Source organism: Nicotiana tomentosiformis, chromosome 12 (assembly GCF_000390325.3).
Source record: "Nicotiana tomentosiformis chromosome 12, ASM39032v3, whole genome shotgun sequence".
Taxonomy (NCBI): domain Eukaryota; kingdom Viridiplantae; phylum Streptophyta; class Magnoliopsida; order Solanales; family Solanaceae; genus Nicotiana; species Nicotiana tomentosiformis.
Window position 1 is genome coordinate 69,482,448 of NC_090823.1, and position 121,896 is coordinate 69,604,343.

The 121,896-nt window shown below is 38.7% G+C and overlaps 3 protein-coding genes, 1 long non-coding RNA gene and 1 other non-coding gene across 6 annotated transcripts; 2 read left to right on the forward strand and 3 right to left on the reverse strand.

The window, feature by feature from the left end:
* The first annotated feature begins 12,136 nt into the window (after positions 1–12,136).
* LOC117278746 (small nucleolar RNA R71) lies at positions 12,137–12,243 on the forward strand. Its single transcript, XR_004509092.1, has one exon. It is a non-coding gene; the product is annotated as a small nucleolar RNA R71 (small nucleolar RNA).
* A 43,322-nt stretch (positions 12,244–55,565) lies between these two features.
* Positions 55,566–79,744, forward strand: LOC138902816 (uncharacterized). Its single transcript, XM_070190717.1, has 3 exons — positions 55,566–55,857; positions 55,966–56,233; positions 79,732–79,744. Exons 1-3 carry the CDS (start codon positions 55,566–55,568, stop codon positions 79,742–79,744), a joined length of 573 nt encoding a protein of 190 aa, XP_070046818.1.
* A 4,725-nt stretch (positions 79,745–84,469) lies between these two features.
* Positions 84,470–84,886, reverse strand: LOC138902817 (uncharacterized). Its single transcript, XM_070190718.1, has one exon. It carries the CDS (start codon positions 84,884–84,886, stop codon positions 84,470–84,472), a length of 417 nt encoding a protein of 138 aa, XP_070046819.1.
* An 18,427-nt stretch (positions 84,887–103,313) lies between these two features.
* Positions 103,314–105,977, reverse strand: LOC138902818 (uncharacterized). The gene is made up of 7 exons (XM_070190719.1): positions 105,483–105,977; positions 105,184–105,301; positions 104,670–104,836; positions 104,130–104,564; positions 104,003–104,047; positions 103,644–103,895; positions 103,314–103,559 (listed from the first exon to the last, which is right to left on the reverse strand). Exons 1-7 carry the CDS (start codon positions 105,975–105,977, stop codon positions 103,314–103,316), a joined length of 1,758 nt encoding a protein of 585 aa, XP_070046820.1.
* Positions 105,978–111,763: 5,786 nt separating this feature from the next.
* LOC104116231 (uncharacterized) lies at positions 111,764–114,118 on the reverse strand. Of its 2 annotated transcripts, XR_004512102.2 has the most exons (3): positions 113,844–114,118; positions 113,412–113,525; positions 111,764–112,273 (listed from the first exon to the last, which is right to left on the reverse strand). It is a non-coding gene; the product is annotated as an uncharacterized lncRNA (long non-coding RNA). The 2 variants fall into 2 exon arrangements; XR_011412748.1 differs by lacking the exon at positions 113,844–114,118 and having other exon boundaries at positions 113,412–113,832.
* Positions 114,119–121,896: the final 7,778 nt, after the last annotated feature.

The window sequence follows — 121,896 nt, forward strand, 5'->3', positions numbered from 1 at the left end:
CTTGGGTACCCTACTGAGGTACACTCATCAGAAGCCTGGGACAATCTCTCATCATATGCCTTATATCACCACACTCATAGAAAGATCTTTGTGGGTACTTCTGGACTAAGTTTGTCCCAGGCGACTGGAATAACCACTGTAAGAACTATGTGCATGAGGTGCACTAAAGGATGACTGTCTGGTGCAAGTGCTTTGAAATCCATGGCTAGCTGGAGCACCACATGAGACCTAAAGTGCTAACTGAACTGGTTGGCTAAAATGACCTCTACTATTTCGACCCATGGTCTAGAGTAGGAAACACTAAATTCTTCTAAACCACGAGGCTTCTTATCCTCCCTATCCTCCCTCACATGCTTGCGAATACACTCTATCCTCCTAGAAAATCCATAGCCTGATGAAAGGTAGTCTCAGTCTCCATCTCCCGTACCATCCCTAACCTATGGTTGTAGGTGAGTCCCTCAACAAATCTACGAACCCGCTTGGTCTTAGTAGAAACCAGAAGAGTCGCATAGCGTGATCAATCTATAGATCTCATAGCATACCGGGTAATAGTCACACCCTCTTAGTGCAACTGCTCAAACTCACTACGAAACTCCTCCCTATGAGTCTGTGGGATAAAATCCTCCAAGAAAGAACTGAAAATTGGGGCTGGGTGAGTGGTGCTGCGCCAGATGGCCTACTCGATCATAAGTCTGCCACCATATGTATGCAAGCCTAACAACTGAAAAGTAGTAAAGTCAACCTCGTTCGACTCCACCAAACACAAAGTGTGCAGAATACAATGGCACTGATCCAAGAAGCCCTGTGCATCTGCAGTAGGTCCTTCACAAAAATAGGGAGGAAGAAGTCTTTGAAATCTCTCAATCATTTTCTGCTCCTCAACAAAGACTGGCCCTATCTTGGGCTGAACTGTAATGACTGGTTGTATCGGTGTAACACTCGAAGTCTAATAAACATGAGCCAGCTACTCTAATGTACGTGCGGCGGGATTCAGGGCTCCCCCCCGGCCTGTGAAGTAGTTGGTGCAACCGGAGTCAATCCTGCCTGAGTCAAGCTCTCAAATATACTCATAATGTGAGCCAAAGTCTCCTAAAGTCCAGGTGTAGCAATAGGTCCCTCAGGTGCCTGAGCTGGTCCAACCTACTCAATATGATTGAGCACCTGCTCCTCAGCTGGAGCTACTGGTGACTCCACAACTACTGCTCTAGCAGGACCTCTAGCGACGGCGCGTGCCCACCTCAGCCTCTACCCGGCCCTGGCCTCTCATGGCTTTGACAGGGGATACTAGTGCATGCTAAACTAATCTTGTAGAACGTGTCCTCACCATCTGTGAGATAATAGAAGAGTAAAATTTCAAACTTTGGGATAAATAAATTCGCACGATAAAGAGTGAAAGAAAGAAAGGTTTCCCTAACACTATTGTAGCCTCTCTAAGATAAGTACAAACGTCACCTTACCAATCCACAAGACTCTACTAAACTTGCTCATGACTCGTAGAACCTATGAACCTAGTGCTCTAATACCAACTTGTCATGACCCGTAATCCAACTAAAGGCCGTGATGACATCTAACTTCCAAGACTAGGTAAGCCAATCACACTAGCATCATTCAATCAACAAGACAAGATGTAATATGTCTGAATTATCATATATAATGGAATAAGTGATCAACATAATCCAAAATAGTAATACATAAGACCAACTCCCAAAATAAGGTATTACAGAGTCATGAGCTCTAACGAGAATACATAAAGATGTCCCAAAAGTTCAATATTGTCTGAATGTGAAAGAAACCATATCAAAGTAAAGGAAGAGGACTCAACAGTCTACAATGTCCATGCAACACTACCTTGAATCCTCTCAATCAACAAATGAACTTACTCCCTAGGTCCGCTAGTGCCAACATCCGGATTTGAACAAAAATATGCAGAAGTGTAGTATGAGTACGGGACAATTGTACTTAGTAAGTATCAAGACTAACCTTGGTGAAGTAGTGACGAGGTTCAAGTCATTTGATACTCACTAATCAAGGAACCTGTGCAGTATATAATAACTTGCAACAAGAATATGACCGGATGGAAAATCATCAACTCAACAAAACAAGAGTTATCAACTCAACATACGTAAATCATCCTTGACAATAAAATCATCAGTCAATAACAGAGGCATAGAGTAACATGTTAAAATTCACATAAAAAGGCACAACAAGGAATAAAAGATTCACTTGCATGACTAAGCTTCCACGCGTACACTCAACTACCATCATCCGCCTCCACATCAGAATCAATAACATCAGTCAAGGTATCACAATCCGCGTGTACGCCAACAAGAGAGAAATATGTGAGAGTGATATGGATCCATATCCACACACTGTACTGCAAAAACCTCATGCAGTAACAATAAGTGCACGACAAATACCTCGTGCCATAACAATAACCACACCGCAAAGACCTTGTGCCATAACAATAACAATAGCATCACAATTGTACGGCAAGGATCCCGTGCCATTAGAATAACAAAAATATCATCATAATCGCATGGCAAAGACCTCGCACCACAATATCATCATATCACAATATCTGCACTGAAGAGACCTCGTGCCAACACCAAAACAATTCACTCAACATGTACATATATGGAAAAATCATAATAATCCAAGATAACAATTTATCATCAAAGATACATATGCTCACAAGTCATCAATATGGTGAACAAAAGGACATAATAATGATAAAGCGCGGATGTGCGCTCAAGGTGTAAAACATGACTATGGCGAAATCAATAAAGTAATGATTCCACAAATGACCACCTTGGCTAATTAGGAGATAATAATTCTAAAACATGATCTCTAGCATGAAAGGATAAGCTCATGTAGTCATACAAAGGAATTCACATGTATCATATAGAGCACACAATCAAATTAAGGCATACTACAAGCCTCAAGCCTAATCTAGTCATTTTTCATACGTAGCACCTATATATACGCTTGTCACCTCGCATATACGTTGTGTTACATACATTACAATAGACAAATAAGGTCCAATCAAACGATTATTCCCTCACACTAGATTAGGGAACATACTTACCTCAACATGCCCAAACTAACCCTCTAAAATCGGGTTTCCCTTAAAAATCACCTCCAGCCGGCTCAAATCTATCCAAAAATAACTTAATAACGTCAAATAATGTTATAGGAATCAATTTCAAACAGTAAAGTTTCAGTCTTTATTCAATACCCAAGAAAGTCAACAAAGATCAACCCTGGGACCACACGGTCAAAACCCAAGTCAAGGGGTAGGTTCCAGCTATCCATAACTCCACGAGTCCAAATATGTAATTTAATTCGAGAACCAAGTCCAACTCATAGCTCAAAATCCCAATTTTCATTTTTCTTAGTTTTAGGAAAAATCATTAAATTTCCCTCAAAATTCCATGTTTAGGGTGTTAATAATCCACGTAGATTCTTGAAATAACACCAAATATATGTGGAATCACTTATCCCGTTCCTATGGACTTAGTGGTAGGATTACCGTGGACTTTGGAGAAGTTTGATGTTGTTTGGATCATTGTGGACATATTGACCAAATCTGTGCATTTTATTCTGGTGATGACTTCTTACACCTTAGAGCGGCTGGCTCAAATCTACATCAGAGAGATAATTCGCTTGCACGGTGTGCTCATTTCTATCATTTCAGAGTGTGGCACATAGTTCACTTCATACTTGGAGGGCTGTTCAGCATGAGTTAGGCACAGAGGTGGAGCTCAACACTGCATTTCACCGCAGACAGATGCCTAGTCCGAGCGAACTATTTAGATCTTAGAGGATATGCTAATGTAACGATCCCACCAGTCGTTTTGAGCATATGCATTTTATTCATCTATTTGAAGTCTTGAGTAGCTTCGTATGATGTATTATGACTTGTGTGAATCGTTGGTTTTGGTTTGCAAGTTAATCGTAATTGATTTGGGAGAAATATTCTGAACTAGGAAGCTTTAAGTTAGAAAAGTTGACCAAGTTTGACTTTTGAGTATTTGACCTCTGATCGGAGTTTTGATGGTTCTGTTAGATCTGGATGGTAATTTTTGGACTTGGACGTATGCCCAGATTTGTATTTGGATGTTCCTAGAAGGTTTCGGCATTATTTGGCAAAAATTGGCAATTTGAAGGTTTGAAATATTTATAAGTTTGACTGGGAGTTGACTTTGATGATATCGGGTTCGGATTGTTGTTTTGGGAATTGGAATAGCTTCGTTATGTTATTTGGGACTTGTGTGCAAAATTTGAGTTCATTCCGAGTTGATTTGATATGGTTCAGCACGGGTTTTGGAAGTTAAAAGTTCAAAAGTTCATTCAGCCTGATTTGAGGTGCGATTCATGGTTTTGATGTTGTTACGGGTGATTTGAGGCTCGGGTTGTTCGGACAGGGTCCCGAGGGGCTCGGGTGAGTTTCGGACTTGGTTCAGATCATTTCAAATGATTTTGCATTGCTGGTTTTCTGCTGTTACCTGTTGCTTCTGGTGTTTATTGCGATCTTGAATGTCCAGCAGCGATCTCAAAGGGTGTTTTGGTCTGCTGTGAATTTGTTCTTCTCATTTGCGTGAGAATGAATGCATTCGCGTAGAGTTAGGGCTGGTCTTCATCGCGTTTTCATCTGCTTCTACGTGTTCGCATAGTGATTGGGCTGAGCTGGGCAGGATGCTGGTTTCCTCTTCGCATTCGCGACGTTCTTCCCGTGATCGCGTAATTCTGTTAGCCTTGTATATCGCGTTCGTGATGATTTTGCTGCGATCACATAGAGTATTTCAGAGGCAATGTATTTTTCTTATTCGCGATCGCGATGGTGTTTCTGCGATCGCAATTCATTAATTCATCCAGAGATTATAAGTACTCTATTTACGGGGGGTTTGTCCATTTTAACATATTTGGAGCTATAGAGCTCGGATTGAGACGATTTTTGAGACAATTTTCACCACATGGATTGGGTAAGTGTTCTCTACTCGATTTTTATTATATTTTATGAACCTATCTCCATTTTTGGCATTTGGATTATGAATTTTAAAGAGAAAATTTGGGGGGTTTGTCTCAAATTTCATAAACTGAATTTTTCAGTTTTGAACATCAATTCATAGTCGAATTTGAGTGAAACTAGTATGGTTGGATCCGTAACCTAATGGGTTGTCGGATTTTGTGAGTTTTGTCGGGTTCCGAGGTGCTAACCTGGGTTTGACTGTTTGGTTGACTTTGGGCTTTTGATTAAATATTCAACCTTTATCGATTGGGTTTGTTTTCCTTCAGCATTATTTGATGTTCTTGAGTTGCTTTTGACTAGTTTTGAGCTGTTCGGAGGTCGGCACACGCGAGATGGAATTTCTAGAGTATTGTTTGGCTTGCTCGGTATTGGATTCGGCTTGTACAAGGTAAGTAACACTTAACTTGGGGTTGAGGGTATGAACCCATGAATAAACGTGTGATGTCTTTGGTGTTGAGGTGATGCACATGCTAGGTGGAATTATGACTCGGTTGATTTCGTGGTACTGTGTAGATACCCAATCTTGTTTCTATCCATGAAATTTCTACGTGCTAGTGAAATTAAACTGTGATCCATCTTAGAAACCATGTTTAGGCTATATGCTATCCTGCTGGGACCCACTGAGGTCATTATTATTGTTTAGTTATTTGCTTAAATTGCAATTATGTACTCAGTCACATTCATCATTTGCATATCATATCTCAGTCTCTATTATCATTCATTGTTACATCATGTATCATTGTTTGGGCAGATTGGCATGATATTTGTGAGCCCGAGAGACTGGAGAGATTGATCACTGAGTGAGGCCGAAGGCCTGATTGTGAGTGATATATATGGGATCGGGCTGCACGTCGCAACATGCTTTATTGATTCATGATGGGATCAGGCTGCACGCCGTAGCATGCCATGATTGGCTTATATTAGTGCTTGGGCAGAATCTGCCCCTCCGGAGTCTGACATACCAACAATGAGTAGCGTGAGTGCTGAGTGATTGAGAGTGCCGAGTGATTGGGAGGTGCTGAGTGATTGAGAGTGTTGAGTGATTGGGAGGTGCTGAGTGATTGAGCGTGCTGAGTGAGTTTGAATACTCTGAAAGCATGAGCACATGAGTCTATCATTGTGGTACATTACATCTAACATTCATACTTGGCATGTAGGAATAAAGATGCATTTCCTCATGCTATATGGTATTGTGAAATTTATGACTTCTCATACACATTAACATGTAGGCATAGAGATGTACTTTCCTCATGCTATCTGATAATGGAGTAAAAATTTGACGAGCTCGAAACACACCTAAATGATGCTCAATAATCAAATATAGTATAGTATTATATCGTATCCACAATGATTGGATTTAAACAATATTCTCATAGTTTCTAGCTTGGTTGCTATCCACGATAATCAACAATTTAGATTTATATGATTTCTAACTAAAATTAACCAAGAATCTAAAGATATTGACTAATGACAATCGCAACAAAGGTGAGAAAGGAAGTTATCAATGTGAGAAAATAGGGGTTGATAGGATAGGTGCAAGATAATTGTTTGGGATCTAACTCTAGATAATTCACTTCTAATGTTCAAGTGAGTCTCTCGAATTCACTCAATTAGTAGTTCAAACGCTAGGCAAAACTCTTCTCTCGATTAAGTCTTAACCTTACAAGATGAACTAATTTAAGCACGTGAAGATATGCAAGAATGCGCAGTGGATTGGTCTTTAGGAAAACCTCTTTTGATTATTCTCCTAACTAGGTTTAATCAATGATTCAACTAGCCTCTTTCGATTACTAAGAAGAATTAATGAACTCAACCAACAATATAATGCAAAGATATCACAAGTTATGCCACTCTCGATTACATGAACTAGTGAATATAGATGCAACAATTAAATCATCCAAAAATGCTTCAATATATAAAACTAGAGTTATAATCTACAAACAATCATCAATACACCAAATCCATCAAACCCTAAAGAGAACTACTCCATGGACATGCAGCAATTCATCACAAATAAAATTAGAGTATAGAAAAACATAAATTCGATCCTTGTGCTTGTGTACTTCCAACTTATCCTTAGCCTCCTTAGGTCGAATATGTGTCAAAATTCTAGAAAATAGCATTTTCCCATGTATTTATACCAAGTAGGGTCGGGCCCAGATGAAATCACCTTCTCCTAGCGGAAATTGGATTTTCACTCTGTAAAAATTGCACAGGCGCACCGCATGGGGCGACGCGCCATGCAGGGAATTAGTGGGGAAATCTAGAGAGCTAATTCTCACAGGCAACAAAGAATTTCACAACTATGGTGCCCCACGCGCCACGTCAATGAGGATTTCTCAGAGTATAGATTTTTCTTGCGTTTTGACATCCAGACTTGGTCCTCGACCCCCGAACACGATCCCGACTTAATCCATTGGGATTTTACTCAGACTTAAAATCTCTAAACTACTCGAATTCATTCCATATCATCTACGTAGCTCGAAATCACTCCTACAAGGCATAAAACATAAAATAAGTGTGGAACACTATCAATTAAAGCTCAAAACGAATAAAGTGCAGTAAATTATAGTGCAATAAGTGATTAAAGCAAATGATTATAGCCTAGCATCAAGCATCTTATCTGTCGTTGAAAGTTATTGGGAAAACAAAATCACAATTTTTCTGACATACTCCCATTTTGGTGACTTCGGTGAAAGATATGGGTTATACTATTATACTTGAAAAGCATGCCTACTTTCCATAACTATGAACGAACTGAGCATCATATCTTTGAGTATTACTTGTACTATTTCATTATATTGTTACGAGTTGCTCATGATTATTGGTGTTGGAGTCTCACCGTTGTCCAATCTCGTCACTTCTTTCAACCTAAGGTTAGGTTTGTTATTTATTGAGTACATGGAGTGGATTGTACTCGAACTACACTTCAATACATAACGCAAAGATATCACAAGTTATACCACTCTCGATTACATGAACTAATGAATATAGATGCAACAATTAAATCATCCAAAAATGCTTCAATACATAAAACTAGAGTTATAATCTACAAACAATCATCAATGTACCAAATCCATCAAACCCTAAAGAGAACTACTCCATGGACATGGAGCAATTCATCACAAATAAAATTAGAGTATAGGAAGAAATGATGAAATCCTTGTGCTCGTGTTCTTCCAACTCCTTCTTAGCCTCCTTAGGTCGAATATGTGTCAAAAATCGAGAAAATAACATGTTTCCATGTCTTTATACCAAGTAGGGTCGGGCCCAGACGGAATCACCTTCTCCTAGCCGAAATTGGATTTTCACTCTCTAAAAATTAGACAGACGCATTGCATGGGGTGACACACCATGTGGGGCATTAGTGGGGAAATCCAGAGAGCTAGTTCTGATAGGCAGGAGAGAATTGCACAACCGCGGAGCCCCACGCGCCGCAGTAGTGAGGATTTCTTAGAGTACGGATTTTTCTTGCGTTTTGACGTCTAAACTTGGTCCTCAATTATCGAACACGATCCCGGCATAATCCCTCGGGCTTTTACTCAGACTTCAAATCTCCAAATCACTCAAATTCATTTCATAACATCTACATAGCTCAGAATCAATTTTACAAGGCATAAAACACAAAATAGGTACATAACACTATCAATTAAAGCTCAAAACTAATAAAGTGCAGTAAATTAGAGTGCAATAAGTGACTAAAACACAAGATTATAGCCTACCATCAACACCTCCTACTTAAACCATTGCTCGTCCTCGAGCAATCAAACTACACTTGATATAGACACGACCTTTTTTAAACAACACTAATAACTCATCACACCAAGAATAATTAAAACAAATTAGGCACAATATCGTAACATCCTCGCCTCAAGAATTGACTCAAAAGCAGCATGCAAATTTTTATAACCCGCTCAATTATTCTAACACAGAGGTCAAGCATTACCTTTCCTTCCTGAATCAAGTGCCCTCACTCATCAATAGAGAGTAGTTCCACACACAATACAATTTAAGAACAATTTGGTACTCAAGATAGAAAGAATTCACTCACTCTCAGAAACAACATTCATATGCCACAAAAAATGTATCATAGGCTTGCCCGTAGTGTACTACTCTACTCATTGAGCTCATTCAGTCAAGGATCAAATAGGACTTTAATTGGTTGTAATGTAGGCCGCGGGATGGGTAGGATACATTTAGATATAAGAGTGACTACACCTCCCTAAGCACTTTAATAAATACATTTCATTGTTCAAAATCCCACACTTATGTCAAACGATAACTCCACCTTTACGTCAATATACATTAACTCCCTACTTCTTTAAGCACAATTACATCAAGCTACCACTATCAAGGAACATTTTTGCACAATAATACAACATTTTTTTCTTTTCTGTTTCAATTCAAGTGGCTCTTATTTTTTTTAATATAGTTCACCTTTCTCCTTATTTCATTAGTTCCACTCAAAAGCCAAGCCAACCACCCCACGTTTCAACTATTACAAAGTTCATAACAAATTCAAGTGCTGATGAGAGGTAAAAGGTTTAAATATATGGCCAATTCAAATAAATGGGTAAGGCTTGTAATGTGGTTGCCAAAGAAATAGGATTACAGGCTCAAAGGGGTTAACTACGATAAATAACCATTCGATGGGTAACAACATATATCATTGGCTCAACAAAGAAACGCCTATATCACTTCCAAGACTGAATAACTACTACTTATCTTTGCAAACACATGGGGCAAGTTCTAGACATAAAATGCCATGCACATAATAACACAAAACCTCACACACACATGACATATAACTCACTCAAGATTGGATTATCAAGACACTCTAGTCAAAGCAGTTAAGCAAAATTAAGATCATACACTTTAAGGTATTTATGCAAGAGTCAAAAAGTGAGCCTAAGCGTCACAACTAAAGCATTTACTAGTCTCAAGGTATAATAAAGTCAAGAGATATTGCTTTCAATTCAAATTATAGCACAAGGCTACTCCACAAAACAAAAACTAACTACACCCAATTCAAACAAAATCCTTGGAAAAGAAACACGAGATAAAGAAAAATCAAGGGGGAATTATTACACTACCTAACAAAAGAAAATCTTTTTGTATTTTTCTTTCGACTTTAATCCCTCAAGAAACCTGTCGAATGATATCCATCGTCAGGAAAAATCAAAACTTTTCAATTTTTATGGTTTATTCAATTATTTTCTATCTCTAACTACTAAAACTAACAAAACTAACACATATACATACAACATACAATTACCCCCACCCCACACTTTAAGTTGTGATATGTCCCCGTGACACATAATTAAAAAGCATAAGGTAAAGAAAACATCCCTGAACATCTAGTCGGGGTCTGAGCCGAAGTCGGACTCCATTCCTCACGCCCGAACTAATGCACACATCCATGCAAATAGCTTCTTCTCAGCCTTCTTGGGGTACATCCCACACTTATCTTTCTCGCTCACTGCAACCTTCTCTTTTGAGCCCTTCACTTTCCATTCAACACTAGCAACTGATTTTTCTTTTAGGACCCCCTTTCCTACATTCATCTCAAAAGTCACAGTCTCCTCACTCACTCTAAGCATGAGTTTTCTCTCGTGTATATCCAATATAGCTCTTCCCGTTGCTAAGAATGGTCTTCCTAGGATGAGGGGGCCTCCTTGTTTTCTTCCATATTCACCACTATAAAATCCATAGGAAATACGAACTTGTCCACCCGAGCTAACACATGTTCCACTATCCCCTCGGGTATTAAAGTCGTTTGGTCCGCCAACTGCAAAGATATTGGCGCTAACCTTTTCTCTCCAATCTCCTTCTCCAGTTTCCTGTAAATAGATAGAGGCATTAAGATAATTGAGGCAACAGAATCACATAAAGATTTATCAAAATTGACAGTTCCTAATGAGCAAGGTATAGTAAAACTCCTTGGATCATACTTTTGTGGGAGTTTGTTTTGCAATATCGCGCTGCAATGCTCTGTGAGTTTGACCACTGAGGTCTCCTCTATCTTCCTCTTCTTTATAAGGATCTCCTTCAAGAATTTGGCATAAGAAAGTATTTGTGAGAGCACTTCTGTGAATGGTAAGTTTACATAAACCTGTTTCAGCATATCTAAAAATCTCCCAAACCTCTTGTCCAGCTTTTCTCTATATAGCTTTTGAGGGAAAGGTAGCGCAGGCATATGCTCGCTCTCCTCATGTTCCTCCCTTCTCGATTTTTCTTTCTTCTTCTTTTTCTCTGCTTTCATCGTGCCTTTCTTCTTTTTACCAACATCATTCTTTAGCTGCTCCCCACTTCCTTTTTCAGGTTTCACATCATTTTGGATCAGGGTGGGATCTTTCAACACTTGCCCACTTCATAGAGTTACAACATTTACTGTTTCTTTGGGATTTCTCTCAGTATCAGTGGGGAGAATTCCTGGAGCCCTCTCAGATAATATTATTGCAATTTGTCCCACTTGTCTCTCCAAGTTTTGAAAAACAGTGCCCAGTCCTTTGATAGCTGCTCCATGGGCATACAACCTCTCATCAGTCTTGATAATGAATGCCTTCATTAGATCCCCTAAACCAGACTGAATGGGCTGTTGAGGCTGAAATTGCTTCCTCTACTGATTCATAAAGCCACGAGCTCCTTGTACCTAATGTATGGGGTTGTTTATTCGCAATACCCCCAGGTAAACTCTATGAAAAACTAGGGTGCCTCTGACCCATTGCATTATAAATTCACACAACATTCACTTCCTCAGTTGATGCTTGACATTCATGAGTAGGGTGTCCTCTTCCACATATATCACAAGCTGCGTGAAGCTCATTTTGTATCGAGGCTAAGGTCAACTTTTGTATTTCTTTAGCCATAGCATCAAGTTATACCTACACAGATGTATTAGCATCAACTTGGTGAAGACCAGTTGATCTTGTTCTTTCAGCACTCTTAGAGGGCCACTGATTTGCATCTTCAGATATCTCATCAAGAATTGTAACTATCTCTTCTGGAATCTTCTTCATCAAAGGGCATCCAAATTCATTGCTCAATGTTCTACGCGAGGCTGGTGTCAATCCTTCCCAAAAATCCTGGAGTTGCATCCAGAGTTCAATACCGCTATGTTGACACTTTCTAACTATCTCCTTAAACCTCTCACATGCTTCAAAAATAGTTTCAGACTCTTTCTGGAAGAAGTTATGGATCTCTCTTCTAATATTTCCCATCTTAGCCAAGGAGAAATATTTATCAAGGAATTTTCTGGTCATCTCCTCCCAAGTTCTAATCGATCCACTGGGCAAACTCCGAAGCCACTCTTTAGCATCATCTTTAAGTGAAAAGGGGAATGCCCTTAAGTACATTACATCTTGTGACACCCCCATTGTATTGAAAGGTGTTCATAATCTCTTCGAAGTCCATTAGATGTGTGTTTGGATTTTTATTTGGCTTCCCTTTGAAAACACAACAATTCTGAAAGGTTTGAAGCAACCCTTGCTTCAACTCGAAATTATTTGCTGCAATTTAAGGTGGTCTAACACTTGATAATCCTTGATTGAAGACCGGTCTAGCATAATCTCCAAGTGGTCTCCCAGGCAAGGGTTGATGTTAATTAAGTTTGAGACCCCTCTCTTCTTCATAGATATTCTGTGCATCTCTAATAGCTACTTCCTCAACATCTCGTGCAACTTTTTCTCATTGTTAGACTGCCTCTCTTGCAGCCAAATCTACATTATCATCACTGTTTCCATCCATAGTTTATTTGGTTGAGGACTGCCCAACCTTTTCTAAGGTCTCGGTGAGATTTCTTTCCATCCTTAGCTGTCACAGTTGTTTTTTTATCTCTGGTTCATATGGTAGCACTTCCTTCGCAGAAGTTCTCGGTTGTTTTGTGTAATTGCGCCATGTTACCCCTTTTATTGCTTCACATATGTGAGTTTATTCTTTTATGACTTGCGAGATTGATTAGTTTCGTTCTGGGAAGCATTTGGGTTGATTTGGACCCTTAATTCTAGACTTAGAGGTTTAAATTTAATTATGTTGACCAAACTTTGACTTTTGTGTAAACGACCATTGAAAGTGTGTTTTTATGACTCCTATAGCTTCATATCATGATTTCGGACTTGGGTGTATGCCCGAAATTGATTATGTAAGTCCGTAGGTTGATTTGTGTTGATTTGCCCCAATTTGGCAATTTCTAGTTAAAAAGTTTGACTGTAGGTTGACTTTTACCTATTGAGCTCGGAATTTGATTTTGGGACTTGGAATAGGTCTGTTATGCCATTTAGAACGTGTCTGCAAAATTTGCCGTCATTCGGATTTGATTTGATAGGATTCGGACGCTTAGTTGAAATTTTAGAAGTTCTTGAAAACCTCTTTGAAAATCATGCGTTTTAGAGTTCAATTCGTAGTTTTAGATGTTATTTTTGTGCTTTGATCATGCGAGCGAGTTTGCATGACATTTTTAGAGTTGTGTGGATGTTTGGTTTTGATCCCTGAGGGCTCGGATTAGTTTCGGACGCTTAGCGGAGTGTTGTTGAAAAATTAAAGTTGCTGGTTTTCTACTGGCCTCTAATCTCGCATTTGCGAGATTTTTGTTCGCATTTGCGAAGTCAGGAAAAGCCTTTTGGGTTCGCATTTTCCAACCCAATATTCGCATTTGCAAATTTTTCTGGGATGGGCTAGGATCGCAATTGCGATGATTTGCGTCACAATTGCGAGGAGAACGTGATCGCAAATGCGATCCAACCTTCAGCATTTGCGAAGTGTCCCTCAAGCATTCAATGCCGCAATTGCGAGGATTTGTTCGCAATTGCCAGGGTTCGCAATTGTAAACCCATGTCGCAATTGCGACATCTGCACCTAATAAAATAGTTGGGAGATGGGATTTTTGAGTTCATTCCTTCATTTTTGAACCCTAGACTCGGTAGGAGGCGATTTGGGGAGGGGATTTTCACCTACAAACCTTGGTTAAGTGATTCTAATCTATTTCTAATCATATTTCACCAACATATCTTAGATTTTAACATCAAAATCATGTGAATCAAAGTATAAATTTATGAAACTTTGTCAAGTTTTCGAAAAAAAGGAAAATTGAGTTTTGATAGTCGATTTGGACTCGAATTTTGAAACTAATCACATATATCAACTCGTGGGGTCATGCATAGACGGAATCTACCATTGGACCCGGGTTTTGATCGGGCAGGTTCCCAGTTTGACTTTTGTTGACTTTTTAGGAAAAGTGTAAAAATCATAACTTTATCTGTTGCGATTGAATTCCCTAGCATTGTTTGATGATATTGAGTCGATTTTTGTTAGACTTGAGCCGAGTGGAGGCGGCGTTTAAGGGAAAAGCTATTTCTGAGTGTTGAATTGGCCTAGTTGAGGTAAGTGTCTTGTCTAACTTCATGTGGGGAACTAACCCTTAGGATTGGTATTGTTGGATTCAGTTGTGCTAAGTGAAATCCGTGTATGCAAGGTGACGAGTGGGTACACAGGTTGTACGTAATATTTCCATGCTTTAATTGAAATGCTATATTATGTTCTAAATTCTCCTAGTTAAATCATCCTTAATTGTGTTAGACTATCCTTAAATGCCTTAGTCGACTTGTTTAGTAATTGTTCTACATCCTACTTGCTAAATTGATCACATGCCTTAGTTGTCTCTTGGTTATTAATTATAATTGTTGAATGAATTGTTCATGTTGCCCTATTATTTGTTGACTTCCATTATTTTATACTCATTGTTGAAGATTATTTCCTTTATTGTGAGTTAGTATTATCTAATATCATGGTTAGATGTTGTTTTCTCATTGTTGAATTATTTAATGTTGAGGTTGTGGAAGTTGTTAATATGTTGAGGCGATGTTGGTTATTGTTGAAACATCTATCCTATTGAGAATTTTCCATCCATTATTGTTGTTGATATTCTCGTAGACGTTGTGTTGGAGCCATGGGCTATTGTTGTGGAAACATTGATATTGTTTTGTTGGCAAGTTGTGATATGTGGACACTTGTAGTGCGAGTTGTTATTGTGATGTGATATTGATGTGCATGCGGCGGTATAAGGCTTGGGTTGATGTGCATGCGGTGGTATAAGGTTGGACTTATGTGCGTGTTACTTGTAGGGGAACTACGTGAAGCAATGCGACGTCATAAGGTGGGCTAAAGTGCGTGTAGCTATATCAGAAAAACTATTTTCAAAACCTATTTTCAAAAGTAAGGCTCACGCGACGGCATAAGGAAGGATTGTGATTGAAATTGAGAAATATGAATGCGAGGCGGTACCTCGGTTGTTATTCTTGATTATATGAGGTGGTATCTCGGTCTGAATTCATTATACATGAGGCAGTACCTCGTTGTGTTTCTTGCTGTTATTTTATGTTGCAAAGTGTCGTGGAAGGAATAATTCTTGTTGCTCCATTCGTTATCATTCTAGTAGTTGTAGTCCGTACATGATCTTTGTATCACTTTAGGTGCTTCTTTTATGCTATTTCTGTTGTTGATTTTCCGGTATTAGATCATGCTATCATCTTGTTCTATATTAGTTGCTTTATTACTTCCCATTTTATATTCGTATTTCATTTTATACTATCTATTTCATATCCTAGTAGGTGTCTCGACCTGGCCTCGTCACTACTCTACTGAGGTTAGGCTTGATACTTATCGGGTACCATTGTGGTGTACTCATATTATGCTTCTGCACATCTTTTTGTGCAGATCCAGGTACATCATACCAGCCTAGGTATCCGTGAGTTGAGCTTGGATGGGAGAATTCAAGGTATACTAGCCCGTATTCGTAGGCCTCGAAGTCACCCTCTATCTTAGTTTCTATTGCATACTCTTATCATAGATACTGATGTATTAGGGATGTTTTAGTATACCCGTGTAGAGATTATGACTCGGTCTCGCCAGATTTTGGGTATTATTTTTAGTTGTATTATGGACTCCTCTTTATGATAGATTGGTTTAATTGGAAGTTTTATTATTATTTCCATTAATTCTTTATGTATGTCAGGCTTACCTAATCTTAGAGACTAGGTGCCATCAGGACATCCTACAGAGGGAGATTGGGGTCGTGACAAGTTGGTATCAGAGCTCTAGGTTCGTAGGTGTTTGGAGTCAGAAGCAGGTTTAGTAGAGTCTTGCGGATCGGTACAGAGACGCCTGTACTTATATTCGAGAGGCTATGGAACTGTTAGGAAACTTCAATTCTTTGATGCCTTTTCGTGCGAATTTGTTGACTTCGAAAATCCTGAATCTTTATCTTTCTATTCTGTCACGGATGGTTAGGACACGTTCCACTGGATCTTATGATTAGACACCTGCGCCCCCTACTAGAGTTGTAAGAGACCGAGACAGGGGTAGAGGCCAGGGGGGACGTTTGGAAACTAATCTAATACCAATATTGATATAGGGTATCCCCGGACTCGCTCTCTGACTGTGGAAACCAAGGCAGGTGCATGTCTGGACAACTCTCTGAATCTGACTGCATACTATGACACGGTCATAGTAACCTGTTGGAGCTGCTCAAACTCCACGCGCCATGCATCTCGAAGGCTCTGGGGAACAAGCTCTCTCAAGCAAACTAAGCCCATGTGAGTGAAGTTATATCGGCTAGTCTACCCTCCTCATAAGCCTGCCACCACTGATATGTTGGTCCCAACAGCTGAAATGTAGTAAGAGCAACCCTGCTCGTCTCCACAATACCCATAGTGTGGAAAATACAATGGCACTTCTCTAGAAAACCCTGTGCATCCTCTGTAGCTATGCTGCTGAAAGTAGAAGAGTGGTACTTCTTGTACCTCCCAAGTCTAAGTTGCTCCTCCTTAGATAATGCTGCCCTAACCTCAGGCTGAACTGGAACAATCGGCTGAACTGGTATAACCTCTGGGATCTAGTCAACATAGACTCGCTGCTTTGGGGTACGGGCTGCGGGAGTCTGAGCTCCTCCCCCATCCTGAGATGTGTCAGGTGCAAGTGGAATGAACCCCACCTGAGCTAGCATACCAAACATTCTCAAGAACTGTGCAAGGGTCTCCTAGGGGTGACAACAGGCACCACAAGTACCTGGCCCCCAACTAGAGATACTGGTGGCTCCTTTGTCGCAGCTCAGGAAGGTGCTCCAGCTGCACCATGTGCCCTTCCTCGACCTCTCCCCATTCCCAGCCTCTTGCAGCTCTAGTAGGGGGCGCGGGTGTCTGATCATCGGATCCACTGCCACGTGTCGTAAACATCCGTGATAGAGTAGAAAGACAAAGATTCAGAATTTTCAAAGTCAACAAATTCGCACGATAAGGGGTCAAAGAATTGAAGTTTCCTAACAGTTCCATAGCCTCTCGAAGATAAGTACAGACGTCTCTGTACCGATCCGCAAGACTCTACTAAACCTGCTTATGACTCATAACACCTATGAACCTAGAGCTCTGATACCAACTTGTCACAACCCCAATCGCCCTCCATAGGATGTCGCGATGGCACATAGTCTCTAAGATTGGGTAAGCTTAACATACATAAAGAATTAACGGAAATAATAATAAAACTTCCAATTAAACCAACAACATTCATAAAGAGGACTCCATAATATAACTGAAAATAACACCCAATCTGGTGAGACCGAGTCATAATCTCTACACGAGTATACTGAAACATCCTTAATACATCAGTATCTATGATAGGAATATGCAATAGAAAATAAGACAGATGGTGACTCTAAGGCCTACGAATGCCGGTAGGTATACCTTGAATTTTCCGATCCAAGCTCCTCTCACGAATACCTAGGCAAGTATGAAGTACCTGGATCTGCCCAAAAATATGTGCAAAAGTGTAGTATGAGTACACCACAATGGTGCCCAGTAAGTATTGTTGCACTCCATATTTTCGTACGTGAGAGTACGCCATAAATAAATTGATGAAAGCTCGGAAATGAGATGTCACATCCCGCATTTTTGTACGTAAAACGTTTCATCGTATGTTAATCGACGTAAGCTCGGGAATGCGATTATTTTGAGGTTATAAGTATTATGCTTTTGTCGAAGTTTGACGTTTTGACAACTAGAGATGACCGATACATAGGGTCCACAATAATAGAATCTCCCACAGGTGTAGACACATAAACAGGAGAACTCAAGGAATCACGGGATAATCCCAAATATTGAGCAAAGTAAGATGATACATAGGAATAAGTGGAGCCTGGATCAAATAAGACTGATGTATCTCTATGACAAACCGGGACAATACCTGTGATAACTGAGTCAAATGCAACCGCCTCTCTCCTAGCAGGAAGAGCATAATATCTGGCGTGGCCTCCCCCTCTAGGGTGACCTCTACCCGCCTGTCCCCCACCTCTAGCTGGATGAGCAGGTTGAGCAGTAACTGGGGCAACAATCATGGCCTAACAAGTCTGCGGACTTGACAGAATCCGTGGAGCCTGAGTAGTCTAGGAAGGTGCACCCCTACTGAGTTTGGGCATTCTCTGACGATGTGGCAGGTATCACCACACTCAAAATAAGCTCTCGGTAGGCATGGCAGCTAGGACTGGCTCAGGCCTGGTCGGCTGGACTGACCACTGAAGGCACCCCATGGAGGAGGTGCACAAGAAAGTGGTTGAGCAAAGTGTGCGACCTGGGACCTCAATACAACCGCAACACCACTAGAAGCTGGAAGTGCTGAATGAACTGGGTGGCTCACAGAGCCCCTACCATGACGGGCTGAAACTTCAGCGTGACCACCACTAAACCCCCCTGTTCCAAGAGGCCTCTTGGCCTCCCTATACTCTTATCACGATCTCGCATACCCTCCAATCTCCTTACAATCTCAACCACCTACTGATACAGAGTGTCTAACTCCAACTCCCTAGCCATGATGTATCTAATACTCTGGTTGAGCCCCTCAATGAAGCGACGTACTCGCTCCCTGACTGTGGCAACCAAGGCTAGTGCATGCCTGGACAAATCACTGAATCGGACTTCATACTCCCACACTGACATGCTACCCTGGCGCAGCCATTCAAACTCCGCGCGCCAAGTATCCCGAAGGCTCTGAGGAACAAACTCGGCTTGGCTACCCACCTCATACACCCGCAACCACTGATATGCCGCTCCCTTCAGCTGGAACATAGTAAAGGCAAACCCACTCATCTCCACCATTCCCATAGTATGAAGAATACGGTCACACTCGTCAAGAAAACCATATGCGTCCTCTGAAGCCAATCCACCAAAAGTAAGAGGGTGGTACTTCTTGAACCTCTCAGATGCTGCTGACCTAACCACGAACTGAACTGGAGCAACAGGCTATATCGGTATAACCTCTAGGACCTTCTCAACTTGGACCCGCTGCTCTGGGCTACGGGTCGCGGGAGCCTGTGCTCCTCCCCTAGCCTGAGACGTGGCTGGTGCCAGTGAGATCAATATCGCCTGAGCTAAGGTGCTAAACATGCACATGAACTGTGCGAGGATCTCCTGAACTGCTGGGGTGGCAATGGGCGCCTCGAGTGTCTAACCCCCAACTGGAGCTACTGGCGGCTCCTCTGTCGCAGCTCGGGCAAGTTCTCTAGCTGCACCACGTACCCGTCCTCGGCCTCTGCCCCATCCTTGGCCTCTTGTGGCTCTAGCAGGGGGCGCGGATGTCTAATTGTCGGATCCTATGGTGCATGTCATCATCATCTGTGAGAAAATAGAAAGTCAAAGATTTAGTTTTCGAAATCAACCACTTCGCCCTATATTGAGTCAAAAAAGTGAGGTTTTCCCAACAGTTCCGTAGCCTCTTGAAGATAAGTACAGACGTCTCTGTACCGATCTGCAAGACTCTACTAAACCTGCTTATGACTCGTAACACCTATGAACCTAGAGCTCTGATGCCAACTTGTCAGGACCACAATATCCCTCCATAGGATGTCATGATGGCATCTAGTCTCTACGACTAAGTAGCCTAAAAATATTGAAAACTGAATAGATATGAATTAACAAATTGCACAAAATAACTAAACAATAGATGAAAACCTTCCGAAAATTGAGTCTCGCATACTACGTACCCCAAACCGAGTATCGCAAAGCGGTGGAACCGAGTAATAAGCTCTACAGAGTATAACAAAAGTAACTACTAGATCACTGTCTGAAAATAAATACAACAGTAAATGATGATAAAGGAAAGTGACTCCGAGGCCTGCGGACGCCGAGCAGGCATACCTTGAGGTCTCCGACAAAATAACTAGCAGGAATCTCTATTTATCAGCACGAGCAGACGTACCTAGATCTACACAAAAATATATGCAGAAGCATAGTATGAGTATACCACAATGGTACCGAGCAAGTATCAAGCCTAACCTCAGTAAATTAGTGACGAAACCAGGCCGAGACACCTACTAGGATATGAAATAGACAATATAAAATGAAATACAATTATAAAATGGGAAGTAAGAAAGCAACTAATACGGAACAAGATGATACCATGATCTAATACCAGAAAATCAACAGTATAAATAGCATGAAAGAAGCAACTAGACTGATACAAAGATCATGTACGGACTACAAATACTAGAATGATAACGAATGGAGAAACAAGAATTATTCCTTCCACGACACTTTGCAACATGAAATAACAACAAGAAACACGACGAGGTACCACCTCGTGTATAATAAAATCAGACCGAGGTACCACCTTGTATAATCAAGAATAACAACCGAGGTACCGCCTCGTATTCAAATTTATCAATTTCAATCACAATCCTTCCTTATGCCGCCGCGTGAGCCTTACATTTGAAAATAGGTTTTGAAAATAGTTTTCCGATAGCTACACGCACTTTAGCCCACCTTATGACGCCGCTTGGCTTCACGTAGTTCCCCAAAAGCAACATGCATATAAGTGCCACCTTATACCGCAGCATGCTCATCAACCCAAGCCACATACCGCCGCATGCGCATCAATATCATATCACAATAACAACTCACACCACAAGTGCCCGCATATCACAACTTACCAACAACAACAATATCAATGTTTCAACAACAATAGCCCATAGCTCCAACACCACGTATACGAGAATATCAATAACAATAATGGATGGAAAATGCTCAATAGGATAGATGTTTCAACAATAACCAACATCGCCTTAACCTATTAACAACTTCAACATCAAATAACTCAACAATGAGAAAACAATGTGTAACCATGATATTAGATAAGACTAACTCACAAAAAACAAAATAATCTTCAATAGTGAGTATCAAATAACGGAAGTCAACAAATAAAGGAACATGAATAATTAATTCAATAACGATACTGTTATTGTCTAACAGTGCCTTTATGGCCTTCAATCTGCCATTAGGCGGTGCAATTTCCCAAGATTTGTCCCAAAAGAACCCCATTATCACTACGCACAACCTCCAATTGGTTTCATCGCAAAATTCCAAATGACATGCCACATATTTATAAATGGGTGAAGGGTTCACTGTAGTGCCGAATCATTTGGAGCTATTAAACGATGCCCAGAACAATGTTGCGCCAATTCAAAATTCACACGGCACTGGAGTTTATTCTTTACTGCATACACTACCTCCCAACCAAGCCTTAAAGGTCTCGACTATGGGAATTAAGAGTTCCATCCATTCTCAAATCGGTCGCAACCAAAAAGCTGATGGAGAAAACGAAGCACGTATCCAATCGGATCTAAACCAATGGGAAATAGATTCTACACATTTGGAGAATATACCTGAGCAAGAAAATCAACACTTCATCGATCCAATTTCAACAACAATCGAAACAACTTTACCTTCAACTCCTTCCACTAAGGCTGCTCGACAAAATGTCTCAACCAAGTCTACCACTCCAATTGTGATCCAATTGGATGGAAAAGATTAAATGTAGGGTGTTGAAAGTCGTCGGCATGTCCAATTTCAATCACAACATAGGAATTCTGATGATCGATCAAATGATGTCCCTTTTGCTGTGCTGCTGAATGTCCAGACTATTCCCGCTTCTTCAAGTGGAAAAAGATCAAGTGAGCAGATTCCTTTAGTTGAGGAGAAGTTCACTGAACCAACTCATACTGATTGACCTAAGCCAATTCTTTCATCCTCAAATTTGTCATCATCAGGTAATACATCTGCAACCCCTCTGTCAAACGAGTATCTGACCACAAATAATGTGAGAACTTCACATGAGCAGACACAAATATTTACTACAACAGCTAATGTGTTAACTAGAAATGTGGATGTTCATACAAAGCGTAACTCACTCCCATACCTCCACCATCGAGCTTTCCTAAATTTTCTACTAATTTTGATAAAACTCATCCCACTCAGGCTCAAAAACCAACTACAAGCCAACACCAAAACACCAACACTCTTAACTCAACTCCTAAAGAAATTACTCCCCAAGCAAAAGATTACAGTCAAAAGCCAACTTTACCACCTGCATACACTAATCCACTGACTGCAACCACTCTTGTCCAGCCAAAACATCCAAACACCTCCAAACCACCTACATCTGTACACCAAAATGCCCAGCTTCAGAACATTAAAATAGCTGCCCCGCCAAATCCAAAAGATAACAACACCCGACAAAATAAACTACCTTCCTATCCCATACCACCACCTCCTACTATCACACAGTCCCTAGCTACCAAGTTAAGAGCAAGGCAGACTGCAGAGATAGCCCCAATAGAGTTCAGAGCTCCCATAATAACTACCTAGTTGGGCCAACCAGCTGTCATCTTCACTAGAAAAGATTACATGATCACTCTGGCAAACAGATGCCAATATACCATTATAGGCAAGTTTCTAAATACAATGCCTAGAATGGAACAGATTAGGAGAAGTTTCATTGTTCAAACTGAACTTAGAGGAGGAGTTAAAATAGCTCATTTCAATGCTAGAACAGTTTACATTGATCTAGATAATGAGTATGATCACACCATAGTCTGGACAAAAAAATCATGTATATTCAGGGACAAAGGATGGAACTACAAGCATGGACACCCAACTTTAATCCAAATGAGGATACTCCTATTGTCCCTGTTTGGATTGTGATCCCTGAGCTATCATGGCATTTCTACTATAGGGAGATCTTATCAGTTTTATTATCTCCTATTGGGAAGGTTCTGCATCTTGATCTGGCATCAATACAAAAAACAAGGGGAAGTGTAGCAAAGGTTAAGATGAAGGTAGACCTAACCCAAGACAGGCCACATCATGTGTGGCTTGGATTTAATGAGGACCAAGATGTTAATGGGGATGGACAGTGGCTGGAAGTTATGTATGAAGACCTCCCAACATACTGTCTACACTGCAGGCACATTGGACATGAAGAGTACTACTACTCTACTAAAAAAGAGATGACAAAGAAACAAGGAAGATTGTAGCAGAAATATCAAACACAAAAGAAATCCAAACAACCAAAAAGAATGAAGGATCAAATGGCACACAACACCAACAGGGGCAGATTATACAGGGGAAGAATAAAATCCATAATTCAAAACCAACATTGGGGGAAAAAGACCAAAGTTCAGAACAATAAGGCAGAATAAACCTCAATTCAACAGCAAAACAACCAACAAAGGACAATAATCCCAAGGATCAATGACAACCTCAAAAGATGAAGAATTTCAGAGGTATCAGCCATAGAAGCAAGCAACATAAACTCAAACAGTCAACTGTTCAAATATCTGAAGAACAAGTCACTAAGCATAACCACATTCCAAGCATCAATCCCACATCACACAATGTTGGTCCAACTACTTCAGAGAGTGTGAAGGATCAACTACCCAATAACACAATTTCTGTTACAGAAAGTGATGCAGGTAAAATGTATGACCAGGAACCTTCTATACTTGATCAGTTAGTGGAGCGAGAAGATTTGACTTTTTCTCAAGTCCTGCATGCCAAAGCTGATGCACAAGACATAATTATGATGGACCACATAACACATGCTTCTCCCACTAGAAAATTTCCAATTACTGAAATTGAAACATATGTGGTTGCTGATTATACCATTAAAGAAAATGATATTAATACAACTCAACAGCGAAAATATCTACCAACTGAATCCGGCAACAATCAGGAGAACCAGCATACTGAGGTTCTGGAAAATCATAGCTCTAATCCTATATATAAAGGGAGTTCTATGAACAACACTCCTACTTGTAATGGTTTGAAAGGAGCAACTACAAAGGAGAACACAGTAGACTGGATGCAAAGGAGCTTTGGAATACAAAAGAAAGTTCATGATGTAACTCTAAATCACTCATGCCAGGAAGTACCCTTAAAGTCTTTTGTTGAATAACCTAATTCCAATAGATTTGATCTGATGGAGGTTTTACCTACAGAGCATAGTCCTGGTGCTTTAGAAGAGGTGTCACAACAAACAGTTAGGTCAACGTTACAACTTGTTTGTCAGGAGAAGTCCAACATGGAGGATGACAAGATGGAGCTTGCAACAGTACAGAGGGATTCAACAATAATTGAGCCAGTTCCCATTGCATGTGCTTCAGGTTATAGATCTCCAATGCAAATCAAAATCAATGTACCACTGATCTCTCACAGTCTGATTTTACATGACATCATCACCCACAAGGAGCTGCTTGTGGAAATTCATGTTGCTCTGGTTGATAAACAGCAACTCGAACATGAAGGTGAAGATGGAACAACTGCTGGAAACTTCAAAGTTGTGGCAAGGGAAGGAGATTTATCACCTAGGATCTTATCCCGAAATGGAAAGAAAGGCAAGAAGCAAACACATTTTAAGGAAACACTACCACCAACCAGAATCTTGCCCAAGAGGGCGGCCTTAACCACTAAATGATGGTTAAGACACTAATATGGAACATCAGGTCTATTAAGACTCGACAGGCCTTCCAAAGAGTCATCACCATGCAAAAGAAACATGTGTTTTTCATTGTGGCACTTTTAGAGCCTTTTCCAAAGAAAGGGTTAATTCAGACATACAAGAGAAGACTTAGTATAGAATCTGCAATATCAAATGTCAATGGGAAGACATAGTTGTTTCTAGATGCTTGGGTAGAGTGGGAGTTGTTGATTGATACTGAGCAGCAACTAACAATCAAAGTATACCATCAAGAATTGGGTAAGCACATTATCATGACTTTCATGTATGCAAAGTGTTCATCACTTGATAGACTAGAATTGTGGGATAATCTGTACTACCTCGCTACTGATATGGAGTTACCTTGGGTGGTTAGAGGGGAATTCAATATGATTCTTGATAAAGAGGAGAAGATAGGAGGACTTCCAGTTTATCCACCAGAGATTGAGGATTTTGCATATGTGTTAATTCATGTGGTTTATTTGATACTGGGTACAAAGGAAGTCCTTTCACATGGTGGAATGGTAGATCCAATGCATAGTGCATATTTAAGAGACTGGATAGAATTTTTATTAATCAACATTTTCAGGCTATCTTCCCAAACATTGAGATGGAGCATATGATAAGGACTGGATCAGACCATGCACCTTTACTGATGCATTGTAGGGAAGACACTATGCGGTTTGCCAAATCATTTAAGTTTCTCAACTTCTGGACTACACATGACTCTTTTAAAGAGGTTGTAAGGTAGAATTGGGTGGCGGATTTTGTTGGAGATCCATTTCTAATGTTCAAACAAAAATTGAAGAGAGTAAAAACTACACTGCCATATTAGAGTAAACTTACATTTGGTGACATCTTCAAGAAGCTAGCTATTAGGGAAGATATTGTCAGGATTAGGGAGATGCTCTTCGAATAGGATCCAACAATAGAGAACATAATTATGCTACAACAGGCACAAGCAGAATTGAAGAGATATATTAGCATTGAAGAGCATTATTGAAAACAAAAGGCAGGAATGAAATGGTTTTCTGAAGGTGATAGAAACACAAAATTATTTCACAACCATCTTAATGACAAGAGACAGAAGTTACAGCTTAAAAGAAATCAGAATCTTGATGGCGATTGGCTTGACACACAAGAACGTATTGCTAATGCTGCAGTTGAATACTTCCAAAATCAGTTCACACAAGAAGGTGATTTTACAAATTCTGATTTACTTAACAATGTACCTTCAATGGTCAACAATGCTCAAAATCTAGAGCTTTGTAAATTTCTAACCACCGAAGAAGTCAAGAGAGCAATATTTGCACTGAATGGGGATAGTGCTAGTGGACATGATGGCTTTACATGCTTGTTCTACCAACACTACTGGGACACTGTGGGAGAAGACATATTCACCATGCTTCAGCACTTCTATGGAGGGGCATCTCTGCCAAAATCAATAACACATACAAACCTGGTGCTGCTGCCTAAGACACAACAAGTGCAAATATTTTCTGATCTAAGACCTATAAGACTTAGTAACTTCATCAACAAGGTTATTTCAAGGGTGTTAAATGATATGTTGGAGAAGATCCTTCCATCATTGATCTCCCACAACCAGTCTGGCTTTTTAAAAGGAAGAAGCATATTTGAAAATATATTGCTCACTCAAGAGATTGTCATTGATAAAAGGTTAAGAGAAACACCAGCTAATGTGGTTATCAAGCTTGATATGGCAAAGGCATATGATAGGGTTTCCTGGAAATACATGTTACATGTTATTAAGAAAATGGGGTTTTCTGAACAATTTATCAACATGATATGGAACTTATTGGCTAATAACTGATTTTCAGTTCTAATAAATGGTCAAGCTTCAGAGTTTTTCAAATCCAGTCGAGGGCTGAAACAAGGTGATCCTTTGTCACCATCACTATTTATTCTTTCTGCAGAGGTTCTATCAAAATCACTGAACAAACTGTTTGAAGACAAGAGGTTCATAGGTTTTGGAATGCCAAAGTGGATAGATCCACTAAACTACTTGGCATATGCTGATGATACAATAATCTTCGCTTCTACAGACTCTTACTCTATAACGAAAGTGATGGAAGTACTCACACTAGATGAACAAACATCAGGTCAGCTCATTAACAAGACCAAGAGCTCTCATTACTTGCATGGTAAGGTGGCAAGGAACTTAGTTGATTCTATGGGTTCTATAACAGGTTTCCAAAAAGGTAGTTTCCCATTCACTTACCTTGGGTGTCTAATATTTTACATAAGGATAAGGAAGGATTACTACAATGATCTCATCAAGAAAGTGAAAGCAAAGCTAAATTCGTGGAAAGGCAAACTACTATCTTTTGGAGACAAAACAACTCTCATAACTAGTGTGCTTCAAAGTTTGCCTACACACATCCTATCAGTAGAGGACCCTCTTAATAATGTCCTACAATATTTATACAAGATATTTTCTAGATTCTTTTGGAGTACAAAGGAAGAAGGCAGATGTAGGCACTGGTCAAAATGGATAAATTTATGTCTACCTAAGAAGGAAGTAGGATTAGGATTCATGTCTCTTTTTTATGTTTCCAAAGCATTGTTTGCCAAGCTATGGTGGAGGTTAAGGACTCTTAAATCATTGTGGTCGAATTTCATATGGAATAAGTACTGTAAAAAGGAGATGCCTACTGTGGTGCAGTTTAAAAGAGGATCACATGTGCGGAGAAATATGTTATAAGCAAGAGAAGAAACTTAACATCAAATCCTATGGGAGATGAATGCAGGTTCCACCAACATATGGCATGAAAACTGGACTGGTATTGGAGCTCTATATCATGTCCTCCCCCAGGAATTCAATGACAATGAAGATCTACGGGAGGTGGCAGAGTTGAGGCATGTCAATGAATAGGATGAGCAACTTCTTCATCAACTTTTCCCAGAAGATATAGCTCAGCATATAATAGAGGAAGTAAACTTTGATCAGAGTAGTGAGAGCTGGGATACACCTAATTGTATGCAAGCTACCTCATGAAAGTTTTATGTTGGTAGTGCTTAGGAGTTACTTAGGCATAGGGCTCCTAATAATCCAGAATTCAAAAACCTATGGACTAAAGGCCTACCTTTCAAAATATCCTTCTTCATATGGATATTGTGGAAAGGGAAGATTCTTATAGATGATCTATGGAGAAGAAATGGATATATGGTTGTCTCAAAGTGCTGGTGTTGCTTACAACTACAAGAGGATTCATTCTAGCATCTATTTCTCAAGAGTGCTACTGCAGAAAGAGTGTGGAATCACTTCATCCAGGCAGCAAGTTTAATAAGGAACATGGTTAAGGTACATCAAGTGATAAGGGAATGGTGGAATGAACCATGTTGCTCAAAACTAAAGCCATTGTTTCAGGCTGCACCAGCAGTTATTACTTGGGAACTTTAAAAGAGAAGAAACACAATGAAGCATGGAGGAACTGTCTCTACAAACAGGGTGATACATGATGTTAACAAGACTTTGCATTTTCTGGAAAGAGTAAGATTCCCATGGATGTCAAACATCCCACTCTTATGGCCAGATATGATAAAATATTTTGAATGCTACAACCCTTAATTAGTGACCAGAAGAGTTAACTGACAGCTCCCCTATGAGAGGTAGATCAAATGTAACACTGACGGAGCATCTAGAGGAAATACTGGACCTAGCTCATATGGATTTTGTGTACGCGATAGTTCTGGTGATTTGATGTATGCAAAAGCTATACAAATAGGAGATACAGCCAACATTGTGGCAGAAGCAAAAGGAATTATACATGGGCTCATACACTGTGTTGAGAAGTTGCTGCAGCCCCTTATAATTTAAACTAAATCTTTGTTTATGATGAAGATCATTGATGGGGAATGGGAATGTCCATGGAATATAAGGGCAGAAGTAAAGAGGATAAAGAAGATCAAGAATTGCTATAATGTCATATTTTAGCATCTGCTTAGGGAGGGCAATGTGCTTGCTGATTATTTAGCTAACTTGGTTTTTTCTTTTGCATGTACTCTCACCTTTCACTCATTCCAAAGTATTCCTACTACGGGAAAAACACTTCTGAACATCGAAAAGCACAAATTACTAACATTCAGATTAGGACTGCAAAAAGAAAACCACCTGACTGTTGATGGTGATAACATGGACAAATGGCATACCTGTTGGTTTCTTAATGTTGTATGGGCTCTCCACTGTCGTAGAGCATCTACATCTGCTGACATCACTGCTAGTAGTTGAAGTATTACTCACATACACGAATAGTAGTGCAGCTCAATCTACATGCAGCTGGGTGGTCAATGCAGTGCAAATAAAAAATATTTCACATGTATACTATAAGAGGATCAAAGATGGCAAGTTGCACTTACTCAGACTGATAGTTCTGGACTGTTTTGGAGAGTTTTCCTACTGCATGGAGATGTCCCAATACTCAGTGGTATTAGCATTAAATAATGCTCAATCTGGGACTGGTGAATCGCCAGATGGGAAGATTCTCTCCAATGTGACCAGAAACGATATGCCTAGATTTGCTTGGATGTTTTTCTATTCACAACTACATCACAAATCATCTTGGCTACTCCTACTATTATTCTTCGGTGCATACATAAAGAATCATAACTGGACTACTATTTGTCATCCAATGCTTTGAGTGGTGTCGTTTGAAAATTCACATCAGCCTCGACCTTTTGGACAACAGAACTTGGTGCCTGGTGAGAGCATTTGAGGTGCTACATTGACATTTTGCACTTGTATAGTGGATACACGCATCATTCTTTGTTAGGAATAGACAAATCCATCAAATGTAACTTGCACTTATGAATTCTATGCTTTAGGCTAGTTTCATTTACATTTTTTTCAAATACTACGTACACCCATGTACCCACTCATCACCTTGCGTACACGGATTTCACTTAGAACAATTGAAGCAAACAATACCAATCCTAAGGGGTAGTTCCCCCACACGAAGTTAGGCAAGACACTTACCTCAACTAGGCCAATTCAACACTCACAAATAGTTTTTCCCTTAAAGTCCGCCTCCACACGGCTCAAATATAACCAAATTCAACTCAATATTATAAAACAATGCTAGGGAATACAATTGCAATAGATAAAGTTAAGATTTTTACACTTTTCCAAAAAGTCAACAAAAGTCAACCCGGAGCTCGCCCGGTCAAAACTCGAGTCCAATGGTAGATTCCGTCTACCCATGACCCACGAGTTCATACATAGTTCTGATTGATGAGTCTCGAGCCGGTGTTAAGGAGAAGCTAGAGGTTTAGAGACAGGCTCTTGAGTCTAAGGGTTTCAAGCTGAGCAGGACGAAGACAGAATACCTGGAGTGTAAATTCAGCGCTAAGCTAGGGGAAGTGGGCGTGGATGTGAGGCTTGAATCACAGGTCATCCCGAGTTGAGGCAGCTTCAAGTACCTTGGTTCGGTTATCCAGGGGGGGGGGGAGATTGACGAGGATTTTACACACCGTATTGGGGTAGGATGGATGAAGTGGAGGTTAGCATCTTGAGTCCTGTGTGACAAGAGAGTGCCACCAATACTCAAAGGTAAGTTCTATAAAGCGGTGGTTAGACCGGCCATGTTGTATGGGGTTGAGTGTTGGCCCGTTAAGAACTCACATATCCAGAAGATGAAAGTAGCAGAAATGAGGATGTTGAGGTGGATGTGCGGGCACACTAGGATAGATAAGATTAGGAATGATATTATTTGGGAGAAAGTGCATGTGGCTCCCATTGATGACAAGATGCGGGAAGCGAGGCTTAGATGGTTCGGACATGTTCAAAGGAGAAGCCAGATGCTCCGGTATGGAGGTGTGAGCGGCTGGTTGTGGAGGGCACGAGAAGAGGTAGAGGGCGGCCTAAGAAGTATTGGGGAGAGGTAATCAGACAGGATATGGCGAGGCTCCAGATTTTCGAGGACATGACACTTGATAGGAAGATATAGAGGTTGAGTATTAGAGTTATAGGTTAGGATGTGGTTGAGTCTTGACTTACTTCATACCATTGTGGGACTAGTCATGTAGGGTTTTTGTCTAAGATAGCTAGTGACAATGTTGTGTTTTACTAATTCACTTTTCAGTGCATGTCCTATTTACTAGCTATCATTTTTACTTTGCATTTTTCTTCTGCATTTCATGGTGTTCCTATTTTTTCTATGATTGTTGTGGTGATACTAATATTGTCTCTTTTTGTCCTTTTGTCTTTTTGTTTTCTTGAGCCGAGGGTCTTTCAGAAACAACCTCTCTACTCCTTTGGGGTAAGGGTAAGGTCTGCGTATACACTACCCTTCCCAGACCCCATTAGTGGGATTTTATTGGGTTGTTCTTGTTGTTCTTGCTGTTTCAAAATTCGAGTCCAAATCGACTCTCAACACTCAATTTTTATATTTTTTGAAAACGTGACAAAGTTTCATAAATTTCTTCTTTGATTCACATGATTTTGATATTAAAATCTAAGATATGTTGATGAAGTATGATTAGAAATAGATTAGAATCACTTACCCGAGGTTTGTAGGTGAAAATCTCCTCCCCAAATAGCCTCCTACCGAATCTAGGTTTCAAAAATGAGAAAATGAACTCAAAAATCCCGTCTCCTAATGATTTGATCAAGTGCAGATGTCGCAATTGTGACATGGGTTTGCGATTGCGAACCACCACAATTGCAACACTGAAAAGCTTGAGGGACTCTTCGCAAATGCGAAGGTTAGAGTGCATTTGCGATCACTGTTGTCCTCGCAATTGCGACGCAAATCATCGCAATTGCGATCCTAGCCCATCCCAGAAAAATTCACAAATGCGAACCCAGCCTGACTTCGCAAATGTGAGATCAGAGGCATGCAGAAAACCTGCAACTTTGATTTTTCAACAACACTCCGCTAAACGTCTGAAACTCACCCGAGCCCTCAGGGTTCCAAACAAAACATCCACACAAGTCTAAAAACGTCGAACAAACTCGTTCACACGATCAAAACATAAAAAAACATCTAAAATTACGAATTGAACTCTAAAACACATGATTTTCAAATAGGTTTTCAAGAACTTCTAAAGTTTCAACTAAGCGTCCAAATCCTATCAAATCAACTCTGAATGATGCCAAATTTTTATGGTTAAACATTTCAACTTAAAATTTTCAAATTTAGGCAAATCAACGCAAATCAACCTATGGACTTACAGAATCAATTTCGGGCATTCGCCTAAGTCCGAAATCACAATACGAAGCTATCGGAGTCATAAGAACACATTGTTAGACCCTTAGGTTTCTTATATACATTTAATTGAAGTTTACCTATCATGCTAGATTCCCCATTGTTAAATTTACCCTTACATACCTTATTTGAAGTTGTTAGTTCATGTTCTATAACATCTAGAACGACGGATCGGACATCAAAACACATGATTTCTGAAAGAAAACTCAAAAACCTCTAGAATTACCACCAAATGTCTGAATCCTAACAAACTAACTCCGAATGACACTAAATTTTGTAGACAGGTTCCAAATAGCAAAACGGGCCTATTCCAAGTTCCAAAACCAATTTCTGAACCTGATAGCCAAAAAGTCAACCTACGGTCAAACTTAGGAAAATTCTAAGCCTTTAACTTTCCCACTTCCGGCATAACATGTCAAATCAACATAGGGACCTCCGAATTCATTTTTGGGCATAAGCCCAAGTCCAAAATCATGATACAAGCCTATCAGAGCCATCCAAACACTGACCCGAGATCAAATATGGAAAAGTCAAACTTGGTCAACTCTTCCAACTTTATACTTCTAAAATGAGAATCACTCTTCCAAATCAATCTCGGACCACTCGAAAATCAAAATCAACGATACACGCAAGTCATATTACACCATATGAAGCTATTCGTGACCTCCAACCACTGAACGAAGTGCAACCGCTCGAAACGACCGGTCGGGTCATTACATTCTCCCCCACTTAAACATACGTTCATCCTCGAACGTACCAAGAGTCCTTCCAAAGTCGTCAAATCACCGTGTAACCATCTCGTGCACGTACGCGTGGGTGATCCCATGATACCCCAATCCATATAAGCCTGACAACACAACCTAGCTGAAGATCATTACTGCAACCTTAGCCCATAAACCTTAGAGTTAAATTCTCCAATATCCGGAACACATTACAAGACCTGATTCTCACATCTATATGTTGTATGAGTTTGAACAAGATAAATCAAGTCTAGTCATAACGCAAAATGTAATCACATGGTATACCACATAACTAAGATACTCATCGTAGTTGCTTCCGACCACAATAGTTGCTCAATGACAAGCTCGGTGCCGACAACAAACCTCATAACAAATTAAACCTTATGCTAATCCTTCGTACATTATCAATGATAGAGGAAACACGTATAAACTCATAACTACTCATCAGATGAAAAAGTCGTGGAGCATCTCTTGCCCGACAAGAACCATAGCCAGAAATCTAAGCTGGCTAGTGACATTATCCTTCCCACATACCTTAATCGAGTCCGACAACACTCATTCTAGGTCAAATAACCTCACCCCATCCAGTACAAGCTGCTCTACCAAATGACACATCGATCCTATTTAGAGCCACATACCATGAAATTCGTGCACCAAACAAGCAACAACTCTGATGTACCCAATTGATGAAAAGAGAATCAAATGAGATAATTGCTCTGCAGCTCAACATATACCACTACAAAGCACAATGCTATGAACCCATCTCACAAAGGAGGAACTAAAACACAAGAAATGAGCACAGAGGATCATATCCCAACATAACCCCGCCGCGATGTGTGACCCGATCCAAACACCGGTCCACATGGAATACCTTGAGGCATTAATCTCACAATCAATTATTATATGCAAAATATCCAACAAAAATGCGAGGTGCATGACCATAACCATGGAGGAGCGGATATCACTATATATATACCACAAACAAGAAGACCATAACGAAGGCGCAATCAACCATACAACATCCCAGGAGCTATCTTACTTGATATCTGCCACAAAGCCCAACAGTACTGCATCATGTGTAAATAGTCAACAATCTCACAACCCATTGTGGCATAAAAGAGTAATACATAGAACACATCAAAACATGGATAAGGTCAACTCTAACCGATGACACCACCCGCTACAATAGCTGTGCTGAGTAAATAAGTCCGACCCGATGTAGAATGCACATCCTCATTAGGCCTACTAGTGGACTCCAAATCTGTCACGCCCAACCTCGGGGAGCGCGACCGGCGCTCAACTGAGTGAACTCGGTCGAGCAAGCCTGTTAAATTCTTTCTACCCAACTCACCCATGATCAAGAGAAGACATGATTTCATTAATTTAGACAGTAGAAAGATCATATATACAATACTAAATCGTCTCATTGGTTACATTATTTTTAAGTTTCAAGATACACACATTCTTATGATTCGAGTGGAACAAGAGATCAAAACACAACATAATATGTTTGACTTTTCTAGAACCCATGTACAACCCACATAGTGTGTACGGAGCCTCTAAAAGATAAAAAAGAGTGTTATGATAGTGTCGGCAACATGGCCCCGACTATACCTCAAAACATGATAATAATATGAACAAAAGATACAATACATGACCCCAGGATGAAGTGGGGCTCACCAAGTGTGTTGGGAAGAGGATGTACCACTATCGCTGATTAACACTGCCTGCTATGGAACCACCTACATCCATTTAAAGATGCAGCGCCCCCGACAAAAGGGATGTTAGTACTGTCGAATAGTACTAGTATGCGAAACTAAACACCATCTCAATAGAATGAATAATAATACAAGGCGGAAACAGTCATGAGTTCAATAAGAGCTCCAAATAATACTAAAACATTAAGTAAGGATCATATAAGTTCTCAAGTCAATTTCAATGTTATTAGCTTGGGTGATTTTAGAGCCGATATACTATAATTCACAATACCTCCGTATTCTTACACGGAGTCCGATCTCGACCCAATCGGCTAGGTCATCTCATTTGAGAGATCAGCCATAACCACAATTTCATTATAATTTCCAGCACAGTTACCACCATGTGTGCGGCATGGCATCCGATCACGGCCTGATCGGCTAGGCCGTCTCACCCGAGACATTACCTTTTCAGTCAATCATCTCACATCATACTTTTTCCACATCCTTTCAATTCATTGGCACTAGTGGCCACAATTATGAAGTCATTCTTGGCACTTGGCCGTATTTCATAATTCTAGTTCCCCTTTCCACATTCAAACATTATTATCATTATAAACAACAATAAGGTTTCCCATTCAAGACATTAAATTCACATATGATCAATTTGGGAAATATAGGCACATATAGGCTTTTCATACAATTTGGCATAACAACCTTTATTCGATCTTGACATGAAGTCTTAACATTCTAACACATATTCCACATTTTGAACATATCCTCAAATGATAAGATGACATGATGAAGCATTTAGACTAATTATTGAACGTACATCCTTCAACACAAAGACAGTAGGAATAGCCAATTCTATAATAATCAATTTGGGACTTACACCTATTACATGAACACCGTGAGATTCGATTCTAAGAAGAAAGGGGTTTAGCCAACATACCTCAATTGAGCTTCCTTTAATCTTTAAAACGTTTCGAAATTCTTAGCACTTCGATCTATTTTAGAAATATATAAAGTTGGACAAAAATTAGGAAGATGATTATGGTTCTAGCTCATTTGAGCATTTTATCGAATATTAGGTGCACATTAATGTTTTCAAGAACCTTTTGTGAATGATTCCAACATTTCCCAACCCATTCTCTACCATTTTCAGCTCACAACCTCCCCACATTCTTTGATAACACATGCATGCAAGATAACAACTCCCATGCCCAAAACTTATCTTACTAATTACCTAATTGTAGACAAAATTCAAAATTGAAGGTTAGGGTGTAGAATCTTACTTTAGGATGAAGACTTTCCTTGATAATCTTCAAGGATTGAGCAAGAATTGTTGGATATCAAGTTGAAGGTTACTTACTCACTCTAAGAACTTTTTCTTACTCTAAAAATATCAGAAATATGCTCAAAAATGGACTATGGCATATGTTTTAACGAAATAGTGTCGGGTTTAAAAACTCAAAAATGAAGCTCCAGAACAGGGTATGCAGTCACATATGCGACCGCGGAATGGATATGCGGTCCGCATATTGACCGCACAATTTGATGCCAAAAACTGGAAAAAATCTGCCTGGGTCTGCGGTAGTTATGCGGCCCGCAGACCTGTTCTGCGGTCGCACAATGTGCCGCAAAACCTCCCTCCGTAAAAATTCTACGGCTGATTATGCAACAAAAGTGCGGCCCGCGAAATGGTTATGCGGTCGCATAATTGGCCGCGAAATTGACATAAAAATGGCCCAAGTAGCTGCTTAACTCTGCAGCGATTCTGCGGCCCGCAGAGTGATTATACGGCCGCATAATAGGCCGCAGAAATGCCCAATCCTGCAAAATATTTTCCTTCAACTCCCCAGCACACTATTCAATCCAAAAAGTCCGAACCGCATTCTACTATTATTAACCTATACGTCTACCCCAGCATCACGGAATCCAGGTTTTTAGGAAAGATTTCATGGGGCCTAACAAAATCAATTCTGATACTTCCCTAAATAGTAGATAAACTTCGAAAACCCGTGATGACCTATCTATGGCACCTACAATCAGCCGTCAACCTCTTAATATACCCTTACCGTTCACAACCCTGGAACAATCTTCCCCCGAAAACCCTCTAAGTCTTCAAATCCTTAGAATACCAGAATCTCAATATCCGATCTCAACTACACTAATCAAACGACGGACATATTCCTTATACACGATCATGCCACGATAAATACTTCCATACTTCCTTCGTGCCACATAGCTAAAACTAAATATCAGCGGTCGATCAACCATGCGATTACCGTAATACCAGTCAGGCATTTGCAAGTAGAAGCACAATGCGCCTTCTGGTGTGCGCACACTTCTCAGGTGGTATCAAATAATGTTAACATTCATCTAAATTTGAAATCATCGATGCTGTCTAGAACTCGTGACCCCATCTAGGAGAAAAATTATAACACGCAACATGTTCCTTATGCTGGTAAAAGACATATGGCTCAAGCCATGGTCGACAAATGAAGAACTCTTCGGGACCCGTCTACACATAACCAAGCCATCAGAACTGAATTTTCCCATCTCAACCAAGTCACGCAAGCCTTCAAACCCAAGAGTACTGCCACCAAATGCCAGTAAAGCATTAACACACCAAAAGAACCAATTACCTTTGTTGTAGGATGACTAAACATAACCGAGCTAACCCATTTCTTCGAATCCTCCTCCACTTGTCTTTAGATTAACACCTCCCCTTATCGGTACACAATGACCCTAAACCAAAGCTCACCGCAGGAGATCCTAGCATGAACCACGTCGTCCGAAAGTCCATAAACCTATGTATTTCCTTTGAAGCACCCAATAATACCGCAACCGAGATATCCACTCTAAAGAGACCTTCTGTGAATCTGAAGTTATTTCTCTAACCTCTCTGATACTGAAATGTAGAATTAATAATTATACAAAAATACCTCAAGTCTCAGCACTATCCCATGAAAATCTCTGACCTTAGCCATATACAATTCCGGGGAATTCTTCAATACCACATATATACCTCAAACAAAAACTGATATAACACATGACCATGTAATCTAATCGTCGATAGAAGACTCTCCCACTTGGCGTGAAGCCATAGGATATAACATCTGATGATCCACAATATCAACCTTCATAGCTCGTACAACACCAATCATAAGATACCTCAAATCGTCTACTAAGCGCATGTTCATCCTCGTGATAGTCAAGCCCACTTCCTCAAGTGCCTTGAATGACAATATGTACCTTTTGCTGAATAGAAGTCCCATACAAAACTAAGTCTCTAATACCACTAACTATCCTCAAATCAACATCCTCTCATGGTCCTACCACGATCATGATGACTAGGCAACAAATTAAATCTTCCCAAGCTCGTACTCACCAACCAGATACCAGAACCCGCTGCACCCCACATGTGAGCAACTGAAAGATCTTTCAACACATCCTCGTCCTCATTCTGTAAAACACGTTGAGACAATGACAGAGCATACATGCCCCCCTCGTAGCCTATCCGCAGCATCACAAATTGTCGGTGCATAGCTGATACTGAGTGCGAAATATCGTATACGAGTGGATGCAAGGGAATGTAAGATATGTGCTTCAAGCTAAATCAATGTCGCATGATAAGGACTGAAAGAAGTTGAATTTCCTAATAGTCCTGTAGCCTCTCGAAGATAAGTACATACATCTCCGTACAGACCCGCAAGACTCTACTAAACTTGCTTATGATTCGTAGCACCTATGAACCTAGAGCTATGATACCAACTCGTAACGACCCTTAATTCTCACCTTAGGATGTCATGATGTCACCTAGTTCCTAAGACTAAGTAAGCCTAATACATAAAGAGATCTAACAGAAATAACCAATTCAACTATATAAAAAATTAAATTGATCAATAAAATAACTTAACTAAAGCTGAACCATAATTATACAATCCCAAGAACCGATAGTACGGAGTCATATGCTCTTCTGACATACACTAGAATTTCTAAATACAATACTATTTAGAAGTTAAGATAAACAGTAGTCAAGATCATATCTTAAGGTGACTCCGACGCCTGCAAACGTCAAGCAGGTATATCTTGAAGTCTCCAGTCGTGTATACACAACTCTCATAAACACAATCAGAAGTACCTGGATCTGCACAAATATGTGTAGAAGCATTGCACAAGTACACCACAACGGTACTCAGTAAGTATCAAGCCTAACCTCGATAGAGTAGTGACAAGGCCAGGTCAAGACACCTACTAGACATAGAAACATATGCAAGATATAACATAAAGCTAACAATGGAAAGAACATCAATGTAAGGCTAATAGCAGAAAGATTATTGATTTACGACCAACAATGAAATAATAAAGCACAAATTGTAGCAAGAAGTAAACGGGTAATAAAACAACAACATAATCAGAACACATGTGAGATATGAATGAACTCAAATAAGGAAAACAGATGAACAATTCAAATAATCAAATCATTCCCTACACATGACTTACAACAAGAATTACCCTGATGCACCACACCTCGTAACTACAAATCACGAGCCATAATTCCAATATTACACGTATGGCACCTCGTGCCCACAATAACGATCACCTTTGCACGACAAGGCCCACGTGCTACCATGTACATTGTATCTGTGTCAAATATCAATTAAAATGTTTGGGAGATATATTTAAACACAATAAAGTATAATAACAATCTCGAATAAAGCGAAAATGAGATATTGGGTATTTTTTTAGAATCAAATAAAGTAAAATAAAGTATAATTTATACAAAAATAGAGTTTCAAATGAGCTTAGTTTAGAAATCAATACGGTAAAGGAAAATAACATTTTAAAACAAAGTAAAACATAGGATAAATTAACGAATTAAATATAAATTTTGTTAAAGTAAAGTATGATATCAATTTTTAAGTAAAGTAAAACATCAAATGAGGTGATGAGTTAAATTTGAGAACCCAATTAAGATAAAATGTGATAACCATTTAAAAATGGTAAAGTGCCGAGAGAGATAACGAGTTCTATATTAAGAGTTATGTAAAATAAAGCATGTTAATAAATTCTCCTATTTAAAATTTATATGTTACCAACAACTCAAAAGAATATGATATAATGACTCCACACAAGTAAATTCACCTTGACAATTAATTTACCAAGTAATAACGGAGGCACATATTGAAATATTAAAGCTACACCACAAATCACATAGAATGCATGACTCACACAAGAAGACACAATCGTTCCAACACCAAGATAACAACGAATAACCAAATACAATCCAAATGCAAATGCATGATTTGAAGGAAGAACAATAATCGTTCAAATCAACAAGTCGTTTCAACATAGAATGTACAATAAGAATCACATCGAGGTACCATACCTCATATTCACACTTCACGAATCACAATCACTCTTCCTTATATCACCGCGTGAGTCTTGCATTTATTTTGAAAACCTTTTTCCCAAAATAGCAACATGAATTTTAGCCCCTTTTATCTCACCGCGTGGCTCTAAGTAATTCCCTTACTAGCAACATGCATATAAATCCAACCTTATCTCACCGCATCCATATCAACCCCTATCCTTATACCACCACATGTGTATCAATATCACAATACAATAATCAACTCGCACAACTATATGCCACAACACTTGCCAAAATTCAACAATACCAATGTTACCACAACATATAGCCCACGACTCAACAACAATACGAACAAGAATCTCAATAATAACAAAACGAATGAGAATGCCCAACGAGGAAATATATCTTAATAATCTATAACTTCAACCTCAATGTATTAATAGCTTTCACAACTTCAACTTCAATAACTTAAAATGAAGGTATTCCAATGAAATGATAACTTCCAATTAAAGTGTATAGCATAAGCTTATCGGAGAATAAGATAGTATGAAATAACAACTACGTCTATATGCATAAGAAATAAACAACACGAAAAGACATCACGTATCAACAACTTCAAATAATAATAATTCAACAATAAAAGAGGTAGCAAGACAATAAGAGAGTTAACAACTTCAACTAAAGAATATAAGAGCAAACTTGACAATAAAAGATAGAACATGTGCTTGAAATGTCAAATAGAGAATATGAGAGCAAATTAACAATGGAAGATATAACATGTTATGAAAATTTCAATTTAATGCATGAAAGAAGCCTAAGAGTCTAAACCGTTAAAAATACCACATCTAATCCTGTGTGCACACTCGTCTCCTCGTGTACAAATCTTTCTCATAATTCAAATAACACAATCAACTCAAATCCTAAGGGGTAGATCCCCCACATAAAGTTAGGAAAGATACTTAATTTAATTTAGACAAATCAACACACAAAAATAGCTTTTCATTTAAAATTCGCCTCTGCACGACTCAGATCTAAACAAAAATGTCTTAATAATATCAAACAATGCAAGAGAAATCAATTATGATAGATAAAGCTATGACCGTTACACAATTCCCCAAAAGTCAACCTCGGGCTCGCCCGATCAAAACCCGGGTACAACTGTAAATTCTGACTACCCATAACCCCACGAGTCCATATATATATTTTTTGTTTTCTAATTTGAGTCCAATTCGATTCTCAAATCTCAAATTTATATTTTTGAAAAGATAGACAAAAATCCCAAATTTTTTCCCTTCTAACCTCATGATTTTGATGTTACTCCTAAATAATCATGTAATATAATAGAAAATTTATCAAAATCACTTACCTAATAGTTTGGTATGAAAATCTCTCCACAAAATTGTCTCCCACCGAGTCTAGGACTCAAAAAGTGATAAAAGGAGACGATGTCCTGAAATACAAATCTTATAACCAACTTAAGTAACAAAAGCCTAAGTATCAAGACGAAATAAGTTGGTAAAATACCAACTTATCAAGACCCCAAACTTAAACTATTGCTTGTCCTCAAGCAATTCAACAACTAAGAATATCCTTCAATAAAATTACCAATCAAGCTCAATGGCAAACCAAACATCATTTCAAGTCAAAAGGGTTCACTTAAGAACAATCTAATGGCTTCGGTTGGTACCAACAATTAATCCAAAGCATATGAATCACCAACTACTCACAAATTTTATTTCAATTCAAGTGCTCATACACTATATTAATCAAAGTAGCAACCAAGTCATGGCACTAAAGCTTCAAAATTTGCCTCTCTATCACAATTATCTTCCCTCGCTCATTCCTCCCAATTGAAAATGGAATTAAATTCACAACTCAAATCTCATGTGCCCTCACACTTTAAGAGAGAATCCCCAACTCATAAATTGCAATTCAACACATACATGGGATATCAAATGGAAAGAATTAACTCTCTCTCACACAAAGATATTCAAATGCACACAAGTAGTACCATAGGCTTGCCCTTCATGTATTTCTCCACTAATGTAGACAAACTTGGTTCAAAATCAATTAGGACTTAAAAGGGTTGTAGTTTAGGCTTTTGGTTAAGGTAGGGCACAATTTGGTAAGAGTGACTCAAAACCTCCCTAAGCACTACAATTTTTCAACAATCAAAGTACACTTCCTTCAAGAACTTTTCCACCCTTTCTTCGTTTCTTTTTTTTTTATATCACCTAGTCTTCCATGTATTCACAATACTTGAACCCCCAAAGTCAATGACACAAGCATGCAACATGTCCTCCAGTATCTGAATAGTGTGCTCAGACTGCCCGTCCGTCTGAGGGTGAAAAGTTGTGCTCAACTCAACCTGAGTACCCAACTCTCGCTGCACGACCCTCCAAAACCGCGATGTGAACTGAGTACCCCTATCTAAAATGATGGAAACTGGGACACCATGCAGGCGAACGATCTCCCGAATGTAAACCTCAGCTAACCGCTCTGAAGAGTAAGTAGTACCAACTTGAATGAAGTGTGCGGACTTGGTCAGCCAATCCACAATAACCCAAATAACATCAAACTTCCTCGAAGTTTGTGGGAGCCTAACTACAAAGTCCATGGTGATTCGCTCCCACTTCCACTCTGGGATCTCCAATCTCTGAAGCAAGCCACCTGTCTCTGATGCTCATACTTAACCTGCTGACAATCGAGACACTGAGCCACAAACCCAACTATATCTTTCTTCATCCGCCTCCACCAATAGTGCTACCTCAAATCGTGGTACATCTTCGCGGCACCCGGATGGATGGAATACAAAGAGTTGTGGGCCTCCTCAAGAATCAACTCTCGAAGCCCATCTATATTAGGCACACATATCCGTACCTACATTCTCAGCATGTTGTCATCACCAATAGTCATGTCCCTAGCATCACCTCTCCGAACCCTGTCCTGAAGAACGAGCAAGTGGGGATCATCATACTGACGCTCCCTGATACGGTCATAAAGAGAAGACCTGGAGACCACACAAGCCAATACCTGACTAGGCTCCGAAATATCCAATCTGATAAGATGGCCCGCTAAGGCCTGAACATCCAATGCCAACGGTCTCTCTGCTACTGGAAGATATGCTAAACTCCTCAAACTATCTGCCCGGCGACTCAAAGCATCTGCCACAACATTGGCCTTCCCTGGATGGTACAAAATAGTGATATCGTAGTCCTTAAGAAGCTTCAACCATCTCAGCTAATGCAAATTAAGATCATTCTACTTTAACAGATACTGCAGACTCTGGTGGTCAGTATAGATCTCACAATGAACCCCATACAAATAATGATGCCAAATCTTCAAGGCGTGAACAATGGCTGCTAATTCAAGATCCTAGACTCATGTAGACACATTCATACCTATCATTGACATACGTACATTCATGCATTTGTCATATGCATGGGACTTGTTAACAGATCGTTGGGCACTTGGAGAGTGTCGAGTTTGATATATTTGTTGAGACTTTATCATGCATCGATACTTTGTCTCATGTTAGAGCATTCGTATAAAAGCCATTGAAAATTATTGAGAAAAAGGGATCCTTATCATACATTGTCCCTTTGTGATCATGTAAAAAGTAGTTCAGTTAAGTTTTTTAGCATACACGTTGGCGGACTTGGTACCTAGTATATGCTTTTGATCTGGTTATTTGAAAAGCATGCGTATTACCTTCTTCTGGAATCGTGCACCTTATTACTGATATCAGTTGTTCTACAGTTATTTTAGTTGGATATTTCTCTGTTATTGTATATGCTATTGAGTTGCACAGATTATGTAAAGTGAGTATTTTTTTTACCAAACCTCGTTACTACTTCATTGAGGTTAGTCTTGATACGTACTGAGTATATGTGGTCGGTTGTACTCATACTAAACTTATGTATCTTGCGTGCAGATTTTGGAGTCGAGTTGTTGCGGATGATGAAGGCTAGCATTATTGATGTACCGGTATTCCAGTTGTAATTGTTTTTTCAAATACTACTCTTTTTCTCTTTTAAGAAATTTTATTTAATCACCTTTTAAGCAACTTCCACTTCACAACTTTTCCAACCTTCACCCCCAAACTTAGGCATTTAGCGTATGTTCATACTTCAAAGTACTTAGGGAGATAGGGTACCAAAAGAAAATCAATAAAGAACGATAGTTTGTAACATGGTTGCCAAAGAAAAGGTTTAAAGTCTCAAAAGGGGTTGACTAAGTACAATATGCAAGGGTAGGAAGTTTAGGCACAATAGCGGTCCAAGGAAGGCCCAACATCATTTTTCCAACCAATTTAGTCTAGGATTTCACCTTGAAGCACAATTCGGACAAGTTCTAGGCTACAAATGATGCAAAAGAACTTCACAATAAATCTCACCACACATGGCACAAGAAAACTCAAGTGGAATACAAATCCAAAATCCAATTGAAACCAATGAATCTCAAGGAAGTCACATATAGCCTAAGAAACTATTTAGTGAATCAAAGAGCCAAAAATTGAGTCTAAAAGTCATGACAATAATCTTTACTTCAATCATTTGCTTTTTTAAAAATCAAGAATTCATATGCCAAGGTTTAAATCATGTTGGCACCAAGCAAGACACATGTTGGTTTATGGACACAAGATCACCCCTCAAAAACCAATTTATTCACTACTAGCTACTAACCTAACTAAAAAAAATATTTACCTACCAAAAAAAAAAAAAAAAAATAAACAAGACTAATCCCTTAAGAAAGTTGTCACGCCATCCATCATAGGGAAAAGTCACCCGGTTCAACACAAATAAATTCCTTGGAAAAGAACCGCGGTATAAAGAAAAACCAAGGAGTTTCATTAGTACTACTATGAGAAATAAAAACTAACAAGAAAATGCTAATGCTAACATGCTAGAATTAAACTACAAAATATTACTAATAAACTACAAATGTCAACCAATCTACGCAAGTTCACAAAAATGATCATGCTCCACACACATCCATCATATATGAGCTACCCCCAACCTAAAGTGTTGCATTGTCCCCAATGCAACTAAACAAAATAGAGTAAAATGATGGAAAGTGCTCCCTGAATACTGCGTCACTCTGAGCTGGAGGTGGTGGGAAATGTAAGTTCCTCCTCATCATCACCATCATTCGAGTCATTTGAACTGCAAAATGATCTCAGTTTATCCATCATCTTGTTCAGGAATTTGCTCCTTTTCTTTTCGTGCTCTTTGAACTTTCTCTGCCTCTTCTCAATCTTCCCTTGCCTGAGGCTTATGTTTTCCAACCTGTTGTTCATGGATTCCATCTTACTTGTTATTGTTTTTTGCTCTTTGACGACGTCTTCCGGGGAATTTAGAGTAGCAGTGCCAGTAGATGTGCTAGTCCCAGGTGGGCCAGTAGGAAGGCCAGCTACAAGCTGCCTAGTGTGTTCATCTACTCCATGTATCTGACTGGATAGGTGACGCATAGTGTAAGGGCCTGACTGGAGTGGTCCCATAGGGTCAAATGACCCTGGTGCAGGTGCAAAGGATCCGACGGGATCAGTGGTGGTCTCAGGGAACTGCCCAAATGAAGAGGATGCAACATCAATCCTCCTCTTTTTTTGCTTCTCACTAGGTCCCCTTTTCAGCAAAGGGTGGATCATTGGCTTTCCCGGACCTTTCCCAACATCATTTGGGTGTTTTAACACCCCAACATCATAGCATAGCCGAGTGATCAAGGATGGGAAGAATAGGCTCTTCGACTTCCCATGTGTGGCTCCCTCGAATTCTCTAACAGTGTGCTCCCCCACATTCACGGGTAGTCCATCCATGATAGCAGCAATGATCAGTGCCCTCTCTGGTGTCACATCAGTGTCATTTGTGGAAGATATGACTCTTGCATAGATAATAGAGAGCCACATCTTTGCCTCAGCAGTGAAGTCATGTGAATGAACTCCCTTGTGCGCTATCAACCACTTCGGGGTCACCCTATCATACAATTCGTCCACCAACCATTGGGTTCCCCCTGCTTTTGCTCTACTTCTGTAGACCTCATTATCGGTATTGGGAAGGCCATAAAGGTCATTGATCACCTCAGGGCTGAAATGGACCTGCACACCCCGCACAGAAGTAACTAATGTTCCTTGAAAGTCGGTCCTCAAGGCATTTGCATAAAATTCCAACACTACTGTGTGGTTGGCATCATTTGGTTAATCGGCAAAACAAATCCACCTGCTCTCGACCAATCTTGTGTGGAAACCCGGTATTTTAGCTTCAACCTTGTCCATGTTAATAGAAACCGGTCATGATGAAAGGGTTCCTCTTGTTCCGCTTCGGGGACATGTTCTGGCTCAATTTCATTGTGTTCCAGAACCATTTTGAGCCCAAAGTACCTACAAAATAGACCAACAATGTTAAAAACTCATATAGACACTTAAAATACTGTATTAGGAAGTATTTAGGCCAACGAAATGGGCAAAAAAGGTCTTGCCGATCTGTGCAAAGTTACTGTTTTTGGCCAATTTAAGGACTGCCAGCGATTGCTCTTCGCATTCGCGAGAGAACCGATGCGTTCGCGAAGAGTAAAAAACATTTTTCCCAGATTTGGCGTTCGCCTTCGCGAGCAGACCCTCACGTTCGCGAAGGTCGTCTTCATTGCCCAGTCAAAATTTTCTTTCAGGCATTTTGTCAAACAGTGTATGTGCCCTTTTTTGTTCTTCTCATTTTTTAATCAGCTTTGGCACACATGTAGCCCAAAATTTTACATTGATAATCACACATCTTCACTCAACCAACCTTACCCAGCAAGCACAACAATTTTCACACCCAAGATTTACAATTGAAACTCAAAAATTAAACCCTAGGCACAAAATAACCATGGTTGTTCTTCTATTGTTTTACACGAAGAAAGAGAAGAAAGAGTTAAGAGGCAAGAGAGAACATCACATACCTTGCAAATGGAGAAGGAAAATCGCAATAGACTTGAAGATTATGGATGATTTGTTTTGGGGGGGCTTAAGGAGTAAAGAGAGTGTTTTTTGAGCAAAGAGGGGTCAAGTGCCCGTTTCCAGTGCTTTTTTAGGATTTTAACTTACCTGACCCTACGCGTTCGCGAGGGCATGGTCGCCTACGTGAAGAGTAAATCTGGCCAACAATCGCGAACGTGAAGCTTTAGAAAAGTCCACTGGATGCGAACGCGAGGTTCTGTCGCGAACGCGAAGACCTGTTTCTGCAATTTCCTAGCAGCTACTGGTTTGGACTGCCCGGACCATGCCACCTGCTCAAAACAACTCCAAAAAATATGAAACTTGGCAGATTAGTCAAAAACAATATACTAAGCTATTCTAAAAAAGAAAATTTCAAAAACGACTAAAAAATTTGAAAACGATGGGTTGCCTCCCACCAAGCGCCGCATTTATTATTGTGGCACGACGCGGATCAACTTTACCACTTTTCTCGCCACCTGGACGATATGAACTGGGCACCTAGCTTGGAATCAAGCTTGTGACCACGAGCGGTGGGGGTGGTAAGTTGATGATCAAGCCAAACATTAATTTCTTCATTTTGCACTTCTTGGCTTTCATGTGAGGAATGTCATTTTTCCTTCTTGTTCCCTCAAATTGTAAGATGTGTGGCCTTTGCCTTTCCTCCTCGCAATCCCTCATTGACTCGTGTAGTTCAATTCCCATATCCCCACACAAGTCCAATGTTTAAAAGTGCTTGGAATGTGACTTCAAACCTCCACATTGCAATTCTTTTCGGATTTTGACATCCTCTCTTTCCCCGGGACTAGAGCCAATCTCAATCATATTTTCAATTACACCAGTTGACTCTAATTCCATATTTTTCTTGGCATCACGAATACTCATGGAGTCGGTTGGCGGATGTTCAATTATTGATTCCTCAAAGTAAAGCTCACTTTCTTCCTCGGAATTGGACTCTTCTTGGCTTTCTTCCACACTTTCAAATTGGTGGGCATAATGAGTCTCAACCAATATTTTCATTTGATTTTCCAAATTGCGGATATCCTCATCATTTTGAGTCAAGTTTTGTTTCAAGTCCTCGAATGCAAAGTTGTGCTTCTCCTCATTTTCAATAATGGTCTCGAACATGAGCATCATCCTCTCATTTTGAGCATTTGAGAGTTCTTCTTGATTTTGATCAAGTGCCAAAAATAGATTTTTGACTTCAACCTCTAAGGAAGGTTCTTGGTTATCATTCACTTCCGAGGCTTTTTGGACCTCTAAAGCTTCAAGCATTTCTTCCATTTGTGAGTTCAACCTTTCAAGCGCCAAGTCATTTTGGAGAGTATTCTCCAAAAGCTCCTCCAAGGCATTTTGCTCTTTGTTTGCTCCTTCAAGTAGGCATTCTAACATGAGCTTGAATTCTCCATTTTGACCATGCTCAATTTCTTCCACTTCCTCATCCCTATAATTTTCATCACAAAAAGTAGAATCATCATAGCGGGGGCTTGGGGAAGGGAAGGACAAATAAGCACAATCATCCCAATGACTATTTTGACGAAATACTCCACTCGTGGGTTTGAGATTGTGCGCACAATCCACCCCCAGGAGAATTTAAACAAATTTGCCACGAGTGTGGTCCTCCAAAATAAGGACAAGGGTCATCAAAGTATGAACAACTACCATCCAACCAATTTTTATTATATGATGCCATTTTTTTTTCTTTTCAAAACTAAGAAAATAAACAAGCCACAAACAAGAAAAATAGACCAAGGTAAGAAAGATAATTACACAAATATTCACAAGTTTGGACCAAAGCACTTACGCTTATTTCTCAAACAACCTAAATTACGCCAAATTGTTCCCCGGCGACGGCGCCAATTTTGATGACGTCCAAATCCACTACTAAAAAATAAATGGACACGGTCGCATGCAATATAATTTACCCAACTATGAGTCGGGGTCGAATCCCACAGAGAACAATATGTAGGCGATTAGGAATATAGGAGAATTATTACTTATTATGCAATGCCAAACACTTAGAGTGGTTGTTGAGAAAATATTATAGCTAAATGCGAAAACGTAAACTAACATAGAAAGCAAGTAAAATGATCAATGGCTACAAGCATGGATGCATCGGGAATTACACTCAAGTAACGATCCAATATATTTTAAGATTTTATAAATATGAGCGAGTTTATTATTTATTAGCCTCGGATAAGAATTCTATATTAGCTTCTCTCGAAAACTAATAACACTTCCTAATTGAGTTATCCCTAAAACAATTAAGAGTTTAAGCACACCCGAATATGGCTACAAGTAGTTCATTCCTATCCCTAGGTAGAATCTTTAAAGTGAGGGTTAACGCCTCAAGTTCTTGTTAATTAATCTTTCCCAACCCCGAATTATTTTTTCCAAAATTAATCCGAAGTGAATGGGTGAGTCCTAGGGTTAGTTAATCCCTTTGGAAACATTCAAGAACAAGAATAATTAAAGAAACAATAACTCACTTCATAATAAATAAAAATCGTTCAATACATAAGCACAATAAGGTATTTAATCCACACTTTAAATATGAATATTCCCATAAACAAGATTCAAGTGTTGAAAAAAACACCACACATTTAAATATTCAATACAAAGCAAGGAAATGAAGAAATGAGCATAAATGAGTAAGTAATTCTCAACCAAAAGCATCAAATCTTCAAACCCCAAGTGTGTGTGCAAGAACCCTAGCTCCAAACCTTGTCTTCTATAGTCTAGGAACTGATCAATAAGCCAAACATCTACCAAAGATATGCTAGGTCATGTATTAAATGGTTTGGGGTCAAAATAATGAAATTCCAGAACTGCCCAGGCTTTTCCGCCCATTTCTTCATCGCGTTCGCGACTACAGCTTCGCGTTCGCGAAGGTATGTTTCTATAAGCTTCACGTTCGTGATTAACCCCATGCGTTCGTGATGGTTTGAGTTCTGATGCCTCGCGTTCGCGATGTATGCTTCACGTTCATGAAGGTCTGACTTACTGATGCTTCGCGTTCGCGATGGACCTCCGCGTTCACGAAGGGTAATTCACTGGGCAGACTTCCATTGTCTATTTTAGCTCTTTTTGACTCGTTTTCATGTGATTTCTTCACCATCACCTCTAAATCACTTGACACCTAAAATATGCTAATAAACCTCAATAAATACCTTAGTTTCTCAACAAAATCATACAAAAGCCTAAGTATTAAGATTAAATAAGTTGGTAAAATACCAACTTATCACCAGCCTCAGATGTCGCATTTTTGACCTGAGGTTCACAAATGCAACACTGGAGTCACGAAAGCGAAGCCTGGATCAACCCTGCTTTTATCGCAAATGCGACAAGTAGTCCGCAAATGCGAACCCAACAACAATTGCAAATGCGATATTTTCCTCGAAAATGCGAGGTTCCTTCCTTGCAGTCCTGACTCGTAAATGCGACTAAATATCTGCAAATGCGATGGTCATATTTGCGACCTTTTTATCGAGAATGCGATGACATCAGAACCCGCGCACAATGTGTAACAAAATAAATCCGACAACCAATCCAAAACTCACCCGAGCCCTCGAGGCACCGCACCAAACATCCGTACAAGTCTAAAACATCATAAGAACTCACTCATTCAATAAAAACATCAAAATAACATCTAGAACCATGAATTAGATATCAAAACACAAAAACTTCATTAAACAAAAATATTCTAAACCTAGCTCTGGCGATTGGCAAAAAGAGACGACTGTGCATGTAGATATTGTGAAACGATTAATGGCTGCTTCAGGTACTAGCCAGCCTCCTCTTAAGGCTGTCCAATCATCCCTACCATTCCCACATCCCCTCCAAACATCTACGACCCCAGAAATAATCTAAAACTATGCGCAATTAGTAAAACCTACAGCATTAAATGCTGCCATGCAGTCGTCGACTCACGTAGCCCTAAAACCAATTGAGTATCTTCACGGAGAGCCCATTGTACATTGAAATAAGAAAGAAGTGAAGTAATCCATTGCACAACAAGGATTACAGTTGGCTGTTCTTGGCAAGTTTTCTTATGGCAAACCAGTTATTCATGAATTACGCAAGGCAATACCAATTCAATATGAACTGAAGTGTCCTTGTTCTATTGGTTTGATAGAAGATAGTCATGTTCTTATTGAGATTTCATTAATGGAGGATTACATTCACTTATTGTCGAAGTTGGTCTTTTATTTAAAAGTTCAAGGAGATATATCGCAGATGAGATGAACCAAGTGGAATCTATGGTGGAAACCTCAAGAAGAAACTCCTGTAGCCATAGCATGGATATGCTTTTAAGACTTGCCTCCCAACTTCTTTGGTGAGGATTTCCTATTTTCTTTGGCTAGGGTAGTTGGAACACCTTTACATGTTGATATGGTCACACAAAATGGCACATGACCTAGTTGTGCTAATGTTAAGGTGGAGGTAAATTTATCAAATTTTCCTCAAAGAATAAAACTTATAGAGGAGGAGGATGAGACTGGACCTGAAGAATCAAAGTGGGTTAAAATTAGGTATGACTACATGCCTAACTATTGTAGAACTTGTAAAAAGCAGGGGCATAAGGAGAATGAGTGCTTAGTAGTTAATCCTGAGCGCAAGCAATTTGAAGAAGCTGTAGTTGAGGAGGACAAGGGAAAGGAGCAGGTTAGTACTGCAGCAACTACTACAAAAGTTCTAACTAGTGGTAAAGTCCTGGGGAAACCACTTCCTAATATTTCTAGGCAAGAATGGATGCAAAGGAGGAAGAATAAATATTAACGAGACAAAAGAGGGCACATTATTGAAGAAACAGTTGGTAAAGAGGTGATCAATATGGAGGATAAGGTCAAGGAGCAAGGAGTTTCAACAAAGAATAAATTTGCTGCTTTATAAATTTGCTGCTTTAGAAGTTAAAGAAATTGACCAACCAACGTTGAAAATCACTGATGGAAAAAGAGATGATTAGGGGAAGGAAAAGGAAAAGAAAAAGAAGCAACTGGAAAACAAATCCAACAAAGCAAAGGAAAAGAATCATTTGAAAAATGCTGGAGATTCCAACTCTAATCCTAAGGAAACTGGGATTAGGTTAGTGGCTAAGGATGGTACTTCAAATCCTACTGGAGAAGGGATTCGTAAGGAGGCAGCTGTTTCAAGACCTAATCCTAAGGATACTAGGAATGAGGTGGATATAAGAAGGGAAAGAGTAGTTGACTGGGTTGCTAGAAGGTTTGGAGTTGCCCGTGCAGACATCAATGTTACCACAAATTATTCATGCCCAGAGATACCTTCACAAACAATAGATGATCATTCAAGGGGATTGTGAGCTACTGAAGCTACAGGTGATAGAAAAGCATCATGGGGGAGAAGAAGTAGAGGAGCTGGAGATCAACAACGAAGCTGAAAAGAATGCAAAAACTAATGCCCTAACCGGCAATCAACAGGCAAAGAAACAAGGTGGTTTTGAAGACCTTGCTACATGAAACCCTAATATGAAGGAAACTAGGGTTGTTGTTTTACAAACAACAACGATTCAACACACATCAGTGTCAATTGGAGTAGGTAATGGGTCACCTAAAGAAGCTAGAAGTAATAAGGGTTCATGTGGAGAAGCTATAGTGATGAATAAAAGTAATGGAACAGTAAACCCTATCATAACTGGGCAGGTTTCTTCTACAGTTCCCTCTCAAGTGATTGATGAAATATGGGTAGGATCCATTGACAACACTCATACAAGGGTCTTAGATGATTCAGTAGGGTCAGGGCATCAAATAGTTGCTAGTAAGATGGATGATCTCAATGGAACAGTAAATTCTGCATTTGGTGCAACAGTGAACCCTAATCTAGGGTCTGTTTATGAGATTTAATTCAGGTCTATTCAGGAGGATATTGGTGATAAAGAGCAAAGTAGGCAAGTGATACCTCATGAGCAAATTGATCAGGCCATTGTTCCTAACGTTTCAGGTACAATTGAGGCAGTTCCAGTAGCTTGTGCTTCAGGAGCCGGGCAACCAATGTAGATTCAGATCAATGTTCCATTAATGTCACCTAATCAAATTCTACATCATCACTCATAATATGGTGCCTATGGACATTCAAAATACAGTGTTAGAGAAAGGGTAGCTTGAAGATAAAGGTGAAGATGAGTCTGTTGCTGGCAACTTTAAGGCAATAGCTAGGGAGGCAGATCTTTCTCCTAGAGTTAAAGACGAAAGTGGCAAGAAAGGAAAGAATCAAGGACAACATGAAGAAGTGCAACAACCTAAAAGAATTTTTCCAAAGAGGGCAATATCACAGACCAAATGATGATCAAAGCTTTGATATGGAATATAAGGTGTGTGAAGACTCAACAGGCCTTTTAGAGAGTGGTCAATATACAAAAGGAATTTAGATTTTTTGTGGTTGCTTTGATGGAGCCATTTCATAATTCTAGACAAATTCAAAGATATAGAAGAAGACTCAATATGGAGGCTGCTTTTGCTAACATAAATGTCATGCCCCAAAACCAAGGAACGCGACCGGCGCTCAGTCGAGTGAATCCGGTCGAGCAAGCCTATTAGATTCTTTCTACCCATTTCACCCATAATTAAGAAAAGACATAATTTCATAAATTACACAACATGAAGTTCATACATACGATGTTAAATCGTTTAATTATCCATTGCGCCTTTAAGTCTCAAAATACATAATTCTTATAGTTCGAATGGAACAAGTTATCAAACACAACATAACTGGTTTAACATTTCCAACACCCATATACAACTCACATAGTGTCTACGGAGCCACTAAATATATAAAAGAGCATAAAGATGGTGCCGGCAATAAGGCCTCGGCTATACCTCAAAAAATGACCATAATATAAACAAAAGGTACAATACATGACCCCGGAATGAAATGGGGCTCACCGAGTCCGCTGTGAAGATGATGATGTAACACTAACGGCGATCAACAATGTCTGCTATGTAACCACCTACATCAATTTAAAGATGCAGCACCCCCGACGAAAGGGACGTTAGTACCGTCGAATAGTACTAGTATGTAAAGCTAAAACACCATCTAAATAGAATGGACAATAATACAAGGGGGAAAACAGTCATGAGTTCAATAAGAGCTTCAAAGAAATACTAAAATATCAAGGATCACATAAGTTCTCAAGTCAATTTCCATCTTATTAGGCTGGGTAATCTTTAGTGCCATATGCCACAATCCACATTACCACCGTGTTCTTACACGGAGTCCGATCTCGACCCGATCGGCTAGGTAATCTCATTTGAGACATCAACCATATCCACAATTTCAATTATCATTTCCAGCACAGTTACCATCATGTGTTGTGCATGGTGTCCAATCACGGCCGGATCGGCTAGGCCATCTCACTTGAGACATCAACCATAACCACAATTGCAATTATCTCACATCATAATTCTTTTATATTCTTTCGATTCATTGGCACTAGTGATCACGATTACAAAATCATTCTTGGCACTTGGCCGTATTTCATAATTCCAGTCCCCTTTTTCCACATTCAAATATCATTATTATAATCACTATCAACAACAATAAGGCTTCCCGTTCAAGACATTAAGTTCACATAACACAACAATTTGGGAATCTTAGGCACATAGAGGCTTTTCATACAATTTGGCATAACAACCCTTATTTCGATCTTGACATGAAGTCTTAACATTTCTAACACATATTTCACATTTTGAACATGTCCTTAAATGGCAAGGTGACATGATAAAGCATTTAGAATAAATATTGAACATATATCCTTCGACACAACCACATTAGGAATAGCCAATTCAATAATGATCGAGGTCTTACTTTAATTACATGAACACTGTGGGATCCGATTCTAGGAAGAAGGGGGTTTAGCCATACATACCACAATCTCTAAAATATTTCGAAATTCTTAGCAACTTCGATCTATTTTAGAAATATAACAAGTTGGACCAAGATTATGAAGATGAACATGATTTTAGCTCATTTGAGCATATTATCAAACACTAGGTGTGCATCAAGGTTTCAAGGTCCTTTTATGGAGGATTCCATCATTCAACAACCCAATCTTTACCATTTTTAGCTCAAAAATCTTCCTACACCCTTTGATAACACATGCATGTAAAATAAACAACTCTCGTGCTCAAAATTATCTTGCTAATTACCCAATTCTAGACAAAATCCGAAATTGAGGGTTAGGGTGTAGAATCTTACCTCTTAGGAGGAAAACCTAGGTGCCTCTCTTGATAATCTTCAAGGTTTTAAGTGAGAGTTGAAGAGCAATTTTGATGAATATTCACTTCTCCCTCTAGGAATGTCCAAATGACGAATGGTTTGAAGCGTTAGAAATTAGACTCAAAGGGCTTTACTTTGATAGATATATCACCTCATATGTCGTTATAGTTTGGTAGCAGTATGCGTTTGAAGTAGGATATTGTGTGAATTGAGACATCCTTTCCACTTAATGTATCATACTTGTTCCACACGAATTCTTTCCATTCACAAAACTCCTTAGTATGTTTCAACACACCTTAAACATATAACTTTTATTTCGAAATAATGTGGTTTTATCCCATGGGTCTCCTTCAATACTCTATCACGTTATTCCCAAATACCGTTGGCGTACTTTAAAATATTAAATCATTAGAAAATTTTTAACGGGGCCTTATAATAAATGGGAAGATCTGGGTTTTTTTTATGCAACAGTAGTATGGGGGCTAGTGATGGACTCTCATCAGCAAGTTACTATCAAATTGTATCATCATTACATTGGGCAATACATTATGTGTACTTTTGTATATGCTAAATGTTCTTCTTTGGAGAGATTGGAGTTGTGGGATAATCTTTATTGTCTTGCAAGTGATATGGAGTTTCCTTGGATGGTAGGTGGAGATTTTAATATGTTGCTTCATGAAGATGAGAAGATAGGTGGGCGTCCAGTCCATCCTCCTGAGTATGAAGACTTTGATTTTTTTGTGAATTCAAGTGGGTTGTTTGATCTAGGCTACAAGGGCAGTCCCTTCACTTAGTGGAATGGAAAGCCAAATGTAGAATGTATTTCCAAGAGGTTGGATAGAATCCTTGTGAACTTTCCTTTCCATAATTTGTTTCCTACTATTGAAGTTGAACACCTCATTAGAACTGGCTCAGATCATGCTCCTTTGCTGATGAGTTGTGTTGAATTAATGTCTAATTATATTAAGCCTTTTAAGTTCTTAAACTTTTGGACTAAGCATGAGAATTTTAAAGAGGTTGTGAGGCAGAATTGGTTTGCAGACTTCCTTAGTGATCCTTTACTCACGTTCAAACAGAAATTGAAGAGGGTGAAGGATGCATTTTCTAAATGGAGCAAGGATATCTATGGATATATTTTCAAGCAACTTGAAATCAGGTAAGATATTGTAAGGGTGAAGGAGATGCTATTGGAAGAAGATCCAACTATGGAGAATAGAATTGTTTTACAAAAAGCTCAAGCTTAATTAAAGAGTTACCTAAGTATTGATGAGCAGTATTGGAAGCAGAAGGCTGGTATGACATGGTTCACTGAAGGAGACAAGAACACTAGATTTTTCACAGTCATGTAAATGGCAAGAGGTAGAAGCTACAGCTGAAAAGGATTCAAGAGTGTAATGGAGCATGGGAGCGTGTTACCATAGATTTCATTGTCGGCCTCCCGCGGACTTAGATGAAATTTTACTACCTACTCTTCTCACCAAGTCATCACACTTCATTCCGGTTGTGACTACCTACTCTTCAGAGTAGCTGGCCCAGATTTATATCCGTGAGATTGTTCGTCTCCATGATGTGCCGGTGTCCATTATCTCCGATCGAGGCACGCAGTTTACATCTTATTTCTGGAGAGCCGTACATCATGAGTTAGGCACACGGGTTGAGTTGATTATAGCATTTCAACCCCAAATGGACGGGCAATCCGAGCATACCATTCCGATCTTGGAGGACATGATATGTGCTTGTGTTATGGATTTTGGAGGTTCATGGGATCAGTTTCTATATCTTGCAAAGTTTGCCTACAACAACAGATACCAATCGAGTATTCATATGGCTCCGTATGAGGCCTTATATGGTAGGCGGTGTCATTCTCCAATTGGTTGGTTTGAGTCGGGGGAGGCTAGGTTGTTGGGCACTAATCTGGTTAAGGATGCCATGGAGAAAGTCATGTTGATTCAAGATTGACTGCATACAACATAGTCTAGACATAAGAGTTATACTGATCGGAGAGCTCATGATGTAGCATTTATGGTTGTATAGAGGGTTTTGCTTCGAGTTTCACCTATGAAGGGTGTGATGAGGTTCGGGAAGGGGGAGGTGGCCTATAAACTTGCATTGCCACCCAACTTATCGGCAGTTCACCTGGTGTTCCATGTTTCCATGCTTCGAAAGTTTTACGGTGATCCGTCCCATGTATTACATTTTAGCCCAGTCCAATAGGACAAGGATTTGGTGGCCATTTTGGACATGCAGGTCCGAAAGTTGAGGTCAAAGAACATTGCTTCAGTGAAGGTTCAATGGAGTGGTCAACCAGTCGAGGAGGTGACTTGGGAGACCGAGCATGATATATGTACCCATTATCCTCACCTTTTCAGCACTTCAGGTATGTCTTTATACTCATTCGAGGACAAACATTTGTTTTAAAAGGGGGAAAACATAACCACCCGATCGGTCATTTTGAGTATTGTAGCACCGTTCCCCTATTTATTGCCTCTTCTATGTTCATTTATGGTTATATGACTTGTCGGGGTAGTTGATTTGGTTTTGGGTGAGTTGCAAAGTGAATAGGGACACTTAGTCCCAAGGTTGGAAGCATAAGTGCAAGCATATGTGTAGACGACTCTGGAATGGTATTTTGATGGTTTCGATAGCTTTGTATGGTGATTTTAGACTTGGGCGTATGTCCGAATGTCGATTCAGAGGTCCGTAGGTTAACTTGGTGCTTTTGGCAAAAGTTGGAAAGTTCAAGGTTTGAAGGTTGATAGGTTTGACGGAGGGTTGATTTTATTGATATCGGACTCGGATTGTGATTCTGAGAGTTTGTATATGTCCGTTGTGTCATTTGAGACTTGCATGCAAACTTTGAGCTCATTCGGAGTTGATTTGATATGATTCGGCATTAGTTTTAGAAGTGGAATGATCATTGGTTCAATAGGCATGAATTGGGGTGCAATCCATAGATTTGATATTGTTTGATGTGATTTAAAGCCTCTAGTAGGTTCGTATTGTGTTTTGGGACTTGATGGTATGTTCGGACGGGGTCCTGGGGTCCCCGTGTGTGTATCGGGTTGAGTTCGGACCTATTGGAGACTTGGAGTATATTTTATGCATGCTGTGTTCTAGTGTTACCGCACCTGCGAGGGTATGGCCGCAGGTGCGGCCCATTGGCCACATATGCGAGATGCGGCTAGGTGATCTGAGACCACATGTGCAGATAGGTTTGCGCAGCTGCGCCATCGTAGAAGTGGTTGTTTCTCCGAAGATGCGGAATTGTACTGTTGGCAAGAGACCACAGGTGCGATCGTTTTTCCGCATAAACAATGCGCAGATGTGCGTATTGTTTCGCAGAAAAGGAATTTCCAGAGTCAATGAGGGGCCGCATCTATGATGATTTTTCCGCAGATGCGGCAATTGCTGGGCAGAAATAGGCTAGATCGAGGGTTTTATTTCATTTCCCACTTTTTGAGTTAGAGAGCTCGGTTTTGGGCGATTTTGGAGGGGATCTTCAAGGTTTGGATCGGGGTAAGTGTTTTCGAGTTAGATTTGTTCATTATTCATGATTTCATCTTTGGATTTTTTTAAAAACTTTCATAAATCACAAATTGAGGTTTTGAAGTCGGAATTGGATAATTTTAGTATGGTTGGACTCGTATTGGAATGGGAGTTCGGAATTTATAAGTTTGGTCAGGTTTCGAGGTACGTGCCTGGAATTGACTTTTTGATTTTCTTTAAAGATTGAAATTTTATTATCCAAAATTGCTTCATATGGCTTGTATTTATGTTATTAAGTTATTTGACTAGATTCGAGCCGTCCGGAGTTAGATTTACGCGGGAAGATCTTATTAGTGGATTGATTTAGCTTACTTGAGGTAAGTATCTTGCTTAACGTTGTGTGAAAAAACTACCCCTTAGGATTTAGGTTAATTGTGTTATTTGAATTATATGGAAGACGTATACACGAGGTGGCAAATTTGTACACGAGCTTATATGTAGTATTTTTACCGGTTTAGACTCTCAGGCACTTTCATGCATTTAATTAATATTTTCATATCATGTTATATCTTCCCTTGTTAAAGTACTCTTATATGCTTTACTTGATGTTGTCAACATATGTTCTATCTTTTGTTGTCAAACTTGCTCTTATATGCTTTAATTGATGTTGTTTCCTCTCTTATTGTCATGTTACCTCTTTTATTGTCGAGTTATTCTTATTTGGAGTTGTGATTACATGATGTCTTATCGTGTTAAGTTATTCTCATGCATTTAGATATACTTACCATTTCATACTATCTCTTTCATTGTTAAGATTATGTTGTACATTTAAATTGGAAATTGTCATTTCGTGGAAAAACCATCATTTGGGTTATTGAGTTGAAGTCGTGAAAGATATTAACACATTGAGGTTGAAGTTGTTAGTTATTGATATATCTTCCTTTGTTGAGTATTTCTCATTCATTTTGTTAATTTGAGATTTTTCTACACATTGTGGTTGAGTCATGGGCTATGTGTTCTGTTAACATTATTATTGTGATTTTGGAAAGCTGTGGCATATGGGAACGTATGGTGCGAGATGTTATTGTGTTGTAATATTGATGCGCATGCAGTGATATAAGGATAGGGGTTGATGTGCATGCGGCGACATAAGGTAAGATTTATGTGCGTGTTGCTAGTAAGGGAATTACTTGAAGCCACACGGCGACATAAGGGGGCTAAAGTGCGTGTAGCTATTTCGAAAAACAAAATTCAAAAATCTAAATGTAAGGCTCACGCGGTGATATAAGAAAAAGTTGTGATTGTGAATTGTGAAATGAGGTTATGAGGTGTGGTACCTCGGTTGTGATTATTGTTGTACATTCTATGTTTAAAAGGCTTGTTGGTTGAAAAATTCTTGTTGTTTTCTTCGTTGTCTTAATTGTATTTGATTACTTGTTGTTCTCATGATGTGTTCACTTCTGGTTGCTTTTACCGCCTTAATTTCTGTTGTTAGCTTACATTATGGTACTACTTTATTGTCATTATTTCCTTGCTTCCCATTAGTAAACTATACTATGCTCTATTTAGTTTTCTTATCCTAGTAGGTGTCTTGACCTGGCCCCGACACTACTCTACCGAGGTTAGACTTAATACTTACTGGGTACCGTTGTGGTGTGCTCATCCTACGCTTCTGTACTTTTTTTGCAGATCTAGGTACATCTGCTCATGTCGGACGCTAGTGATCGTACAGTTATTTTCGGAGACTTCAAGGTATACCTGCTCGACGCTCACAGGTCTCAGAGTCACCTTCTGCTATTTCTTTTACCACTGATTATCCTATCATCAAACAATGTTGTATTAGAGAGTTCAGTACATTCTGTAGAGTTTATGACTCAGTTCCACCGATTTTAGGGATTATGTTACTGATGTTCTGTTTTGGAGTTATTATGAGCATTATCGGTTTATTTAATTTTTTTAGTTTGTTATTTATGTTAAGCTATCAATAAATGTTAGGCTTACCTAGTCTTAGATACTAGGTGCCATCGCGACATCCTAAGGTGGTAAAGTGGGGTCGTGACAACATCGTGTCATGACCTTAACTAAGGCACTTGTTGGGGGGGGGGGGGGACAACACAACTTTACTGCTTACTTTGTTTTTTTTTTATTTGTTTACCTTTATTATTGTGTTATTTTTTGTAATATAAATTTTGAATTTATAGGAGAATGGGAAGTAAAGACATTGGAAGGATGCCACATCAAGCCAGGTGGTTGGAACTAAGTGTGGGTTACCCGCATAAAGGACTATGCCCGGGAGAAGTCTGAGTACCCCATGACCTGCTAATGCTTCGGCCTTTGGCCCTCCAGGGAGTTTCTTTTATCCTGATTATTATTTCTGGTGTGCATTGGGTATAATGCACACATTTAAGTATGGGATGAGGAGATTTTCCAAGTGAATTTCTATGATATTTTAGTTTCGTTAGTTTAACTGAAAGAAAACAAAATTCAAAAATATCATAATTATTTTTTGACCTATCCTGACGATGAATCTCAAGGACAACTTTCTTGAGGGATTAAGGTCCAATGAAAAAATCTAGAAATATTTTCTTTTTTAGTTAGTCGTAGGTAGATAATAATATCCCTTATTTTTTTTTTGGTCAACGATTCTTTTTCAAGGGATGTAGCTTGAACCGGGTATGTTTGCCTTTTAGAATAGGATTGAAAGAAGAAGACTGGAGTGCTCCTATGTGCCTTTTGACCTGTTTTATGCTAGCACAATTAGGCCTTAGCATGCGAATTACCTTCCCAACATTGTTTTATGAAATTTGATGCCGTAAATAGATTGAACATCATGTTTGTGATTCTTGACTCATTGTTCATGTAATGCTTATTGCTTAATATTTCTTGACAATGTGTTTATTGGCTTTAACCCGAGAGTTAGAAAGGAACCGTCCCGAATGGGGTCATGTGCATTGTGTGATGTGAGGTCTTCATTATATTATGTGTTATCCTATATTAGTCTAGAACTTGTTCGTTTGTTAATCAAAGAGAAATAAAGTAAGCTTTGTAAGTCTAGGAGATGATGTAGGCGTTTCTTGGATTGTCCATTGAGCTTTTATGTCGCCATAAATAAAATTATCCTTATATATCTCATTTGAGCCTATAAACCTTTTCTTTGGTGCCACATTACAAGTAGAATCCCATTTTGATCTTAATTGAAATTTGTTTAACCTTTATCTTTGAAAGCACTTAAGTCGCTTGAAGAATAAGGTGATAGTTGGGGTAGCATTTGAGTGGAACCACAGAAAGGCCAAAAGGTGCACGTACGTTGTGAAGGATCATTAGACGGGCAAACTAAATTTATGAAGAGTGTTGAAGAAAAAAAAAAGAAAAGAAGAAAAAGAACAACAAAGAAAATACAAAAAGAGAAGATAAATGGAAAATTGAAAGTACTCTTCCTATTATTCTTAATCTGGGCTAGTAAATATATAGATGTTCCTAAAGAAGACGGGCCAAATTGTATATCGTTTCGTAGCTATCATGTCCCAAATCCCACTATAGGTTGTGATAGCGCCCAACGCCGTCGTTAGGCAAGCCAACAACTAGTCAATGCGTCAATATTAAATCCAAAATACATTTTAAAATAATTAAAGAATTAAAGAGTGAAAGTTCGTTCGTTTTCATAAAAAGTATAAAAGTTATTATTTTAAATGTTCGAATGTGGTCGAAATATAAACCCGAAATTATACAGAATACAACACGAGCAAAAATCTAAATTCCAAAAATCCGGTGTCACAAGTGCATAAGAATCTACTATAATATATAGTACTATTACACAACTGTCTGAAATAGAAAATAAACGAAATACAATAAATGGGTAAGACGGGGACTCCACGTGCTTCTGATCGTAACATAAGGAGAACCTCACCACAAGTCTCCTCAGCAACTGCACCGACACGCCCAAATGACCACCAAATATATCTGTCTCAGTACCTGCACAATCAGTGCAGAAGTGTAGCATAAGTACGTAAATTAACGCGTACGAGTAAATATCTAACATAACCCCGAAGAAGTAGTAACGAGGGGTCGACATCGACACTTATTTGTGGTCCAGTAAATCAAGTACAGTTAAAAGTAGACTGGTATGAAGCATGGTAAGTAGACAGTGAAAACAGATATAGGTACACAATACGATCCTCAACTGAACAGTAAACACCAAGTCCTCAAATACCGGATACATCCTCAAATGGAATACGTAATGGTCAACACCCGTTCAACAGTCATATCTCAAGTCAGGAAAACTCATAAGTATGCTGACTCCTTATAAAATATTTCGCACGATTCTGCCGAGGCAAGCGGCCCGATCCCATAAGAGTAAAGGCACGAATTCCTACTGTGGCGTACGGTCCGATCCCATAATAGTTGTGTACATACATTGCCAAGGTCGTACAGCCAGATGCGTGGATGCATCTCAAATATACTGCTGAGACGAACGACCCGATCACATAATGATATTGCTCAAGCGTTCAGCCCGATCCCATAGGAATAGTGAAGATTTGACGGGTCACTGGCCCCACTCACGAATGTATGTGTGAGTTGTGAAATTCAAGAACTTTTGGACAAATACGTTCAACATGGGAGAAATCTGTAAAAGGAAGTGTAATCTCTACTGCTACTCAAGTAGCTCACCATCTATCACAAATCGGAAATCTGATACTTTACACAAGTCTAGTCTCAGGCAAAAAAATAAAGTAAAGCAATTAAACAGGCGAGAATAACTTAGATATTACAATTAAGGCATGGCGTGAGTCTAAATCTACCCGGACCTAATCGGGAGTTCTAGCCTCATTACCTCATACGTGCTTAGCCGCCACAACATGTAGAACATAACAAATACAACACCTACGGGGTAGTTTCCCTCTCACAAGGTTAGACAAGAGACTACCTCGCTCTGAATTCCGATAACCGTCTCCAACGCCTCTCTGACACCTCCAACCGATTCCAAAGGATCTGAAACTAATCAAACAACGTGTATAACAATCAAAATATACTCCAATACTCATAATTTAACAATTTCCAACTCCGGTCAAAAAGTCAACAAAGTCAACCACGGGCCTACGTTCCCGGATTTCAAAATTTCTCGAAGACAACATTACCCATAACACCATGAAGTCAAATATATAATTTATTACTAATTCCATGTCCAATTTCATGGTCAAAATCCAAAAATATAAATTTTAGGTTTTTCTTCAAAAATCTCACAATTTCTATAAAATTCCATATTTAAGTCCATATATGATACTTGTATTTAACTTCCAACAAGTGGGAATAACTTACCTCATGATAGATGATGAAAATCTCCCCACAAAGAGTTCCGAAAATCGTCTAACCAAGTGAAATATGAGAGAAATGGGCTAAGTCCTGAAATAAAAAGCATTCTGCTAGACTATCCTTCTTCGCGAACGCGGCATATCCCTCGCATTCGCAAAGCACCACCAGATCCAGCTTCAAACTTATTCTTCGTGAATGCGAGACAAGACTCGCCAATGCGATGCTCTACTGGGCGACACTTCGCGAACGCAACACCTATATCACAAGCGCGTAGAACAAATTTCCACCAGCTCAAAATCCTTCTTCCCGAATGCGTGCTCCCCACCGCATTCGCAAAGAACAACACTAGAACCAGCGCCAGGAGTTGCAAGACAAGGAAAAATGACCTGATACCACTCCGAAGCCCAACCGAGGCCCCTGGGACCCCTTCCAATCACACCAACAAGTCCCAATACCTTATCCAAACTTATCCAAAGGCTTGAAAAACTACGAATAACATCAAAACCACAAATCGACGATCAAAACCTTTTATTAACTTTCAAACATTAAAACTTCGTCAAACGCGTCTGAATATCACTTAAACATTTCGAGATGACGCCAAATTTTATGTGCAAGCCACAAATCACAATACGAACCTATTCCAAGGCTCGGAATCCCAAGCGGACATCAGTAACACCAAAGTCCACTTCATATCAAACTTAGGAAATTATAAAACCTGCAAAATGATAACTTTCCACAACAAGCACTGAAATGCTCTCGGACCATCCGATACTCAATTTGAACATACGCACAAATCCAAAATCATTATACAAACCTTTTGGAACCTTCAAATCCCGATTTCGGGGTCGTTTACAGACCTTGTTATACTCGTTCGGCTTAAAGCTTCCGAATTGAGGATTATTCTTCCAAATCAACTTCGAACTTCTTGAAAATCGAAATCAAGCACGCGTGCAAGTCATAATAAATAGAGTGAAGCTGTTTACGGCCTCAAACCACCGAACGACGTGCTAAATCTCAAAACGACCGCTGGGTCGTTACATTCTCTAACACTTAAACATATGTTCGACCTCGAGCGTGCCAAGAACTGTTCTAAAGTCGTCGAAATCACTGTATAACACCCTGTGTACCTACTCGTGCCACCGAAACCCAAATGCACACATTAGTTTAACCAAAACTCATGATCCCTCCTGGTACCTTAGCCCACAAGCCTTAGAACAAAATTCCAACATCCAAAATTCTCTATAAGGTCCGATTATAACATACGTACGTCGTATCAACCGCAACACGCTGTACCAAAACATGATCATGCACCCATGCTGAAATCACACAATGTATTGCATTATTCGTATGCCCGTCATAACATCATCCAACCATGATAGCTGCAAACTCACGAACATGATGCCCGTAATATATCTCATAACACATATAAGCCTTGTTCCGACCCTCGTAATACTGCAACAATGAAGAGATGTGTAGAAAATCATAACCGCCTGCCCAATCAATAACTCATGGAGTCTTTCTGCTTGACAAGAACCATTGCCTCATTCTGAACTGATTAGTGGCATTTTCCCTATAATATTTATTCAGGTCTAACAACCTCGTCGCACCCAGTACAAGCTACTCGGCCAGTATGCCACCTAAAATACCGTCTAAACTATCATACAACATCATGAATGCACCAATTAGCCAGAACTCGAACATAACTAATAAGTAAAAGAGAGTCCGAGTACAGAACTATCCATCCCTCGTAACGAATAAAACAACCACGTGAAACGCTATGAACCTAACTTAGAGATGAGAAGCAAAACACAAGAAATAAGTATAAGGAACTCAACTCAACATCTCACTGTTGCGGGATGTAACCCGATCCACACATGGTACCGTTGCGGCGTGCAACCTGATCCAAACATCCTACCCGTGGAGGCGTGTCACCCGATCTACACACAACAATTAATAAGGAAATACTCATTGAGCCAAAATGCTCATACATGCTAAACACACATATATCAACCACCAGCACGCAAGGTGCATAGACCCAACCCTAGGGAGACGAATAGCATCATGTGCAACAAAAGGCCACGCATGACTAAGGTGTAATAGACAACCAGTATCTCGAGAGACATTTTTGCTCATATAACACCACAAACTACATAGGATCACAACACGCGTGTGAATAATCAAGTCGTCTCACACCTACATGGCATAAAAGAGTAGCGCCTGAAATAGACGAAGGCAGGAATAACATCCACCACACCCTAAGACCTATCCATAAGTAATGCTACGCTGAATAAGCATATATGATTTGGTATAAAATATACATTCTCATTAGGCCTACCCACGGACCTCAAAGCCGATTTCGATCATTCCCAAATAGGTCAATAACCTTCCAAAGATCCACAATGACCCTATCCCTGACACATACGATCAATCGTCAAAACAAGAACAAACTTCCACTGTCCCCAACTAAGGGACAAGGCGTCTCTCAGACATAAACTATCCAATTAGCGATAGTACCGGAATTTTCATACCTGATTTCAATATCTACCACATAAATGACTGACACGTTGCACTTATACAATCATCCCTCAGAAGATACTCCCATGACCTTCCGTACCAGGTAGCAAAATCTGTACATCCATGGCTACCACCCATACTATTTCTGTAATGCAAATCAAGAATCCCCAATTCAATACACAATGCCTGTTCCACTGAACACCATTCTTAAGAGACACTAAAATAGCGCCAGCATACTCTAAATAGTTGAAATCCTTCCCCGCTCCTCCGAGCTCATGACATCCCAGTAAAACTAAATCGCAACCTTGATCCTTCAATTTTAATTCCACACCGCTCACTGCACCTATTATGCTATTACGTGAGAGTGCAGAACCCCATCAAAAATACTAAACTACCGGTGGAATAAACACTTCACCGGATAGAACCTTTCGCTTAACTCATTTCGGAAGGAAAGTCGCAATACTCAACCAACTTCCCATAACCGTAGAAGACACGAACCTCAAGTCATGGCCCAAATAGCCATAATTCCTTTGCGACCCATTTACACACAACAAAACCAACAGTATCAAATACCTCAAAATCAATCAAATTACGGAGACTGCCAAGCCCGCAAGTATAGGCATGAAACACCTGTATAGCCTTACCACACCGAACAAACCAATCATTTCCTTAACCATGCCGATCCAAACCACTACTAGACTGATTTATCTTCTTCTGATTTCCCTTTGACTTGCCTACAAGGTAACATCTCTCTCTTTACCAGCACACTATGGATCCTAATTAACACTTATCCCCAGCGACCCCAAATCGCAAGACCGCCTCGCCTCAATTCCCATAAGCCACTTTATACTCTCCTCATGCACTTAATAGTATCTCCATCTGATACACCCATTCTGATTAGATCCTCTGTGAATTCGAAGGCATATCTCCCATTTCTCTAACACTGCACCACAGACCCGATGATAACACAGAAATACTCCAAGTACCCTTCACACTGTTCTCGAAACCCAATCCTAAGCCACATGACGAACCCGAATATCCTTAAGCACCACACCTTAAATTTCGAATCCACTAGAACCATTATTGAGATTTGCCCACTCTAATCTAGTCTCGATTATATAACCAAACAACTAGTACTCTGTTAGCACATGAACACTCCAAAGAAGAAACCGGATGAATCCTTTCCTATTGTACATCACATCTCCTAGAAGTATAGGAGTTGAGTCATTCTGCAATCTTCATGTGTCAATAAAGATACAAGTAGTACCCATCTACCAAATCCCTTGTTCAAATTTCCCCTGTTGTTTTCTTCCCTTAGTCATAACTAATCCACCAACGTACTGATAACAAGAAACTACAAAGGCACGTAACCACGTGACCCAAATCATAGACGCTAGGCTACTCCCATTTAGCTTTGAGCCACAATCACATAAATCCAGAACCCACAATGACTTACCATGATCTCACACAGTTACTCAGCCAAATTCTCACAAGCTCTTGTTGCACTAATTGTGGCATGCCCCGAATTACCAACCCCAAACGCACACTCAACCTCTTGATAGTCGCACCATCTTCTTCACGTGATCCAAGCCCACATCGTAGAACATGCATCCCATTTTATATAAGGCAGAACTCTTTATAGGAACTTCATCAGAAGTCATGCAACCCCTAACCTTCACACAAGAGATAGCCCACCAGTGCATCCTCATATCGACATCCTCCAACGACATTGCCCTAGACAACCACCACAAAGCTAGTAAATCCTTCATAATCCCATACTCGTCCACCAAATTAAGTGTATGTTCATTTCCCATTAACATCAACTGAAGGCCCAATAAAACGTTTGAAACTCAAAGTCTAATAGCATCCCAAAACATTAATCAAGCACCCATATTCCTCAAACTTCCAAGAAAACTCTTTTCGTCACATTCAAACTTCCTGAGTACAGAAGCCACCACTCTAAACGAAATACATAGACTTAGTCATTTGTCCACCACGACCCCAAATCGCTCTAAACTTTCTCAAAGCATATGGATATCCTACCACAGTATCCATATGACACGCTGCCACTCCCACTCCAGTTAAACCATCTTCCTAAGCAACTACTAGACCTCTGATGTTCATACTTGACATGCTAACAATTCAACCACCGCCATACATATCCAACCATGTCGCTTCTCATCATCTGCTTCCGGTCTTGCCACTCCAAATCACGATAAATTTCTGTAGCATTCGAATAAATAGATTTCCATGAACTCTAAGCCTCCTTATGACCGTCTTTCTCTAGTCGTCAATACAAGAAACACTGATTCAACCCTGAAGCCGCCACACACCACCACCTGTGATAACTGATTATTAGGTACCATTCCGCAACCCCGTGCCCTCAAAGGCAAACAAATGAAGACCACCATGCTAACGAGCCTAATGCATTCAAACAAGGACGATGACACCACAACATAAACGAGAATTCCACCAAGTCCAGATATAACTAATCTCATAACTCTAACAACCAATGCCTGGACATCTATAGTCCAATTCCCTCATCTCGCTGGAATTAAACACTGAATCCTCCAATCACGAATCGAACAAGCACTCTCTAGAAGCATTCACTACCGCAACACATAAGTAAGCACCCTACCATTTACACCAGCACTGCATGCTAACAACACATGAAAATCACAATACATTGTGCATAACCTCAAACCTTAGGCAACACTAACACTAGGCTGAAATGACAGAACACTTCTCCATAAGGCGACGATAATAGTTTGCATGTATATGCTGGGAAAACATCCTGTAGCACGTCTGTAGCATCTTCATAACTCATCGGTGCCAAACTGATATCGAATGCTCGACATCGCGAACAAATAAGTAGGAAGGAACTGGAGGTATAAGCCTCAACGAAATAAAATCGCACGACAAGGAATCAAGAAAAGGGAAGTTCTCCTAATAGTCCTGTAGCCTCTCGAAGATAAGTACAGATATCTCCATACCGATCCGCAAGACTCTAATAGACTTGCTCATGACTCGTGAGACCTAAGTGAACCTACTACTCTGATACCATGCTGCCACGACCCAAATCCCACTATAAGTTGTGATGGCGCCCTATGTCATTGTTAGGCAAGCCAAAAACTAGTCAGTGCGTCAATTAAATCAAAAATGCATTTCAAAACAATTAAAGAATTAAAGAGTGAAAGTTTGTTAATTTACACAAAAAGTATAGAAGTTATTATTTTAAATGTCCGAATGTGGTCGAAATACAAACTTGACATTACACAGAATACAACACGACCAAAAATCTAAATCCCCAAACCCCGGTACAACAAGTGCATGAGAATCTATTAGAATATATAGTACTGTTACACAACTTTTTGAAATAGAAAATAGACGGAATACAATAAATAGGTAAGATGGGGACTTCGTGTGTTGCGGATCGTAACATAAGGAGAAGCTCACCATAAGTCTCCTCAGCAACTGCGTCTATACGACCAAATGACCACCAAATATACCTGTCTCAGTACCTGCACAATCAGTGCATAAGTGTAGCATGGGTACGTAAATCAATGCATACCTAGTAAGTATATAGCCTAACCCCGGAGAAGTAGTGACGATGGGTCGACATGGACACTTAGTGGTCCAATAAATCAAGTACAGTAAAAAGTAGATAGGTATGAAGCATGGTAAGTAAATGGTGAAAAGAGATATAGGTACATAATACGATCCTCAACTGAACAGTAAACACAAAGTCCTCAAATACCGGATACTTCCTCAAGTGGAATACGTAATGGTCAACACCAGATCAACGGTCACATCTCAATTCAGGCATGAATTCAGGCACGATTATGCCGAGGTGAGGGGCCCGATCCCATAAGAGTAAAGGCATGAATTCCTATCGTGGCGTACGGCCCAATCCCATAATAGTCGTTTACATATACTGCCGAGGTCGTACGTCCCTATCCATGGATACATCTCAAATATATTGTCGAGGTGAATGACCCGATCCCATAATGATACTGCCGAGTCATTTATCCCGATCCCATAGGAATAGTGAAGATTTGACGGGTCACTGGCCCCACTCATGAGTATATGTGTGAGTTGTGAAATTCAAGAACTTTCGGACAATCACATTAAACATGGTAGAAATTCATAAAAGAAAATGTAATCTCTACTACTACTCAAGTAGCTCACAATCTATCACAAATCGTAAATCAGATACTTTACGCAAGTCAAGTCTCACGCAAAATCATAAAGTAAAGCAATTAAACATGCAAGAATAACTCAAATATTACAATTAAGGCATGGCGTGAGTCTAAATCTACCCGAACATAATCAAGAATTGTAGCACACGCACGGACACTCGTCACCTCAGACGTGCGTAGCCCCCACAACATGTATTACATAACAAATACAACACCAACATGGTAGTTTTCCCCTCGCAAGCTTAGACAAAAGACTTACCTCACTTCGAATTCTGATAACTGGCTCTAACGCCTCTCTAACATCTCGAACCGATACCAAACGAATAGAAATTAATGAAACAACATGCAAACCAATCAAAATATACTCCAATACTCATAATTTAATAATTTATTACAAAACCAATCTCCGGTCGAAAAGTCAACAAGAGGCCCACGTGCCGGGATTCCAAAAATTCTCGAAGACAGCATTACCCATAACACCACGAACTCAAATACATAAATTTATTCCTAATTCCATATCCAATTTCGTGGTCAAAATCCAAAAATACAAATTGTAGGTTTTTCTTCAAAAATCCCACAATTTGTACAAAATTCCATGTTTAAATCCATATAGAATCCTTGTATTTAATTTACAACAAGTGGAAATATCTTACCTCATGATATATGATAAAACTTTCCCCTCAAAGGGCTCCAAATATCGCCCAACCAAGTGAAAATGTGAGAGAAATGGGCTAAGTCCCGAAATAAAAAGCATTCTGCCCAGACAATCCTTCCTCACGAACGTGGCTTGCCCCTCACGTTCGCGAAGCACAACCAGCTCCAACCTCAAACTTCTTCTTCGCAAATGCGAGACAGGGCACGCAAATGCGAGATAGGGCTCGCAAACACGATGCTCTATCGGGCAACCCTTCGCGAATACGACTCTCTTATCGCGAACGTGAAGAACAAATGATCTCTAGCTCAATCTCCTTCACGAACGCGACACCTATAACACGAACGCGTAGAACCACTGCTCAGACCTTCGCAAACGCAATGAACCTATCACGAACGCATAGAAAAAATTTCCACTAGCTCAAAATCATATTTCGCGATCGCTGCTCCCCATTGCATTCGTGAAGGACAACACCAAAACCAGCATTAGGCGTTGCAAGATAAGAAAAAATTATCTGAAACCACCCCAAAACACACCCGAGGCCTCCGGAACTCTGTCCAATCACACCAACAAGTGACAATACCTTATCCAAACTTATCCAAAGGCTCGAAACTCCACGAATAACATCTAAACCATGAATCGACGATCAAAGTTTCTCTTAACTTTCAAACATTCAAACTTTGCTGAATGCATCCGAATCACACTTAAATATTTCAAAATGGCGCAAAATTTTATGTGCAAGTTGCAAATCAAAATACGAACCTATTCCAAGGCTCGAAATCCCAAACGAACATCAATAACACCAAAGTTCACTTCTTATCAAACTTAGGAAATTCTAAAACCTTCAAAATGCTAACTTTTCACATTAAGCACCGAAACGCTCCTGGACCATCCAATACTCAACCCGAACATGCACCCAAGTCCAAAATCATCATATTAACCTATTGAAACCTTCAAATCCTGATTCCGAGGTCCTTTACTCAAAAGTCAGACTTTGGTCATCTCTTTCAACTTAAAGCTTCCGAATTTAGGATTATTTTTCCAAATCAGCTCCGAACTTCATGAAAATCAAAACCAACTATGCGTGCAAGTCATAATACATAAAGTGAAGCTGCTCAAGGCCTCAAAATTTTGAACGACATGCTAGAGCTCAAAATGACCGATCGGGTCTTTACAGTAGCTTTGCTTGAATTTTCATGAAGAGTGTGCATTTGAAAGCTAAATGTCGTGTATTAAAGTGCTTAGGAGGGTTAGTTATTATACCTAAAATATATCCTACATGTCCCTTAGCCTACATTATAATACGGAAAGACGTCATTGATCCTAGACTTTGGGTACTTAAAATTAGTAAAGACATACATTACGGGCAAGTCTATGGTTCGACCTCGAGATGTACATAAATTTCTTTGTGAGAGTGAGCGACTTATTTCTATTCATGATGTCCTTGCACACATTTAAAACTCTTAATTTGAATGTGTGGACTATATTGTTTATTATTCTTTGGTAAGGGCACATGATTTCATGATGGATATATGATGTTATCAAATTTCTCTTGTTGGGTGACTGCACGGGTTAAGAGTTCTTATTGGAAAGGAATCGTTCTTTGAGGTTGGTTGGTTCTGGACAAGTTGTTTGAATGTTCTAAATTGTTCACTTATATTTTGGCATGTGAAAGTTGGGAAGTGCATGAATACCTATGCAATGGCTTAATTGTTGGTATCAACCACGGTCATGGATGTAGTGTGTTTAATTTCTAAATATTCCTCCGATTGTATGATGTCTTATGTGGCGTTGGTGGGTTAGCAAAGTGTTAGGTTGCTCAAGGATGAGCAAGAGCTTAAGTGTGGAGTGGTGATGTTTGGCTAAAAATCTATATTTTTGCATATAATTTGCCTTACATTTTGCCTCGATCTTGTCAACTTTAGCGTTAATATTTGTCACTCGAGCTTAATTTTGGTATTTATGTGTGTAGGAGTTTATCGAATGATTTGAAAAGAGTACGCGCAAATTGAAGCCAAAATAGAAGAATTTGGAGGGAGTATGACTTTGGCGTCCAGTTTGGAGCCTAGCCCTTTTCAAAAAACCAAAGGTAGCAGAGCAAAAAAGTGAAAAAAGTTTGGCGCCCAACTTGGCATCAGGTGCCTCCCGTGGCGCTTAACCGAGAATTTATTCCTATTCGACTAGGACTTGGTTGTTTCGACCCTACACGACCCTAAAATGTATAAAAGATGTTTTAAATCTACTTTTGTTTAGGGGGGAGAGGGGGATGGTGACATTATTGGAGAGGCAAAAGTTCACGGGAACATTTGGAAGCAATGAATCATAAGACTTTTTTGTCCATTCTTCCTTAATCTATAGTTTAATGCTTTCAAATATTATCATGATTGTTAGTATGGTTATGCGTAGCTAAACTGTTATATCTAGGGTTTGATGGAACCTCTTTGGAGAATGACTTTTTGTTATGTTTAATATAATTTAGCCTCTGAATTGCCTTACTTGCTCAACTACATACTTATTTTAGTTGATTGAATGACCACCAATTAACTGTGCCTATTTATTATGTATTGCTTGGGAAAGGGTACATATTTAGGTAGTTTTTGAATAACGTCACTCCTAATGTACATGAGGAATCAATACGACGGGTTCAAAGGTGAGTTTAGGAATAACAAAGCCTTGACGTGGTCATGGTGAGCGGTAAGATAGTGCCAACTAGCGTAGTTCAGAAGAATATGTATAATAAATTGATGTAGTTACTCGAAAGAGAATTGTGACACCTGAAGTGCTCACGATCAGTAGAGAATGCTTAGGCAAAATTATAGAAGACGTGGCAGGAAAGATTCCGACAATTGGAGAACATAACTCTAGGCCTCCTTAATCTTGTCTCCAATTTCATTGCCGTTAGTTGATAATTTTGCAGCTTTTTATTATTTGTTAATTGATTAGTTAAAATAAAAATCTCAATCTTTATAATTTAGAAAATTGTTCAAACTTGTCTTGTTAATAATAGCGAATAGCTGTAGTTAAGCCTTTGTTCTCTATGGGATTTGACTCCGGACTCTTATACCAAATTATATTTGCAGCGGCCACTTATCCTTTGCAGGACTAGAGTTGGGCATGATCACCATGTAATCATTACACCTAAAAATATAAGGAGCTACTAAATAGTTTAATTTTATGTCACGACCCCAATTTCCCACCTTAGGATGTCTTGAGAGCACCTAGTCTCTAATACTAGGTAAGCCTAACATGCATAGAGAAATTGCAAAAAAAATACTAAAACCTCATATTAAACCATTACACTATTATAATAATACTCAACAGTACAATAGTCAACACTTCCCCAAAACCTGGTGGAACAGAGTCATAAGCTCTACAAGAAGATACTAATTGTCTCGTAATACAATACAATTTTAAAACAAGAAATATAGAATATCCAAAAATAGAAGGTGATTCTGAGGCATGCGGACGCCGAGCAGGTATACCTTGAAATCTCCGAAAGCAGCTAGTCAATAAATCTCTAGCGTCCAGCACGGGCAGACGTACCTGGATCCGCACAAAAATGTACAAAAGTGTAGTATGAGTACACCACAAAGCATAGTAGAGTAGTGACGAGGCCAGGTCAAGACACCTACTAGGACATGATAAACATAACAAGAATATAATAACGAGAAGTAATGGAAAGCGAAGGAATGAATGATAACAAAGCAATTTAATAACGTAAATTAATGACAGAATTGTAAGCATAAAGATAACAAGAAGGAAGCAAATAATGAGAACTACAAATAGTCAAATACGAACAAAACTGATAAGACAAGGAAAAATAAAAGCAACAAGAACTGTTCAACCAAAAACTCTTTTTAATATGAAATGCACAACAAGAATCACAACCGAGGTACCGCCTCGTATTCACATTTCACAATTTCAATCACAATCTTTCCTTATACCGCCGCGTGAGACTTACATTTAGATAGTTTTAAAAATATTTTTTCCGAAATAGCTACACCACTTTAGCCCACCTTATATCGCCGCGTGACTTCAAGTAATTCCCTTACTAGCAACACACACATAAATCCCACCTTATGTCGTTGCATGCACATTAACCCCTGTATTTATACCTCCACATGCGCATCAATATCACAACACAATAATAACTCGCACCACAAGTGTCCATATGCCACAACTTGCCAAAAATCAACAATATAAATGTTTCTACTACAAATAGCACATGGCTCAACCACAATGTGCAAAAGAATCTCAATAATAACAAAATGAATGTGAATTGCTCAATATGAAAGATATCTCAACAATTAACAACTTCAACTCAATGTGATAACGGCTTTAACAATTTCAACACCAATAACTCAACAAGAAGATATTTCACGAAATAACAATTTCAAGTAAAAGTAAGTCAACAATTAAAGATGCAACAAGGCAATAAGGAAGGCAATAACTTCAACTAAAGCATATAAGAGAAAAATAACAAGTAAGAGGTACAACATGAAGCATGTAAGGGTAGCATGTAAGAGCAAAATGACAAGAGCTAGGATAAGTGTTAACAATGTCAAATAAAGCATGTAAGGGTAGTTTAACACATGTAATAGTTGATTAACAATGAGGGATATAATATGTTACGACAATTAAATTAAAGGTATGGAAAGAGTCTAAATAACCTAAACAGGTCAATTACCACATATAACCCATGTACCCACTCGTCACCTTACGTACACGAATCCTAAGGAGTAGTCCCCCCTCCCCCTCCCCCCCATAAAGTTAGGCAAGATACTTACCTCAACTAGGCCAACTCAACCATTGAAAATAGCTTTTCCCTTAAGATTCGCCTCCACACGGCTCAAATGTAAGCAAAAATTGATTTAATATCATCAATCAATGCAACGGAAAATAATTACAATAGATAAAATTTTGATATTTACAAAATTCCCAAAAAGTCAACAAAAGTCAACCCCGGGCTCGTCCGGTCAAAACCCGGGTCCAGGGGTAGATCCCGACTACTCATAACCCCATGAATCCATATATGTGATTAGTTTTCAAATCTGAGTCTAAATTGACTCTCAAAACTCAATTCTTCAGTTTTCAAAAACTTGACAAAATTTCCCAATTTTTCCTTTTTGATTCATATAAATTTAATGTTAAATCTAAGATATATTCATGAAATATAGTTGAAAATTATTTAGAATCACTTACCCAATGTTTGTAGATGAAAATCCCCTCTCCAAATCGCCTCCTACCGAGTCTAGGGTTCTAAAATGTGAGAAATGAGACTAAATCCCGAGTTTCCAGCCCTTCAGACTTGCAGTTGTCGCAATTGCGACATGGGTTCGTCCTCGCAAATGCGGCCACTGACAGCCTAAGAGAAAGTCGCAAATGCGACATTAGCTTCACATTTACGAAGCCTGTCCTAATCACAAATGCGACACTTTTGTCGAAAATGCAAGCCTACACAATCCTGACTATATTCGCAATGGCGACCCAGGTATCGCAGTTACGACACCTGAGATCCCCCTACTATGGTCGCAATTGCGACACTGGTGTTCGCAAATGCGACACCAGAGGCATCAGCACACCAGCAGATCAATTTTAGTCCAAACCATTCTGCGACATGTCCGAAACTCATCAGAGCCCTTGGGGCTCCAAACTAAACATCCACACAAGTACAAAAATATCATACGAACTTGCTCGCGCGGTCAAAATACAAAAGTAACATCTAGAATTACGAATCGATACCAAAACGTATGAATTTCAAAGTAAGGTTCAAGAACTTCTAGAATTGCAACCAAACGTCCGAATACTATCAATTTAATTCTAAATGACACCAAAATTTCCATACTTGTTCTAAATAGCATAACAGACCTATTCCAAGTCCCAAACCGAATTCCGAACCCGATAACCAAAAGTCAACCTACGGTTAAACTTCTAAACCTCAAATTGTCAAGTTTTGGCAAAACAACACAAATCAACCTTCGGACTTCGGAATTCGATTCGGACATACACCCAAGTCCAAAATCACAATACGAATCTATCGGAGTCATTAAAATACCGCTTTGGGTTCGTTTTTACAAAAGTCAAATATTGGTCAGCATAATCAACGTAGGCTTCTAAGCCAAGAGCCAAAGGGTCTAAATCAACCTGAAATCTTCTAGGAACGAAACTAGGATAAGTGTAGTTTAAGTGTTAACAATGTAAGAGCAAAATCAGAAGTAAGAACTAGGATAAGTGTTAACAATGTCAAATAAAGCATGTAAGGGTAGTTTAACACATGTAATAGTTGATTAACAATGAGGGATATAACATATTATGACAATTAAATTAAAGGCATGAAAAGAGTCTAAATAACCTAAAGAGGTCAATTACCATATATAACCCATGTACCCACTCGTCACCTTACGTACACGAATCCTAAGGAGTAGTCCCCCCCCTCCCATAAAGTTGGCAAGATACTTACCTCAACTAGGCCAACTCAACCATTGAAAATAGCTTTTCCCTTAAGATTCGCCTCCACACGGCTCAAATGTAAGCAAAAATTGATTTAATATCATCAATCAATGCAACGGAAAATAATTACAATAGATAAAATTTTGATATTTACAAAATTCCCAAAAAGTCAACAAAAGTCAACCCCGGGCTCGTCCGGTCAAAACTCAGGTCCAGGGGTAGATCCCGACTACTCATAACCCCATGAATCCATATATGTGATTAGTTTTTAAATCCGAGTCCAAATTGACTCTCAAAACTCAATTCTTCAGTTTTCAAAAACTTGACAAAATTTTCCAATTTTTCCTTTTTGATTCATATAAATTTAATGTTAAATCTAAGATATATTTATGAAATATAGTTGAAAATTATTTAGAATCACTTACCCAATGTTTGTAGATGAAAATTCCCTCTCCAAATCGCCTCCTACCGAGTCTAGGGTTCTAAAATGTGAGAAATGAGACTAAATCCCGAGTTTCTAGCCCTTCAGACTTGCAGTTGTCGCAATTGCGACATGGGTTCGTAATTGCGAACCCTCATAATTGCGAAGAAATCCTCGCAAATGCGGCCACTGACAGCCTAAGAGAAAGTCGCAAATGCAACATTAGCTTCACATTTACGAAGCCTGTCCTCATCACAAATGCGACACTTTTGTCGAAAATGCAAGCCTACACAATCCTGACTCGATTCGCAATGGCGACCCAGGTATCGCAGTTACGACACCTGAGATCCCCCTACTAAGGTCGCAATTGCGACGTTGGTATTCGCAAATGCGACACCAGAGGCATCAGCACACCAGCAGATCAATTTTAGTCCAAACCATTCTGCGACACGTCCGAAACTCATTAGAGCCCTTGGGGCTCCAAACCAAACATCCACACAAGTACAAAAATATCATACGAACTTGCTCGCGCAGTCAAAATACAAAAGTAACATCTAGAACTGCGAATCGGACACCAAAACATATGAATTTTAAAGTAAGGTTCAAGAACTTCTAGAATTGCAACCAAACGTCCGAATACTATCAATTTAATTCTAAATGACACCAAAATTTGCATACTTGTTCTAAATAGCATAACAGACCTATTCCAAGTCCCAAACCGAATTCCGAACCCGATAACCAAAAGTCAACCTACGGCCAAACTTCTAAACCTCAAATTGTCAATTTTTGGCAAAACAACACAAATCAACCTTCGGACTTCGGAATTCGATTCCGGACATACACCCAAGTCCAAAATCATGATACGAATCTATCGGAGTAATCAAAATACCGCTTTGGGGTCGTTTTCACAAAAGTCAAATATTGATCAACATAATCAATGTAGGCTTCTAAGCCAAGAGCCAAAGGGTCTAAATCAACCTGAAATCTTCTAGGAACGAAACTAATTAACCCCGCAAGTCATAAAACCTAAATTACATATGTGTGAAGCATCAAAAGGGAAAACAGGACGCAAATAAACAAAACGACCGATCGAATCGTTACATTTCATTAACAAAACACCTTACTATACTCCTTTTCCACCGAAAATACATCCAAGCAAACATATATTTTCAAAAGAATTAGGACTATCGTTTTATCAATTGAGAAGTAACTAGAATTTTACACCTTGTTTAATTGTCTTTTGCAGTTATTTTTTACTGTCTTTTAAATTTATGTAAGGTGCATTAGGCATCAATGTATTTGCAATTTAAGAGTTCCCTAATCATTTGCCTTCATTTTTTATACAGGTAGCTGCCAAACGAATTTTCTTTTGCCTTAGTGCTGAGTCCTTTCAGTTACGCATGTCTAAGAAGTGCAAACCCAAAAACTAGTAAATTGTAAAATCCTTCAAGTTTTTTGTTGTTTTCTTGCTAACCTTATCTGTCTAAAAACACTTTCAGGTTTCCTTTAATATACTAGGAGTAAATTATAATTTGGGAGAAAGTCGCTGATGTCTTGGCTTTTTTGCCACTATATATATTGCTGTTAATATAAATCTTAATGAGCTTCATTGTGTTTTTTAGGTATAGTGTTTAGGGTCATTCAAATATTGTCCTTTCACATCTTGATAAATGTAAAGTTGAAGGATATATATATATATATATATATATATATATATATATATATATATATATATATATATATATGCCAATTACAAAAGTACTCTTATAAATTAAATTAATGTACAAAAACATAATTACAAAGTTTCTCAACAAGGTATATTGAAGATTAGAGGAGATATAAAGCGGTGAAACTATTTCAAGATTATTGGATGGTCTGTGATAAAAATTGTGAGTTTCGCGCGTAGCTTGTTAAAGCAAGAAACATTTGTAAATGCAATTCTTGAATATTACCAAAAAAATGCAATTCCTGAATATTAAGTTTTTGGTGAAAATAAATTGCAGCTCTTGAATCTTATTATGATGAGTTGGATCTTAACTAAAAAATGCAATTCTTGAATCATATTACAATGAGTTAGCATGAGTTGAACCACGTACTCCGTAAGAGGAAGAATCACTTGAGTGTTCCTAAGCATGATCAATTTTTATCATTTTGGGTAATTTGCATTTTTACCTAATATTTATATTAAACTTAACACATGCTTTGAATATTATTTATACTGTTTTAAAAAAATTATCCTCGTTAATATAGGATACACGCGCAATGCGTATAAAGCTAGTACTATATTCAAAATACGAAACCCCTTAAAAATATACCGTTTACTTTTTCACCTTTTAAAAATAGATGTTAGATTGGATAAAATCGTAATCAAATTATTTATTTAATATTTAGGAATTTGAAATAAACTAAAATTTTGCTTACTAAATCTTTCTCTATTTGAACTACTAATAGGGAGACTTTAAAATTAATTAAATTTTACCTCATATAAATCCTTTTTTTTTTGGTAACTTACTTATTTTATTAATCACCAAGAATCAATTACAAAACCATAGCAAAGCTAACAGAGCTTGCTATCAAATCTCAGGACAAAGGTCATACTCTACTCCCTAGAAACACAAACTATGCAAAAAAGACTTGTTCTTAGGAGTTACTCGATCACTACAAACATAGGCTACTTTCTTCGCAATCTGCTCCCACACTCGATTTTTTTGTTCAAAGATTCGTATGTTCCTTTCAATTAATATTTGATGAACTGCTTCTGCATACACAACTTTGAACATTTGTGCCCGTTGGGATTTCCCTCTAGAGCATTGAATTGCCCATTGTGTGAACTGTTGCCAATCCAGAGCTCCCAAGTATTGTTTCTGTATCCATTGACATAGCTTGTTCCAGATAGGCTTTGTGTATTCACACTGCATAAACAGATGATCTCTCGTTTCCTCATGCATTAAGCAAAGCACACATTGAGTATCTACAGTAATCCCCCATTTGCTTAGTCTATCACAAGTCAGCAATCTTTCCTGCAGCATTAGCCACATTGTGAATCTTGCTTTTGGTCTTGCTGCATTGTTGAACATTAAGCTCTTCCATTCCACTCAGCTATAGTCACCAAGAAAATATAGGTAGATTTGTCTGATCAAGCTTCTTTTGTGTGATTGTTCAAAGTGTCTGTTTTCCAGTATCTCTTTAGCCTCTATCACTTTCCTCACCATCCAACAAGCTTACTGTGGTATTGGAATGTTAGTAATCTGCTGCCCTTTGATGCAATATTTGTGAATCCATCGAATCCATAATTTATCATGTTTGTGTTGTAAGTCCCAGCAAGTCTTTTCTATTGCTACTTTGTTCCAAATCTTTAAGTTGGTGAAGTTAAGGCCACCCACAGCTTTGGGTAAGCAGACTTTGTCCCACGCAACCAATGCCTTCTTTGTAATTTTATTGACCCCCGACCATATGTAGGACCTGAACAATCCCTCAATAAGCTTGATCACTTTTGTTGGTATTACAAACAATTGTGCCCAGAAAGCTTGTATACCAAACAAAATACTCTGAACTAATTGAGTCCTCCCAGCATAAGACAAAGTCTTAGCAATCCAAGAAGTAATTCTGGCAGTCATTTTTTCAATGAGAGGTTGCCACTGAAGAACACTTAGCTTCTTGGTAGACAGTGGTACACCAAGGTATTTGAAGGGTAATTCCCTGGCAGAGAGGCCCAAATACTGCAGTATTTGTTGTCTATGATCTGAGGTAACTCCTCCAAAGTAGGCTTCACTCTTGTTAAGGTTTGCTTGTAGCCCAGAAGCTTAAGTGAATTGGTAGAACTTCTGTTGAATTGCTTGTATTGGTTTCAGATCCCCTCTAGCAAATAGTAGCAAATCATCATCAAAACTTAGGTGTGTGATCCCTAGTTTGGCACATCGAGGGTGGTATTTGAACTTTTTCTCTATCTTGAGACTATCCAGATTCCTATTCAGATATTCTATTGCTATAGAAAATAAGAAGGATGACATTGGGTCACCTTGCCTCAGTCCCTTGGCAGCATTGAAGGGTTCTGTTGTCTCTCCATTAACAATGATGGAGTAGTTGACTGTTTGTATGCACTCCATTACCCAAGAGATGAATAACTGAGAAAAACCCAATTCTTCCATAACTTGCTTTAGATATGGCCATTTCACATAGTCATAAGCTTTTTGCAAGTCAATCTTTATCATACATCGAGGAGAGATGTTCTTTCTTGAATAGGCCTTCACCAACTCATGTGCTAGAATTATATTATCAGCAATCCTCCTCCCAGGTATAAATTTTGCCTGAGCTTCATTGATAATTGTGTTGATTATTCCTTGCATTCTTGATGCAAGGATCTTGAAAATCAGTTTGTATAGCACAGTGCAACAAGCAATTAGCCGGAATTCCTTAACAGTTTTTGTCTTGCTAGTCTTAGGAACCAAAGTAATAGTAGTGCAATTGATAGCTCTGTATAGTTTTCCAGTAGTAAAAAATTTCAGGATAGCTTCAGTAACCTCATCCTTGATAATTGGCCAAGCCTTCTTGTAGAAACATGCATTATACCCATCAACATCAGGTTCCTTATCTTCTCTAATGGAGCATAACCCTTCATAGATCTCTTCTTTAGTCACATCTTTACATAGTGAAATTCTTTACTGCTGACTAAGCTTTGGTCCTTTTTGCATCACCAATTTATCTATAGCAGAAAGTAAATGTGCAACAGACCCCATCAATGACTTGTATAAAGCCACAATCTCCATTTTGATGTTTTTAGAGTTATTTAGCCTGTTTCCAGTAATAAAAGTAAGCTCTAGGATTTGCTTTCTCTGACTCCTTTCTTTCATAACAGCTGTAAAGTATTTTGTATTAGAATCTCCTAGCATTATCCATCTTGCTCTGCCTTTTTGTTTCAAGGCTCCTTCTTCTATCAAGTCCCACTTCTCAAGGTTTTGTATCAGTCCTTTCTCCTATAACAGTAGTTCATCAGAGCAATTAGTAGTTATGCTCCTTTGAACCCTATCAAGATCGATTATGGATTTCTTATTCTTTTGTCTTATGAATTTGAACTCTTCAACATTTAGTTTTCTAAGCACTGGCCTAAGTGTTTTCAGCTTCAACCAAATATTCTGCATGTTCTTACTGTGGATTCTCTGCGGCCATATTTGTTGAATACGGCTTAGGAAGCTCTCATGCTCTGCCCACACATTGAAGAATTTAAAAGGTGTTTTCCTGTTTCCTTGGTTAACAGTTAGACCTAGACTCATAGGAGCATGGTCAGAAATAAAAGGCACCTCATATATAGTAGCTATATGCCCCCATTGCATCATCCACTCATAATTGCCAAACATCCTGTCAATTCTACTCCATATTCTGTCACTCCCATCTTGCTTATTAGACCATGTATAATATCCACCTTCCCATGCTAATTCACTAAGCCTTAAGTCTTGGACACATTTATTGAAGTCTTGGATTTCAGCCATACTGATTGGATTCTTATGTATCCTATCTTTTAGTTGTAGTACATAGCTAAAATCTCCTCCATTAACCATGGTGTGGATATCTTTTGCCCTATCTCTGTTAAACTTTCCCATAATTGCTTCCTTCTCTCTATAGTGTTAAAGCCATAGACTACTGACAATATACACTCTTGATCCTTCATAATATCTTTAATAAGGAAATGTATAATTTGTGCTTCTGCTTTAAGTAAAGTGACTGAGTAGTAATTTGGATCCCATATCACCCATATTCTTCCATTTACTGCATCATTATAGTTATTAAGTATCTCCCGGCCAGGTGCAATGTGGCAGCTTACTCTCTTTACTTTATGTTTTTTAACTCTAGTTTCAATGATACCTGCAAGTTTGATGTTTTTGATTTTCAGATAATTTTTGAGCTCTTTCCTCTTATACCACTTATTGATACCCCTGACATTCCACAGTAACCATGTCATTGATTGGATTTAGTTCCCCCACCTCTATCATGAGGTAGGGAAGAACTTCCACTAGTACTAGCTGCTACAGTTTTGGAGCCACTCCTGCTTGTAATAGGTGTTAACATAGGAAAATTCTCCAGGATCAAATCTGGGCTAACTTGCTTTTTGCCTTTATCCACCGTACTTATTAATGTGTTCCCTGCATCCATTTTAATTTGGTTCTGAGTATGCTCCTGAATCTCCACTGGTAGGCAAGGTTGGATTTTCTCTTGTACTGTAACAGTTTGATTCAGATTTATTATGTTGCCACCTTCATTCATCACACCTTCTTTGTTCCCAGCTTCAGGTATCATAGGCTCCTTAGTTCTCCATTCATATGTAACTTTTTTTGTTTCTCTTCTTCTCTTTGGCTACTCTCCCTGCTACTTTCTCAGGCCTTGTTGATTGTGACATACATGACCAATGGTCTGACACTTGTCACAATAGCTTAGTTTCCATTCATATACCAATTCTTGCTGAAATTTCCTGCCCCTGGGATCCAAAACAGTAATCTCTATAGGCAAGGTTCTTGTCACATTGACTTCAATCAGCATCCTTGCATAGGAGATTCTTGTTTTCTTGGTGGTGCATTCATTTGCAAATAGAGGCTTCCCAATTGCACTGGCAATTTTGCTTAGTGCTTCACTACCCCAGCAACTCATGGGCAGTTTAGGAAAGATCACCCATAGAGGTATGTCACTAAGGAATTCTTTGGTTAAATCAAATTCTGGTGTCCATGGTTTGAGATTTATTGGCCTATTTCTGATAGTGCGAGAACCAGTATAGAATACTTTGTGCATGTCTGTTACTGTCTGAAACTTAATCACATAATACCCTTCATCATGGAGGAATAGGTCTGGTTAAGCAACATCAAGCCAATGTTGAGGAATATAACGCCTCATAGCATTATACCCAGGGTTATCTCCAATGATGTAGACTATTAACGCAACATTCCATTTCTCTTCCGCCTCTTCCACATCTTGGAGATCTAGTTTTACCACAGTTTGGCCATCCACAATCTGAGGTGGAATATATCTGAGTGTCATTCCATGAGTGGCTACACGGTTTTGCTGAAACAATTTGGCCCATGCTTGTGGTTCAACCCTTCGCTCTGCAGGATTCATCTCTTTAGGGTTCTCAGTCAGATTTGCAATCACATTAGGGGTTACAGGGGGGTCAATTTTATCTGTGTTATGCTCATTGCTCAGTTCCCCTTTCTTTTGCATATCATTAGGGTTAGGTATAGCTACTGTTTCATTGATTTTCTCCTCAACCCTAGGAGTGACAATTTTACCAGGTTGCTCAATTGGTAATGGCGCACTAAGGGTCAATTTCCTGCTTACCTCGGAGTTAATCGAAGAAGTTGCTTCATCATTTCCGGTCATCACTATCCCTTGTTGCTTTGGTGTCCTCAATTCTTGTGTTTGTGCTTGAATTACCTTCCCAGCTTTTGCATTGTTGCTTACTGGACTTCCAAATGTAAGAATCGGTATTTTTTTCGGCCTTCCCCGTCCTCTACCTCGCCCCCTTCCCATGGCAGACGCACCAGCGTACGTTAGCTAACGTGCGCTGAGAGCATGAGAGAGAGACTAAATTTCAACGGGATTTGTTCTTTGCTTCCTCAATTCCATATAAATCCTTTTATTATATCAAATATTAGATAACTCGATAATAATAAATGCAATTGGCCAGTAATAAGGGTTTTAAAAGAACTGAAACAAATTGATAACAGCACGTCAAAATTCAAACAATTAAAGACGACGTGCATATAATTGGATACAAAGTCTTGGGTTTTAAAACCTATAGCAAAATTTACCTTCATGTAAACTACTTATTTTTTCTTTCCTTTTTTATAGTCATGTTCATTGAAAGGTAAAAAAATTTACACTTTCAAAATTTGAGTAATTTATTTTTTTTCTTCTAATATTTAGAATTTCGACATTAACTAAAATCTTGAAGACCAAATCTCTCTTTATTTAAATTACTATTTTTCATAAAATTCTAATAAATTAAATATTTTAGAACTTTTACATTAACTAAAATTTTGAAAACTAAATCTCTCGTTATTTGAATTATTTTTTGTAATAAAATTCTGACCAATTAATTTTATATAATTAATTATCTTAGTAAAAAAAAAGACTAAGTAAAAAACTATATTAAGTGGATAATATCCAATTTTCCATTTTCTTAATTATAGATTTATAACTGGACATAAAATTAGAATCAAGCAACTACATATAATTAGAAAAAAATAGAGAAAGAATTTTTGAAAAGAATATATTAATTCAATGAGTATACAATGGTATGTTCATTACTATTTAATCAAACTATCCTTCTTCATTAATTTCAACTAAACTGTAAAGACATATTTAATAAACACTATAATCAGATATAAATTATTTCAATATTTATAAATATTGTATTTTTTTAACTCAATATCAAATTTTAGAAGTATTTTCTAAATGATATTTAACAATTGAACACTAGGCATATATAATTTAATAAAATTTATACAACTTTTTAAAGTTCTATACTTATTGTTCTTAGAATATCCCTTGAATAAGCGGATGAACCACTTGAGCCTCCTATTTCACTGAATTCAGGGATGACGGTAAATCCGTTTGCAAATCACAAAGCAGACAACTCGTCGATCTTCGTTAGATTTTTTGGGACATTTTCCACTACGCGATTTATATGGATCATTAATTTTCCTTTCATGGAGTTTCGGCCTTATTCATATAATTCACTATTTCAAAACAAAAGTTAACCATTTCTTTATTTTCCGATCACCTGGAAGAGACGCCGCTATGCCCCTTAATGAATCGAATGGTCCTTCGAGTATTCCTCTGGTTCTTCCCATCTCTCATACAGATCAAATTACAGGATCTCTGTATGTATGCGATGAGGAGCTAATTCTCTCAATTCCCGGGCGATTGCACCAAAAATTCGAGTTCCTTTTGGATTTTCTTCTTGATCAATCTACGTCCAGTCTACGGTAGAAGAGAAGGTTCCATCGGAACAATTATTTATTTCAGTTCAGGGTTCCTCGTCTATTTTTTTCTTTTTTGAAAAAGAATTAAAAAAGGGAGGGGGGGGGGGGATGACAAGAAGATATTGGAACATAAGTAACCACATAATAAGTATCATGTAGAGCAATGTCTAGCCCAAAATTAGCTAGAACTATTCCAGTGAGTCCTTCTACGGTGAGCAAAAAGATGAACCCTACAGCAAATAAGTAATCTATTTCAGTTCCTGTGTCTGTCGTTATCGCCCTATTCTATCTCAATTGCCTATCCTTCTAGATGAGTGGTTTGGTGGATTTCTTTCTCAGTTAATAAATGTCTGGAATCTTGGGTTAATAATTGATGGAATACTGGGCAATCCGAATTATTTTTGAATAATATTCAAGAAAGGAGTCTTCTAAAAAAATTCATAGAATTAGAGGATAAGGAGGGGTATACACGCAAATCATGTACCCTAAAAAACAACAACAACAACAACAATAACAACAACAACAACAATAATAATAATAATAATAATAATTATTATTATTATTATTACTATTACTATTATTATTATATTAAAAACACGAAGCCTCTTAGCGAAATGTCGTTTGCCTTTTCTTACTTTTCTAAAATAGAATTTACACTGGATAAAATAGTCATTTGATTATTTCTCTAATATTTAAGAATAGTCATTTAAATCTTTTCCTAATATTTAGGACTGAGAAATCAACTTAATTTTTATATATAAATCATTCATTATTTAAACTATGTAATATAACATATTTGTAAAATAAATGGCTCAACAATTGGAACTAATGTTAAAGTTGATATGCTAAAATTGATAGGCACAAAGTTCTAAGTATTTTAGGTCAAATATTCGACCACTTTCAACTCCTTTTAGGTTAAGGAGTATTTTATTTTCCGGGTATAAACTTTTAGGTTTACAAGCTAAATTCATTTGTGTGTGTGTACTTGGATTGTTAGAAATTACTTTTCTACTTTGAGTGTTTAGGAATATTTTGTCCATATTTTAGTTTCGTCTCAACATGAGTCCAAACGAGAAAGAACATGTTACGACCCAAAATTCCGCATTAGGCATCGTAGTGGCACCTAGACTCTAAGACTAGGTAAGTCGGCCACTTGCAATAATTAAACCAGTCAAGCATGATATTTTAAAGCAGAGTTTAATATAAATGCCGAAATAAAGGTGACACAAACCTACGCGATAATAACCACAATAATCTTCCCAAGACTAGGTAGTACAGAGTCACGAACTCTAAATGAATACATAGAAATATCTCAAAACAAAATATAATAATGTTCGGATAACGAATTAACAGTACAATCAAAAGGAAAGGGGTTCCAAGGGACTACGGTGACCAAGTAGCTCTACCTTAAATCATCGCGATCAAGAAGCTAACTCTGCCTGAGTCTGTTATCTTCAATACCTGAATCTGCACAAAAATGTACAAAAGTGTAGTATGAGTACACTACAATCAGTACCCAGCAAGTATCAAGACTAACCTTGATGGAGTAGTGACGAGGTCTAAGTCAAGACACCTACTAGTCATAATAGTTTGTGCAGTATATAAGTATAAAGCTAATAATGGAAGCAAGAATAAGTTAATGACAACAACGAATAAACATGTGATAAAAATAGTGATGTAAATAGAACAACGTTAAAGTACCAATGAAATAGAACAATGTTAAAGTACCAATAAAACCAAATAAGGTAAACAAATGACAACAAAATAATCAAGCTGTTCTAGCACGAGTTTCACAACAAAATTACTCCGAGATACCTCATCTCAAAATCACAAGTTGCGAGTCCCAAATCACAAATCATATAATCATGGTACCCCGTTCCCACGTTATTAATCATAACCGTACAGACAACTCACATCTCAATATCTCAATCTACATGCACATGCTCAGTATCACAATCTGCCCGGCGTGATCACAGGCTCAATATCACAATGAAAGCAGATAATACAAGAATACATGTGCATGATGTCAAGATTCATACTCTTGAACTAGAGTAAATGGTATGCTATGATGTATGCTTGTGCGAGTATACTATTACAGTCTAAGTCAACAAGTAATATCATAGACATCAGGTAGCTCATTGAAATAACACAACAAGTCACGTAAGGTGCATGACATACACAAGGAAAATTATACCATCACACGAATATCATCAACATTAAGCCCCCAGGCGGTCACATATCATCCCTAACATAGCCACCCTTATCTCTCTATATTGATAAAATCATAATAGCCACCCGTATCGCTCTACCCAGACATTTGACACAATAGCCACCCGTATCACTTCGCCCAGACAATAACACAATAGCTACCCGTATCACTCCGCCCAGATAATATATCAATAACCACCTGTATCACTCCGTCCAGACAATATATCAATAGCCACTTGTATCAATCTGTCCAAATAATAAATCAATAGCCACACGTATCACTTCGCCTAGATAATATATCAATATCCGTCTGTATCACTCTACACAATCAACAACAGTGGGATGCCACCCTTATGCTCCGCATAGCAACAATCAATCCACATAACAAATCCACATGTGCTAAAATCATAACAACACGACATATCAACTCGTACCTGATGGTAGGCTATAAAATCGTATTTTAGTCGCGTATTGCACTCTAATTCACCGTACTTTATTTGTGTTTGAGATTTAATTGGTACTATTTTGTACTTATTATGTATTTTATACCTTGTAAGAGTGAGTCTGATTTATGTAGATGTTGTGGAGCTAATTTGAGCTATTTGGATCTTTGAAGTCTGAGTAAAAGCCAAAAAGAATAACAAGGGATTGCGTTCGGGGGTCTAGAACCACGTCTGGACCTCAAAAATCAAGAAACTATGAGCACTCTGAGAATATTGCACTGTTGCGGCATGTGGGGCGGCGCGTGGTGCGCCGTAGCAGTGTATTTGGGTAGCCTGTTGAATTATGAGGCTCTATGGATTTCCCCTCTAAAGCCCTGCATGGCGCGTCGCCCCATGCGGCGCACTTGTGTAATATTTACAGAGCCAATGTCCTATTTCCGCTATGAGAAGGTGGTTTCGTATGGGCCCGACCCTACTTGGTATAAATACATGAAAAAACGTTATTTTCTGGACTTTTGACATACTTTGGACCTAAGTAGGCTAAGGAGGAGTTGGAAGAACATAAGCATAAAGATTTCATCATTCCTTCCTCACTCAAGACGCGCATTTGGATTGAATTTATGTTGTCCTACACTTTAATCATATTTGTGATTAATTTCTCCATACCTATGGAGTAGTTCCATTTAGGGTTTGATGGATTTAGTGTATTGATGATTTTTTGTGGATTATAACTCTAGTTTTATGTATTGAATCATTTTGGATGATTTAATTATTGCATCTATATTCACTAGTTCATGTAATCGAGAGAGGCATAACTTGGACATTTTATAAATCTCAACTGTTGATCATCTTGGACAGCAACCAAGCTAGAAACTATGAGAATACTATTTAAATCCAATCACTGTGGATATGATATCATACTATACTATATTTGATTAGTGAGCAAAAATTAAGTGTGTATTTTGCGCTCGTCAAATTTTGGCGCTGTTGCCGAGGATTGGCAATCAATACGTTGGTTGTTCATTGACTATGCGCAGGTTACAGGTTTAGATTGGTGCATGACTCGAGCTTCTACGAAAGAAGTGCTACCATATGAGCCCGAGATAGAAAAACTAGTGCGACAGCTGAGGAAGGAAAGAAATCTCACCGAGACGTTATAAAAGGTTGGGCAGTCCTCAATCAAAGAAACTTTGGTTGTAAACGGTGATGATAATGTAGATTTGGCTTCAAGAGAGGCAGCCCAACAACGAGAAAAAGCTACACGGGATGCTGAGGAAGCAGCTATTAGAGATGCACATATCATCTATGAAGAAAAGAGGGGTCAAAGAATTGCTCAAAATCAACCCTTGGCTGCAGACCAGTTCGGAAATATAGCTCCCATGCCTGGGAAATAATTGGGCGATTATGCTAGACTGGTCTACAATCAAGGCTTATGAAAAGTTACACCACCTCCAATTGCAGCTAACAATATCGAGTTGAAGCAAGGCTTGCTCCAAACCATTCAGAGATGATGTGTCTTCAGATGAAAGATGGACGAAGATCCAAACACACATCTAATGGACTTTGAGGAGGTTATGAACACCTTTCAATACAATGGGGTGTCATAACATGCATTGTACTTAAGGGCATTCCCCTTTTCACTTAAAGATGATACAAAGTAGTGACTTCGAAGCTTGCCCACGGGATCGATCAGAACATGGGAGGAGATGACCAGAAATTTCCTTGATAAATATTTCTCCTCAGCTAAAACCGGCAAGTTTAGAAGAGAAATCCATAACTTCTGCCAGAAGAGACAAACTATTTTTGAAGTATAGGAGAGGTTTAAAGAGATTGTTAGGAAGTGTCAACATAGTGGAATTGAACTCTGGATGCAACTCCAGGACTTCTGGGATGGATTGACACCAGCCTCGCGTAGAACATTAAGCAATACAGTAGGAGGCCCTTTGATTAAGAAGACTCCAGATGAGATAGTTACAATTCTTGATGAGTTATCTTAAGATGCTAATTAGTGGCCCTCTGAGAGTGCTGAAAGAAGAATATCAATTAGTGTTCACCAAGTGGATGCTAATACATCTGTGCAGGCACTGCTTGATGCTATGGCTAAAGAAATACGAAAGCTAACATTAGCCTCGATAAAAAAATGAACCTCATGCAGCTTGTGATATATGGGGAAGAGGACACCCTACTCATGAGTGTCAAACCTCAACTGAAGAAGTGAATGCTGTGGAAAATTATAATTTTAATGCAATAGGTCAGAAGCACCCCGATTTTTCATGGAGTTCATGTGGTGGTACGGCTAATGCATGGCAACAAAACAACCACAAATTTCAGTGACAATAAGCTCCTGGTTTTATGAATCAGCCGAGGCAACAGTTTTAGCCTCAACAGCCCAATCAGCCTGGTCTAGAAGATCTTATAAAGGCCTTCATTGTGAAAACTGGTTAAATATTTGAAGTACAAGGGTAGCAATTCAAAATTTAGAGAAGCAAGTGGTACAAATTGCAAAAATGTTATCTGAGAGGGTTCCAGGCACTCTCCCTGCTGATAATGAAAGAAATCCCAAAAAAATAGTGAATGTTGTAATCTTGAGAAGTGGGCAAGTGTTGAAAGACCCAACCCCGATCCAAAGAGATGTGATACTTGAAAAAGAAATGGGGAGCAACTGTAAAGTGATGAGGACAAAAATAAGAAGGGGCAGATGAAATGTGAGGAAAAGAAGAAAGGAGAAACTTCGAGAAGGGAGGAACATACCAAGCATATGCATGCGCTACCTTTCCCTCAAAAGCTATGTAGAGAAAAGCTGGACAAGCAGTTTGAGAGATTTCTGGATGTGCTGAAACAAATTCATGTAAACTTACCATTCACAGAAGTGCTCTCACAATTGCCTTCTTATGCTAAATTCTTAAAAGAGATCCCGACGAAGAAGAGGAAAGTGGAGGAGACTTCAGTGGTCAAGCTCACAGAGCATTGCAGTGCGATATTGCTAAATAAACTCCCACAAAAGTGTGGATATCCAGGGAGTTTTACTATACCTTGCTCTTTAGAACTATTAATTTTGATAAATCTTTATGTGATTCTGGTGCCTCAATTAATTTAATGCCTCCACTACTAAACAATCTGGTTTTAACGACAAATAAATTTTGTAGCTAAACAGAAATATTTGTCGCTAATCTCATTAAGCGATGGATTAGGGACAGATTATCAAGAAATTTTGCTAGCTACGGGCAATTTAGCTACATATTAGCGACGATGTTCGTAGCTAATTCTAATTTTTTTATGGTGCGCTATTTATTTACAGGAAACTGGAGAAGGAGATTGGAGAGATAAGGTCTGCACCAATATCATTGCAGCTGGCAGACCAAACGAATTTAATACCCGAGGGGATAGTGGAAGATGTGTTAGTTCGGGTGGATAAGTTCGTATTTCATGTGGATTTTATAGTAGTGAATAGGGAGGAAAATGATGGTAGGCTATAATCTCGTATTTTAGTCGCTTATTGCACTCTAATTCATTGTACTTTATTTATGTTTGGGCGTTAATTGGTAGTGTTTTGCACTTATTGTATGTTTTATGCCTTGTAGGAGTTATTCCAAGCTATTTAGATGTTTTGGTGCTAATTCGTGCTATTTGGAGTTTTGAATTCTGAGTAAAAGCCCAAGGGATTAAGAAAAGGATCGTGTTCGGGGGTCGAGGACCAAGTCTGGACGTCAAAATGCAAGCAAAATACGTTCTCTGAGAAAACTCCACAACTGCGGTGCGTGGTGCGCCGTAGCTGTACAAAACTTGTTGTCTGACAGATGTTGAGCTCTCTGGATTTCTCCACTAATGCTCTGCATGGCGCGTCGCCCCATGCAGCACGCTTATGTAATGTTTATAGAGCCAATGTTCTATTTCGGCTAGGAGAAGGTGGTTTTGTCTGGGCCCGACCTTACTTGGTATAAATACATGGAAAATGTTATTTTCTGGACTTTTGACATAACTTAGACCTAAGGAAGCCAAGGAGGAGTTGGAGGTGCACAAGCACAAGGATTTCATCATTCCTTCTTCACTCAAGACCAGAGTTTTGATCGAATCTATGTTTTCATATACTTTAATTATATTTGTGATGAATTGCTTCATATCTATGTTGTAGTTCTCTTTAGGGTTTGATGGATTTGGTGTATTGGTGATTGTTTGTGGATTATAACTCTAGTTTTATGTATTGAAGCATTTTTGGATGATTTAATTATTGCATCTATATTCACTAGTTCATGTAATCGAGAGAGGCATAACTTGTGATATCTTTGCATTATATTGTTGGTCGAGCTCATTAATTCTTCTTAGTAATCAAAAGAGGCTAGTTGAATCATTGATTAAACCTAATTAGGAGGACAATCGAGAGAGGATCTCCTAAAGACCAACCTACTACGCATTCTTACATATATTCACCAAGCTTAAATTGGATCATCTCGAGAGGTTGAGACTTAATCGAGAGAGGAGTTTCTGCTGAACGTATGAACTAATAATTGAGTGAATTCGAGACTCACTTAAATATTAGAAGTGAATTATCTAGAGTTAGATCCCAATCAATTATTTTACAAATATCCTATCAAAACCCTATGTTCTCCCATTGATAACCTTCTTTGCTTATTCCTTACTTCGATTGTCATTAGTCAATAGCTTTAGATTCTTAGTTAATTTTAGTTAGAAAATATATAAATCTTAATTGGTGATCATCTTGGATATCAAACGAGCTAGAAACTATGAGAATAATATTTAAATCCAATCCCTATGGATACGATAGTATACTATACTATATTTGATTAGCGAGCATAATTTAAGTGGGTATTTCAAGCTTGTCATAAAACAAGGAGGTTCCCCTCATCCTAGGAAGACCATTCTTAGCAACGGGAATAGCTATATTAGACATACACGAGAGAAAACTCATTCTTAGAGTGGGTGAGGAGACAGTGACGTTTATGATGGATGTAGAAAAGGGGGCACAAAAAGACAAACCAGCTGTAAGTGTTGAGTGGAAAGTGAAGGGCTCGAAAGAGAAGGTTGTAGTGAGCGAGAAAGATAGGTGTGGGTTATACCCCAAGAAGGCTGAGAAGAAGCTGTCTGGATGGATATGTGCATTAGTTCGGTAGCGAGGAATGGAGCCCGACTTCGACTCAGACCCCGACTAGATATTCAAGGAAGTTTTCTCTACCTTATACTTTTTAATTATGTATCATGGGAATATGCCACAACTTATAGTGTGGGGTGGGAGATATATTGTATGTATGTATGTATGTATGTATGTATGTATATATATTAGTTTTAGTTTTTTGTTTTGTTAGTTTTAGTAGCTTGAGATAGAGAAAAAATTGAAAAACAAACACAAACATTTTAGAATTGTTTTGGTTTTTCCCCACGATGGATATCATCGACAGGTTTCTTGATGGATTAAAGCCGAAAGAAAAAGACAAAAAAGATTTTCTTTTGTTAGGTGGTGTAACAAGTCCCCCTTGATTTTTCTTTGTGCCGCGGTTCTTTTCCAAGGATTTTGTTTGAATCGGGTGGAGTTGGTTTTTAGTTTTTTAGGAGTAGTAAACCTTGTGCTGTGATTTGAATTGAAGGCAATAGCTCTTAACTTTATTATGCCTTGAGAATAGTAAATGCTTTAGTTATGACACTTAGGCTCAGTTTTTGACTCTTGTATAAGTACCTTAAAGTGTATGATCTTAACTTTGCTTAACTGCTTTGACTAGAGTGTCTTGATAGTCTGATCCTGAGTGAGGTATGTGCCATGTGTGTGTGAGGTTTTATGTTATTCTGGGCATTGCATTTGATGTCTAGAACTTGCCCCGTGTGTTTGCAAAGCAAAATAGTAGTTTATTCAGTCTTGGAAGTTATATAGGTATTTCTTTGTTGAGCCAGATATATGCTTTTACCCACCTAATTGTTATGTATCATAGTTAACCCTTTTTTATACTTTAATCCTATTTCTCTAGCAACCACATTACGAGCCTTACTCATTTGTTTGAATTGACCATCTATTTGAACCTTGTACCTATTGTGAGCACTTGAAATTGTTATGAACTTTGTAAAAGTTGAAGTGTGGGGTGGTTAGTTTGGCTTTTGACTGGAACTATTGAACAAGGAGAAAGGTGCAATGTTTTGAAAAAGTAAGAGCTACTTGAATTGAATAAGAAAAGAAAAAAAATATAGTTGTAGTGTTGTGAAAAATGTTTCTTGATAGAGGTAACTCTTGATGTAATTGTGCTTAAAGAAGTAGGGAGTTAATGTATATGGATGTGAAGGTGGAGTTACGGTTTGACAAAAATGTGTGGTTTGAATGGTTAATTGTATGTATTAAAGTGCTTAGGGAGGTATAGTCACTCTTATATCTAAATGTATCCTACCCATCCCACAGCCTACATTACAACCAATTAAAGTTCTACTTGATCCTTGACTGAATGAGCTCAATTAGTAGAGTATCACACTACGGGCAAGCCTATGGTACGTCTTTTGTGGCATATGAATGTTATTTTTGAGAGTGAGCAAATTCTTTCTATCTTGAGTTCCTAATTGTTCTTAAATTTTATTGTGTGTGGAACTACTCTCTATTGTTGTGTGAGGGCACTTGATTCACGAAGGAAAGATAATGTCGTTGACCTCTGTGTTAGAGTAAGTGAGCGGGTAATAGAAATGCGTGGTGCTTTGAGTCAAATCCTGAGGCGAGGATGTTACGGTATTGTGCTTAATATATTTTAAATATTTTTTATGTGATGAGTTATGAGAGTTGTTGAAAATGGCCATGTCTATTATGAAGTGTAGTTTGATTGCTCGAGGACTAGCAATGGTTTAAGTGTGGGGTGTTGATGGTAGGCTAGAATCTCGTATTTTAGTCGCGTATTGCACTCTAATTCATAGTACTTTATTTGTGTTTGAGCTTTAATTGGTAGTGTTTTGAACTTATTGTGTGTTTTATGCCTTGTAGGAGTGATTTCGAGTTATGTAGATGTTGTGGAGCTAATTTAAGCTATTTGGAGCTTTGAAGTCTGAGTAAAAGCCCGAAAGATTAACACGGGATCGTGTCCGGGGGTCGAGAACCACGTCTGGACCTCAAAAATCAAGAAAACGTAGCACTGTGGGAATATTGCATTGTTGCGGTGCGTGGGGTGGCGCGTGGTGCACCGCACTAGTGTATTTGGGCAGCTTGTTGAATTGTGATGCTCTCTGGATTTCCCCACTAAAGCCCTACATGGCGCATCGCCCCAGGCGGCGCGCCTTTCTAATTTTTACATAGCCAATGTCCTATTTCAGCTATGAGAAGGTGGTTTCATATGGATCCGACCCTACATGGTATAAATACATGGAAAACGTTATTTTATGGACTTTTGACATACTTTGGACCTAAGGAGGCTAAGGAGGAGTTGGAAGAACACAAGCACAAGGATTTCATCATTCCTTCCTCACTCAAGACCCGAGTTTGGATTGAATTTATGTTGTCCTATACTTTAATCACATTTATGATGAATTTCTCCATATCTATGGAGTAGTTCCATTAAGGGTTTGATGGATTTGGTGTATCGATGATTGTTTGTGGATTATAACTCTAGTTTGATGTTTAAGTGTTTGATATCTTTGCATTATATTGTTGGTTGAGTTCATAGATTTTTCTAAGTAATCAAAAGAGACTGGTTGAATCATTGATTAAACCTAGTTACGAGAATAATCGAAAGAGGTTTTCCTAAAGACCAATCCACTGCGCATTCTTGCATATCTTCACGTGCTTAAATTGGTTCATCTTGTGAGGTTAAGACTTAATCGAGTGAGGAGTTTTTGCTGAACGTTTGAACTAATAATTGAGTGAATTCGAGAGACTAACTTGAACATTAAAAGTGAATTATCTAGAGTTAGATTCAGAACAATTATCTTGCACCTATCCTATAAAAACCCTATCTTCTCTCATTGATAACCTTCTTTGCTTATTCCTTGTTTAGATTGTCATTAGTCAATAGTTTTAGATTCTTAGTTAATTTTAGTTAGACATCTTATAAATCTCAACTGCTGATCATCTTGGATAGCAACCAAGCTAGAAACTACGAGAATACTGTTTAAATCTAATCCTTGTGAATACGATATTATACTATACTATATTTGATTAGCGAGCAGAATTGAAGTGTGTGTTTTGCGCCCGTCAGTACCACAAGTGCCCATAGGCCACAACCTTTCCAAAACAATAATACCAATATCGCCACAACACATAGCCCACAGCTCAATCACGATGTGTACAAGAAGCTCAATAGCAACAAAATAAAATGAGAAAATAACTCAACAATGAATGATACTCCAATAAACAACAACTTTAACTAAAATAGGTTAATGGCTCTCAACAAGTTCAACTTCAATTAATTGCTTAAGAATAAATTCAAAAATGAAGGTATTTTCATGAAATGGCAACTTCAAATTCTAGTGTATTACATAAGCTAACAATGAAAGATATGGCATGAAATAGCAACTACGTCTAAATGCATGAGAATAAATCAACAATGAAGGGATATCATATAATAACAACTTCAAATAAGAATCATTCAATAATAAAAGACGTAACAACTTCAAATAAGCATATAAGAGTAAACTTGACAAATAAAAATAGAATATATGCTAACAACTTCAAATGAAGCATGTAAGGGTAAATTTAACATGGAGGATGTAACATGCTATGAAAACTTTGATTAATGCATGAAAGAAGTCTAGGAGTCTAACCGGTCAAATACCACATATAAGACCGAGTACGCACTCGTCACCTCACGTACATGTCTTTCACATAGTTCAAATAATACAATTAACCCAAATCCTAAGGGGTAGTTCTCCCTCAAAGAAGCTAAATCAAAACTCTAAAAATCCCTTCCCGTGTGAAACAACCTCCAGACGATTCGAATCTAACCAAAATAACTTAATATTATAAATAAAAGTCATAGGAAACACTTCCGGATAATAAAGTTTTGATCTTTAATGAAAGCTAAAAGGTCAACCCAATAAGTCAACTGCGAGCCCGCACCTCAGAACCCGATAAAACCAATAAAATCCGAACATTCATTTCGATACGAGTCCAACCATACAAAAATCATCTAATTCTGACCTCAAATCGGCATTCAAATCATCATTTTTATGTTTTAGAAAGTTTTTACAAAATTTTCCAATTTCTCCAATTCAAATCACTAATTAAATGATATAAACAAGGATGGAATCATGAAATATAACCAAATCCGAGTCAAGAATACTTACCTCAATTCAAAACGTGAAAATCTACTCCAAAATCGCCCAAATTCGAGTTCTCAAACTCAAAAAGTGATAAAATAACAAAGCCCTGAAAATAGAGAAAATATAATTTTGCCTAGGTATTGCTCATCGTGATCACAGAATTACATTCGTGATCGCGAAGACAAAACTCACCCAACTGCCCAAAACGATTTTCGCATACGCGATACTCCAGTTGCAAACGCGACTCGCAATCTACAACAACCTACCCGAACACGTTGTCTCTCATGCAAACGTGGATAACAAATCTCTTGATGCCCCTTCCAGCTATCCTTATACGTGATCGCGGAACATATCACACTAACGTGAAGGAACAAGTCTTCCAAGCTTCGCGAACGCGGTCGCATGATCGTGACCGTAAATTTAATGATCTGATTGGTCGTTTTGAGTTCTAGTATGTCGTTCAATGGTTTGAGATCATGAGTAGCTTCACTTTATGTATTATGACTTTCACGTGTGGTTGGTTTCGATTTTCGGGAAACTTGGAGTTGATTTGAAAGGATAATTCTCAATTCAGAAGTTTTATGTTGAAAACGCTGACCAAGGTTCGACTTTTAAGTAAACGACTTCGGAATCGGGATTTGAAGGTTCCAACAGGTTTGTATGATAATTTTAGACTTGGACATATGTTCAGGTTGAGTATCGGATGGTCCGAGAGCATTTCGACGCTTATTTTGGATAGTTGAAATTTGAAGATTTTAGAATTTTCTAAGTTTGATTTGAAGTGGATTATTGATGTCCGTTTGGAATTCCAAGCCTTGGAATAGGTTCGTATTGTAATTTGTTACTTGCGTATACAATTTGGCGTCATTCTGGAATGTTTAAGTATGATTCAGATGCATTCAACGAAGTTTGAATACTTGTAAGTTAAAAGAAATATTTCGATCATCGATTCGTGATTTTAATGTTATTTGTGGCGTTTCGAGCCTTTGGATAAATTTTGATAAGATATTGGGACTTAATGGTGTGATTGGATGAGGTTCTGGGGCCTCGGGTGTGTTTCGGGGTGGTTTCAGACCATTTTTCCTTATTTTGCAACTGCTGGTGCTAGTGTCTGGTGATGTACTTTGCGAATGCTAAGGGATTCACGCATTCGCGAAGAAGGATTTTGGCAACTAGGATTTTTTTTTAGCAAATATACTAGTAGGTTACTCACCTAGTAGCTGTTATATACAATAAATCCCAAACTAGGTCAAATACACTGTCCAAGTAAAAGAAAATAATAAAATAATAGCCAATGGCTATTACTACCAAATACAATATAGCAGTAGCATAATGGTAAATGGATAGTAGAAAGCTAATAGTTTGAAACATTCAATTATTGCTGACGACAGTAAATGAACACACCAATTGCAAACGATTCCATATAGCACCAACAAAGCTCTCACCAGGCACCATATGTTGCAATCCAAAGAAATAGGTGTATATAAAGTCACATGTCGTAAAGCATTGCAGGTCAGATATCTTCAATTTGGTGCTGAAGAACTGAAATTCCAGCGTCATAGTTGTCGTAAAGAAGAGTTTGTAATGGTTAATTTCAATCAATCAATCAGCTAAGCCCAACTGAGTTTCCATAAGGCATAATACAGCTAAGTACAAATGATGTTCCACACGCCAAAGTAAGCACATGAGATCGTTGAACAAGAGAAGCAATTTATGTTGCTCTAATAGTCCCATAGTAGTGCTGAAGCTATGTAGAGCAATGTAAGGATATCGTCCATTTTGTTGCACTTGTTGTATACTGCAAGCTGCCGTGTTGAAGTAATATTGTTGTAAGTTGTCGAACAACCCCCAAAATGAGCATGGTAACATGCTAATACCACTAGGAATTGATACGACAACAACCAGAATGTAACTACCTTCAAGATCATACCAGCAATAGTAAGTTGTTGTGTAGAAACAGTGAAGCTTGATCTTTCTGTGGAATGATGTTCTGTTGATGTATTTGTAGAAGCACACTTGCAGTTGTAGCATCATTGAATACTTATGTATTGGTGTTGAAGAAACCATAAAGTGTAGCAAAATTTCCATGGGATCCTGCATGTGAGGTTTGACTGACATAGCAGGATCCTTGTTACAGGCTCGAGAAAATAGATACAACTGTAGGAGTTTGAGCATTTGGGATGCTAATACCACTCCATGCAGATGCCTTAATAATATGAGCCTATCTCTAGAACCTACAAAATGTAGCAAACAAGTTAGGAGGAACGATTCTGCTCCCAAGTTCTTGTGTGCTCTGGAAGTAGTGAAGAATACTGGGTTGTGAGTGAGGAAGGAATGTTGTGGATGCTGTCTAGTTGGTATATTTTTGTTGTATATCATCAAACCACCCCTAGAATGAGCATGATGCCATGCTAATACCACTGAGAAGTAATAAGATTGCACACAACCATGTAGTACCTCCAAAACCACAGTAGCAATAGTCCAACTGTACAAGTATATCCAGGTTGTCATGTTGAAGGATATGAAGGTGATGTAATCACAACAGCAAGGAAGAAGAAGTAGCAAAAATACATTGCTATGTGTTTGTGCATAAGCAGTTATACCTAACCAATAAGTGCCTAGTGTATTCCTCAGGGAATATCTTGACAGTATCTTCCCATTTACCGATGCATCAACCACAGAAAGATTCTAGTTGCTGCAAAACCATGTAACAAACCTGTGGTAAGCCTCCAGAACAAAGAAACCCACTGATTTTATGGAAGTCCTGATTTCCTTGGATGAGACTTTGAGAACAATCCTGTGATAACTCATTTCTGAGCAAGGTAGAATGTTCAGAATTGTTTGTACATATAGGCAACCAATTGATCGTATGTGTGTAGTTAACTTCACCCTGTGGTAATTTTGATATGTTGAATGCTTGACAGCTTGTTTTAGTGATGCAGTACAGGACACCGAAACTTGCAAGTTGATCATGTTTCCATAGTATAAACTGTGTAACATACTCTGACTGGACAGAATAAAATCTTGTTTGTATTAATGCACTGCAACTTGAAACTGTACAGTAGAATGGAAATCTGCAGAAATCATATGCAGGTAGGGTAGTCAGGATATCAGACTTCAATCTGGAGGTATTCTTCTTGCAATCCTAACCCTAAGGTTATGGATTTGTGCCTTGTCTTGGTTAATGTGTGACTTGCCTTCATTAGAGAATTCCTGAAATGATTGAAATATTGTTGTACCTGCACCAGAAAAAGCTATTGTTAGCCAAATAGTCTGCCAAAATATTGCCCTCTCTTAGAACATTCTCAAACATCACATTGATGTTCTCTTCAATTGGTTGACCTTTTTGAGTTCCTTTCTTATATTCCAAGGTACCTCCCATCCACCATCAATTATTTTCTTCATCACCGTTGAATCTGTCTCAATTATGAGAGGATGAAATTGCTTTTGTACAGAATATGATAGTCCTTCCATAATTGCCTTAGCCTCAGCAACTATATTAGTTGTTAGCCCTATCTCTTCTGCCCTTGCAAATAGCACATCTCCTACAGCATTCCTTATACAGAAACCATATGAGCTTGGCCCAGGATTTCCCCTAGAAGCACCATCACTATTGCATTTGAACCATGTGATGTAAGACAATTTCCATTTTATTCTTTTTGTTACAACATAAGGCATGTAGCCTTCAAAAAAGCTAACCATTTTAGGCCAGTTCAGTGTTATATTAGGCAGCTAATAATATCTACCCCTGCCAAATAGTGTAGCTATTTGTTCACCTCATGTACTAGCTTGTTAAAAGAAACTGGCCCTCCTCCATGTTTCATTAAGTTCCTTCTTTTCCATAGTTCCCAAGTGTTAATACCTGGAGCTTCTTGATACAGAGATTTTAGTTTAGCATAGCAATCAACTCCCTACCATGCTCTGATAACCTGATGCAGCTGGACCAGATTGACAACCAATCCTGCACCTTGTAAGAACAGCCTCCACAGCCTTGTGGCAGTATCACTTGTAAGAAAAATATGCTGAAGACTTTCCTCTTGTGTTGGTAGGAAACACCAATATTTAGAGACAATTATGTATCCCCATCTCCTCCATGCATCATCTGTTGGAACCTTCCCTTTCCATAATCTCCATAAGAACAAAGATATCTTGAATGGTAATCCCTTTGTCCATAGCTTCTTATATTCATGATTTGGTGTGTGCCTATGCCTAGTAATTGCCAAGCACTTCTTAGTGTAAACTTTTCTGAAGTTGTTGGCATCCATTTAGGAGTGTCCCATGTTTCTGCAGACTTATCAAAATGGACCTCATGCTTTATATGGTCAGCAATGTCTTCCGGGAAATTTTGGATTAAAATCGATCATTCCATGTATCTTCATCTCTCAAGGCTACTACTTCTTGTAGATCTTCATTGATGTTGAAGTCTGTTGGAACCACATGATACAGTGAACCCAGTCCGGTCCAATTCTCATGCCACACATTAGTAGAGCCCTTATTTATTTCCCAAAGGATTTCATATTCAACCCCCTCCCTTGCCTCTAACATTTTCTTCCAAACATTAGATCCCTTCTTAAACTGTATAGTAGTAGGAATATCCTTTTTGAAAAATTTATTCCACATGAAGTTGGACTACAATGGTTTTGATGTCCTAAACCTCCACCACAGTTTGACAAAGTGTGCCTTAGAAACATCAAACAAGGATCTGAAACCAATTCCCCTCTCCTCATTTGGAAGGCAGAGATTCTGCCATTTTGTCCAGTGTTTGCTCCTGCCCTCTTCTTTTGTACTCCAAAAGAATCTAGCAAATAACTTATGCATGTGTTCAATGATGTTATTAAGAGGATCTAGAACTGACAGGATGTGTGTAGGTAAGCTCTGGAGCACACTGGTGATGAGAGTGGCTTTGCCTCCAAAAGATAGTAGCTTAGCTTTCTAGGAATGTAATTTGGTCTTTACTTTCTGAATTAAGTCGTTATAATATGCTTTTCTTCTCCTTGTGTAGAAAATTGGGGATCCTAGGTAAGTTAAGGTGAACTCACCTCTTTGAAATCCAGTGATTGAACCAACACTTTGAAATATTTGTCCTGCCACATTATTGTGCATGTAATATGAACTCTTTGCTTTGTTGATCAGTTGACTTGAAGTCTATTCATATTGTGTGAGTACCTCAATAATTTTATTCATAGAGTATGTGTCAGCAGAGGCAAATATTATTATATCATCAGCACATGCCAAATGATACAATGGGTCAGTCCATTTTGGCATACCATATCCTATGAATCTCTTGTCATCAAACAGATTGTTCATTGATCTTGTCAGAACCTCAGCAGATAGGATGGACAGGGCTGGAGATAGAGGATCTCCCTGCTTAACCCCTCTTGTTGATTTAAAAAATCTAGTGGAGTGACCATTCATTAGTACTGAATACCAATTGTTTGCCAGCAAATTCCATATCATGTGTATGTAGTGTTCAGCAAACCCCATTTTCCTTAGTACCCGAAGAAGATACTTCGATGATACCCTATCATAGGCATTTGCCATGTCAAACTTAATCACAACATTAGCAGGTTTCCCTCTCAGCCTTATATCAGTAACTATTTCCTATGTAAGCAAAATATTTTTAAATATGCTTCTCCCCTTCACAAATCCTGACTGGTTTGAGGAAATCAGTGAAGGCAAGATGGTTTCAAATCTATCATGCAGTACCCTAGAAATAACCTTGTTGATAAAGTTGCTAAGACTTATAGGTCTTAAATTAGAAAATGTTTGGACCTGTGGTTTGTTTGGTAGCAGCACAATGTTAGTATGCGTGATTGATTTATGTAGTGATGCACCAACATAAAACTGTTGTAGCATGTTGAAGATGTCCTCCCCTACAATGTCCCAACAACTTTGGTAAAATAGTCCAGTAAAACCATCAGGTCCACTGGCACTCTCTCCACCTAATGCAAAACTCCACCCTTCACCTCTTTAGTTGTAGGAAATCTGCAAAGCTCCATATTTTGTTCCATGGTTACCATAGTTGGAGCATTGTTATGTAATTCAAAGGATGTAGGTTTCCCTTCTTGTGTGAACTAGTTGTGGAAAAAATCAACTGCTGCCGCAGACACAAGGTCCTGTGATTCCAATAAAACACCATCTCCATTTTGAATTCTTTTGAGTTACAGCTTCTGTCTCTTTCCATTCACATGATTGTAGAAAAATCTGGTATTCCTATTACCTTCAGCAGACCAAGTCATGCCTACTTTTTGCTTCCAAAACTGCTCCTCAAAGCTAAGATACTTCTTCAATTCTGCTCGTGCCTGTTGTTGTAAAATTTTATTCTCAATTGTTGGTTCCTATTCAAAAAGTATCTCCTTAATCCTGACAATATCTTCCCTAATGGAAAGCTGTTTGACGATGTCACCAAAGGTCAGTTTACTCCAATGGGATAAATCAATTTTCACTCTCTTCAGTTTCTGTTCGAATATTAGAAAGGGATCACCAACAAAGTCTGCTACCCAAAATAAAGGGTTTAACAAACTGCTGAGCCTCTTCCCTACAATTCATCAGCAAAGGTGCATGGTCAAACCCTATTCTTATAAGGTAAACCACCTTAATATTTGGGAATAGAGTCTGAAAAGGTTGATTGACAAAGATCTTATCCAACCTATTGAATATGTATTTTGCATTTGATCTTCCATTCCACCATGTGAAAGGGCTTTCTTTGTATCCAGTGTCAAACAAACCACAAGAATTAACACAGAAGGCAAAGTCTTCAACCTCTCGTGGATATACTGGAAGTCCTCCTATTTTTTCATCATCATGAAGAACCATATTAAAATTCCCTCCAATCACCCAAGGTAGCTCCATATCAACAGCAAGGTAGTATAGATTATCCCACAATTCTAATCTATCTAGGGATGAACACTTTACGTATACAAAAGTCATCATGATGTATTTGCCAATTTCTTGATGATACACCTTGATTGTTAGTTGCTGCTCAGTGTCAATGAGCAACTCCCACTCCACCATAGCATCACTAAATAGCCATATTTTTCCATTAACATTTCATATTGCAGTATCCATACCCAGCCTTCACCTGTAGTTTTGAATTAGCCCTTGCTTTTGAAAAGGCTCCATAAGTGCCACAATGAAAAATCTATTTTGTTTTTGCATGTTAATGACTCTTTGAAAGGCCTGTTGTGTCTTAACAGACCTGATGTTCCATATCAATGTTTTAACCATTATATAGTTGTTGATGCTACCCTCTTGGGCAAGATTCTTGTTGGTGGTAGGGTTTTCTTAGCTTGTGTTTTTTTCTTCCCTTTATTTTTATTTTTTGATGAGAATCTAGGTGATAAGTCTCCTTCCATTGCAACAGCTTTAAAGTTTCCAGCAGTAGATTCATCATCACTTTCATCTCTAGTTGTTGTTTACCAACCAAAGCATTATGAACTTCCATAGGCAGTCCTTTGTGTGTGATTATCTCATGTAGCACCTGATTGGGAGATATCAATGGTACATTGAGTTGTATCTATAGTGGAGATCCAGTCTCTGAAGCACATGCTATGGGAGCTATTGGAGTTGCTGCTGAAACCCTTTGTACTAATGCAAGCTCCATTTGTTCAATTTCCATAGTGGTCTCCTGCATATTAATAGTCTGTAATTGGGGCCTCATCGTATGATGTTAGACACATGCATCAACATAAGTGCCCTGCTTCATAGGTATGACACTAACTAGAGCACGTGTATTTGTTTCTAAATTGTTCTCAATCTGTTGTACTTCATCAGTGCATAATTGTGTAGCATCTCTAGTGGAATTAGTTGATTCCACAAAAGTCTTGAGGGTAATTCTTGGCATGAGTAATTTAAGGTAACATTAAGCCCTTGCTTTTGTATTCCAAAACTCCTTTGCACCTAGTCTACTGTATTCTCCTTTGTGGATACTCCTTTTAATTCAGTACCACTAAAACTATTACTCTGTTGAGCTGCATTAGTATACGTTTCTTTGGTGGCAGAATCATAAACCACATATGCTTCAATTTTAGGAAGTGGGCAATTTCCAGTGGGATGAGAATTTGTTATGTGGTCCATGAGAGGTGTAGTGTGTGTACCATGACTAGAATGCAAGATTTGAGAAGAGCTCATCCTATCTGGCTCCCCTGAGCTATCTAGTACATGTAGTTCCTGGTCAGACTGCTTTCCTTCATTACCTTCAGCAGCAACAACAATGTGATTGGGTAGTGGATCCTTCACATCCTTTGAGGTATTTGGCTGAACATTGTGTGGTTGGGGTTGTGTATTTGAAATTTGGTCTGGCTTGGTGATTTGGGCTGCAACTGTTTGAACACTTGGCTATTTGAATTTCTGTTGCTTGTTTCTATAGTTTAGACCTTTGAAGTTCTTCTTCTTTTGAGATTGCCATTAATCCTTGGAATTGTTGTCCTTTGTTGGTTGTTTTGCTGCTGCATTGAGGTTTGTTATGCCTTGTTGTTCTGTAAATTGGTCTTGTTCCACCAAAGTTGGTTGTGCATTCTGGTTTTTGTTCTGCCCCTGTATCATTTGCTCATGTTGGCGTTGTGTGCCATTTGATATTTCATGCATGTTGGTCGTTTGGATCTCATTATTGTTTGGTATTTCTGCAACAGCCTTCTTTTTTTCTTGCTCTTTTTTTGTGTGGAGTAGTAGTACTCTTCATGTCCCAAGTGCTTGCCTTGTAGACAGTAAATTAGGAGGTCTTCATACACAACCTCTAGCCACTGGCCATCCCTATTAACATCCTGATCATCATCATATCTAAGACACATATGATGGGGCATGTCTTAGAAATTCCTATAGTAGAAATGCCATGGCATCTCAGAGATCACTATCCAAACAGGGACAATAGGAGTATCCTCATTTGGATTGCAGTTGGGTGTCCAAGCCTGTAATTCCATTCTTTGTCCCTCAATATACATGAACGTTTTTTGTCTAGACAGTGGTGTGATCATACTCATTATCTAGGTCGATATAAACTATTCTAGCATTGAAATGAGCTATCTTAACTCCTCGTCTGAGTTCAGTTTGGACAATGAAACTTCTCCTAATCTGTTCTATTCTAGTCATTGTATTTAGAAACTTGCCTACGATTGTATATTGGCACCTGTTTGCAGGAGTGATCGTATAATCCTTTCGAGTGAAGATAATAGCTGGTTGGCCCTGCTTGGTAGTTATTCTAGGAGCTGTGAACTCTATTGGAGCTATCTCTGTAGCCTGTCTTGCTCATAACTTGGTAGCCAGGGACTGTGTGATAGTAGGAGGTGGTGGTGTAGGGTATGAAGGTATTTTATTTTGTTGGGTAGTATTATCACTTGGATTTGGTAGGGCAGCTAGTTTAATGTTCTGGGACTGGTAATTTTGGCCAACAGTGATGTTTGGTTGCTTTGGTTTATTAGAAGTGGCTACAGTATTAGGATTTTTGTATGCAGGGGGTGAAGTTGGGTGTTGACTATAATCTTTTGCTTGAGGAGGAATATCTTTGGGAGGTGAGTTAGGAGTGTTGGTGTTCTGGTGTTGGCGTGTAGCTGGTTTTTGATGGTGAATAGCATGAGTTCTATCAAAATTAGTTGATACTTTAGGAAAGGTCGATGGTGTTGGTATGTGAGGGAGTTGGGGATGTGTGGGAGCATTTACATTCTCGGTTAACACATTAGCTGTTGTAGTAATTATTTTTGCTTGTTCATGAGATGCTATAACATTGTTGGTGGTCAGCCGTTCTTTGGACAAAGTAGCTTTAGAGATAATACCTGATGGTGGTAAATTTGGGGATGAAGGAATTGGGTGAGGTTGATCAGTAGGAGTTGGTTCAATTACCTTCTCCATATCAACAGTGAATTGCTCAATTGGTCTTTGGGCATGCGAGGGAGCAGGCACACTCTGGTCATTCAGCAGCACAACTAAAGGGACATCACTTAGTCGAGCACCGTCATTCGCAACTTGTGGTTGAACTTGGACATGTCGGTGATTTTCACCAGCATGAATTTGATCATTTCCAGCCAATTGGATCCCAATTGCAATGGTAGAACTGGTTGAGGCATTTTGTCTAACAACATTGATGGATGAATTTACAGGTAATGGTTTTGTTGTTTTGGTAATTGGGTCAATGAAGTATTGATTTGCTTGCTCATAGATGTTGTCCAAATATGAAGAAGCCATTTCCCATTGGTTTAGATCTGTGTGGATACCTTCATTAACTTCTTCATCAGCTTTGTGGTTGCGACCAATTTGGGAGGTAATCGAATTCTCAATCCCCACGGTCGAAAGCTCTAATACTTTGTTGGGTGGTAGCGTTTGAAGTGGAGAAGGATCTCCAGTGGGTTGTGTTTGTCGAATTGGCCCAGCGAAGATCTAGGCAGCTTCTGATGATTCCAGGTGATGCTTCACTACAGTGAACCCTTCCCCATTTTGTGAATCTGCAGCATCTCGCTTGGAATTTTGGGATGAAACCACCTGGGGGTTGTGCTTAGTGATATTGGGGTTCTTCTGAGACAAATCTAGGGGGATTCCTCCGCCTAGTGGCGGATTGAAGGCCATAAAGGCACTGCAGTAGCACATTAGAAAGTAGTCACTTGTCTAGAGAGAAAATATTGACTAGGGTTCCTTTACCGTACTTCCTGCTGGGATTTTGTGCTTCGCGACTGTTGTCTCGCATTCGCGAAGGTTTGGACGGCAATGCTACGCGTTCGCGATGTCAGCTTCACATTTGCGATGAAGAAGATTGTCTGGGGAATTTGGCCTTCGTATCCACGATGGCGTGAACGCGTTCATGACGAGGCATCTTGGTAAACCAACGCGTTCGCGAGACTTTTCGCGCATTCACGAGGGGCATGTCGCGTTTACGATGAAGGTTTGCCTGGCAGTGTTTAAGTTTGGAAAATCGGGTTTTTGTTCATTTTATCTCAATTCTTCCATGGGAGCCGAGCTTGTGGAGATTTGGAAGTGTCATTTTCATCATCTATCATGTGGTAAGTGATTTCCTACCCATTGTGAGTTAAATACATGGGTTATATGTGGAGTTTAACATGAAAATTAGTAGAAATTGTGGGATATTTGAAGAAAACCTAGAATTTGTATTTTTAGATTTTGACCACGAAAATGGACATGGAACTAGGAAAAAATTATATATTTGAGTTCGTCATATTATGGGTAATGTTTATCTTCGAAAAATTTAGGAATCCGGGCAGTGGGCTTAGAGGTTGACTTTGTTGACTTTTCGAGCAAAGTTGAAAATTATTATAAATTGTTATATTATAAGTATTGGAGTATATTTTCATTTGTTTGCAGGTTGTTTGGCTAGTTTTGGATCGATGGGCATCGAATTGAGGTGTTAGAGAGGTGTTGGAACCGGTTATGGAACTTCGGAGCGAGGTAAGTCTCATGTCTAACCTTGTGAGGGGGAATCTACCCCGTGGGAGTTATAATTGATATGTGCTACATGTTATGGGAGCTACATATGTATGAGGTGACAAGTGTCCGTGCGTATGCTAGAATTTCTGATTATGTCCGGGTAGATTTAGACTCACATCATGCTTTATTTGTATAATTTGAGTTATCTTTGCGTACTTACATGCCTTAATTATCATATTTTGCCTGAGACTTAATTTGCATAAGGTATCAAAATTCGATTTTAGATACTTGACGAGCTACCCGACTAGCCGTGAAAATTGTAATTCTTTTACGGATCCTCCCGCATTGTGCGTATTCATCGGAATGTTTCCTTAAAATTTTTAACTCACACGTATATTCGTGAGTGGGGTCAAGGATCCGTTAAAGTTTCTTATTCTTATGAGATCGGGTTGTTCGCCTCGACAGGATTATTGTAATACTCTCTTATAGGATTGGGCCGTTCACTTCGATAGGATATTGTAACACACTCTTATGGTATGGGGTCATTATATGGGGTCGTTCGCCTCGACATTTCAATGAAATACTCTTATGGGATCGGGCTGCCTGCCTCGGCAGAACGTGCGTGGTATTTGATAAGAAGTCAGTGTATCCGAGAGTTTTCCAAACTTGAGACATGAAATTTTATCCGGTGTTGACCATTATGTATTCCATTCGACATTACTAGGAAATGGCTATTTTTGGACTGCCAAAACGGTCGAAAAGCGGTCAGAAAATGCTAATTTTCGACTTTGTTCAAACCGAAAAATTATAGTCGCAAAATAGCTGGTCTGAAATAGTATGCGACCGAATCCGTCCGTAATTTGCGACTACAGCGGTCGGAAAGTCAAAATAGAAAAACGACTAATTAATGTTGTCAACTCTCCGACTGACGCGGTCGCAGACAATTTAAATTAAATTTTAATTTTATATTTACTTTCCCACTACTTCGGTCGCAAATGATATATATAATTATAATTTTATTTAATCTTTCTCACTAGAGTGGTCGCAAATAATATAAAGTATTTTTATTTTATTTGAGTTTTTCCACTACTGTAGCCGCAAAACTAATTTAAAATTATGTACTTATTTATATTTCCCACTACTGTGGTCGCAAATATAATTTAATATTATTTTTTATTTAATTTTCCAACTACAGCAGTTACAGATGTTCCTGAATCTGAAAATATTTTGAAGCGTTTTGCGACTACTGTGGATGAAAATTAGTCGACAAATTAGGAATGTTTTGACAGATTTCAGCTATTTTAAAGCAGTAGCACCTGCCAATTCAAATATACAGCACCTAAAAAATTAATCCACCATGCTAACCAATCAATCCACCATTCCAACAAATCAATCCTCCATTCCAACCAATCAAATCCATAAAATGTAAACAATTATAGAAAACATAAATATTTGTAACTAAAACATCCAAAAAGAGTTAAACATTCAAGCACCATTCAATCTAGTCTAAAACAAACCAATCATAGTCAAGTGTAAACATTACCAAGTCTAAACATCCAACCACAACAAATAATAATGTCTCAAACATCACAACTACAACAAACTAAAAAGCAGTATCCCTGTCATCGTTGTCATTCAAAGGATCAAATGGACGTTTACTCATAAATTTCTTCACTAGACTCTACAATTTGTTAAAATTTGCACGATCTTCTTTACGTTCCTCCTTCAACTCTTTAACTTCTTTTCATAATGCTTCCACCTCTTTGTGATTCTACGAATAACTCGCATCATCAGACAACAATGTCGTAAAACGGCCTACAAAATATTGTTATCCAAGACCGTATATTGAAGCTACATCATTGAGTGATACTTGGGTTGAGCTACCATCCTCGGAATCGGGTTGACTTTGACGCCATTCCTCCAAGAATTTTTTTATAGGCTTCCTGAAATTAAAATGTTAAGCATTAAATTATGTTATACTAACGGTATAAAGCACCAGTGTTATACTAGCAGAAAGAACAAGCAAATTAGTAGTTGTTTACTAAGTTATCATTATAAAGTAGAAAAAGTAGTTAACCTGCATTCGTATGAACAAAAAACATTGGAAACATTAAAGCAAAAAGGATGAAACACTGGCCTTTGGAACATATGATGATAAAGAGTCTTACTGTTATCATAATTAAACTGTCCACATTGATAATCTATCAAGAGGTAAACATTGGAATTTCCCATTTGAAACAACATAGTGTAAGCAACAAGATAAAAAACAAAAGGACAGTAAAAGGAAAAAGAACAAATTAGAAAACAAAAGGACAGTAAAAGAAAAAGAACACATTGTTGTATTCACTGTGTATTAAAAAACTGAAGGATAGCTTCTAAAATGTCATCATCAATGACTGGCCAAGTTTTGTTTTTCCACGAAACATGCATTAAACCCATTTCAACCTGGTACTTCGATATAATTAATATCATTTAGAGCCTGCGTATCTCCTCTTTTCTGATAGGTTTCATAAGCTGAGCTTGTTGTGCTCTGTTGAGAACAGAACAAACAGCGGTAACAATAGACTGTATAGTAGGTAGTTGGGGGGAAGCTGATCCCACTAGCCTTTTGTAGAACCTTATAATCTCCTCTGAGATGTCTTCCTCATTCTATACTGTTTCACCCATATCATTGACAAATTCTACTGATTAACTTTGACTACTTGTATTCTTTATATCGACAAAGAAATTTACTGTGTTGGCATCCCCCAACTTTAACAATTGAACTCTAGATTTCTGTCTGGTAATACTTTCTTCCACCAATACCCACTTCTCTACTACTATTTTGAGATATCTATTTGGCAAATTATTCATGTGTATGTCTATAATTCCTTATTTGCTCCTGCAATCATACAGTTGCTATCTCACACTGTTTTAAGGAAAACCTTAAGAAAATACCAACTGAAAGATGTTAAATTAATTGATTACTAATAATTTAACTCACAAGAGTTTCTTGTGCTATTCTTGAAAGAATCATACTAAGTGTTATCCCAATGCAAAACCAAAAGAAAAAACTAAAGAATCTTATAGTTAGGATCTTACATATGTCCTAGCAGCACACAGCTCGACCCATTCTCTTTTACCATCCTTTTTCTTTTTTATATGTTTGTCCTCAAAGACCTCAACATAAGTCACAAGTCTCTCTTTTTCCTTTTCCTGCAAAAAAAAAAAAATTAATTTAGATAAATTTCATAACAAACACCTTGGAAGTTCTTCTTTATGGTAGAATTGTCTCTCTTTGCTTATGGGAAGTATAAGATGCATAAGTTGTTCTGTTTAGCTTTTGCAAATAATCTGATAATGGAGATGGACTCCAATGTCAGATTTATAGATTATTATTTTTTAGTATCTTACAGAATAGATCTAAACCAAGTCTACTCCAATGCTGGATATAATAGAAGGAATTATTTGGAAATTTAAGTATCAGGTCTAACTCATACTAAAACAGTTTTAAGAAAAATAAAAAAAACTTACAGAATAAATGATAGGTCTAACTTTAGAAAGTTGTTTGGAGTATGTAAAGTTGTTTTTCCTATTCTGTTAAGTTTAGAGATAGACACTATCTAGAAATGTTGTTATGTGTTACCGCTAAAAGCTTTTTGTAAAGTTTACAGATGCTATTCTATAAAGTTTAGAAATGAAAGGCACATTACTGCTAGAGAAAGAAAAAGAAGTGGAAGGCACATTATCGTGTTTTAGTGTTTATTGGAGATTGTTTCATTCTAGTGTGCAAGCAGAAGGCGCCAACTGAAATTATGCAACAAAGAGAGAGAGATAGTGAGAGAGAAGGATATTTCAAAACTTCACCCCAATTTTATAGTACACTCCATGAAAAATTAAGGTAATTCAAAAGCTACACAAAAACAGACTGGAAATAATCTCCGAAGTTCATCTCATTCTACCGGACACCTTGGTAGCATTATTTCACAATTATTGCTTGTAAAATATACATTGATTTGTTAAGATCTCTCAATTTGTAAAATCAAAGCAAATATAATAAGAAAGTTACCATTCTCCTTCGATGGGTCTCCATACTAACTGAACCCTCAGTGTGCAATGAGCCACCCATATTGGAGGCTCGGGTAGCCTTTGCACCATTGCTCCTCTTCTTAAATTCTTCAGAAGCCCATGTCATATTAAGTCTATCCCATATGTCTTTTAGTATCCAACCAGGCATCTTTCCATCGAGCCAGCTTTATACAAGAGATTTTTAAGCCTATTAGCATATTTCTTCCAGAAATTATGACTTATTTGCTGCTGATATTTGGGAAGCCATGTACACCTTGTCTGTAAATAATTTAAAACATTAGATGAAATAAGGGTAATTTGATAAATAATATAAAATTTATTTATTTTGTACCCTCAATTGATTTCACATCTGATCTCTATAAATATACGGTATATCTGACCATTTACAATCCACAACCACCTTCGTAGATTCATTGGAGGGAACAAACCTACATTAAAATTAACATATATTTAAAATATATTCAACAATTCAAACAAATGATAAAGTAAGTGCTTAGTTAGTAATCCCATCATGAATGATAATGAGTCCGTGAAGAGCATCATATGATACAATCTCTTCAAAAGTCTGAGTCTGTGTATCATTTGGAGCAGGTCTAGATGTATCCATAGATAGGGATGATGTTATAGTAGAGCCTCCAACATACGACCTAGAAACACTAGGAGTGGATGGTGATGGAGATGAAGATGGAGCTACAGATGTGGGACCACCATTCTGACTAATATGGTAGCTTGGGGACGGAGTGAATGATGACAGAGGCATAGATAAGGAGTCAACATGCTGACTAGTATGATAAGTTGTCGAAGAAGATGGTATAGTGTGCATGCTCTGGGAATTAGAGAAATGCTTTCATGAACTGGATCACAAGGGGGCAAAGTGAAAAAGCCGGGTGGAAGTGAAGTCTGCTGAGGAGGCGGATGATGATGATGAGGAGGAGGAGGAGGAGGAAGAGGATGACTCATAAATGGCACAAACGAGCAGTAACAACCCGACCTGTCGTTTTGAGCCTTTGCACTTTGCTCGGTAGTTTGAGGGCATGAGTAGTTCCATATGATGTATTATGACTTGTGTGAATCGTCGGTTTTGGTTTTCATGTTATTCAGAATTGATTTGGAGGAATGAATTTCATGATTGAAGCATTAAGTTGGAAGAGTTGATCAAGTTTGACTTTTGTGTATTTGACCCCGGAATAGAGTTTTGATGGTTCTGTTAGGTCCAGAGGGTGATTTTGGACACGGGCATATGCCCGAATTTGCATTTAAATATTTCTAGAATATTTCGGCATGAATTGGCAAAAGTTAAAAATTTGAAGGTGTGGAAAGTTCATAAGTTTTACCGGGAGTTGACTTTGATGATATCGAGTTCGGATTCTGGTTTTGAGAATTTGAATAGCTTCGTTATGTTATTTGGCACGTGTGTGCAAAATGTAAGCTCATTCTGGGTTGATTTGATATACTTTGGCGCTAGTTTTGGAAATTGAAAGTTCAAAAGTTCATTAAGTTCGATTTGAGGTACGATTCATCGTTTCGATGTTGTTATCTTGACCTGGAGTTGGAGGAAACGAAGTCTTTCCTAATCTATCTCATAGATGCATGATTTGAAGCCTCGAGTAGGTTCGTGTTATGTTATAAAACTTGTGGGAATGTTCGGATGTGGTCCCGAGGGGCTCGGGCGTGTTTTGGATCGAATTTGGATCATTCTCCTTCATTTTTGCATTGTTGGTTCTGCTGAGCATCTAGTTTCCTTATTCACGATCGCGTAGAATTAATGGCGATCGCGTAGAGTTGTTTAATGACTGGGGAAATGTTTTTCATTGAGTTCGCGAGTCCTCAGACGCGTTCGCGTAGGTTGCTGCAGTTTAAGCAACGCGTTCACGCAAGTGTGCACTCTTTTGCGTAGGGATTTGGACTGAGCTGGGCAGAGGCTATTTCTCTTCGCGTTCATGTTCTCGGTCTTGTTTTAGCGATCGCGTAGTGTGTGAGCTTTGTGTACCGCGCTCGTATGGCTTAATATGCGATCGCATAGGGTATTTTTCTAGGGAAGTGCTTTTCCTTCTTTGTGATCACGAGGGTATTTCCGTGATCACGATTCATTGATTTGCCCAGTGATTATAAATTACTCTATTTCGGAAGTTTCACCCATTTATCATATTCAGAGCTATGGAGCTCAGATTGAAGTGATGTTTGAGGCAATTTTCACCATATGGATTGGGGTAAGTGTTCTCTACTCGGTTTTGATTTTATTTCATGAATCTATCTTCGTTTTTGATATTTGATTGAGGATTGCAAGAGAAAAATTGGGGGGCTTTGTCTAAAGTTTCGTAGAGTGACTTTTCAAGTTTTGAACAACAATTCAGAGTTAGATTTGAATGAAACTTGTATGATTGAACTCGTAATCAAATGGGTTATCGGATTTTGTGACTTTTGTGGGGTTCCGAGGTGCGGGCTCGGGGTTGACTTTATAGTCAATTTTGAGCTTTTGATTAAAGATTCGGCCTTTATCATTTGGAGTTGTTTCCTTAGGCATTAATTGGTGCATTTGAGTTGCTTTTGGCTAGTTTCAAGATGTTCAGAGGTCGGTACGTGCGAGATGGAATTTGTGGAGTATTGCTTGGCTTGCTCGGTATTGGATTTTTCTTGTTCGAGGTAAGTAACACTTCTAAACTTGGTGCTTAGGGTATGAAACCCCGAATTATGTGTTATGTGTTTGGTGTTGAGATGATGCACATGCTAGGTGACGGGCGTGTGGCCGTGCACCCTCTGAATTGTGACTAATTTATTTTTGTGGTACTGTGTAGTTACCTAATCTTATCTGTAACCGTGAAATCTCTACGTGCTAGAGTAATTGAGCGGTGATCCATGTTAGAAATTATGCTTAGGCCATATGCTGGTACTGTTGGGACCCACAGAGGTCGTTTTACATGTTGAATTAATTTCTTAGTCTGAAATTTATACTCGGTCACAACTATTGTTATCTCAGTCTCTATTGTCTTATATTCATATATCATATCATCACTATTTGGGATGATTATCATGATTCTTGTGAACCCGGGAGATTGGAGAAATTGATGATTGAGTGAGGCCAATGGCCTTTTGTGAGTGATATTTATGGGATTGGACTGCACACCGCATCAGACTTTATTGATTCATACCAGGATTTAGCGTATTATAGCTCTTGGGCTGGATCGGGCCCTTCGGTGTCTGCACATCCACAGTGGGCGCAGTTGCTATGGATTTTTGGGCTGGATCTATCCTGGATTCATTTGCATTGGGCTGGATCTGCCCTTTACAATACTGAGTGACTGAGTGAGCTGAGTATTGAGCATGGTGAGTGTGAATACGAGACAATAAGATTGAGTACCTTGATTGTGTGAGTACATGGGTTCATCACTGAGACACATTGCATTTGACATGAGTACTTGAGATACAGACATAGAGATGCATTTCCTCATGCTACCCGATTTTGGTGACATTCATGATTTCACCTACATTATTACACATAGGCATAGAGATATACTTTCCTCATGCTATATGAAAATGAAATATCTTAATTATTGTCGAACAGTTTTTGAGAAAAACACAGTTTTCAAACTTACTCATATGTTTTTGGTGTTTTTGGTGGAAGATTTGAGATTTACTATTATACTTGAAAATCATGCCTATTTTCTATAACTGTGAATGAGTTGAGCATCTTAATCCTGAGTTATTTTCTTATACCATTTTCATTAATTGTTATGAACTGTGGCTGGTTATTAGAGTTGGAATCTGACCATTGTCCTACCTCTTCACTACTTTCAACCTAAGGTTTGGTTTGTTACTTATTGAGTACATGGGGTCGATTGTACTCATACTACACTTCTGCACCTTGCGTGCAGATGTTGGATGTTGATATTGCTGCGTACGATGGGAGTTGGATCTGAAGATGTACATGTGTTCCAGTTATTTCTATCACTTGTCCTTGGTAGTATTAGATTAGAATTCTGTTCTTTTACATTTCAAATAGATATTTTAATTATTTCAATTCAGTCTTGAAAAAATTTAAATCTTAGAAGCTTATGATTTGTACTACCAGTCCTTGGAAAATTCTTGTATAAAAGTAGTTGCATTATTATTTCTTCTCTTAATAAATCTCATTGAATTGGATGGTTGTTAAATGGGCTTACCTAGCGGGTTGGGTTAGGTGCCATCACGACTAGTTGGATTTTGGGCCGTGACAAGTTGGTGTCATAGCTCTAGGTTCATAGGTTCTACGAGTCATGAACAAGTGTCTGGTAGAGTCTTGCGGATCGGTATGATGACATCCATACCTATCTTCGAGAGGCTGCAGGGCATTTAGGATAAACTTCCCATTTTTCTTTCCTTATCGTGCGGCATTGATTAAGATTGAAGTGTAACTCTTTGAATCCCTTCCACGCATTCGTATGTGCATGTGAGCGCTCGGTATCAACTGTACATCGACGGCTTGTGATTCCACAAATGAGGTATGAGATGTGATTTTTGTGTGCTGTTTATGGGCCAGTCTTATGGACTTGAGGTCAGTTTTTGACTGTAGCTTAAGCACGGTGATTTCGATTATGTGAGCATGTCATTTTGGACTTATATGTCTAGTAGTTTTCCTATGTGTGGAATTTGTGAATCGGTGAGTGGTTGGATGGCTATATGATGAAGTATGATGTGACTACGGGATGTGTTCGGATGGTTTGAATGTGACAAGAAGAGTTTGCTTGAGATGTAAAAAAAGGACTATTGGGTGCTTGATTCCTATCTTGATGTGACGTATAGTCTCGAGTTATGAATGTATTGACGGATCTTTCATGTTGTTTAATTGTGGGACGAATTAGATTCTCATGTCCTATTGATGAGTTCAGACTCGGGAAGATTAAGTGATTGCGTAGCGGTTGCGACTGTAAAAGGGTATAGCGAGATGCCAATTTGATGCTAAGCATGTGGGTTACCTCATGCGGGGTGGTCTACGGAGGTGTGATCTGTATGATGTTGTGTGGAGACTTTCTTTCTACTAGTGGGTTATATGTGTTGCGATTTGAGTTTGGATTGGTTGAGAAAGTTGACCTAACCATCACGAGGATGAATGCAAGCTTAGAAGATGATTTGAGGTAATTTATGGTTTGTGTTGCATGAGCTTGTGAAGAATTTAGTTGAAACTCATTACAGGATTATGGATGTAATAGAGTATGGGTATGGTGAGTTTTTAGATGTTTTATTCCATGGCATTGAGCTAAGTAGGGGAGTCTGCTATCGACGATTTAATTGTATGGTTACGTGTTGTATTGGTTTTGGTCTGAGACATACTTGTGGATCGGTTATGACTTGTAGAGGTTGAGATCGAGGATGACTCGAGTAATGGAAATTTCTGCATGCTTGATGTATTACACTTTATATGTATATAGTAATCTTAGAATAATTCAGGTTTGTTGTTCATGATAGATGTGATGTACTAAGAAAAAGGGATGCACTCGGTTGCTTAGAGGTGTAGACTACTTCTTTGGGCGTTATTGATCTAACGGGGCACAGGTCGTTCGGCTCGTTTGGGTGGTGCAATTGAGATGTAAGGAGAGTAGATGACTGTCGAGAAGGTTCTAATGGATTCAGGAGTTATATGTAGCAATTGGGAATTTTTAGGATTTGTATACGGCTACAATTTGGGATTTACATTGAATGGTGTCGAGACTCGCGATATTTCTATGTCATTATGAATTATACATTTTAGTATCTGGAAGGTAAAGGAAATAATTTTAGGTTCACATGAGGTCTCTTCAGAGTGGGTGTCTCGGATGTGGTACTTTTGGGATGCTTAAGAGGGAATACGGCGGCTTATGGGCCTTAGGGCAATGTTGTTTCATGCTAGGATCTCTTGTGGTGAGTTTTGGGTAAGGATCATGAAGTTCTGGCAAGGGAAAGTGTCAGCTTGAGGGTAATTCGGAAGGAACTTAGAGAAATAGGACAATACTATTCGGTACTTATGATGTAGTGAGTTTCTACAGGTGTTTTTGTGAAAATACTCTTGGGCTTGGCGATTCTTGTGGCTTGGTTGAGTTAGAGAGATTTAGTTCTGATGTCTTAGTTATGTGCAAAAGTGTTTCCAAGAGTTCTTGATGATCTCTACCACGTTTCGAGGCAGATATTTCACACCGGCATGATAAGCATGTTGTGTATTGTGATTTTCTCTTGGATGATATCAAATGGAGGGTTTCCGGCTCACCGGGTATATATTCTGCTTGTGACTCAGAGTTGATTATGGGATTTTTCTACTTTTCATTTGACGGCATGATGGATGCGGTGTGTTGTATGGGACTGACATTTGCATGTGCAAGGTCACGGTTCAGTTTTGAAGGGAAGGTCATGGATTCTTAGGCAACAAGGACACTTCTAGATGACTAGGTGAATGATATTAGTATTTGGTATTGTCTGAGGAGAGTGTACATTTCAGTGGGAGCATTGTGTTTTGACTTACGGATGCTTCATTGGTATTGCGGTACTCGCCTGGTTGATCGACTTCTGATATTCAGATTTTGCTATGTGACACGGAAGAATTATCGAAGTATTCCTCGTGGGATGATCGTGTGTGAGAGATGTGTTAGACATTTGGGCAGTGCAGTTGGGATCAGATATGGTGATTCGTGTGTTCTATGGATTTAGAGACTAGGAGTTCTTAGAAGCAGATTATTTCATAGTTATGGACTATGAAGATGCGGCCAAATCTAGCCAGCTGATAGTATGTGTTATGGTTCAGTCATTGTGGACTTTCAGAGGATTATTTATCTATGTGTGGATGACCAGGGTTGATCTGGGGGCCCACTGGTAGGCCTAATAAGGATGTGTATTCTACACCGAGTCGGATTTGTTGGCTCAGAACTGTTAGTGTTGAGGGGTGTGTCGTTCAGTTAGAGTTGAGCCTATTCATGTTCTGATATGTTCTATGAGTTACTCTTCTATGATACGAGGGGTTGTGATTTGTTGGTTATATGCACACATGGTGCGGTTCTGTTTGAGTCTTGTAGTAAAATTCAAGTGGAATGGTTATTGGGGTGTGGAATGGTCGATTGCGCCTTGGTTATGGCCTTTTTCTGGTTGTGGTATATGGTGTTGTTTACTTCTCAGTGGTTATGGTCATGCACTTTGGGTACTAGACGTCAAATTGCGCATGGATGTTGAATTTGAGCATTATGAATTGAGGTATTTCATGTGGACAAGTGTTTGGATTGGGTCACGCATTGGAGCAAAGTTATGTTAGGATATGATCCTTTGTGCTTGATTCGTGTGTTTTGGTTCTACGGTGGGTGATGGGTTCTTTGCATTGCATTGTGGTGGTACTTGTTGAACTTGCGGAGCTTACGGGACGGTTCTCTCATTTGAGTCATTTTCTATGTCTGAGTACACTTGAATTGTTGCGTATTGGTGCACGGATTGCACGGTTTGTGGCTTAAAGTTGTATTGGTGTGACATGTCAATAGGACGGCTGTATTTGATAAGATGAGGTCGT

Excerpts from the sequence above, each read along its gene's own strand:
- LOC138902816 (XM_070190717.1), top strand. The coding sequence starts at position 55,566 with ATGGACTCTCATCAGCAAGTTACTATCAAATTGTATCATCATTACATT. Across the intron at positions 55,858-55,965 it reads TGATCTAGGCTACAAGGGCA|TTGAACACCTCATTAGAACT; the intron begins GTCCCTTCACTT and ends CTACTATTGAAG.
- LOC138902817 (XM_070190718.1), bottom strand. The coding sequence starts at position 84,886 with ATGCACAAAGTATTCTATACTGGTTCTCGCACTATCAGAAATAGGCCA.
- LOC138902818 (XM_070190719.1), bottom strand. The coding sequence starts at position 105,977 with ATGGTGGAGTGGGAGTTGCTCATTGACACTGAGCAGCAACTAACAATC. Across the intron at positions 104,837-105,183 it reads CATGACTTGGTCTGCTGAAG|GGGAGGACATCTTCAACATG; the intron begins GTAATAGGAATA and ends GGGACATTGTAG. Across the intron at positions 103,896-104,002 it reads AATCACTGGATTTCAAAGAG|AAAGCTAAGCTACTATCTTT; the intron begins GTGAGTTCACCT and ends TTACATTCCTAG.